This window comes from Cololabis saira, chromosome 16, assembly GCF_033807715.1.
Source record: "Cololabis saira isolate AMF1-May2022 chromosome 16, fColSai1.1, whole genome shotgun sequence".
Lineage (NCBI taxonomy): Eukaryota > Metazoa > Chordata > Actinopteri > Beloniformes > Belonidae > Cololabis > Cololabis saira.
This window is the reverse complement of record NC_084602.1, coordinates 8,447,262-8,581,351: the sequence shown is the minus strand read 5'-3', so window position 1 is coordinate 8,581,351 and position 134,090 is coordinate 8,447,262. Positions and strand designations below refer to the sequence as shown.

Here is a 134,090-nt window from a genome sequence, read left to right as displayed (position 1 = left end):
TTAGGGCCAGGCAGGCAAGAGAAAAATAAAAATAATATTTTAGAGGAGGAAGATTTTTTTTTTCATTATGCACTTCGAGAAAAAAGTCGAAATGTTGAGAAAAAAGTCGAAATATTGAGAATAATGTTGAAATACAATTCAAAATTGTCAAAATTTAGTTGAAATGTTGAGAATAAAGGTGAAATTCCGACTTTATTCTTTAAATTGTATTTAAACATTATTCTCGACATTTTGACTTTTTTCTCCAAATTGTATTTCAACATTATTCTCGACATTTCGACTTTTTTTCACGAATTGCACAATAAAAAAAAATCTTCCCCTCTCAAATATTTTTTCTCCTGCTAATACTCTTCCGTAGAAATAAACAATGAGCCAATGAAAAGTAAATATCTGTTGTGGTTCCTATAGATTTGCATTTTACTCCAGGCATGTGAGAGCGGATCTCTCCCCACAGTTGGCAGAACAACTCTCAATTATCTCAGAGGGGTATGTTGTATACACACACACACACACACACACACACACACACACACACACACACACACACACACACACACACACACACACACACACACACACACACACACACACACACACACACACACACACACACACACACACACAAACAGGGCACAGTGTGTACACATGTACACAGGTCGCAACAACACAAGCTGTAATTATGTCTCACTTCCATGTAAAGGAGCCTGCAGGCTAAACTCTTAAGTAACAGCGGCCTGCAGGCGGCATGTAAACTGCCACAACTATTTCATGCTGGATCAAAGAAAAAAAACTGCATATAAGGTGTATACTGTCTTATGTAAAATGTGTGTGGTCTGATGTGACTCCTTTGGATCTACGTGTATTGTTTTTATGAAAAGGATTTATATTGAAACCTTTAAAAATTAAAGTTTAGATTAAGCCTCACTCCACCAAGACTCATGAAAAGACAATGAGAAAAAAGGTTCATTTATTTTCATTACTGTTGGACTCGATTGGCTTCTATCTTCTATTCATGGTGTAATTTACTCTGATATTGGGATCAAACGATTAAACTAATATCGGAAAGACTTCATGCTAGTTTTATTTGTAGTTCAAAAGAAGAAACACCTTCCTAAGATGTTGCTTTTAAAAATCTTTACATACATCACAAAAAGTTTTCTTTCCTTACATCCCATAGTGTAGGGTGACAGTAACTGGGACTGCAAGCTGCTCAGCAGAAATAGAAAAACAAACTTGTCCAGAGGTACAGCTGTGTTTTGAGCAACTTTTCCTGTAAAAGGCAGAAGAACACAGGCAAAGACGTGAAGAGGAGTTTGGTCATTACTATGGTATGTCATGTGTCAGCAAGTTGCCAACCATAATGTCTAGTCTATAGTTACAGGATTCTCATCAAATGTACTTAAAAGAAGAAAATTAGAGGCACAAGTTTACTCTGAAACCATTCCTTCCTTAAGTACTTTTTCAGACCTAAATGACTCAATCATACCAAGAATCATGAAACTAGTCGGGAAACCTGACTCATGGGAACAGGCAGTATTAGAGCAAATATTAGCACATAAATCATATACCGTAGGTGACTAAATATTTTTATTTAGTTTAATATAATAATTAATTGCAGTTTAGTAGAAAATTCATCTCAACTCAAAAATACTTTCTTAATCCCTGAAGGGAAATTAATTAAAAATTATATTACACAAATTAAATTAATCAAATATGTAGATACATTGATGAAATTTACTAATAATAACTTTATTGATTCAAATGACAATAAAATTTTTTTGTGATCAACAGTTTTTTATTATTTTGTTGATGCATACAATTAAATAGAACCATTATGGACCCAATTGTATAGCAAAAACCTTTAAATCACCCGTCCCCCCACCCACCCTGTAGTGATCCAACAAGACAACAAAAACACAACAACAGGACAAAACAAGCAAGACAAGAAAGGGAAAAAAATATTTTATTTTTAATGTCCTGGTCCCGCACCATGAATTATTGCCACTGAAAGTTCCATATGTAAAATGATTAAACAGATTAAACCAGTGACATGTTGGTAGATCGTGTGGTGGTTTCCATCGAAGAGCAAGCATTTTTTTAGCGGCTGTTAATCCTGCCAGGTACACAACTTTTTCTTTGTATTATAAATTAAACTGAGAGTCATCATTAATCAGGAGCACCCTGGGAGAACATGGGATTGCCTTTCCAGTGACATTGGATATACAGTATATATACTGACTTTTTGCCAGAATGATAATACAGGCGGGCATTGCCAAAACATGTGAAAGAATGATCCTGTGGTGTTAAAATGACAATAAAACTGATTTCCACACCGCGCTAGCCACAACTGCCCCTAATATTGTTGAAAACATTGTGAAGAGAGGATCAAACAAGGTGATCGAGATGGATATTAGGGATGGGGGTTAACAATGATGAACATTGTCAGACCGTATGATGCATAAGTTGGAAGTTTGTTGGACGAGAGAGCAATTCTGGAGTAACCGTGTTTTAAGAAGAGGGAGGAGCACAAGGTGACATGAAAATGGTGGGAGGAGCATGCAAAAGACTATATGTTCTGAAGAAGTTGTAATCCAAACAGACTGAAGACAAAAACGTGGAGAGTGTGGCAAACATAGCCAGACAGCGTAGTTGAAATTGACACAAGAAACCTGTGCTCCAAACAAGGATTAGCACTCAGTGGTGGTACCAAAAGGAAAAGCACAAAGGAAGAAGGGAAGATCATGTGGTGGAAGCTGAAGAAGGAAGTCTGTTATGTGAATGTCAGGGAGGAGTGAAGATAAGAAGGCCCAGATGACTGAGCAATGACAGCAAATGTTACTGTATATGGGAGACGGGTGTGAAGGTGCTGGGTCCGTTGTCTGGTCAGAGGAAGGAATATGAAGGGGTCTGGTGGAGAAATGAGGAGGTTCAGCAGAATATAAGTATGAAAGGGTTTGCAAGCAAGAAGAGGGTGAAGAAAGTAGTGAAGAGCACAAACTGGTCTGACATAGAGGAAAAAGTCAGGTGGCAAAAGCTAAAAGGGAGCCTTATGACAAGTTGTCAGAGAGGCTGAACACAGAAGAAAAGGACGTGTACAGAAAGGCAAGACAGAGATTGAAATGTGCAAAGGGTTAAAATGATTAAAGATAAACTGGGAAAGTGTGGGGGCAAGATGGAAAAAGTACTTTGGAGAACTGATGAATAAGGAAAATTAGAGCGAGAGAAAGCTGGACGCTTCAGTAGGACCCTGTGACATGAAGTACAAAGAACCAGTAAAGCTGGGGTGAAAATGAAGAATGAACAGGCAGTTAATCAATCCTGATGACATGCTGGTTAAGGTATGGAAAAGAGAGTGTAGTATTTATAAGAAGAGAGGAGAGAAGGTAATGAAAGAATGTCTGAAGAACAGAGGAAAAGTCTGCTAGTGCTGATATTTCAGAATATCTGATTTACAAAGCTGCAGCATAAACACAGGTGTGGTGCTGATTAGTTGTACAATGGGAATATGGGAAAGAGGAAGCTATAAGTGATTATGATTTATGAGCAGGAGTATATTTTCACTGTAAGAAAGAGCACTGCAGGTGCACTGTTTGCTTTGAAAATAGTCATGGAGAAAAAAAAGAAGGTCCAAGTGTGTTGCATTATGTGTTTTCACATTTAGAAAAAGCGTGTGTAGGAAGGAAGCGGTTTTGCATGAGCAAGTCTGGGATGGACTGGTATTGGACATGTATGACAGCAGCATGACAGTGGTGAAGCATATGGTAGGTGTGGCGTTTTTCTGACTTTAGATTCCTGAACTGTGTATTTCATATCGTTCAGCAAATAAAATAAATACACTGGAAACTAGAACTCTACCTTTTAAAAGATGACAAGATAAACATACAGAATTTATATTTTTTTAATTCCATGAAACTTCACTGAACTTGTAATAAATAGACACAAAAAAGGAAAAGAAACAGGGAACGCAGCCGTGCACTTCTGGCTAGTGACCAGCAGATGGCGGCAAATAGCATCCAACACGCGGAAATGTCATAATTTTATATATTTATTTAATTATTCTGAAGGGTTTGGGAGTTTTGAATATAAAAGAAATTTAAATGTAGCTGGAGCAAACTTGATACATCCTCGATAACTCTTGAGACACCATTTATTAAAATCGTTTTTTAACCATGTAAATTTTTACTGTGGATTTAAAAGAGATTTCTTTTTTAAAAACAATCACAATTCAGTTTCATTTTGCTCAATGAAAAATGTTTTTTCAAGGTGAATCACTTCACTTCAGGTAAAATAGTCATTTTCATATTCACTGGTGTATTTTTTGTTTCAATTTAAGAATTAAGGAATGAAAACTAAACATCCAGTATAAGAAACATGGATGCATATGGAAATTTGAGTTTTGTTTTTTTTTGCATATTCAAGTCGTATATTTTTTGGGGAAACTTGTAACATACACACACAGAAACAAAAAAAAAGTAAAGTCATTTATCGTTGGGAGAGGTTATTAAATTTTCTGTCCCACTCATGCAATTTAAAGTAATCCATGCACAAAACACTAACACATAGACTTGCAGTCTAAATTATACGTGTAATGAGACAAACTGTAAATATAGTTGTTGAAAAATGTGCTTCAAAATATAATTCAAGATATCAAGTAGATGCCAAGAACCCCTAAAACAGCTTTTTTCTTGTCACACCTACTTGAAGACTAACTTGCATGTCAGTTATAACTATTAAAATACATCTTAAATGCACATTTTCTTCATGATTCTGTTGATATTTGTCCCTTATCATTTTTAATAGGATTAGTTTAGTCATCCACATATTTTTTTTTTTTATTATTTCGTTTATTTCGGCATGTTTATATAGACACATTTCATCTCCAGAACATTATACATTGCATACTCAGCACATGACGAAAAGGGTACGGGAGAAGCTGACGCTTATCAAAGTCCCGCCCCGTTCTATGTAAGATTCATGATCACATCAACAACAGAATTCAGTAAGATACATAGTTTACCACATAGCAATTTGTCTAATTTCATCCTTCACAGTCCAGATAGCATGTATGTTTGTACACGTGTCCAGTCCACTCATCCTGATCACCGTTCCTGTGATTTACTACTGTGTCCACTGTTCAGTTATTTTTATGTCCAAGCCTCTTTTTGCATGCAATCCACTTTGCAATGGAGGTGCGTGTGTCAATGCAGATTTTGATTAGTCGCCGTCCTCTGGCTCTCTAGCCGCCTTTGCCCCCTCCGCTCGTACTGACTTCATCTCCTCCCGAGCTTTGGACACCTCCGACCATACACTGGTCAGTCTCCCCTGGATGTCAGCGAGGCCAGAGAGCAGCTTTGCCTGATCAGCTCTCACTTTTCTCAACTTTTGTAGCATCCAGACCCCGCCAAGCCCTAGGATCACCAGGCCCACCGTCATGCCCGTGAATATATAGACGTCCTCCACGTCTTCTATATCCAGCACCCCAAGACACACCACTTTCCACTTATTCCAACTGTCCATGGTGTATCCCGCCAAGAATGTCCCATCTGGACAGGCCGGTTCCCTTGTCCCAGCACGCCGTGTAGAAAAAATCTTGTCAATAGCATTTACTGACCAGTTCAGAATCTCCATTCTTGATTTTATGTTCTGCTTGGTCGTGATATCTGCTGTGCTGTGATAGAGCTCAATGTCACACACACACATTTTATAGTGACTTTGTTTTGTTTCCATGTTTTGTTTCCATGCCAGGTGTTCCAGTGCTGAATTTCCCACATTGCCATTGTTTTGTACACATAGCCAGACATTGCCTTCCTGTACCTAGTTTTGATATTCCTTCAATAACAGCTTCTTTAACTCATGTTTGAAAACAGTTACATTTCTTGCTAACTTTAATTCATTGTTTAGGCTATTCCACATTTTCACACCAGCTACTGACAAACTATGGCTTCCAATCGTTGTCCTTATCTTTTTCTGTTTAAACTGCAGCAAGCTGCGCATGCTGTGAGGACCTTGACTAAGAGTGAACAATTTCTGAACATTTACTGGTAATGCCGCCTGTGTTGCTTTGTAAATTGTTTGTAGCATCTGAAAATGAAGTATCTCTCTCAGTTTTAGATATTTCGTCTTTATGAACAGTTCGTTCGTATGTGCCCTGGCTGGGACAGAATGAATGATGCGAAGCGCTTTTTTTTGCAATTTAAATATTGGTTCTGTAATGCCCTTGTAAGTGAAACCCCAATTTTCTACACAGTACCTCATATGTGGGACTATTAGTGCCGAATATATGGTCTTAAGCGAGTTTAAATTGAGAGATTTCTGCAATTTCCACAGAATAGACACACTCCTTGCCATCTTATTTTGAATTATTTTTACATGTGGTCGCCATGTCAAGAGGTCATCCACTAATATACCCAGAACCTTATGTTCCCTCACTCTTTCTATATTGTTTCCATTAACTTGCAAGTTTATGCTTTTCTTTACATTATTTCTCCCAAATAACATGAATTTGGTCTTTGCCAGATTTAGTGATAATTTGTTTATATTAAACCATGTATTTAGTTTTGTCATTTCTCTGTTAATCGCTTTTTCCAGTATATTCAAGTCGTTTCCTGAGCAGAAAATATTTGTATCATCAGCAAATAAAATAAGTTTTAATACATCAGATGTTTTGATTATGTCATTGATATATAGAGTAAATAGCTTAGGGCCTAAGACTGACCCCTGTGGGACCCCACAGACGACATCCAGGCATGTAGACGTATTTGTTCCCATCTGGACATATTGGACTCTACCAGATAGATAGCTTTTGATCCATCTTAAAGCTGTATCTCTGATACCGTAATCATATAATTTTTCAATCAAAATATCGTGATTTATAGTGTCAAAAGCTTTTTTGAGGTCAATAAAGATGCCTACTATATATAATTTGTGGTCAAGCGCATCTTTAATCAGTTCTAAGGACTCTGTGAGGGCAAGTGCTGTCGATTGTTGCTTTCTGAACCCGTATTGGCTATCACACAGGATGTTGTGTTCAGTCATGAACTTTTCCAATCTGCTATTATAGAGTTTTTCTAAAATCTTTGAACACTGCGGCAATAAGGAGACCGGGCGATAGTTTGTAGTCATATTTATATCACCACTTTTATACAATGGTAATACCTTTGCTATTTTCATCTTGTCTGGAAATACACCGGTTTTGAAGGATAAGTTACATATGTGCGTGAGTGGTGTTATAATTCCTTTTTGTACCGCCTTCAACAGTCTCATGTCAATTTCGTCTACATCTACTGAAGATTTAGATTTGCACTGTGTGAGGGCATTTACAACTTCTGCTTCAGTGACTGGTTCAAGTAACAGACATGAATTTTTAGTGATTGTATTCTTATCAGAGTCAAAATGGTCCCAGCGCAATGGTGATTCAGGGATGTCCTTGGCCAGCTGTGGGCCAACATTTACAAAGAATTTATTGAATTGATTTTTTTGATTGATTTTAAACAATAGTGCACTGTTGAGCCGTACGAATCAAATAATTGGAATAATTGTATTATTTTATTATGGCTGGGATAGGCTCCAGCAGACCCCTGTGAACCGGGAAAGGATAAAGCGGGATAATGGATGGATATTATTTTATTATTTCTTCAAATACATTAGAGAACATTATAAAATAAGGTTGTTTTTTTGTTCGATTGTTTTTTTGTTGTTGTTTTATTTGCCTTACTTGTCCTCCCAATCGGAAACGGTGTTCTGCCAATTTCTGCTACCTGCCGAGAAATGCTACTTTGTGGTTCTGCGCATGCGCACAGTCGATTTTCAAAGTTTGATTGCCACGCTAAATTGATAATATGGGATATTGAGTATTTGATCCTTCAAAATACACTACCCATGACATGAATTGCATTACACTTTGTGAACATTATATGATAAAGAGAAAAAAAAAACAATTATATCGCTTTATTTGATATTCATTCAGTCATGCGCCTTTAATTAGGCAGACAGGTCATAACACATTGTTATTTACAATGACGGCCTGGCAAGCGACAAGGACCACTTGGTGGGGGGAAAGGAAGTGGGCTAGGGAGTAGAACACAGTAAAATTGTAGCTCTACAAAGGTAGAAAACCATTATGTAGCACTTTTTGGCAAAGCAGCAGAAATCGGCCGAACACTTGTATCGACTGTGCGCGTGCGCAGAACCACAAAGTAGCATTTCTCGGCAGAGAGAGCAAGGATCGACATGACACCGGTGTTCTGTCGATCCTTGCTCCCTGCCGCAGCTACATTACACACTTGGTTAGTGCGCACGAGCAGAACACCGTACGAATCAAATAATTTGAATAATTGAATTATTTTATTATTTTTTCAAATACATTATAAAATAAAGTTGTTTTTGTTTTAGTTTTTTTGTTGTTGTTTTTATAAAGTTGTTTTTTTGTTGTATTTTTTTGTTGTTGTTTTATTTGCCTTTACTCTGAAACGTCCCTGCAGTTGTTCATCCGGTTTTAACTGAGTCGCACCTTTTATTTTGAAGTCCTGCCTGTAGCCTTCCGGTAGCATCGCTGCTAGCTGTCATTGTCTCAGTCGTCGTTCAAACGCGGCCAGGATGTTTGGGCTGAGCGTGTTCTGACGGTCCTGACGGCCACATTCATGCAGCCGGAACCCCCGTCATGATACCGTAAATGCTGGGAGCGACCGGAGTATTCATGCTCGGTAACAGGTGACCAGTCCGTCTACTCTACCGGAGCAGCCATGAGCTCGGAGCGGCGGGGCGGCGGAGCCCCGCAGGAGAGGCCCCGGGACACCGGGGGGGAGCCCGACCCGGACCAGGACCCGGACCAGGACCAGGAGGAGGACCCCGCCCGGAAGGCTCCCAGCCCGGACCCGGGCGGGGGCAGCCCCGGGCCGGGCAGCACGGGTCCCAGCAGCAGCAGCAGCAGCTCCTGCAGGGAGAGGAGTCTGTTCTCCTGGCTGACCAGCAGGACCATCAGGCGGGGACTGTTCGTGGACCCGGCTCGGGACAACTTCAGAACCATGACCAGCCTGTACTGCTCCATGAACCCGGCCGCGGAGTCCGTCAACCTCAGCTCGCAGACCCACGGGGCGGTGTTCAACCTGGAGTACTCCCCGGACGGGTAGGTGACCCACGAACCCGCAGGGTGGGCTGGTGTAGGACGGTGCAGGTGCAGCCCCGGAGGATGCATGTGCAACCCCTACATGTGCATCTACAGGTGCAGCTGCATGTGCAACCTCCAGGGCTGCACATTAGTTTGTTAGTTTTATTTTGGTCCATTAGTCAATCAAAACATGCACCACAGTAAAGCTGGATATATAAATAAATGAACCAAAAAAGGTGTAGACTGAAGCCGTAGCTTATATAATGCCTATCCTTTTTTACAATACATCACATCACAACAAATCAAAATAAAAGTATTACAGAGATCAATTACAACAAAAGCATGTGATATAAAAGATTTACAGGAGAAGCTGCTCTTGGTCATAGTTTATATTTATCAATTGCCCTAAGTTTAAACATTTTTTTGAATTTGCGGATAGAACTACACATTTTTAGCTCATCACAGAGACTATTCCACAAGTTTACCCCTTTAACAGAAACACATCTACTTCTAAAGTTTGTCCTTACCTTTTATTTTTTTAAACATACAAGTTCCCCTGAGTTCATACTTTCTCTGGGTGAAAACATTTCCTGAATGCAGTAAGGGGTTGTTGTGTGCCTTATACATTATAAGAGAAGTCCTTAGCTCAACTAGTTCTACACATTTTAAGGTATTAGTTTAATGAAGAGTGGGTTCAACCCCGGAGGCTGCATGTGCAGCCCCTGCATGTGCATCCTCCGGGGCTGCACCTGACACCGTTACAGGTCATTACAAACAACAACAAACTCCTCTATAACTGAGCGCTTGAAGCGACTACAGAGTCATAAACATGAGTATAAAACAGTCCTGTCACTTTGTTTGGGTTCGACTAAATTTGAACACCTGCCAGAGATGTATAATCCAGGTGCCATAAAGTAAAAATCCAGTCCAGCAGTTGTTCCAACCAAATACTAAACCAGCTCCTCTGTAGGTAGATGGTAGGTTGTTAGTGAAAACATCTGTTTTGAATGTACAGGCTGATCCAGAAACATGGCAGGGTTTTTACTTTATGGCACCTGGATTATAGGCTACACCTTCTTTTTTTTAAAAAATAGTTTTGAATCAATCTTAAATTAAGACCAATTTTGAAATGGGGTCAGTCTCAAAGCACCATTAGTCAAATACATTTTTCTTTACATTAATCTGATATTTGCTCATGAAAATGTATACCTGTGGATCAGCCAGTACATTTAAAACAGGTGTTTTCACTAACAACCATCTACCTGCAGAGGAGCTGGTTTAATGACCGGTTGGAACAACTGCTGGACAGGATTTTTACCTTATGGCACCTGGATTATACACCTCTGCCTGTCATGTGGTGAACCGGTCAGATTTGACCTCAAAGACCAAGATTCACACCATGCTTCATTTGCTGTCCAAAGTGAAGTGAATAAAAAAATACAAATATTCTCTCATTTCAGCCCAATAAGACATAAAGAATAGAAGGTTTGTAACATAAGATTAGGATCTGTACAGATATTTACAATTAGGGTGGGCAGTCTGTCGAAATTGATGTATTTGCGCAAAAATTAAAATAAGTAAGAATCACTATATCCAGATGATTACCTGTTACAGAGGTGAGTTATTGTACAGCAGGGGTCTCCAACTCCGGTCCTGGAGAGACCTATCCAGCATGTTTTAGGTGTCTCCCTGCATGAACACACCTGATTCTAATCAATGGTCGTCATTAACTTGTAATCAACGTCTGGACAGTTCTGTTGCTGACACAGCTCCTTGTATCAGGGTGTGCTGAAGCAGGGAACGATCTAAAACATGCTGGATAGGTGCTCTCCAGGACCAGGGTTGGAGAACCCTGTTGTACAGATAAGTGGCACAAATTAGTAACTTTGTGCTCACACAACAGTCTGGCATTAATGCAATGGATGACACTTCTGGTCTCATATCATTAACAGCCAAGTTTCTTCTCATTACACAAATAAGGGGCATACTCTGAAACAGATCTGTCCGCCTGTATGATTTGATTGGCTAGCACGAGCTGGGTAGCTACAGTTTGATTGGCTGACGCTCGGGTTGGTGCGTCAAAAGTTGGGGTGACAAAAGCGATCACCTGCGAGGCACTGAACTAAACCATCTAGGCAAGGAAGGCAAGTTTCTTTCTCTAGCACAACTCAACCACAAGGTGTTTCAAAGTGCTTTACGGAGACATTAAAAAAAAAAGGACGATTTAAAGTTTAAACAGAAAAAGCAATACAATAAAACAAAACAGAATTTACAGGACTCAAGCCTGAGGACTCTAACCCAAACAGACTTTACAGGAGTTGAAATACGATTAAAGTTTTGAAACTCACATTTTAAAGTAGCAGTGTATAAAATGAGTTTGACAGCAGCGATTAAAGACAGTAATTAAAGACAGACATCAATGTAGTTCACCAATGCTCTACAACGCTCAGGATGCTTTTATCAGTTCACTGCATCACGTCCATCATGTATGTGTGAACTTATTGTAAAACCTTTCAAAATATGCACAACCCTCTGGAGGAAGTGGGAGGACCCCATACGACAAGCTGGACATCCATGTAAATTCATCGTTTAAAAGGGAGCTTTTTTCAGAAGTTTATTGAATTAACTTGAAAAATTAGGAAAAAAGTTCAGTTTTTCTGAATTTATATCACATTTTTTCATTTGTTTCCTGTTTTTTTCAAAATTATCTTTCTCTTAATAAGGTAAACAGTATCATTGATTGTGATAATATTGCAATAAAACACTGACTTTTATTTTTTTTAAATGTTCTGTGAACCTAAAGCCGGGCGTTTCTTTCAACATCTCAACTTCAAAACACCTCTGTGCTATTTTAATTAAATTACACATCTGACATTTCATTTAACATTTAAAAAACCACTAACCTTTTTGTTTTTGGAAGAAAAATGAACATGACAGGCTGAATGTCCATTGTACTTAAGGACATGTCTTTAGGTAAATTATATACAACAATTACATACAACTTAACAATCGAAACATGCAGTTTAAAAAGTATTATATTTGGGTTATGTAAAGTAAGTAAGTTAGTAAAGTTTATTTCCATAGCACTTTTCACAGACAAGGGAATGTCACAAGGTGCTTCACAAAGAATAAACACAATACAATAAAAGTAAGAAGATAAAATAAAAAACTTCCTGGAGTAAAAATGTACATAAAATCAATGTGATGGTCATATAACAACCCTCTCACTACTGATGTTTAAAAGCTTGGAGAAACATGTGGGTTTTAAGTTTTCTCTTAAAGCGTTGATGGAGACCAGAGAACGTAGAGACGGTGGGAGATCGATCCAGAGCCTCGGTGTGACGGCCTGGAAGGAGCGATTAAAGCGGGTACGAGGGACCATGAGCTCTGGTCACATGATCTCAGCCTCCCAGATGGAGTGTAGGGTAGGAATGGGCGATATTTTACCGTTTCCCACGGTAAGAATTTGTCATCTCGCGGTAAAAACGATAAATTCCCGTTGATGACGTTTTTGTGTAAAGCTGATTTATGGTTCTGCGTTAAAGGAAGGAAGGAAGGAAGGGGAAGGCGGATCTGAGAGCGAGGAGCTTGAGTCATTACAGTTTTGCGGTACAGGTGGACTCATTTAATTGGTTTTTATCAATTCAACTTAATTGGTGTAGTTTTGTAGCATTTAGTATTCTTTTAGAGCAGTGTTTTGGTGGAGTTGAATTGGTTTTTTTTAATCGTCATTTTTATCGTTATCGGGATAAATGCCAGAAATTATCGTGATACATTTTTTAGTCCATACCGCTCATCCCTAGTGTAGGGGCGTAGTAGGTCCTGGATGTAGGAGGGGCCTGACCATGCAGAGCTCTAAATGTCAGCACCAAGATTTAAAGTTAAAACGAAAAGGCACGGGGAGCCAGTGAAAAGTCTTTAAAATTGGGGTCATGTGAGTCCTTCTATCAGAGCAAGTAGGCAAACCTTGCTGCAGAATTTTGGACCTGCTGCAGACGAGACAGTTCCTTCTTGTTACTAAAAATAATCCCAGCAGTCACAACTAACAAGTACAGCCGGGGTTAAAGCCTTCGCGCCTAGACAGCTGCTGCAAGAAGTAAATCCTTCAGGTAAACAGGTCAAGCTGTCCAGTCTGGGTCACATTTGTTTCTGGGGCTCCTGAGAGATCAGGGTGTAGCAAATGTCCGTCCTGAGCAATGAAGTGTTGATGACCTCAGTTTACTGTTCATTTGAGGTCAGACAGAGGAAAATGTTGCTTTTTAATCTACTTTATGATTACTTAGTTTATTTGTTTGGCAGCAGTTTACAACAAAAGTCATCACACAAAAAAAAAGACTTTGGTTCATTGTAATCCTTTTGTGATCTAATTCATTAAGACCAAATTTAAATTTGATTTAATGATAAATCATTAAAAAAAAACAGTTTTGCTAACGTAAGATAGGGTTAGCTTAGTTACGGAACCCTATTGATATTGAGTCTTCAGTTTAATCCCTCGTCCCGAGCATGAACGAAACAGTGGAGAGGAACATATCCCAGTTACAGCAGAACCAGGCTCATGAACAGCAGCTACTCACTTTATTAGGTACACCTGTCCAACTGCTCCTTAATGCACATTTCTATCAGCCAATCACATGGTAGCTGCAGTTCAACCGAGCATCAGAACGGGGAATAAGGTGATTTAAGTGACTTTGAACGTGGCATGGTTGTTGGTGCCAGACGGGCTGGTCTGAGTATCTCAGAAACTGCTGATCTACCACAACCATCTCTAGGGTTTACAGAGAACGGTCCGAAAAAGAGAAAATATGCAGTGAATGGCAGTTCTGTGGGAATAAATTCCTTGTTTTTGCCAGAGGTCAGAGGAGAAGATTGGTTGGAGCTGATAGAAAAGCAACAGTAACTCAAATAATCACTCGTTAGAACAGAGGTATGCAGAAGGGCATTTCTGATCACACATGTTGAACCATGAGGCGGTTGGGCTACAGCAGCAGAAGACCAGTTTTCCATGTTTTTCCACTCATTTTGACCCTTTGCCTCCTGTTATTACCCCACAAGGTGGACCAGGGCCTTTATGTACTTCATAGCACTTATTAAATAACTGCTATGATGCCTTCCAGTCAGGTTTCAGACAGCACCACAACAATGAGACGCTCTGACCAAAGTGGTTCATGACACATGTCTGAATACAGTCGGTGGAAACATGTCAGTCTTAGTTTTACTGGATCTCAGTGTTGCATTTGATACAGTTGACCACAATATTTTACTCCAACGACTGGAGAACTGGGCGGGTCTATCCAGAACTAAACTAAATCAAAAGATATTTGGAGAACAGGAAGTACTTTGTGTCAATAGGTAACTTTACATCTGAGCAGACAAGAATCACATGAGGAGTTCCCCAAGGTTCCATCCTGGGACCTCTTCTGTTTAACATCTACATGCTCCCACTGGCACATTATAAAGAACAACCAAATAAACTACCATATCTATGCAGATGACACGCAGATATATATTAAAATGTCACCAGGAAACCGAGTGCCTGTGCAAGCTCTTGGTAAATGCATTGAGGAGATTAATGACTGGATGTGCCACAACTTTCTCCAGTTAAACAAAAACAAAACTGAGGTAATTATTCTCTTGAAGCCAAAGAAAAATGATTACAGGTCACCACAAAGCTTCAATCTATACAACTAAAAACCACCAACCAGGCCAGAAAATCTGGGTTTGGTGATGGACTCAGAAAAACACATTAAGGCAATAAGAAACTCAGCCCCCTATCACCTTAAAAATATATCAAGGTTAAAAGATCTAATTTCCCAGCAGGACCTGGAGACACTAGTCCAGCATTCATCTTTAGTAGCTTGATTATTGTAACAGCATCTTTACATCCACCTTAAAAGTCCGTTAGACAACTGCAGCTCATCCAGAACTCTGCTGCTCGAGTCAGGACTAAGACATAAAAGTGGACACATCAGTCCAGCTCTGAGCTCTTTACCTGCCTGTCAGACTTTAAAGTTCTGGTGCTGGTCTATAAAGATCTGAATGGTCCAGGACCAGAATCCATCAGGACCTCCTGACCCAGTATGAACCTTCCACCCTCAGGTTTTTTCAGAGTCAGAACCAGACATGAGAAGCTGCATTCAGCTTCTATGCTTCACATGTCTGGAACAAACTCCCAGAAAGCCTCAGATAAGCCAACAAATTTAATTGTTGACTATTGTGGTCCCAAAAAAATGAGTTAAAGCATTACCATCCTTCCTATCTCTGCAGTGCAGCGCCAGGTAAACAATATGGCGTTGACCGATGCAACACCACGGCGACTGGCAGTAAAGTTCATTAAAAGATGTATTTTTGAATGACGTGTCCATCTTTAATGTTTTTAATTCATAAGTAGCGCATCATTTAAACAACTCATGCAAAATTAAAAGCGGAGTGCTACAGAAGAGCCATTTAATAATTTTGAGAGTCATAATCTGATTAGTCGACTAATTGTTTCAGTTAGTCGTTAGTTGCATCCCTACTGTAAAGCACTTTGAATCACCTTGTTCAATAATCCTATACAAATAAACTGCTGCAGAAGTGGAACAACCTGGCTGTGTGAATGGAGCTATATAAGAAAAATAAAGACAGAGGGGCATAATGGGAAGTCCCCCTGCAGTCTTATGGCAATACTTCTCAAATGATGCTACACAGTAACCCCGGGCAGCCCTCACTATAAGGGTCAACAGAAAAGATGGTTATTTCCTTCTTGGTGTGGGTTTTTGATAGACTGTCATCCAGTCTTGTGAATTCTTTTTTCCTCTTGTTTCCTCTTGTTTCTACTCTGATTTATGAGATTATTGTATGTTCTCCATTCAGGTCTGTGCTAACTGTGGCCTGTGAGCAGACAGAGGTTCTCCTGTTTGATCCCATCTCGTCCAAACACATCAAAACTCTGACGGAGGCCCACGAGGACTGTGTCAACAACATAAGGTGGGTTCCTGTCATTTTATCGCAAGCAGAAGGAGCAACAGGCTTTAAGCACAAAGTAGACACAAAATATTAAGAGTGATGACATGAGCCTTTAAGTCTTCTATTAGCTTTGTGTCCATTCGATGAAACTTCCTGTCAGAGGATCAAGTTCTTAACTCAATAAAAACTATCAAAGTGAAAGATCCCAAGAGAATAAGAATCTATAAACTTGGTTTTCACCCTTTTCTTTCAGGTTTTTGGACAATCGCTTGTTTGCCACATGCTCGGATGACACCACAATTGCATTGTGGGACCTCCGTAAACTTAATTCCAAGGTTTGCTCGTTGCACGGTCACGCCAGCTGGGTGAAGAACATCGAGTATGACACAAACACCCGGCTCCTCGTCACATCCGGCTTTGATGGCAACGTCATCACGTGGGACACCAACAGGTTTGTCGTCTTTGCAGTATGCTCTTCCATATTTTCAAGGAGAACATGAGAAAAATATTGTTATTTCAACTAAAATGTCCTGGTACTGTCTTTGTGGCAACTGCTACATATCTGGTTTTGACCCTGCAGGTCTTACCCTGCTTTTATACTGGGTACTTGCTGGCGACACGATACGCAAGATGGGAGTGGTTGACTATCAACCTGAAACAAAAGCAAGGGTGCTGTCTTCACTGAGCCTCAATCGTGAAAATGGACCAGATACATGAACGAGCACTAAAACCAGTCCGAGAATATGCAAAACTATGTACTATTTTGTTCTGTAGAGATAGCTAAAGGTCATGTCTCTCTGCTCCACATAGGACAGAAAATGGGTCACTTGAACTTGCCTCCCCTTGATTTCCAGTGTTGCATAGTGTTTTTGTTGTTTAAAGTAGTTTTTGACCCTAATAAAATGCTAAAAAGAGAAAGATAATCTCTTGCACTTCAAAAAAAAATACACGCATCTAAAAGCTCAGAGAATTAGAAATACACTTCCCTTCCTCCATCCATCCATCCATTTTCTTCCACCTATCCGAGGGGGTGTCCCGGGGGCAGTAGCCTAAGCACGGAGATCCAGACTTCCCTCCTCTCAGCCTCTTCGTCCAGCTCATCGGGGGGGGGGGGGGTCCCAAGGTGTTCCCAAGGTGTTCCCAGAGGTAGAGGAAGCCCAAAGACGTACAGGAGCCTCCTCATCTGGCTCTTCTGGATGCAGAGGAGCATCGACTCCGAGCCTTCTCCTGGATGACGGAGCTTCTCACCCTGTGGCTAAAGCTGGGCATACACTGTGCGATTGTCGGCTCGTTTTGAGCCGATTTTCCAGTCGTGCGACTATTTTTTGGATCGGGGCGGGTTTCGACCCAATCGTTGGTCGTGCCTCGTGCAGTGTACGTGGGGTAACGACGAGAAAGTAACGACGAGAGAGTAACACCTCACGACGAGAGAGTAACACCTCACGACGAGCTCCCGATCACAAATCGTGTGCTCGCAAGAAAATCCAACGTGTTTGAAATCCTGGTCGCTCCTCGTGAAGGAATCACAGTTGAAGCAGCTACGACCCGATTGGACTTTCACAGAGAGCATGCGCAATCTCTGATGTCACGTCAAAAACTATTATTTGTAGTTTAAGTGTTGCAAATTCATATTATAAATCATGTTTTAATAGCAGAAAAAAAGACCGCATTTCCCACGTCTGCCCAGCCAATTCCTTGTCCAATCACGACGTTGTCTAATCTTTTTTCATTTATCGCCACACAGAATGGCACAAATTGCTAAAGGCTGATTTATGGTTCCGCGTTACACCAACGCAGAGCCTACGGCGTATGGTACCCTGCCTCCTTCCATAAAATAGAAACTTTTACAATGAAATAAATTGTACTTTTAGTTGGAAATCAAGTGCAACGCTCTCCCGTCCTGATCTAAACTGCATTTGTTTGGAAACCCCCCCACTCCCAGTAAAGGTTTTCCCATTTTCCTGCTGAGACTTCTTTGTCGTCTTCTGCAGGTTTACGGAGGACGGCTGTCCGCATAAGAAGTTCTTCCACACTCGCTATCTGATGAGGATGCGTCTGACGCCCGACTGTTCCAAGATGCTGATTTCTACGTCTTCAGGGTACCTGCTGATCCTCCACGACCTGGACCTCACTCAGTCCCTGGAGGTCGGCAGCTACCGCATGCTGCGAGCGCGGCGGACGCCCCTCACCTCAGGTTAGAACAGAGGTCGTGTATCGTGGTTTGTCTCTGTGAACCTTTTAAAACTATGTATTCCTCTCATTAGATATCTTGATATTATCAGACTAGTGTCTGGGTTAGAAATCGTGTTAAATCGCTTACCCTGCCTTTAAGTGTGAGACATCTTTGGCTGTTTCAGTTCAACCGTCAATTCGTCCTTCACAAAGTGATCAAAGCATACAGGATAAAGTTCATGCAAGTGAATTAAAACAACACAATAAGACAAACAACACAAAAATATGATTGTTACACCTTTCAGGAGAGATTTATTTATTTGCTTTCAATATATAATTCCTTGCTAATACAGATTAATTGCAGTTCAAGTCCTTGATTATTATTGTTAATCTGCTTCTAGGGCAGATAGCAAGCCACTTTCTTTTAAAATGTATTTATATATTCTAAAGGAATAAATCAGAATATTGTTTTTGTTCTTCATTGAAGGCATGTTGTTCTGTCGAATGCAGCAAAATGTGTTAAAAGCCTCGTACTATCACCACCTTTTCTCACAGATAGAATAAAGTTTTGTTGTTTTTTTGTTTTGTTTTTTTATGTTGGAATACAGTATTGTTTTCTTGAAAATAGTGTTAAAAATCTTTCAGTTGTGTTGGCTGGTATGTTGCGTTTTTTTTAGTTTTTTTTTATTACCTTTTGGTCAATGAACATAGGGCTGATTGAGTTTTAGTTTTATATTTTAGTTTGGGTGTAAAATGACTCCAGAAGGACTGGAAGGCGTAAAAAGATCAAAACAACTCTCCTCACGTAAGAGATTAATCTTGGACCTAAATGGCCCAACAGAAGGACAGTTAAACAGAAGAGGCTGGTGAGGTTTTCTGCTATAATCGCAGACATGGAGCCAGACCTCCACGACCTGGAGACACAGTCCTCACTTATCTTGAATTCTACTGGAGAGGAATCCACTTGTAGCACCGTCCACTCCTCACTTTTCTCATCATCATAATCACACACTGAACCCAGGAAATAAAAGGTCGGCCCCCTCTCAGTCTCTGTGACCTCATTCACTTACCTGCTGCCACATACTCTGGCCCAGTGTCCCGTTTTGTGGCCGTTGTGGCAGGTAGCTTTTCCTGCAGGGCACTTTTCACCTCTGTGATGCTGTGTTTTCCCACATTTGCCACATTTTTTTTCGTGGCTGGCCCATTTTCTGTCCTTTGACTCTCCTTGTTGTCGCTGTTGTGGTTTCCAGTTCAAGCTTTTGCGTTTAAACTCCACCCCCTGTACTGATCCCACAACATCTCCATCTCCAACTCTGTTGAGAAAAAGGCCCAGACGATGATCTGTGTTTTAGTATTTTTTTTTGCTAAATCTACAAAACATTGTTGTTTATTGTTATTGTTTATCGAGATCCCCATTAGCTGCAGCAGAAACTGAAGCTATTCTTCCTGGGGTCTTAACAATATAATGCAATACAAAAGAAAACAAATAGAGAAAATAACTTAAAAAATTTAAAAAATACAGAATAAGAGCAAGAAGAAAAAAAATATATATATATATATACACAAAATCAAGATATTTTAAGATCAAGACAAGAATAGAAACCAAGTCAACTACAGGACTGTCTCAGAAAATTAGAATATTGTGATAAAATTCTTTATTTTCTGTAATGCAATTTAAAAAAAAAAAAAAAAACAAATGTCATACATTCTGGATTCATTACAAATCAACTGAAATATTGCAAGCCTTTTATTATTTTAATATTGCTGATTATGGCTTACAGTTTAAGATTAAGATTCCCAGAATATTCAAATTTTTTGAGATAGGATATTTGAGTTTTCTTAAACTGTAAGCCATGATCAGCAATATTAAAATAATAAAAGGCTTGCAATATTTCAGTTGATTTGTAATGAATCCAGAATGTATGACATTTTTGCATTACAGAAAATAAAGGACTTTATCACAATATTCAAATTTTCTGAGACAGTCCTGTATATCATCCCCACATATACCTAAAAAAATATATATATAGATAGAAAGATAGATAGATAGATATTACACCTATTATATAATAACACTATTATGCAATAATACCATTATATCTCATGTACCAAAACAATCATATTACATGCACAACTCAAGTATTACATACCGAAACCATTACTTGGATAGATGCTGTATAAGTAGTGTTCTGAATTGATTTATTGTTAACAGAACAAAAAACTAAAAGATGAGACTGGACGACAACGTCCTACTCTAATGCTCTCTGTGATTCTGTAGATGGAGGGACGTCAGCGTCCAGGTCAGCAGGCACGCCTCGCCACGGAAACGACTCCAGCAAGATTCACCCTCACAGAGAAGGTCTGGCAGGGTTTGTGTTTGGCTCGTCTCACCTGAGGCTCCTGAACGTGGAGTCATTGTCTTCCTTCTCTCCTCGCAGGCCTTTCTCCCAGGAACAGCCTGGAGGTTTTAACTCCAGACATCCCCGGGGAGAGGGACAGGGGGAACTGCATCACCTCCCTGCAGCTCCACCCTAAGGGCTGGGCCACGCTCATCCGGTGCTCCAGCAACACTGACGATCAGGAGGTGAGAAACCTGTAGCTGCAGGCATGGCCAAGCTATGAATATTACATTTACTTACTAAACTACCTCATGAAAAGGTAATGTGAAAAAGTAAGTCAACTCTCGTAAACCCTTTATGACCGACTGGAGCGCCGGCGCTCCCGTTTGCATATTGATTTTCCAAATGTATGTACATTTACGACCAAATAAAACAGAGCAATAATTCTATTACATATACAGCATTTAGTGTGTCATTTAGAGTTTTAATCCCTTAAATCGTTTGGAAAAAGAATGACATAATAATCCAGTAAAACACGTAAATCTTCATAATTGACATTGGGGGTTATTTATAGATCCGGTACGTGTGCTGTGAGCACGTCCTACGTTGACACGTACATCATCACGTTGTCAGCGTTTCATCAGGATTTATTTTTCCACTCCACTTCCCGCGAAAAGGGATGTGACGTCACTCCCCCAGGAAACTAGTCGGTTTGAATTTGCGCTCTTGTTCGTGCTTTTTATCAGAGAAGTCTTGCTGATTTCAGCGCCGGATGAAGATGCGATATATAAATATATATTTTTTTGGTAGTTATTTGCACTTTTTAGCAATTTATTTAGTTAGTATGAACTTAGTATGAACACAAATTATAAAAAGATTGGCTAATATGGCTTGGTTTGATGCATAGCAAATAAAAATACTCCATAAAATGGCAGTATAGCAATGCAAAAATGTAAAAATATGCGAAGGCGGACCGTTCTATGGTAGGTCATAAAGGGTTAAATTCCAAGGTTTTACACATCAAGAAGTTTAATCAAATAATCCCAGAGATGATTATTAACCCTGTCATGATTAACACTGACTACATTTACATGCAGTCAAAATTGGGGTTCAGGTCAATATTCCAGTTACTGAAACATTGGGAATAATCTGTTTCCATGCGTGAGCAAACAGGGTTATCCCTGTTCACATGGTGATTAATCATTTGGGATATCTGGATCAAACCAGCAACACACGGAGAACATCATGACGCAAAACCGTCATTTCCGCTTCTCCTTCCTGTATCCAAATCCAAAACAAATGCTGCTTCGCGCAACTTTCTCGCTCACCTTCTTGTAAATCTCACTATCCCAGTACTTTCTACCGTCTACAAATGCAGAAATGTTCATATCCATTACATTTATGAAGTGATTAGTCTCCTCCTCACTCCAAAAGTGTGCCATGGTCTTGCGTTTCTCCGTGTTTATAAGAACTTCCTGGACTCAAAAGACCAGGATTCCTTGTGAACAGAACATGTGCAGAAAACAAATTAATGTTCCGTTTGATGGGGATATTTCGTTTGGCGTTTACATGACCCAATATTCCGGTTTTAAAAGGAGTAACCCAGGGGTCATATTCGGGTTTTTAAAAACCGGAATATAAGCAAATTCCAGTTATTCAAAGGGGTTATTGGTGTTTACATGGCCGTGTGCAACTGGGTCATTGCTAATATTCCGGTTAGAAAAGGGTTATTGACTGCATGTAAACGTAGTCAGTGACTGAGACTTTTCCCTCCTCTCCCTCCAGTGGACGTGTGTGTATGAGTTCCAGGAGGGCGCGCCCACGCGGCCGCTGGTTTCCCCGCGCTGCTCCCTCCGCCTCACCCACTACATCGAGGAGGCCAACGTGGGCCGGGGCTACATCAAGGAGCTGTGCTTCAGCCCGGACGGCCGGCTCATCTGCTCCCCCTACGGCTACGGCGTGCGCCTGCTGGCCTTCGACGAGGACTGCGGCGAGCTGGCCGACTGCATTCCCGTCCAGACAAGCTGCCTCAGGGAGATCCGCTCCATCTACTCGCACAGCGACGTGGTGCTCACCACCAAGTTCTCCCCGACGCACTGCCAGCTGGCCTCCGGCTGCCTCAGTGGACGCGTGGCCCTCTACCAGCCCAAGTTTTAGCATCCCTGTCTCAGAACGGAGCCCCGCAGACCTGGGCAGAGACGTGTTTATCAGGGTTCCTGCAGGACCCGTCTGGAAGTGAGTCAAGGAGGCGTCACGGTGCGGCTCGGGTTCACAAGTAACGCAGCTACTGCAGAAGAATGTCTTCTCTTGTTCATGCAGCTATGTTTTTTCTGTGAATTTAGACTAATCATATCATCTGCCAGATATTTTCTTAGCGCAAGAATAAGCTGACTCTTTTGTCCTACCTAGGGCTGGGCAATATGGACCAAAAGTCATATCTCCATATTTTCTAGCTGAATGGCAATACTCGATATATATCGATATTTTTTTCTGTGCCATAATTGGAGTTTCCCCCAAAGCATTATAGCATAGCATCTCTGTTAGCATCTCTGTTAGCTTCATTTTTTTCTGATGCAAACCCTTAAAAAAAAACAGTCAGTTTTAATACAAAGCCTCGTGCCAAATGTCACACAGGTTCCTTTATTAACAGAGGTCTGCACAATATCAACATGTATAAAACAAATGAAATAAAAATAAACTGCCTGCATATATAGAATAAAAATGCTTCTTGAATAGGGGTGTAACGATACACTAATCTCACGATACGGTACGATACATGATATTGAGGTCACTATAACGATACGATAACGATATTATAGCAGTATTTTTTTAACAACCTTGAATGAGGAACATATGACTGGAAAAAATGTCTTTTATTTGAAAGACACAAAATACAAAACAATGCTGTGCGTTTGCCCTATTGTTACAGTTTGTAATGTTTTATAACTGTTTAAGTTTTAAAGAGAAAGCCAGGCCAACCATTTTCCACAAACTGAACTAAAAGTAAATGTCAGGTTTGCATTATGCATCTTCAGTTTCATACAAGTACAAATATTTTGCCACAAACTGAATAGTTTCTCTCATGTATGATTTGACTTTTTTCTTTTCCAGAAATTTAACAACTAAAATTAAATAAAAGTAAATAAATACATACAATTTTACATAATAAAAAGATTGATTCATGCTCACCTTATAAGTGTAAGAGGAGATTTATTTTTGTTAAGGTTATTTTGGTAATTCAGAGTTCATTATTTTATAAATATATTCTTTATATTCTGATGTAAATCAGGGACTATAATGACACTAGTCAGTTTATCTGTAGTGATTAGTCTGTTTTAGATTGGGCGGAGTGATACGCCACAGTACGGCACTAGATGCTGTGTTGATGTTTTAAAATCCTACACTGTTGAGGGACATTAAAGTATTCTCAAACCCTGAAGAAGTTTTCCCTGACCCGAAAAAGGTTTAATTTAATAAGGTAAGGCTTAACTCTACACCAGACTTAAAGGTTCAGAGTTCAAAACCCTAAAAGTCGGTGATCGGGACCGCAAAACGGAACTAGTTTCTTCTGAGCGGAGGAAGATTTTGGTCCGCGGGTCGAGCCGCGGTCGGCACGCGTGGTCTGATGCGCGTTACTAGTCAACACAATAGATTAATATTAATAACATAATATCGCAATACACTTTGTCACCTCCACGACACGTTTCGTGACGTTTTTGTATCGCGAAATTTCGTGGCACGATATATTGTTACACCCCTATTCTTGAATAAAATAAAACAAATATCCCTTTCCTGCATAACAATTAAATTAAAATACACTGTGCAATTAATACAATGTAGACCAGGGGTTGGCAACCCGCGGTTCTAGAGCCGCATGCGGCTCTAGAGCCGCATGCGGCTCTTTAGCGCTGCCCTAGTGGCTCCTGGAGTTTTTTCAAAAATGTTTGACCTTTTTTTTTTCCCCTTTTTTTTCTTCTTTTTTCTTTTTCTTTCTCTTTTTTTTTCTTCTTTTTTCCTTTTTTTCTCTTTTTTTCTTACTTTTTCCTTTTTTTAATCTCGACATTTCGACTTTTTTCTCGAAATTCTGACTATTTCCTTGACATTTCGACTTTTTTCTCAACATTTCAACTTTTTTCTCAACATTTTGACTTTTCTCAACATTTCGACTTTTTTCTCGACATTTTGACTTTCACCATTTGTCTTCATTCTAATACAAGACTTTTCATTTTTTGCGGCTCCAGACATATTTGTTTTTTGTGTTTTTGGTCCAATATGGCTCTTTCAACATTTTAGGTTGCCGACCCCTGATGTAGACAGTAACAGGCAGACTTTTCCACTGAGATTGACAGTTGTGCAAATAACAAAACATTTGTGCAAATCTCAAATAAAACATTCAAGTCAATTTGTCACAAAATAAGCTATATCAAAATCATTAAAAAAAAAAAAAAGCTATATCGATATAAACGATTTTTTCTTGTACCATATCGCGTTTGAAAATATATCGATATATATTAAAATCTCGATATATCGCCCAGCCCTAGTCCTACCTATGAAATGAAGGTGCATTTAAAGATAAAAACCCTCCAGTGCTGGAACCCTGACATTTGTTTTAAAGTGCTCAATGAACCAGACGTATGAAAGACTGAAAACAGGAAAAACCTTGTGTAAGATTGTAATTTTCTTCTCTTTTTTTCTCCTCTCCATCCCTGAATCTGTGCCAGACAGTAAAAACACAAAGACCCAGGTCTGCAACTCTGTTCCCTTGGGTGCAAGCTAACAGCAGTTGACTGCGGGAAACCGAACTTTCAACCGACCAGGTCACAGCGGTGGAACGGACGACACGTCCGGCCTTCCGGACTCGCAGCATCAAGTGTTGATGCAAACATAAGAGAGGGAGGGTGGATGGTAAAACTGGACTCCGAACCAGATAAAGGAGACGTTTTGGACTTGTGAAGTTCACCACCAGGCAACTACAGACTCCCTACACTACAGACTACCAGCTGTCCGTTGCTCTTTTTCATACTAAAGATTGTTTTGGTCTCCGTAACCGTAGAAGACGGACCTTTTGAGACTCAACGCATCCAGATGTTTGACGTCTCAGAAGGAAAACACTAACGATGCAAACAGATAATTTATCTGGGACCCGTGAAGACACAAACGGGTTCTCCCAGGTCCTGATCCTGCGCTCCGTGTTGCTCTGCTGCTTCGCTCTTGCCTTCGCTACCGGTGCTGCTTCTCTGCTCATACAATCATAACTTTGTAAGGACCTCTTCCCTCCAAACCTACCTGCTTGTTTCTGTTCTCCTTCAGTCTCTTCCACTGTTCCTAAAGGTTTCAATGGTGTAACCATGTCGTAGCTCTCTGTCGTTTGATCTGGTTTATGTTCGTATCACTGACGCCACTTCAGAAACTTTTTTGTTGAAGTAATTTCCAGAGTTCTTCCCTGTTTCCTCTTGTGTTCATGCGTGTGACTAAAGCGCGGTGTGTGTGTGTCTGCCGTTGGTATCTGACACGTTGCTGACCCTGTACTAAAACACCCGTTTCTCCATTATTATACAAGGCTGGTACTGTTAACTACTTTCTCACCCTCTTTAATGTAAAATTAGTTTGACAACCCTAAAACGATTGTTGAATTTCACTTTTTTATCAGCATTTGCTGGTAGCAACGTCCACCCGTATATTACTACCCATATTGCTAGCGGCAGGTTGTTGGTAATATTTTGTTCACACTGTGGCTCACTTTGGTGTTTTTAATTGTTTTTGAACAATAATTGATCTTCTATGTCTTTGGATGCAGAAGTAAAACTTGGATTTGGGGTTTGTTTGCTGTCAGAGGAACGTAGACTATCGCAATTATCCAATAATGGGATGAAATTGTTGCCAAGAAACCTTTTTGTGTTTAAACTTTGCAGTGTGTTCCTGAAGGTGGCCAGCCCCCCCCAACCTTCACACCCACAGGGAAGGAGATGATTGCTCGGACTGTTAAAGTGTCTGTACTTTTGTTTCAGTGCAGTGAAGCTGCCGTGAGCACCAGCTAGTGTTTGTGTCACGGTGTTGGAGGAGACAGACGTGCACTATGCAGACCAGCCTTTATGATCACGGCCCTTTTCTTATTTATGTTGTGTTGAACTGTCAGATGCCAAAACAGGAGTTTTGTTGTGGTTGAAAATGAGTATCTGCTGCCGTGATTAAAAAAAAAAAACAAGAAAAATAATCAGTTAAAGGAATCGTTGGAGGTTTAGGGAAATAAGCAGATTCCACTTTGTCTCAAATATGCTCACGTCGTTATGATGGTGGAACATATTCTGTGGAAAGTGCCAGAGATGTTTATGTTGGTTGCATTCACACGTTATCATATTTTTGCCTAATTTCCAAGTACAGGACAGGAATGATTCTGCAGATTTGAAACGAGTATTTTCAGTGTTTATAACCAAAAACCTTCACATGGAGTTTTTAAACTGTTGATCTGTGTTTTCTGTGCACGGATTTTCTTCCCAAATTCCTGCCGGTACGTGGCCCTTTTTACCTTTTCTCCCCCTTAAGATGGATAACAGTGACGGGAATGTGAAAGGTGTAACAGCTTTCCGTTAAAGCATCATTAATGGTCCAAGAGAGGTTTGGTTTGAGGTGAAACACTTACATTGTCAAAGAAACACTTTTTTTTTTTTTGTGTTCCCAGCTCATCAAATGCTTTTTGTAAGTTGCAGGAAAAGATGTTTTTAACACTTTGTACCTCAAAATGTGGGTTTTTCACTCTGCTGCAAATGTGGTCCGTGTCGTCTTCAGCTCAGTCAGTGACTCAGTCGGTTGTTTGACGATAAGAGTAAATATTTTTTATTTAACCTGGCTGAGCTGAATCTGTTACTCTTAACTATGCTCACGAGCTCTGGAGACGAGTGTCTTATCTGCCACTTGAGGTTTGTCATTAAAAATGTTCGTCTTGTTTGTCCTTCGATCCCTCTCTGCTCTGTAAACCTGTATTTATCTGTGGGTTAAATTAAGTTCTCCTTTATTATTATTTTTTTTTAAAGATATACAGTGTTACATTTGCCCCATCAGCGTGGGAGGATGGGTAACCAGACCAGAAAACATGTAGAACTGCTTTTACTTGTTTCCTACTCAACTATACACAGAAAATAACCCCAGCAGCTACAATGGGACTTGTTATCACAGAATAAAAGGTCTGTCTCTTTTGCATTGATGACTGACTGGTGTTTGGGTTCTGTTTTGTTTTTAATCTTTAATGTGTTCTTCAGATGCCACTATTACAATTCCAACCAGATTTGGAGTTAAAGCAGCACTATGTAACTTTTCCACCTTAATATCATATTTCATCATCATCATTGTGATGGTACATCAACTTCCAACAGGTTTAATGAACCTCTGTCATGGTCTGAGGGGTCTGTATCACCTTCACTGGCACTATGTAACTTTGAGGAGCATGGTAGGAACCCTGCCACACTAAAAAACTACACATTTTTACGGCTTTGACTGCTTTACGGCATACGTCACTTCCCCCTCCTTCCCGATTCATAGTCCAGACCAAAGCTGGGCGTGGAGCACAGACATGGATCTATTATAAAACGAGCGCAGAGCTCAGGAGAAGCTGGTATCATGGCCGAAGCAGCGAAAAAAAAACGAAGAAAATAAAAGTTTTATCGGAGGAGGCTAAAAAAAGAAAGCGGGAGAGTAACAAGCTAAATGCCTGGACAAGAATAAACATTGGCCCGGCGTTCACTCGCTGGCGTGAGCTGAAAGACGAGGAGGGATGTCCGACAAGAGAGACAGAATTGTTATGATACAAATGTAAATGTAGAGTTCTATGTTCAATAAGAATCAAAATTAGAATGGGATTCGTCTTGGGTTCTAGTATTTTTCCTGAGAACTGTAAAATTGTGCAGGGCTGATCTGCAAAATATAAGGAATGGGCATTCAGTTATTCACAGGTTATAAAGTATTTTTTTATTTTGTCAGTAAGTATTTTGGACTACTAATTTATGACGAAGTCCCTCTAAAAAACGTGACAGGAAAAAGGTGCAGAGCGTATGAGTTTGTAGGGCGCATTATCTCGCTGAAACAACTTAATAAAACCAAGTTGAACTTAGTGATTTTCAACATCGTCATATTATATTGTTTAGCCAAAAATAGATACATTACCTCTTCACTATCCATCCTGCAAACGGCCGCTGAAAACAGAAAAGTAGTTTTGAAAGTCCGTCCCGTCTTCTCTCATCAAAACAAATGCAGCGACGGGGACGCGGGTTTTCCGGCAGTACGCGCTGGTGTTCATGGGAAATGTAGTGTTCTTTCTGGTAAAGCACTACCGATTTTGTCCAAAGGAGGCGCCAAACTCAACAAAAGCTGAAAGTTACATTGTGCTGCTTTAATGCAACTACAGGTGCCTTGCATGAAAAATCTTTTATCCCGGATTTAAATAAACTATTAGCCAGATCTACCAGGCAGGCCAGCACTTTAAACCCCCATCAGAAATACCTGAGACCTGGTGTTGAAATAATCTCTTTAACAACTTTATTTTTCTCTTCTTTAACATGTCTGACTCCTCTGTGGTTGTCCCAATCCCCACATTACAATCTTTAGCATTTTCTTGTACCTACTTACTGTTGATCTCCTTTTCTGAACATGAATTTAAAAAGAATTAGGACTCTTCATATCATTAAAAGCATAAACATTTATTTCAGTAACTGGTCCTACTGGACTTAAGTCAGGAAATTAAAAAACGGCATGAAAACAAAACATCAGGCCAGCTGACAGTGAAATACTCATTTAGTGTACAAAAGGAAAAGTTCATTGTTTCAGAACGTTAGTGACGTAATATTCAGTATATTTGGACGAGGGTCACGAAGGGCAGGAGAATATCTGATATAAACTTTCCACAGAAGGTTAAGATGGCTCGTTTTTAAAACGTTCCCCTGCCAGAGGCCTCTCTTAAAAACAAGCACGTGGTCCCTGGGCTCGTAATGATGTGACTTCAGTCGTGCTGTTTTGTGCAGGATTTCAGAAATCTGTTAATCTGACAAAAGAACAGATAAGGCAGAAATTCATCTGAATTTGCATTCAATCTGGTTGCTTTAACAAGGAGGAGGCTGAAAGATTCCTCCTTTAAATCATATCCAAGTTCCCTATCACAAGCTAACCTTTATCTTTCTCTGATTTCCCTGTTTAGTATAAATTAACATGGTAAATTACACAACTTTGATGGTGTCTGAACTAAGAGGTCATGTCCTGCTCTAGGGTGTTCACCGCTGAAGCACCTTTCTGCTCTTAAAGGGCCAGTACACCCAAATAAAACACTTTTAAAGCTGAGATTGCCACACTGGTATCGGTCTAACATGTAAAACAGAAGCATAGCATGTGTTGTGCTTCTGTTAAACCTTTGTTGGTGTCAGTTAATTGTGTCCTTGCTCTCAGGTGGCAGTCTCGTCAGGTCTTCCCAGATCTCTTCCGAGGCTTCGTCAGCCCCTCGTCCCGTCTCCGGCTCAGGAGGACCGAGCCCTGCGCTGGCTCTCCCTGCGCCGGTTGATGGCCTTGGTGCTGGCGCGGAGCTTACGGAACCTGAGAGCCCGCAGTCGTAGCTGAAGGTCCTGGGGGATCTTTCCTCCCTTGGCCCGGATTTCCTTCAGCCTCTCGATGGGCGTCTTGACCAGGTTGAAGTCGCAGATCGTAGCACGTGGCTCCATGCCGACGTGGCAGTGACGCATGGACGGGATGTAACCTAAAGCCCAAACCACCACTTTGTACTGGCCCGGGTTCAGCAGGCGCCAGTAGTCTCCATCAGCAGCTACAGGAAATCAAAAATGACATGATCTGGAGTGTTTTTTGTAACGGAATGCATTTTTATTTGACTTAAGATACCAGAATGCATGTCTACAAAGAGAGACGGCGTATCAGCCTAGTACAATCACCGTGTGATCTCTCAGTAAACCAGAGCTGGGTAGAGTAGCCAAAAATTGTACTCAAGTAAAAGTACTGTTACTTCAGAATAATATGACTCAAGTAGAAGTAAAAAGTAGTCATCCAAATAATTACTTGAGTAAAAGTTAAAAAGTACTTGGTGAAAAGACTACTCAAGTACTGAGTAACTGTTGAGTAACATCTGATTTATTTTTTTAACACAACCATTCAAACAGACTAAAGTACAAAATAATCATCTTCAGGCAAATAAAATAAATTAAAATTAATAAAAAAAATAGCTTAAATTAAAATAATCCTAAAGTAAATTCAAGTACTTATACTAATAAATAATACAATAACAGAATAAAAAAATAAATTAAGCACAAGTAGCACAAAATTTCCGGCCTTTGTACTTTTCTTTTTTAACCAGGCAGAACTAGAACAAGCTCATGAACTCGTATAAACTCTGTGTGTGTTTGAGTCTGTGTATATGTGACAAAACATGCAAAAACTAACATTTTTCCCAAAGAATCCCCCAGTGATGTCATGAGATTGATGCGTACGTGGATAAAAGGGATAAAAGAAAAGTAACAGCTCAACGTAGCCTAATGTAGCAGAGTAAGAGGAACAGTTTCTTCTTCACAAATCTACTCAAGTAAAAGTACAAAGTATAGTGATTCAAAACTACTCCAAAAAGTACAAAATCTCCCAAAACTTACTCAAGTAAATGTAACGGAGTAAATGTAACTCTTACTACCCACCTCTGCAGTAAACACATCCTAGCATCCTCTCCTCACATCTGCAGTGTTAAAGATTCCAGAAGAGGCAGCCGACATCCAACACAATAAGAAACTTATGTTCATAAGTGTTATTTTAACACCAGTAAATACAGCGTGCAGCACGGCTGCATCATCTGTCCATACTGTTAAGGTCCACGATCTCTGCCAAACTGTCTAATGTCATGTCCTGATGTTTGGGTCAAAATACTCCAGGGAGACAGTACAAGAGCACCTTTCCAACACTGCACTTTCAGCCCTGTTTACAGCGTCAGGTTTTTAGGGGGTGGAGTCAACACTTACGCTCCACCCCCTCGTCTGAAGGGTGTGCCTCTTTTGAGATCAGAGCTGCCGCTTCATGTTACCTACTTCAAAAGTGCAGCAAATGCAACAAGATACAAAGTTAGGTGGAGAATAAGATGGAGAAGCTGCTCTGATCACAATAAACCACATTCCTGAATCCCTCCCTGAATTGCATATTTTTTTAGGCCTAGTGACTCCGGATAGAGATGAGGTGGTGCTATTTTAAACCTTGTACGCTAGTAATCACTTTTGACACCCACGTGTATGCTTTCCAGCACTTTTTCTATTTCAAATTTCCTTTTGAAAACAAGTTCTTTCATTTATTTTGTTTGTCTTGCTCTCAACATGAGACCACTGAGATGGCATCAGCACTCAGGACAAACTGCAAGTTTCAAACTCTTCACTGTGAAGTTACTTCTGCACATACAGGACTGTCTCAGAAAATTAGAATATTGTGATAAAGTTCTTTATTTTCTGTAATGCAATTAAAAAAAACTAAAATGTCATACATTCTGGATTCATTACAAATCAACTGAAATATTAAAAGCCTTTTATTATTTTAATATTGCTGATTATGGCTTACAGTTTAAGATTCCCAGAATATTCTAATTTTTTTAGATAGGATATTTGAGTTTTCTTAAGCTGTAAGCCATGATCAGCAATATTAAAATAATAAAAAGCTTGCAATATTTCAGTTGATTTGTAATGAATCCAGAATGTATGACATTTTTGCATTACAGAAAATAAAGGACTTTATCACAATATTCAAATTTTCTGAGACAGTCCTGTAAATTAGTATTGCTGACTTTTAGGCTTTCTTGTGTTTAAAGTCTGAGAACATCACCACAGGTGAGTTTTTGGTGTTTTCTTTCATTAAAAACAACACCAAACATACAGTGTGTCACGCTGACAATCTCCCCGGGGTTTTAAATACTTATCATCAACCCCTTGTGACTAGAAAGGAGAGCTAAGCCCGAATGCCTGACCTGATCGGATGTCATGGTCGTGATCCTCCACTTTGACGATTGCGTCTGCTATTCCTTGTTTGGTGAGCTTGTCCCGGATAACACCTTTGATACCTCGGTGAACCTGACCAGAGAGCACATTTTACACTGAGTTCATGTTCACAACACGGAGTGTTCATGTTTGTGGGGGCGGAGGGGGTCGGCCCGGACTTACCTGCTCCATGTAAATGAGCAGGGATTCCTTGTTGTTCTCCCACTCCACGGGAAGCTCGCTGGCATGAGGGAACTTGTCACAGGAGAGCTCCACCGTCACCTCGAAGCAGTTGGTGTGCAGGTAACTGAAGTCATTCATGCCTCAGGAAGACATGCAGACACACTGACGTTACACAGAGTAAGTCATTTTATTTCAAACTTACAATATAAGGTGGATGTTGCTGGGAAGCCTTCTACTGCAGATCAGACAGGATATCACTTCAGATATCTGTCTTCATCCCATTGTCAAAATGAATAATAATGCTTTTATGATCAAAATTAAATAGTTTCAAACTTTGTTTTTATCTACAAACTCTGACGAAGCACTTAGCAGCTTGATTTACAGGACTGTCTCAGAAAATTAGAATATTGTGATAAAGTTCTTTATTTTATGTAATGCAATTAAAAAAACAAAAATGTCATACATTCTGGATTCATTACAAATCAACTGAAATATTACAAGCCTTTTATTATTTTAATATTGCTGATTATGGCTTACATTTTAAGATTAAGATTCCTAGAATATTCTAATTTTTTGAGATAGGATATTTGAGTTTTCTTAAGCTGTAAGCCATGATCAGCAATATTAAAATAATAAAAGGCTTGCAATATTTCAGTTGATTGGTAATGAATCCAGAATGTTTTTGTAATTGCATTACAGAAAATCACAATATTCTAATTTTCTGAGACAGTCCTGTAAATGTTCTGATGAAATGTTGAGAATTTGGGGGTAAAATAAGACATTTGAATCTATAACAGAATATTTACATAACAGAACTATTACCCATGATTCAGCCCAGACATGAACTGCAAGGAATTTAACTGCTTAATTTAGTTTTTTCTAAAGAATTCACTTCAAAAGAAACAGGGAATCATCTGCAGTGTTTCCCTCCAGCATTAAGTGAATGCAGACAGCATCCTCCTCCCTGCAGGTCCAGCAGGCCTGGACTCGTGACAGATGTGAGGTTGGTCCCGGTACTCACTGCCGGGCACCGTGTGCCAGTCTCCTCCGTTGATGATGTTGTTGTGCTGCTGGAAGTCCTCGTAGTGGCAGATCCTGCGGTTGGGGTTGGCCATGGCCAGGTTGGTGGAGGCGTACACGGTGGCCAGCCAGCGGAAGAAGGAGTTGTCGGCCGTGGGCGTGTCTTCCTGGGGGGCCCAGTCCCGCGTGCAGTCGTAGGGGTAGGTGACCACCAGCTCCCCCCCGTGCAGGTTGGCGCTGAGCACGAACGGGATTTCCTGCATCCAGCTGATGACGGCTCGCGTCACCGGGGCAACCTGGACAGAGGTTGAAGGAGCAGTTCAGTCGAGTAAAAGAATAAATACACCATTTGAAATGAAAATATGTGTCCTATGTTTGAATTTCTGAGGTTAATAGAACATTTGTGCCATGTTTTGGTCTAAATACCACAAAGACTTTGTAGAAAAGCTCCTTTTCCAACCTTGTCTTTGCAGCTGTGTTCGTAGCAGCTGGTTTTAGAGGTTTTTGTCTCAACTCCAACCTCTTCTCTTAGAAATGATTCTAATGTGATCAGTGTCACAGTTTATCATCCCCCACTCAAGGTACAAAAAAACATGAAGTATGAAGTTCACTCAGTCATTTACTCGTTCTCTCATTTTCCATAAATTCGTTATCATAAACCTTTTTTTTCCCCCCTCAAAATAATATATCATTTTTAAAGGGATTGTGACATGAAAAACACATTTTTCTTGATTTTTTGTGTTTTGTTGGGTGTCTTGACATCAATTACACCCAAAAAACAACAAACTTTTAACATTCAGTGTATTGTGTGCTTTCTGGGATTTTCCGCATAACTATGCAAAAACGGCGCACCTGGTTTGGTGGCGGATCGTTACGTAACGACCCGCTAAATCACCGCCCCCTCCACCCAGCTCCCTGCCTCCTCTCCTCTCCAGAACACCATAAAGGCTGATTTATGGTTCCGCGTTACACCGACGCAGAGCCTACAGCGTAGGGTTACGCGGCGACGCGCACCGTACGCTGAACCCTACGGCGTAGGCTCTGCGTCGATTTAACGCGGAACCATAAATCAGGCTTCACACGGAGCTGTTTAGAGACTCTTCTGTTCTAATCACCGGAGGAAAACTGCTAAGAAGACCCGCGGCCACCGACTGGATTTAAGATAAGGGGACAGTGCTGCTTGCATGCCTTTATTTTTATGATTGTTTGCTGTGGTTCTCCCTGCTGCTTTTCCGTGCATGCTTCGCCTGTCGCTCCCGGCTTAACTCTCCGACCCCGCTGTGAGCGTATGGCTGGAGGAGGAGGAGGTTTGGAGGAGGAGCGGAGCAATGATTGACAGGAAAGGGGGGAAAGGAAGCATTTTTCACGGCGCAAAAAAACACTGTAATAAAAAGCCAGGAATAGAGTACTAGAGTGAAGTTTTTCTTGTTACACTCTTTTAGACACATTTGAGGGATGTTGGCCAAGACTTTTAATAGTGTTAAAAGCATGTTAAAAATGATTTCACAATACCTTTAAGGATATAAACCCCACTTTATGGATATAAAGTATCAAAGTACTTGTTTTTCTGGGCTTGCTCCAGCCCGCATTAAATCTGTCTTGATAACAGCAGAGTTGAAGCACAGTTGTTTCTAAATATCACTGATTACTCAGCCAGACACTAATGAAAAAAACAACCGATAAACTTTAGTTCCATTTCCTTACAATACAGACCACGTCCAAATAGTTTCAACTACTGTCTACCTCACACTCATTCTACCTGCTTTTTTTTTGCACTGTTTTTCTTTTCCTTTGCAATGTACATATACTGTCTATATCTTGTAAATATACATACGGTATTTTTTATTTTTTACTCTTTTACCACCCCCCCTTCCCTGCATGTGTGTGTTAAGTGTACTGCTGCTAACATGCGAGTTTCCCCATTGAGGGAGTAATAAAGGATTATCTTATCTTATCTTATCTTCCTGTGACAACGGCTGCAAACATGAAAGCCATTAAAGTGTGTGAATGATCAATACCAGGTTGATCAGAGGGACGGTAGATGTTTAAAGACATCCAACTCAACAGTGAAGGCGTGTCACAAGCATCCGTGACCTTTCCTAAACAACTGTCTCCAAAGTCCTTTAAGAACCTCATTACTAGAGGAAAAACTGAAAAAAAAGCCTAACTGGAATTTGCTAAGAGTCTCTCTCTCATCTGAAGGCTCTCTTCAGATGGATCAGCATACACAAAAGGACAGGAAGGAGCTTTGGTTTGTTTTGGGGCTTTGCTGCGTCTGTCAGGGGAGACGCAGCTCTATCACGGCATCCTGCAGGGAAATGTGCTGCCAAGTGTCCTCCAACAGGATCATGACTGAAAAACTGTTATAAAAACCTCAGAAGGGATGATTTAAAAAAGGAAACAAATTGCCCAGGTCTTCATTTTGTTGAGCATTTGTGAAAAGATCTAAAAAAACATGATGGAAAAGCTTCAAAACTAAGACATCTTGACGGTTTGCTCAAAAACAGAGGAACAAAAAAATCCTGCCGGCAGATACAAGAGACTCGGAGACTGGGAGACTCGGAGATCAGGGACTACTGCTGAGGGTAATGTGGCAAAAGATTCATCTGTGTGATCTGTGTGCCATTCTTACTTTTGTTACTGTGCAAAATATTGTGATATTGTGTGTAAAAATCAGTTTAACATAGAATAAATAATACTGGATGCCATTAACTTCTGTTGGTTTTAAGTTATCTGAGAGAGAATTGGGTTTTTACTCCATGTGTCCATGTGTACAAAAAAATTCCACTTCTACCAAAGGACAGATTCAGAATATCGTCCGAGCCTAGAGAAAAGGAAATTGTTACCAAACATAGAGCGTCACCGCCCCTTCCAGGAACACAGCACTGTCTTGGCTCTGAAAATATTTCCTGATCAAAAGCTCACAAACCACTAAAGTGGAACCATATTTCCTCTTCTGAAGTTGCCCCATCGGACTGGCAATGCTTTTCAACATAATCACTGCTACACACAGATACTATTGGCATATTTGTATAGGTCTTATGTTAAGTGTTTTTGTTGCAACTAGGCCTGTGTTGAAAAAATCGATTTCTCAATTCTGAATCGATTCTCATATTTATTCCTAAAAATCGATTCATATGTCTAAAGATACATTTTTTTTAATTTTTTTTAATTTTCTTTTATTTATTTATGTATTTTTTTTTCATCATTACATTACAACTTTTGGTTATTTTTTTGTTTATCCCCAAAAAAGGAATGTTTTGTTGGACACGAGAATAACTGGTGCCATGTTTTTGCCTTTAAATATGTTTAAAGGTATGAAAACATTTAAGTGTTCAGTTATAATTGCATAAATTGTCTATATTTCATTACTTTATATAATGTCTTGGGGTTATATTTAAAAAAAAATGCTAAAAATCAAATTCTCAAAAATGAAAAACCAAAATGGAACAAATTAGACCGGAATCTGGGAAAAAATAAAACCGATTTCATCCGTCTCTGTTTGATAATTCTGCCCCACGATGTTTCTGAAAGCAGTTCTATCAGCATTCTGGGAGCTGATTGGTCCTTACAGCATCATTTGCTGCAATACTTGCTGTTGAATCGCAATATACTGTAATACTAGTATTAATATGTTGCAGAACTACAGTCATATAATTCATGCAACAGCTCAAAAAACTGTTTTAATAACACTAACCCAAATCAATATCGGAATCGAAACGAATCGGATCGAATCAAATCTTGATAATCGATTCTGAATCTTAAGAATCGGAATCGAATCGATTCTTGACATTTGAATCGATCCCCAGCCCTAGTTGCAACTATCTATATTTCAATTATTTTTTCTCTAAATGTGTGTAGTATTGTAAAATGATTCCTATCATTTACTGTTTAGACTCAAGTTTTTTGCTTTTACACAGGAAATTCATTCATTAATTCATGTCTTATTGGTCGTCTCGATCACGCTGTCATATATGATTACACCACCAGATGGCGCCAAAGCAGAGATTTCTTAAGCGCACAAAAAAAGAAGAAGCTGTCCTTACTACGGCGTCTTCTTTAGTGTAGTATTCTGGGATGGGGATGTAGTGGTTGGGGACCTTGGATTTATCTACTGCCAGCTCTTTTATATCCCACATTATGTTGTTCAGGTCTGGAAAGTTGTGATTCAAGTCGATCATTTCAAAGGTGTATCGTCCATCGGCCCAGCCGGCCAGCTCTGAGCCCTGCAGATCATTGATCAGAAACAGAATCAATATTATAACGAGGTATTTGAATGAACCTGCTCCCTCCATCCTTGATGAATCTTTGGAAGATAAGGAATAAAGACAAATGTAAAGCACCAGGCACCTTCTCATAAGCTACTTCGTATCCATCAGGGTTCATGGAGGGCAGAAAGTGGATTCGTGTCTCGGTGATGAGCCGGACGATGCGCTTGTTACCCCTTTTATACTCTTTACACATATACTGCATGAGATTTAGGACCAGCTCTCGACCAAGGACCTCATTCCCGTGCATCCCAGCCACGTAGCGAAACTCTGGTTCACCTGCAAAGAGCAAAATTTGCAGGATCAAATTACTTGCAAAGAAATAAATATGAAAAAGTTTGATTTTAAAATACAGGACTGTCTCAGAAAATTTGAATATTGTGATAAAGTTCTTTATTTTCTGTAATGCAATTAAAAAAACAAAAATGTCATACATTCTGGATTCATTACAAATCATCTGAAATAGTGCAAGCCTTTTATTATTTTAATATTGCTGATTATGGCTTACAGTTTAAGATTAAGATTCCCAGAATATTCTAATTTGTTGAGATAGGATATTTGAGTTTTCTTAAACTGTAAGCCATGATCAGCAATATTAAAATAATAAAAGGCTTGCAATATTTCAGTTGATTTGTAATGAATCCAGAATGTATGACATTTTTGTTTTTGTAATTGCATTACAGAAATCCCAATATTCTAATTTTCTGAGACAGTCCTGTAGATTTTTTTCTTCTTTAAAACCGAGGGGCATGCAACACAGTCATTATTGTAAATAAACCTTTTCTTGTGAAAAAAAGGCTCAGAGCTGCTCCACAGTCTGACAAGTTCTGGCCAGACTCGACGGCTGACATTCCAGAATAACAAATCTACAAAAACACACAATCTGTGCTCGATAAGACCTTCTCTTAACTCAAATAATTACTAAATGTCCAATGCTCGCCTCCTTCCTTCTCAGACTTTGCACTATTTCCACATAGATGTGAAGCGACTCAAATGAATAACAGCTGTTGATGCATGTGGGGAAAAAAAATCCCATCATTCTTAGATGGCAGCAGAGCAATTTAAAATGTCTTTATGCCATTTTGTTTGAGAAGAAAGCGAGACGTGCGGCACCACAACAGCTTTATTTGTGATGCTTGGCATGTGCAGAGTGGTCATAGTTCACTTTTAAGTACAATAAAGACGATGTGTTACAGAGAGATCAGTTTGTTTACACTAGAAAGGCTGTCTCTACAAGACATCAGGCCTCTCGCTGCACGAACCAGGCTGTATAAACACTGGCGGCTGGTTCCCGGAGGCCCCGGAGGGCCCGGTAGCCAAACGCAGGCTAACTTCAACTACAGAAATGTCTAAGTGATAAGCCCTTTAATTTCTATTTTTGGTGTACCTGAAGATTTTAATAGTTTTACTAAGAAGGAGATTAATATAATTGCTCTTTCCTCTCTTGTAGCTCGTAGACGTATTTTACTTCAATGGAAGAACCAAAAACCTCCATCTCCCAATTCTTGGTTGAAAGACCTGATGTCCTTTTTATATTTAGAGAAAATTAAATACGGTATTTGGAGTTGCTCTGATAAGTTTTCTTATATTTGGGAACCTATTCTTTCTTTTGTTAAATTCAATTCAATTCAATTTTATTTATATAGCGTCTAATACAACAGAGTTGTCTCTAGACGCTTTCCAGAGACCCATACCCAGAACATGACCCCCGAGCAGTTATTACATAAACAATGGCAGGTAAAAACTCCCCTAGTGGGAGAAAAACCTTAAGCCAAACAGTGGCAAGGAAAAACTCCCCTTTAGGAGGGAAGAAACCTTGAGCAGGACCAGGCTCATAAGGGGGGACCCTCCTGCCGAGGGCCAGACTGGTGGGTCAGGGATGTCAGCAGCACACAGCAGGCAGGTGGAAGCAGCAACGGGATGACCAGGGGTGGGGACCGCAGGCCAGCACGCAGCTCCCGAAGCTCCGGCCCAATCAGCAAGTCCCAGGTTGGGGTGCAGGGTCAGGGAAAGACTTGTGCTCCGTAATGCAAGCTACAAGCCACCCACGACCACCTGCAGGACAAAAGAGAGAAAAGGGAGGAGAAGGGGGGCCAGCACAAGAAACTACAGGAGCGACTCTGACACACTAAAGTTTACACTACCTAGAGATTTACCAACACCAGCTAGAGGAGCATGGGGCAGGATTGAGGCAGGATTTATGAAAAAAATTTGTATACGTTTTAAGTTTTCTAGTAATAATGTCAGATGAAACGTTCCAAACCAAAAAGAATGAGCCCTCTAGTGGATCTCTCCTTTGCCTTGAACAGGCTGTGTGCTGCAAAATGTGCTGCAATTCGGGGGCCCAATTTCCCGTGCTGTCCTGCGGATGTGACGTCACATGACGCTGCATGCACGTTCTCCCCGTTCTCCCGTGCCGGCTTCACTGTTGGCTGCAGTACCCCCAACGGCCGTCGTGGTGAAGGGTGGCGCTAGAGAGTCTCATTTCTTAAAAGGAGCCTCATGCTCCTTTAATTTAATTTAATTTAATTTCTATTTTTGGTGTACCTGAAGATTTTAATAGTTTTACTAAGAAGGAGATTAATATAATAGCTTTTTCCTCTCTTGTAGCTCGTAGATGTATTTTACTTCAATGGAAGAACCAAAAACCTCCATCTCCCAACTCTTGGTTGAAAGACCTGATGTCCTTTTTATATTTAGAGAAAATCAAATACGGTATTAGGGGTTGCTCTGATAAGTTTTCTTATATTTGGGAACCTATTCTTTCTTTTGTTAATTCTTTGGCATCCTTGGAAGATTAATTTAATCTGATTTAATTATAGGGAAGTATGATATTGCTAACCATGTCTATTTTTTTAGGCTTCCTCTTATGTCTGTTTATTTTAATTTTTATTTATTTCATTATTTCATTTTATTTATTTATTCATTTTTGTTGTTGTTGTTGTTTTGTGTGTCCTGTATTTTATTTTATTACTTTATTTTTCCTATTATTATTGTCTCCAGTCAGAGTTTGATTGGTAATTGGTACTTACTTTGGGACTTGTTTATAATTACGTATTTGGCAGTGTGTGTGTTTTGGGGTGTTTGTTATGTTAAGTTTTGTGTCCTTATTTATTTTACTAGTTTTTTGTTTTTGTGTGTGTGTGTGTGTGTGTGGTAAAATATAAAACAGGGTATTTTGTCGAATCCTTTAAAAAATGTTTATTGTGTAATATGCATTACATCGACTACCCAATAAAGAAACATGTAAAAAAATAAATAAATAAATGTGTAAATGGCCTCACCGAGCTCGTGTTTGCCAGGGTTATCAGACATCTCCATGACGTACAGCTTGAGGCCCATGTAGCTCCGGCCTATGGTGTAGATGCGGGTGATGTCCGGGCACTCCTCAGTCACAGACTTCATGAGCTGCAGGGGCAGAAGGACAAGCCGGGGTAAAAACCTTCAACGGGTTAATTCTAAGCAAATCTGGGTAGAAATCTGCAAGCTGTTTGGGAAAAGAGGAAAAACCCTGCTGTTTTATGGAAACCACATGTAGCCACTGCGCATCTCCCTCCAACCTTTCTCATCTCTTTGTAGTTGTGGTGTCTGAAGTCCAGATCGTCCTTTGATCCCCGTTCTTGCTCTGAGGCGTAGGCGTCACTCGGGTCTATCAGGACAGGGAACACCATTTTAGTTAGTTAGTTATTTATTTCGGTCAATCACAAACAAAAATCAACAAACAAGATAACACAGGTTTTTCCCTGGTCAACATTGTGATTATTTGACCAAAAGGGCTGGGCTTGAAGCATAAAGCTTATCTTGCCCACCTTTTAACTGAATAGAATATACAAAAAGAACAAAATGAAGTATCATAAGTCTACACAAAATAATAATAATAGCAATAGCAATAATAATAATAATAATAATAATAGTAATAATAGTAATAGCAATAATAATAATAATAATGATAGCTCTGAAAACAGAAAGTGAAAGGATGCTAAGGAAACTGACAAAACCAATTTAAGTTGTCATTTTATCTCATGCATGTGTGCATTCTTCTTTGTTTGCTTATTCTGTTTCTATATATGTGTCCATTACCTTTGCTTTGAATAATATCTTGTATGCTTTTATTGAATTTGCTAGTTTAAGGTCGTTATCTAATGAGTTCCACAGTTTTACTCCTAAAACGGATAAACATCTGCCCTTTGCATTTGTTCTAACTGCTGTTGTGTCAAACATTGCTGTTCCCCTGAGGTCATGTTTTCCCTCTCTTGGCTTGAACAGTTCCTGCATGCATTTCAGCTGCTCCTTCTTTGTTGGCTCACAGACATTATTTACAACCACACTCTGGTTTATTAATTCTCGTAAGCAGCTCACGAGCAGTGTTGCGGCCTGAGGCCCATGCACACGAAACGGAACCGTACCATCAACGCGGCAGCCGAGGACCTCGGCTCGGAGGCAGATGGAGCCGTTGGAGTACCAGGTCTGGGGGTTGATGCGGATGAAGCGTGCAACGGTGGGAACTGGCAGGAGCCCCAGAACGGCAGTCTCTGGATCACGGTTGCCTTTAAATACCTGCACAGTTCAGGGTAAACGCACGTAGATTTAAACACTTTTAGGATTTGCTTCAGAAGTGCATAAAACAGTGCATGCAACATAATTACTTACTAAAGACTATGGTGAAAAGACATTAAAATATAACTAAAACTCACTACAGCAATTGAATTCGCCTGAAATGACGCAACCCAAAAGATAGAGAACCCTGTGACTGGAAAAATATAACCAAGTACAACTGTAATCACGAAATGCATGAAAATTAAAGAAACCATGAACCTGAGACCTAAAGGCTGTAGTGACCGTTCTGCACCATAACTGACGAGGAAACCTTGCAAAGACAGTTAACACTACAGGAAGATCATTGGATCAGTGGTTGACTAAAAACAGGGGGAACACCTGCAGACGGAGAAAAGAAACATGGTACCAACCACAATATAATGCTCAAAGGGAAATGTCAAGTTTTGAAAAAATTAATTTAAGACAGCGATGCTGAAGCCTGCAGTTCACAGAATGATCAAAAGTGAGTTTCCACTGACTTCCCTGTTAAAATGTTCAATGTTTACAACAGAAATAAACATAATTATAGTCTGGTACACATTGTATATCCATGATCAGAGTACTGGGGTTCATTCTTATGCACCTAATCAGTTAAAGCTTTATCAAACCACTACTAGTTGTCATCATTTCAGCAACTTATTACCACATTCCCCAGTCCAGGTGCTTGAAAGCCGCTGAGCTGCAGGTTTGAGATGTTTTCCTGCTCCAACACACTCAAATGAACAATTGTGTTTATGATAACGAAACCATCCATGGGGGCGTGGATGCAAAGGACACCAACAGATTAAACAAACTCAAAAGGCAGGAAACACGGGACAAGCTCAAGAGCAGCATCTATCTATCTGGGCATTTTCACCAGTATTTGATGAAGGCAGTGAAAATGCTGATGCAGCACATGTTGTCTTTTTTTTTGGCGACCTTAAGACAGATTTGTCCGTCATGTAGGAATCATGAATTTATCCCTTTTATTAATAGTTAAACACAGAGGAAGTTATGATGAATATAGGATTAAAACGTGGCCTTCCAGCCACTGCATAACCCGCCCTTTGGTGCTAGCTGTGATACTGGTGCAGCCCAGGATTTAACAAAACCTGACGTCTGTTTCAGACATTTGTCTCCTGCTGGACACTCGGGTCAAATGAACCATCAGCTGGTTCATTGGACCAGCAAGATGGAGCCGGCTGTGCTGGAGCAGAGGAACATCTAACATACGCAGGACTGATCGAGGACCAGACCTGGGGATATGGGTCTATGGCGGCAATGACACGCACCGTTTAGTTCTTTAGTAGTACTCTGAATTACAGATGGAAAAGTACTCCAGACTGGGTTAAGGGCACATAACGAGAGAACACATTCTGACAGTGACGGGGAAAAAAATGAACTTTTACTTAATCTGTGGGGAATTAAACTTTGCTGGGTAAATGGCTGACAGATATTGAGAGCACATTCTTCGGTCACATGAGACGAAGATAACATTTTTCAGCTGGATGAGGTCCAGCCTATTTGGTGTTAATGTGGTCAGGACTCTCCCAGTTCTAACAGTCTAAATACTGAGAAGATGGCCTCAGGAATGCTGGTACATACCTACAAACTGGCTAACAAACGGGTCCCTATTTCTCAAGACACCTGGAGAGACACGGTCCAAAATGATAACTCTGTGCCTGGTAAAGGAAGCTACCCACCTGTAACCACTAAAATACCTTCAGGGTTTTTAAAGAGGAAGGTACGGCAACTAGGGATGGGCGGTATGGACTAAAAAATGTATCACGATAATTTCTGGCATTTATCCCGATAACAATAAAAATTACGATTAAAAAAAAACAATTCAACTCCACCTTTGTAACTATAAATCTATCACCACATTCAGTCTTTGGAGCCCCCAAATCACTGCTCTAAAAGATACTAAATACTACTAAACTACACCAATGGGAATTTATCTTTCTTTCTTTCTTTCTTTCTTTCTTTCTTTCTTGCTCATATGCTTCCTCCCTCCCTCCCTCCCTCCCTCCTTTCCTTCCTTCCTTCCTTCACGTACGTTGTGCGTGGATTTAACACAGAACCATAAATCCGACTTTACACAAAAACGTCATCAACGGGAATGTATCCTTTTTACCGCGAGATGACAAATTCTTACTGTGGGGAATTTTTTTGACGGTATATGGTGAACGGTAAAATATCGCCCATTCCTAACGGCAACACAAGACGTCCAGCAGCTCCAGTTAAAAAGGACACTGGTTTCTGTGATTAAGTACCGACCAGTTCAACTGGTTTAGAGATCTTCACCTCAATGCGGTACGTCGTGCATGTTCATTTCTATTTCACAGGAGGATCTGCTCAACTTTAAATCAACGCAGTCCCTGATAGGCGGTAGCGGTTTGACATTTCAGTGATGCTGAACAGTATTCCATCCAAAGACCTGCAAGGCCGCACGACTGCCAAACATCCTCTACTTGGAACTTTATCTGCTTCAGTGTCTGGAGTTAGGCGACAACACAAGTCGGTGCAGCGTTCCCAGATGTTCAGAACCCCAACCTGAGCTGGAACAATCATTACTTGTGTCTGCAGAAAGTCTTCGATGATTATGACACAGCTGAAAACATGACCTCCTTGGCAGTGGAGTCATGAAATGAAAAACGCTGCCAAAACTTTTTTTCCCTTCTGCTCCCAGTTCCTCGGAAAGAGGCTGGATTTTCCAAAATATGGATACTCACATGTGGTGTTGAACAACAAAAGGCTTTTATGTCCATGCTCAGCTCAAACCCCAAAGGACGTTGGGTTTATGCACGTTTCAGCAGTTATAGACTATATCCTAGGGTTTATAAATATTACTATATGCTGTAGTCGGCTTATGGAAAAGTCTTTCTACTACAGAGGTCCATGATTAAAGTCAAACACAATTTCTTCCTTCTTGCCGAGTTACATTTGTTTTCTTTTTGCGTCCACTCTCGTGCTGCAGGAACTTTTTGGTTCCCAAATATTTCAGTTTTTCACACCAACTTTTCAGAATCTCTTTCCCAGCCTGCTCATTTCCACGGATCCTAATGAGTACAGTATGTTCTAGAATACAGGAAGTTGGTCTTACCGCCTCCTCCGATCCATTCAAGCATGGTCGCCAGCTGACGGAGTCGTTACTCAGTTGGATCTTGTAGGTTTCGACCCAGTCCCAACTACAACAGAGACCAAAAGACACGATGCAGCCAGAGGCCAAATGAGCCATTTCACTCTCTGTTTCAGACGACTGAACTTAAAATGCATCATAGGATTATAGACTTAAGAGATATTTATATCATATAGACCAGGGGTCAAAATATCCCTCAACCATCACCCTCCATTTCACCTTGTCATGTTTTTTTTCTTTACTTTTTAAACTTCAATGAATAAGTTGCGGGTCGGCAACCCGCGGCTCTAGAGCCGCATGCAGCTCTTTAGCACCGCCCTAGTGGCTCCTGGAGCTTTAAAAAAATGTTTGGCCTTTTTTTCCTTTTTTTTTCTTTTTTTCCTTTTTTTTCTCTTTTTTTCTTCTTTTTTCTTTTCTCTTCTTTTTTTCCTTTTTTCCTCCTTTTTTCTACCTTTTTCCTTTCCTTTTTAATCTCGACATTTCGACTTTTTTCTCGACATTTCGTCTTTTTTCTCGACATTTCAACTTTTTTTCTCGAGATTGTACTTCAACATTAATTTCGACATGTCGACTTTTTTCTCAAAATTTTGACTTTTTTCTCGACATTTCGACTTTTTTCTCAACATTTTGACTTTTTTCACTAAATCTTGACTTTTTTTTCTCGACATTTTGACTTTTCTCTCAACATTTCAACTTTTTCCTCAACATTTCGACTTTTTCCTCAACATTTCGACTTTATTCTCGACATTTCGCCTTTCGCCATTTGACTTCATTCTAAGTCTTAGACAAGACTTTTCATTTTTTGCGGCTCCAGACATATTTGTTTTTTGTGTTTTTGGTCCAATATGGCTCTTTCAACACTTTGGGTTGCCGAACCCTGATATAGACTGTCAATAAATAATTAGCTTTTTTTACCCTCTCTCTATTATTTCTTTGGCTTGTGTGTGCTATCACTCAGTTTAATTGATACTCTCATTAATTTATATCGAATATAATCCTGACACTACCTGACCTCCATATGGAGTTCCGGCCCTGCAGGATGACCCCAGAAAACCGGGTCAGACGGAGGGCGTCCAACTCCAGCCACTGGTTACGGTCCTTGTATTCGGCACACCAGCCTCCATCATACATGTCCCCGTCCTCAATACCAGACTGGAAAAACAAAACAGCATAGAGTCTTTGGTCAACTGCAAAATGCAATGAAGCGACTGCAGAAACTTGTACAAGTCTTATACAGTAAAATAGTTTCAGAGACGGAAGACGACGGAGCATTTATGTAACACATATGAGTCATTTGTTTAGTGCGTCTTTAGAGGGAAAGTATCATGGAGCCACTCATGGTTGAAGACCTGGGAATCTAAGCTGGTGTTGTGTAACCTGTTCAATAACAACTTTTCTGCAACTAAAGTTTGTCTCGTCTTATGTCTTTGCAACGGTGCTTCAGCCGGTTGGCTGATCAATGCTATCACGGTGCTTCATGCTGAAATAACTCAACATTTTGGTAAGACTTCCTGTCTTATTTTGAAAATATTCATTCCTTTGGCATTTTTGTCCACTTTGCTGTTTTTGGCTGCTTGCTCCACATCTGCTTCTCATCTGTGTTTCTACCGGTCCCACCTGGGGGGTATTCCGGAAAGTGGTTTAACAAACCCTGAACTTGAGGTTTCCTACACCTCTGTCAACTAAACTCCAGCTATCAGTTCCACTATCCCGCTTGTGAATTATCTCAGTTTAAATGAATCCAGGGTTGTCAGTGTTCACTGCATACATATCTAGACATCAGCGTCAAAAACCACAATAATAACAGCAAATACTGGGCAACATGCTTCTCAAAATTTGACCAACAAGTCCTACTGGGGGCTTGAGAAGACAGGAACTATAATAATGAAAACAGCAGCAGGCTTTTGCCAGCGGTGTCAAGTAACGAAGTACAAATACTTCGTTACCTTACTTAAGTAGAAATTTTGGTTATCTATTCTTCACTGGAGTAATTATTTTTCAGACGACTTTTTCCTTTTACTCCTTACATTTTCACACAATTATCTGTACTTTTTACTCCTTACATTTTAAAAACAGCCTCGTTACTCTATTTCATTTCGGCCTTTAAAAAAAACTATCCAGTTAAATTGCTCCATCCAGATAGAGTGAATTTGGTTGTGGTTGTTTCAGATGTTCTTGTCCAGTTTTGTTCTTACATCCGTTCCCTCAGATTCCTGCAACTAAACTTGGATGTACATTCCAATAAAGGTTAGGATAAATGATAACATGCCTCTGAAGTTTGACTTTTTGCACCATTACAATACTTATAGGCAACTAGTCATCATATCTGCTGCTCTCTAAACACACGTTAATGCTCAATAGTACACATATATGCTTCTTTAATATATTTGCATTATACTAAGATACATTCATTTTCAATGGCTTTTGTCCTTAATGGCTTTTTTCCCCCTTACATTACTTTTACTTTTATACTTGAAGTAGTTTTGAAACCAGTACTTTTATACTTTTACTTGAGTAAAAAACTTGAGTTGATACTTTAACTTCTACAGGAGTATTTTTAAACTCTAGTATCTATACTTCTACCTGAGTAATGAATGTGAATACTTTTGACACCTCTACGTGTAGTACCGGAGTAAGGCAGGTGTGTTCCAGCTTGTACCCATATTCCCAGTTTTGGATTGACCAGAGTTGGAAGAAGTCGGATCCTAATAGTACCTCATGCCTGTGGGTGACGTCACAGAGGATTTGTCCGACTCTTTTAATACAGTCTATGATTTTGACTAAAGCGTCTCATTCAAATTTCCGGAAATTATAAAAGAGTTTCCTCCACAGGAAGCTCAGAAGGGCCAAACTGGATGAAGCCTGACCTGGATGTTGAGCCTCCCTCTGTGAGGACCCAAACCCAAGCGCTGGTAGGAGGAGGCCTGGAGCTGGCTGTCGTCAATCCGCATGGACTCCAGGCCGAGGGGAGGACAGTCTGTGAGGAAAACCAAAAGCAATCAAAAGATACAATCTGTGCCTGCACAAGCTGATCCTCTGCAGAAACAGCTGAAGGGTTAACAGCTGCGTTCCTGATTTCTCTGACTAAGCAAATACATGGCTGATGTGGAATATCCCTAATCGCCCTGAGTCACTCCAGTGAAGGGCCTCTTCACCTCCTTCTCCTCCTCTGCTGGCGTTGGGGAGTGGACACGGCTGCAGATAAGTGAATTCACAGAGGGGTTGAGCGTAATCGGAGACATGCTGGAAACCAAAACGCAAATGTTCAGCTGAAGGACAGAACAAGGAGCTCCGGCTGCAGGAAAGTTTACTGCATTTTTGGATGACCAATACCATTCCCCATCAACCATAAATACAACTGGCAGGTCACAGAGCTGTGCTTTTCTGCTGTCGCTGTAATTTACACTGGAATGTTCTCAAACTAAATAAAAAGAAAACAAAACTTGCCTGGATAGGCAGATTTACGCTAAACATTAAACCTAAACATTTAGGAAAGTTGAGGTCCTAATTTGATTATTTTCCAACAAATGACTGCTGCAGAAAACTATGCCATCAGAAAGAATCTAAATTCATGCATGCATTTGGTAAATACAGTTACCAAATGCATGCATGATTTTAGATTCTTATTATGGCTATTTTTCTTAATAAACACTGCATAAATGCAACAGCACTTAAGTTTGACTTGCTTTGCTTTATGGGGCTTTTATGGGGACAAGCTTTGCACACTAAATCATGAAGTTCGTGTTCCTGCATGAACCATAATTAATTTCTTTTTCAATTAAATTAGCTGATTATTAGACTCTTGCATCAAGCAGCTTTTTGCAAAATCTTGTTTTTGCAGAAGTTGAGATAATAGTATTTGTTTGCCCACCTAGTGCTGCTTTCCTGGTCTCCTCCAGCCGGGTCCCTGCTGTGGTCGGACCCGGGCCGGCTCGGCTCGGCTCGGCCGCAGTGACAGCTCCGCTCCGGGTCGGGGTCGTCACGTTTAACAATGCATAACTTGCAGTCGTTGCATCGGTCATCTGCGCTCCCGATGCAAAAGAAGGCAGACAAAGCAGCGCAGCCAGGACGCACAATGAGTTTACCATCTTGTTGATCATTTGCGGCTTCAGAGTGGTACTAGGGGGAAAAAACCCGGTCAGTTTATGTCGCGATGAGAGAGGCAGACCTCCATCTACACCCCTCCTCCTCCTCGGTCCCACCTCCCCTTCTTCATCTCCTCCCCAGACAAAGTTCCAGCCTCAGTTGCGTCTCATGACTGCAACAAGTCAATTGGACGGTGCCTGCAGAGCAGGGCTCGTATTTGAAAAGTTGCACGTCAAGACTTCTCAAACAGTCTCATTTGTACAGAACAAATCAAAGTGAGATCTCTGGCCGCCCTGCACAGGTTGCCATCACAGGATACCAACACCTTAAACATCCCAGGTCAAATGTCAAGCACGGAGGTGGAGAGGTGATGAGTGGGGCTTGTTTTACAACAAAATCCACAGCACCTTTTAGAGTTGAACTCTTTGGCATAACCAGTACTGGAGTTGATGGGGGGATGAGGGGGGTGGCATCCCCCCCGCTGAAATAAAAACGGTCCAAATCATCCCCCCTGTAAAACTGCCATCCCCCCTTTCCATCCCTTATGTAATTTCATCAATGAATGTGGTTTTACTGCTATTTCAATATTTAGAGTTATCACCAGAAAAATAACTCCAGAAAAATAATTTATTTGACAATTTTCACCTGTTTCAAGTACATTTTCACTTGAAATAAGTAGAAAAATCTGCCAGTGGGACAAGATTTATTTTCTCATTACAAGCAATAAAATATTGTTCCACTGGCAGATTTTTCTACTTATCTTAAGTGAAAATCTACTTATAACAGGTGAAAATTGTTGCTTTTTCCAGTGAGGAGTCTTGTTTTAAGTGTAATGAGATTTTTTTTACTAAAATGAGACATTTTAACTAGAAATAAGACAAATATTCTTGTTAAGATTTTGAGTTTTTGCAGTGATCCATGTTACTTATCCTGTGAAGGACAGAGTCATATTGATAAGTTCAGAAAACTGTTTTTTATTGTTGTGTTTTGATGTATTTGATGTAAGCCCAGTGGATATTTAAAGCTTACAGAAGGCTGCATTTAACTGCTGCTATGTCATTCCTGCAGTTTTTTTTACAACTCGGGTACTGGGCATAACAGAGTATTCAAATGCTTAATATGTAAAACTGCTCATGCAACCCAACAGTAATCTTAAGAACTTCTTCAAAAAAGTCTGAAAAAGACAGTAAAGTTGGTGTAATAATGACCTCATCCCTCATGCTGAGACCATAACTGAGCTGAGCCAATAAAAGCCCACTAACGTCTCTGAACTGAAGCAGCACGGTAAAGGAGAAGCGCTCCAAAATGATTCCACACGTCAACGTTTACGATGAATGAAGACTTTGTTACAAAATACTGACGTCTTAATTCTTTTAAGGGTGACAACTTCATTTTGAATGAATGACAAGTCTTCATTCATTATTGCAGTGACTTTGAACATCTGCAGTTTTTTCTGCAGCTCAGGTCACCTCATGAGGGGAACTGCAGATTCAAAAGTAGTTTGAGTAGATACTTTTCTGTATCTATTCTGCCGAGGTTCTAAGCTGCTGAGTCGGCTGTATCTGACATCATCACACTACAGGCCACCGATTGGTCGGGGGGTTGGAGTCAGACGTCTGAGTCAGGATGTGGAAATCAGCGAAAGGGATTCTGACGCCTTCTTGTTCATTTTATTCAACAGGCAATGGCAGCGCAAAAGTCTGTTTCATGATCCAACTCTGAGGTGCAGATGTTCATAAACCTGGTGCTGAGGAGAGAATTAAAAAGATCTAGACGGGCGATAAGGAACGACCAGATCTACCAGGAGCTCTGTCTCTTCATAGCTGCTCGCAGCTACCAAAGGACTTTTCAGCAGCGCCGAGACAAACAAACAAAATGAAAAAGCCTCGCCACTTGAAGCTTCTTTCATGCTCTTCTTCGTTTAGATACACAATCAAATACGTCACAGCTGCTTCACTCCAACCTCCTACTTCTGCTCCAGGTGCTGAATTGTTATGGAAAAGAAGCCAGGCCGAGTTGAGATGAGTAGAGCTGAGTAGATACCAGTGGAAAAGTGCCAAAAATGAGTTGACCTGGTAAGATCTAAATATAGAAATAATTAATAAATAAAGACCTCAGAAGTGAAACAGGTGTGCTTAGACCCTTGATCTTTACTGATGTCTTGGAAAAAAACTAATTCCATGGCCTCCACAGAAGACACAAATATTCTCCTCAACATAAACGAAAAGGAGGAACGAAATAACAGTTGAACTTAGTTTACACAAAAATACAACATTTACAGTTTAGGAATTAAAGCCATTTCAAGGGTTCAAACGTATTTTCAGTGGTATGCAAGGACGTTCATTTGTCTGATGTGGTCCACTGTTCATCCCATTGTTACTCCACGACAAGTGAAGCAGGTAACAGGTCTGCAGCTGTCAGGGACCGAGTTGGCATTGGGCAGCTGTTTGACTGAAGCTACCGATATGAAGGAGATAGAAATACAAGTGAGGGATGCTACAAGAGAGAGAGAGAGAGAAATCTTTAAGAGCAATAGTAAAAACCTTAGGTGTGTCAACAGTTTGGAAGAGCCCTGGAAGACAACAGAAAACAACTAAAGTGGATGATTCCAGGATCCTTTTCACAACATCAACAGAAGTCACCAATACTCTGGAGAAGGTAGAAGTCTCCATGCCAAACTCTAAACTGATGCAGAAAAACTAGTTCATGCATTTGTATCTTTTAGGCTAGACTACTACTGTAACGTGTTATTAGCAGGATGTCCAAGTACTAGTAGTTCTCTGAATATCCTCCAGCTGATCCAAAATGCAGCAGCGCAAGTGCTGACAGGAATCAGCAGGAGAGACCACGTCTCTCCTGTGTTGCTCCATTGGCTCCTCGTAAAACTCAGAATCCAATTCAAAATTTTATTACTTGCATATAAAGTCCAAAACGACTTAGCTCCGGGATATTTGCAAGACCTAATAGTACCTTATGTTCATAACAGAGCTCTGTAACAGAGTTGTCAGAATGCAGGTTTACTTGTAGTTCCTATGTAGCCATGTAGATTTGGAGGACGACGTTCTGCTATCAGGAACCGTTACTATGGAACCAACTTCCAATCTGGGTTAAGGCTGACACCTTTAAAACTAAACTTAAAACCTTTCTGTTTAGTAAAGCCTATAGTTAGTGTTAGTAAACCTCTAGTTAGTGTTTAGTAAACCTTAGTGATAGTAAACCTCTAGTTAGTGTTAGTAAACCTCTAGTTAGTGTTAGTAAACCTCTAGTTAGTGTTAGTTAACCTGTAGTTAATGTTAGTAAACCTCTATTTAGTGTTAGTAAACCTCTAGTTAGTGTTTAGTAAACCTCTAGTTAGTGTTTGTAAACCTCTAGTTAGTGTTTAGTAAACATCTAGTTAGTGTTAGTAAACATCTAGTTAGTGTTTAGTAAACCTCTAGTTAGTGTTAGTAAACATCTAGTTAGTGTTAGTAAACCTCTAGTTAGTGTTAAGTAAACCTGTAGTTAGTGTTAATAAACCTCTAGTTAGTGTTAGTAAACCTCTAGTAAGTGTTTAGTAAACCTCTAGTTAGTGTAAACTAGTTTTTGGGGCCAGTAGTCGTAGCTGCAGCTGCAGGACCAGACTAGAGCAGCTGGTCTAAAACAGCTTCATCCTAGAGATGCTGCTATAGAGCTACGCTGCTATTGCTACGCTGCTATAGAGCTACGCTGCTATAGAGCTACGCTGCTATAGAGCTACGCTGCTATAGAGCTACGCTGCTATAGAGCTACGCTGCTATAGAGCTACGCTGCAGGAGGACACCAACATGATCCACTGAGAGGTGCTCATCATCCCTCCTTCTTGTCACGTCTGGTGTGGTGAGGACCCAGATGCAGGAGAGCGAGAGGCAGGAGTTCAACAAAAAAGGGTTTATTCCACAAAAAAGGCAAGGACCAAAAACCAAAGCGCTGCTTAGCAGGATCAATAACACAGAAACAGAGATAAAAAAAACTGGAGGAAAAACTTGGCAGGACACATGGAGGAAAGCACAGTACGGAACCACAAGGAGCAAGGGACTGACAAGACCAGATATACACAAGGGGGTAACGAGACACAGGTGTGAACAATGAGGGCAGATAGAAGACAGGCGGGGCAAAACAGAAACACAAACTGGGGGAAATGTCAACCACTGACACTTCTTTTTCCTTTCTCAGTTATACATTATAAGTATCTCATAGCCATCATTGTTGTCCATCGTTCTTGTAGCTTGTTATGCTGCCCCCCCCTCATTTTCCTTTCAGAGCATGTTTGCAGGCCAGAGCTTCAGGAGCTGCGTGCTGACCTGCAGCCCCCCCCCCCCCCTCCGACCACCTCAGTGTCTGCTGTCTACATCTGTTTATATAGTCATCCCTACACCATGTGTCAATACCCACGGATAATTCATACTAACTTTGACAGTACATGTGTCTGTGCCTCTCCTCTCCCTGTACTTCCTTCTCCCTTTTCCTGCTCTGCCCAGCTGGCCTTCGGTAGGAGGCCCCCCCCTTATGACCTGGCCCCTTCATGATCCAGGTCCTGTTCAAGGTTTCTTCCTCCTAAAGGGGAGTTTTTCTTGCCACTGTTTGGCTTAAGGTTTTTCTCCCACTAAGGGAGTTTTTACCTGCCATTGTTTATGTAATAATTGCTTGGGGGTCATGTTCTGGTCTCTGGAAAGATCCTAGAGACAACTTCTGTTGTAATAGATGCTATATAAATAAAATGTAATTACATTTAGAAAGTACATTTTCAAATTAGAAAGCACAAGAAAATGTAACATTAATATGCAATAGGTCTGCTTTTCCCTTTAGATGAGAAGAAATACCATGAAAATAAATAACGGCACCTGCAGGAACCACAACATGGGCCTTGTTGAGGGCACTGGTTTGTGCCAATGCAGAGCTAGAAATCAAGGTAAATGAAAAGCCTTGCAGGTACTTTAAAATATACAGTCCTTCATAATAAACCAAAATCTCCCTCTGCAAAATTTCAAAAGAGACCTTGTGAGGAAGTGCCTGTTGAGGCTCAGCTCAGTGCTGCTGGGACGAAACTTGTGCATATGGTGCAGAACTCAAAAATGCAAGTCTCTATTTTTTCATTTTCACTTTTGAGACTAGTAAACACCAAAAACCTGCTGCAACATTGTTGTTGGGGAGAAAACTTTGAATATGAACACCAAACCGAAGACAAAAGGCAGATGCATCCTGTCACAGATGCTTCAGGAAACAGTCATGTCTCAGTTTGTACAATGCTTTTTTGTGATAACAACTCACCTAAATGATCTTTGAACTGTGTTGCAATTGAATTTCATTTGTTCATTGTGTTGGGAGCGTAACTTTTATTGTGTTTATTAAAGCTATTGTTGGTTGGTCTACCTGTTGATTTCAGGCTGCTTTCAGATTTAGTTCAGTTCTCAGCAGATACATTTTTCCTTGCAATGTGCAGATGTCCTTCATGATTCATGTTTTTCCACCTTCTCTGATGCAACTCTCTTTCCAGCTGGTTGTGATCATGATGATCTTGAGGTCCTTTTGGCAACACTTTTGGTAATCTGTTCATAAATTATTCTAACAGGACAGCAAACATGACAAAAACACTTACAGAGAATACACAATCCTCTCCAAACCTGATGTTATTAGACTCACAAATCTGTCTTGTAATAAAGAATTACTGCCAATAATTAAATGCAACGTAAACACTATGAACTTTAAATGCTGTTGGAAGACCCAAGATGTTTTACAATGAGACTGTCTTTTATTTTCCAGGGTTCTGCTTCATTCTGAGCATATCTTTAGTAGTATACTGCTGACCCTGTTTCCACTTTGGAACATCTTGCTCATATCAATCCATCTACTGTCATAAAGTTTAATGGAAATTCTGCAGCTGCTGGTTTAGTGTTCGTCAATTTGTCCTCAGAGAAACATGAACAAAGGAAAAAATATGACTATAAATAAGAGTATAAATAAGGTTAACATTTTTTTTTAATAGCAACTGTCTGCAAATACCAATTTGTTTTAATGTTCTGTGAAGTGCAGTTAACTGAGAAAATCTGGTTCACATCTGGAGTGTAAGAGTTTGAGAGATCTATCCAACGAGGCTTCATGGTAATATGTCGAAATCAAATGTATCCTGTCACAACACAATGGAAGCATTGTTTTTTTTAATTATTATTTATTTATGTTTGCAGATAAGAGTGGAGAATGCGACGTCTCCTCTGCTACACATTCAGGAAATGCACTTTCTTTGTATGAGTCACATTTTTTTCCGAGAAGCAGCAGTGCATCTGACCTGTACTTTGGAGCCACATGTCTTGAGTCATTCGTGGTAAAAACTTCGGAATTTATTTTACTTGCTCGGGGAGTTTATTTTAATTTCTTAAATGTATTTATTTGTGAAAAAGCAGGAAAATGTTGTGTTAATGAAAGTCTGACTTGAGACATTTGGTGCTATTTGAAAGAAATCAGATAAATCACAGAGGTTCACCTAACACGTTTCTAATAAAATAGTAATTCTGTAAAATGAGAGTAGTTGCAGGAATATCGTTTTTTTGTACCTAGTACATGATGTCGTTCAAGTGTGTCTCCCATCCTTTTCAGTATTTTGCAGGAACTAACTGTAATCCTGCATTCCTCACCACGGTATTAGATCCTTGTTTTAAATGTATCGTGCAAGGGACTTTTTAAAACTAGTGCATACTTGACAAGCCTATGAATATGGCCTTGTTGTTTATATAACTTTTGAGCAGAAATGGGTAGTAACGAGTTACATTTACTTGAGTAAGTTTTGGGACATTTTGTACTTTTAGGAGTAGTTTTGAATCACTATACTTTTTACTTTTACTTGAGTAGATTTGTGAAGAAGAAACTGTTCCTCTTACTCCGCTACATTAGGTTACGTTGAGCTGTTACTTTTCTTTTATCCCTTTTATCCACGTACGCGTCAATCTCATGACATCACTGAGTGATTCTTTGGGAAAAATGTTTGTTTTTGCATGTTTTGTCACATTTACACAGACTCAAACACACACACAGAGTTTCTATGAGTTCATGGGCTTGTTCTAGTTCTGCCTGGTTAAAAAAGAAAAGTACAAAGGCTTGAAATTTTGTGCTACTTGTGCTTAATTTATTTTTTTATTCTGTTATTTTATTTATTTTATTATTTATTAAAGTACTTGAATTTACTTTAAGCTTATTTTAATTTAAGCTATTTTTATTTTTTTATTAATTGTAATTTATTTTATTATTTTATTGATTTAATTTGCCTGAAGATGATTATTTTGTACTTTTGTCTGTTTGAATGGTTGTGTTAAAAACATAAATCAGACATTACTCAACAGTTACTCAGTACTTGAGTAGTTTTTTCACCAAGTACTTTTTTACTCTTACTCAAGTCTTACTCAATTTGGATGACTGCTTTTTACTTCTACTTGAGTCATATTATTCCGAAGTAACAGTACTTTTACTTGATACAATTTTTGGCTACTCTACCCACCTCTGCTTTTGAGAACTTTTTTCTTTTCCTCTCCACATATGGTCCCCCCTGCAGAATTTATAGAGACCTCAAGCTTAATGGTACTTTCAACAAAAGCGCAAAAAACTAATTTAAACGATACAGAATGACATGCAGAGGTCGAGGAAGCTGTAGTGTAGTGTAGTATCAACAGTTCAGTAGGTCAGTGCTTTTATTTTGAAATCTAAAATACTCGGACCTGATTGGTCCGTTTCGACATGACGTGTTCACCGGAAAAGCCACGCAAGCCCGTGGTATCACAACATTGCGCTGGAAGTCCCTGTAATCATCCTCATGTCGCTTAAATTGAGGCAATTACTTTCGTTTCTTTAATGAGAGCTATACTTAAATTATCTGAGAGGCGTAGAAGCTGACATTAAGCTCCGGGAGCGTTGAAAATATGCGTGTAGTGGCTGTGAAAGCTGAGCAGCAACAACTAGCGCTGGTTGGCAAATGGCTGCTCGGTGTGTCTGCTGCTGCTCCAAGTAAGAAACCTCTCACTTTAACATCTTTACCCATCTCACAGACGCTGCTGAATGTGGTCAACTTTACCCACTGTTACATGCATTTAAAATGAGAAAGCTAGAGCTTATTTTCGCTGGTAAGACGTGACCCTTGCTGCTCTTCATCACCTGGAGTCAGGACTCGAGTTGTAGAAGAAAATCAGGGGGGATGGTGGATTTTATCATATGGGGACAGATAGTTTGTGCTGATTATAAATAATATAATATATTACAAATAATAGCACTGACCAAAACAGCTGCAGAAATACTGCAGGAATGACATAGCAGCAGTTAAATGCAGCCTTCTGTAAGCTTTAAATATCCACTGGGCTTACATCAAATACATCAAAACACAACAATAAAAAACTGTTTTCTGAACTTGAATATGACTCCGTCCTTCACAGGATAAGTAAAATGGATCACTGCAAAAACTCAAAATCTTAACAAGTCTTATTTCTAGTTAAAATTTCTCATTTTAGTAAAAAAAATCTCATTACACTTAAAACAAGACTCATCACTGGAAAAAATAAAAATGTTCACCTGTTTCAAGTAGATTTTCACTTAAAATAAAGTAGAAAAATCTGCCAGTGGAACAAGATTTTTTTGCTTGTAATGAGAAGATAAATCTTGTCCCAATGGCAGATTTTCCTACTTATTTCAAGTGAAAATTTACTTGAAACAGGTGAAAATTGTCAAATAAGATATTTTTCTGGTGTTATTTTTCTGGTGATGAGTCTAAATGTTGAAATAGCAGTAAAACCACATTCATTGATGAAATGACATAAGGGATGGAAAGGGGGGATGGCAGTTTTACAGGGGGGATGATTTTGACCGTTTTTATTTCAGGGGTGGATGCCATCCCCCCTTATCCCCCCTCAACTCGAGTCCAGCCTGAAGTTGTGTTTTTGTGTTTCAGATGACAACACGACGAGATCATTGTAGCGAAGCCTGAGACCTGCATCATGAAACGGCCAACAAACAACATGTGACACAAACACGAGCTCTGTGCTGACGGGACCCGTGCTTGTGGCGATGCCTCGCCTGGAGGAGGTGGCCAACGTGGCCCTCAGGGTGCCCAGCATCCTGGTGCTGGACCTGCTGTACAGGTGCGACATCGAGGCTCTGACCGAGCACCTCCGGGCCAAGAGCCAGGACATGCTCTTCAAATACAAGTATGTCATCTGGAACATGTACTACCTTGGTAAGTCTGGACAGTGGGAGCAAAATGAGATGTAGAGCATTAAATGAGCCATGATTTCAGTGGGAAGATGTCCAGGTTTTGGCTTTCTCTTGCTGATCCTGGACTTTATTTAAATGCAGTACTAATCAAAAATCCTGGGCATCCCCAGTCTTGATGTTTTATCAAAGTTTGATGACATCCATGCTTTTTTCTAGTTGTTTTAAGATACAGAGAATACAGGAGCCCAACTCTCTAGACGCTACATGAATAAAATTGAAAATTGAAATTAAACCTAGAGAGAATATCCCCCTAAATAAATGTTCTGCTTGTTCTGAACATTGTGTGGTCCTTTTTTAAATTGTGTGTGCATACCATCTGGGTCAACCAATGTGTGTACAAAGTGTTGAAACATCAATAATTGCAACAAAATGTTATCACTCTGTCTTCTGAAGAGACTGAAAAATCAATATGGTAATTTGAACTTTGATAAAACAACCAAAACAAGTATTGTTTATTTAATTTATAAATCAAACTACTGCTTAAAAAAAAAATAAAATAATGATAGGCTGCAGGGGGATTTTAATGACCGTCAACTTTTTTTATTCATTTGGTGAAAACTGATTCTTATTAGATTTCTGCATAGTAGTACAAATGAGATGAATTTTAGAAATAAATGAGCAAAAGGCACCAAACCAGAAATGCCTGCTGCATGTAAAAAGATAAAAGAGCAGTAGCCTGCCCAGTAAAGTCAGGGTTACCATGGCACCAGGCTTCAGTCTGCTAATGCTTCCTCATTTATCAACATCGACGAACTGCCAAACTAAAACAAGTCTGGTTTTACTTCCTGTAGCATCCTGTCTCTGCTTTTCTTTTTTCTTTGGGCTGCAACTATCTTCATTACAGAATCTTTAAGATTTTTCTGTGGCTTTTATTAGAAAGTGGGTAGAGAGACTCACAGTAAAGAGCTGCAGGCTGGGATTGGAACCTGTGCTGCCTGTACGAGGGCGATCGCCACCAGGTAGTTCCTCCTGGTCGATCTGAGTAGCTCTCCTCCTACAGGAATGTTCCTGAAGGACTTTCACAGAGCTGGTAATGGAGACACGCGTCAATGATCTGGCCCTAGAAAACTACCCAGAACCCCCCACTAATGGAAACACCCTTATGTCGATGCAGCTTCCACTCACAATTGAACTGAGCTGGGTAGAGGAGCCAAAAATTGTACTCAAGTAAAAGTACTGTTACTTCAGAATAATATGGCTCAAGTAGAAGTAAAAAGTAGTCATCCAAATAATTACTTGAGTAAAAGTAAAAAAGTACTTGGTGAAAAAACTGCTCAACTACTAAGTAACTGTTGAGTAACGTCTGATTTATTTTTTTAACACAACCATTCAAACAGACAAAAGTTCAAAATAATCATCTTCAGGCAAATTAAATCAATAAAATAAATTAAAATTAATAAAAAATAGCTTAAATTAAAACAATCTTAAAGTAAATTCAAGTACTTTAATAAATAATAAAATTAATAAATTAATAACAGAATAAAAAAATTAATTAAGCTCAAGTGGCAGAAAATTTCAAGCCTTTGTACTTTTGTTTTTTAACCAGCAGAACTAGAACAAGCCCATGAACTCATAGAAACTCTGTGTGTGTTTGAGTCTGTGTAAATGTGACAAAACATGCAAAAACATTTTTCCCAAAGAATCACTCAGTGATGTCATGAGATTGACGCGTACGTGGATAAAAGGGATAAAAGAAAAGTAACAGCTCAATGTAGCCTAATGTAGCGGAGTAAGAGGAACAGTTTCTTCTTCACAAATCTACTCAAGTAAAAGTACAAAGTATAGTGATTCAAAACTACTCCTAAAAGTACAACATTTCCCAAAACTTACTCAAGTAAATGTAACAGCGTAAATGTAACTCGTTACTACCCACATCTGGAATTGAAAGCAGCTCTGCCGCTACCTACCTGCCTGTGCTCTGAGCATGCATGAGATGAATACATGTCAACAACCATGTAAACAAGTGAAAGTTGATTGGCAGAAAGGAAGCAAATAATTTCCCTCATGTAAAGTAAGTTAACCAGGTGTGTGTCGGCTGGGACACTAAAAACACACCTGTAAAAATACAAATATAAGCCAGAGATGACAGACAGTTACTACTTTCCTCTTAATGTGTCATGCTCTTTTGAGAAGCCGCTCCCTCCAAAGGAAAGACGTTGATGTATTTTTCACTGATGGTTTTTTGAGAGATACGAGTCCAACTTAGGCCATTAGTCAAAGTTATTTTTTAAACAGTGTTTGGAAACTAAATTACTCGTAGCACTGCCAGTTTTTCAGTCGGGAGAGCTTAGTTTAACAGAAGAAATAACATTTCCAGCATGAAAATGGGAAAAGGGCAGTATGTTATTTTATGTGTTTTCTCTACAGTACCTGGTCACCTGTCGTAGCTGATAGTTGTTAAATTATTGCAGATCATTTATGGATTTTTTTTCTGCTTCAGGTGTTTTATTCTGTGAGGATTTGCTGCTTTTCTCTGGTTTTGTGTTTCAGTGAACCTAATTGTTTCACATTTTTGGCCTTTATATTTGAAATACAAGATATTTTGAGGATGTCCTTCTTATCTGTCTTCTTAGATGTTTATCAAACCCCAGAGAAATGACCTCCACCTTCCTGTTTGTCCTTCAGGTCATTTGATAAATGTGGTGGTGTTAGTTCTGCCATTGAGACACATAGTGACCCTCTACCTCCATATCCTCGTTGCCCTCCTGCTGTACATGGGGCATCAGATTTCTAGGTGAGTTTCTGTACTTCCACCCAAACTGTGACCACCAAGGTTATTTATACAAGACAGAAAACCCCCTGCTACTAACAAATCTGATCCAGTTTAAATATTTTTTTCTCTCTGAAATATTCCAGGGATTATGTTCGTGATGAGCTGCAGTACGGATATGAAGGTGCCGTGTACCTCGATTCGTTGGCCTTCAACAGATTTGTCTCTGCGATGACTAGTGAGTGAAACAACCCAACTTAAGTTTATGTTTTAAGCTTTCTTTTAAAACCAAAAACAGAAAGGGCATCTGCGTTCTGTATCCAAAGAAATATGAGCCTGAAAAGTAAAACTCTGATTTCCTTTGTGGTCTTGAAAAGTCTTGGAACCACAAATAAACTTGTATACTGAGACCGCCATTTCACCGGTACTCAATTTACCGAACCTCTTACAGCGGGGTGGGGGTGGGCTTTATGCAATTACTCATGCAGGAGGGTCCAAGAGCCACTTTTCTTTACTTATAACATCCTGGATCAACACGTTTTTACTGAAAAGCATTAACTCTGGAAGTCTTCTGTTTATACTAGTCTGTTTTTCACTCTGATTACCGGTACGTCACGTTTCTTTCCTCTGATTGGTCAGATCCAGATGCTTCTTTTCTGTGTCCGCTGGTACTGCCACATGGAAGTCAAAGATAAATCCAGAGAAACCGGGCTGATTTGTTGTCTGGAAGGTGAAAAGAATCAGGATGGCTGGTGTGCAACTGTAACCTCAATATCTGCGTCGTATCCTCAGGCTACACATACAAGTGGAGCTGGCTGTTATCCGTACACTGCAAAAACTCAATCTTACCAGGAATATTTGTCTAATTTCTAGTTAAAATGTCTCATTTTTAGTCAAAAAATCTCATTACACTTAAAACAAGAGTCATTACCAGAAAAATAACTTATTTGACAATTTTCACCTGTTTCAAGTACATTTTCACTTGAAATAAGTAGAAAAATCTGCCAGTGGGACAAGATTTATCTTCTTATTACAAGCAAAATATCTAGTTCCACTGACAGATTTTTCTACTACTATTTAAGTGAAAATCTACAGTACTTGAAACAGGTGAAAATAGTTGTTTTTTCCAGTGATGAGTCTTGTTTTTAAGTGTAATGAGATTTTTTTGGACTAAAAATGAAACATTTTAACTAGAAATAAGACAAATATTCTTGTTAAGATTTTGAGTTTTTGCAGTGTACTACTGATCCATGATAGTTCTGCATCTGTATGTCTCTGTGTAGGAGCACCAGAACCGTGGTAGCTGAGGCTTTTCTACAGCACATACATGCACAGAAAAGTGACCCGACTATGATGATGAAGGATGAAATGTGATCCTGTTTACACATTTGCACAAAATCGTTCCTTGCAGCACCTTCCTATCGAGTTGTGCAAAGGTTTAGCCCAGGGGTCCAACCCTGGTCCTCTATAGCTACGTGTTTTAGATGTGTCCCAATCAATCCATAACTTTATTTATCCCCAATGGGGCAATTAGTTTTGCAGCAATATATACACATAGTAAAAAGTTTAAATCTAAAAATCCAAGCACCACAACAGCTACCTTTTCCTCATGGAATTGAGAAGGGAGATGGCAGAAGGTACAAAATAATGTTTGAAGTCTGAGTAATGTACCTGATGGGAGAAACTGAAACTGTAGAGGAGGGAACAGTAGGATAGTTTTTCTTTCCTATACAGCTGATTGTTATACAGGTCCAGCGTTCTTTCAGCGCTCTTTTCTTCGTGTATGTGTGATTTGTTTTGTTTTTTTGCACAATAGTTGTCCTTATCTTTTTGATTCACTGTGACCGGAAAAAGTCGGATAAACCATTCAGGAAAAGATCGCGAATAAGCGGGGGGTACTGCACCGCGGAGAAATGGAGTGACGGAGAAGTCCGAAAGGTTCACGACGGAGTCACGACGGCGTCACGGCGACGGCGTAGGCTCTGCGTTGGGTTGACGCAGAACCATAATTCAGGCTTTACTCGCAAATGTCCCTGCTTCAACACACCCCTGATAGACATGGCTGTGTCATCAACAGAGCTGTCCAGACCTTGATGACAAGCTGGTGATGACCATTAACGGGAATCAGGTGTGTTGAAGCAGGGAAACATCTAAAACCTGCAGGACAGAAGATCTGCAGGACCAGGGTTGGAGACCTCTGGTCAACATAGTTTTTGGTTAAAGATGTGACCTGGATTTATCTGAATGAGCGCTTTGGCGTTAGTCATTACAGTCGCCGTACCTCTGTTCATTGATCACGCTGCCTCACCTGCGCACCACTGGACTGTCACTCTTTTTAACTGAGCAGGAACATTGAAATGTTCTGTTAATAACCACTTCCTTGTGTTCTGAGACAGCAATATTGGGAGATCTTTCTCCTGAGCAGCAGTGATGTGCAGGTCTGATATCTCTATGATCTCACCCAACACTTCTGATGTAGCTCAGCCACATCCTGAACCTCACATCTTAAAAGGAAACATTGTGCCCGACCTGACTTTTTCTCAACAGAGTGCTTTGTACACTTTGCAAAAACTGAGAAACAGGGTCGAGTAAACGAGAACACAATGTGCGCCTCTATCACTGGATAGCTTTGCCGAACAAAAGCATTCTCATCCTTTGCTCAAACAAACTCAGCGTTGGGCACAGCAGTGAAGAGGGTGACAAAGGGCTATTGTGAACATGTTTGAGATGATGCAAAGTAGGGCAGCATGGCGGTCAGACGGTTCTCCCGGTCCTTGAGTGGGTTTTCTCCAGGTACTCCGCCTCCCTCCCACAGACAAAAAAGGAATCAGCGATTTATTGTGGTTTGTCTGTTCGGCTCTTCAACGTACTGGCGACCTGTGTGCTGGAGATGGGATAGGCTCCAGCTCATCCTCATGACGGGGGACAGGGATGGATACGGATGTGGATTTTTAGATTCTATTTTCGATTCTGCTTAACGATTCGGTTGTTTCTCGATTCTCCTTTGGAAAAAAGGACAACAGTGAGGCAAATGGTGCTAATATGATAGGGAGTGTTCGTTAGTTAATTAGTCTCCTGCAGTGGGGGGTGGTAGTCTAGTGCAGGGGTCGGCAACCCAAAATGTTGAAAGAGCCATAATGGACCAAAAACACAAAAAACAAATATGTCTGGAGCCGCAAAAAATGAAAAGTCTTGCATAAGCCTTAATGAAGGCAACACATGCTGCATGTATCTATATTAGTTATAACTGGGTACTTGGCTGCAAATGTAGCTGCTAATGTCCTTCCACGTTACTCTTTTTGTTATTGGACAACGTCTCGCTACAGAGCAAACATTCAGGCAATGAATGCAAATGATTCGCTCCAAGAAACATTGAATCCTCAACGGAAGAGTATCAGGGCCATGCAAGAGAAAAAATACTTGAGAGGGGAAGATTTTTATTTTATTTTGCTTTTCGAGAAAAGAGTCGAAATGTCGAGAAAAAAGTCGAAATGTCGAGATTAATGTTGAAATACAATTTCAAGAATAAGGTCGAAATTTCACCTTTTTTGTCAACATTTCAACTTTATTCTCGACATTTCGACTTGTTTCTCGAAATTGTATTTCAACATTAATCTCGAAATTTCAACTTTTTTCTCGACATTTCGGCTTTTTTCTCGAAGTGCACAATAAAAAAAAAATCTTCCCCTCAAGTATCTTCGTTAACAGAGATGTTGAAATGTAATATTTATTCTACACATTTTTACAGCATTGGAAAACGATCAGAATGTTTGTGTCGTTTTTATCCTACAGAAACCATATCAAAACCAAAAAATATATTTCCCTCCCCCATCGATTTCCATTTTCAAACATTTTTGAAAAAGCTCCATGGAACTACTAAGGTGGCTCTAGAGCCGCGGGTTATCAACCCCCGGTCTAGTGGCTTTGGATAAAAGCGTCTGCTAAATGACAGTAGTAATATTATTAGCCGAGGGCATGCTAACGTTGCTACTGCTGCTGGGTTGAAAGTTACTGACGTGGGCGGATCAGAAACGCGAAATTCATTGATTGTTATTACTGCTGTGTGCCCAGATGTTTCTGCATGTTGGTAGTATTTCCTCCTTTTGACTAAATATCCTCTTGGCAAGTTGTCGTTGTCTGTTGTCGTCTTTTTTACTGAAATGTACCCAGACTTTCGAGCGTTTGTATCCCCCGGGCAGCATGTTTACTATTGACTGCTGGCTCATGCACGGAATTGAAAAAGGAATCGTTTGCAATCAAAGGAATTGAAACACTGGGAACATTCATTCAATATCAGAACCAGCTGTTCTCCTCAGAGAAAAACCTTTTGAAATAGTTCCTATGTTTTCTTTTACTGCTTTCTCACTGGGATGCACTTTAATCTTATATTTGCCACGTTTATCTGTACTCTTAACTCCCAGCTACTAGATAAAACTTTTACAATCCTCCTCTGTTTCCATTTCAGAGGACTTCCTGGTTTCTCATGCCTGGTTTACACTGCATGGTTTTGGGCTGTCAAAGAGGAAAAATGAATCGTGACAAAAATGTTTAATTGTGCCTTATAACGGCTGTACTTGATGACGGGTTTCTTAAAGGTTCTTCAGTCAAACACTGCCTGCAGCGGTTTTTTCTGACAGTCTGGGTTTCTACAACTTTTTTTTAGTGGCTAGCCAATTAAAAGAAGATGAAATATATGTATGAATTGATGCAGTTTGCCTTTTTCTACTTAACCATGACCACAACTACACTCTCCTTCTTTGCTTCTCCTTTTCTTTTCTTTTTTAGTATTCTTAGAATTCTCATAAAAGTTTCATTCCTTGTTTTGCGTACTGTTTATCATCACTGCAAGCTGATGACACTATTCAACATCCTATCATCCAGGAGGTCTCGTAATTGTACAGTTTGCGTATACCGGTTTTGATGTCCTTAGATTTAGCAGATGCGAGTCGTGCGATGGGATGTATAGGACTGTAACTTATATGACTTTAGAAATGTTGCAGTGTAAGAGCCCAAATACCTGATATGGATTAATGAGTGTCTGTCTGTGTGGTGTGTATTTACATACCTATATGCAGTACTCGAGTTGTAAAAATAAATCAGGGGGGATGGTGGATTTTATCATATGGGGACAGATAATTTGTGCTGATTACAAATAATATAATATATTACAAATAATAGCACTGACCAAAACACCTGCAGAAATACTGCAGGAATGACATAGCAGCAGTTAAATGCAGCCTTCTGTAAGCTTTAAATATCCACTGGGCTTACATCAAATACATCAAAACACAACAATAAAAAACACTTTTCTGAACTTATCAATATGACTCTGTCCTTCACAGGATAAGTAACATGGATCACTGCAAAAACTCAAAATCTTAACAAGAATATTTGTCTTATTTCTAGTTAAAATGTCTCATTTTAGTAAAAGAATCTCATTACACTTAAAACAAGACTCATCACTGGAAAAAACAACAATTTTCACCTGTTTCAAGTAGATTTTCACTTGAAATAAGTAGAAAAATCTGCCAGTGGAACCAGATTTTTTTGCTTGTAATGAGAGGATAAATCTTGTCCCACTGGCAGATTTTTTCAACTTATTTCAAGTGAAAATTTACTTGAAACAGGTGAAAATGGTCAAATAAGTTATTTTTCTGGTGTTATTTTTCTGGTGATGACTCTAAATGTTGAAATAGCAGTAAAACCACATTCATTGATGAAATGACATAAGGGATGGAAAGGGGGGATGGCAGTTTTACAGGGGGGATGATTTGGACCGTTTTTATTGCAGGGGGGGATGCCATCCGCCCTCATCCCCTCAACTCCAGTACTGCCTATATGTGTATAAATGTACTTTTATATGTATAAATCTGCTCGTATATATTAGCGTTCTGGTAAACGCGCATGGCTGCTGCAACCAGCTTCTTGAAGTTTGCAATCCACAACATTTGGTGGGCTGTACAAACCCAATGGAACTGATAGTGAAGTGTAGTTCTCCATCAGCCTCTTTATTATCCCCGAGGATATTCCAGTTGTGAAGTCGTAGTTGTGTCTTTTGTGGTGTCCAGGCCAGATCATTCTCAGCACGCTGTGTGCCTTCCTGATGAAGACCAGAAAGGTGTGGCTGTTCTCTGCTCACCTGCTCCCCCTGCTGGTTCGCCTGGGCGCCGTTTCCTATTCCACGCTGCTGACGGTCAACACGTTCTCCATGGGCCTGACGGGAGCCGGGATGGTGGCGTTCCTCTTCACCAATATCTTTGTGCCATATCGTCTTGCAAGGGCTGCGTATTCAGAGCTGCTTCACCTCGAGGTACTTTTTCTTTTGACTTTTAAATTATATTTTGCTAAACTATTGTTGGCTCTTTTTTTAGACTCCTCATCACATCAGGTTTGTTGTGCCGTAGCCAGAGGTGGGTAGAGTAGCCAAAAATTGTACTCAAGTAAAAGTACTGTTACTTCAGAATAATATGACTCAAGTAGAAGTAAAAAGTAGTCATCCAAATAATTACTTGAGTAAAAGTAAAAAAGTACTTGTTGAAAAAACTACTCAAGTACTGAGTAACTGTTGAGTAACGTTTGATTTATTTTTTTAACACAACCATTCAAACAGACAAAAAAACAAAATAATCATCTTCAGGTGAATTAAATCAATAAAATAAATTAAAATTAATAAAAAATAAAAATATCTTAAATTAAAATAATCTTAAAGTGAATTCAAGTACTTTAATACATAATAAAATAAATAAAATAACAGAATAAAAAAATAAATTAAGCACAAGTAGCACAAAATTTCAAGCCTTTGTACTTTTCTTTTTTAACCAGGCAGAACTAGAAGAAACCCATGAACTCATAGAAACTCTGTGTGTGTTTGAGTCTGTGTAAATGTGACAAAACATGCAAAAACAAACATTTTTCCCAAAGAATCACCCAATGATGTCATGAGATTGACACGTACGTGGATAAAAGGGATAAAAGAAAAGTAACAGCTCAACGTAGCCTAATGTAGCGGAGTAAGAGGAACAGTTTCTTCTTCACAAATCTACTCAAGTAAAAGTAAAAAGTACAGTGTTTAAAAACTAATCCTAAAAGTACAAAATTTCCCCAAATTTACTCAAGTAAATGTAACGGAGTAAATGTAACTCGTTACTACCCACATCTGGCCGTAGGTGATGGAGCTGTACAGACTTCTGGCTGTGGGAATATCTCTGTGGGGCCAGTTTGCCGTTCCCGTGCTCTTCAGCGTCTTCTGGTTTGTTCTGTTCATCGTGCAACTGTGCTCGGACGCCATGGCCCCCGGTGCTTTGTCAACCCATCAGGGAATCATGTTCGTTCTGCTTACAAGGTGGGTTGCGACTATGAATTGTTTTTTTGTACTCCTCCTTTGGATATTAATTTCCTTTCTAATTTAGTGTTTTCTTTGCTGTATTTGCTTAATCCTGCAGTGTGTCTGAATGCTGTGCCACGCCGTACTCTCTGCTCGGCCTGACCTTTGTGGTGTCCTATCTGGCTCTCGGGCTTCTCAACCTATGCAAGTTCTACCTGGGAGGTTATGCAGGCGTGCAGAATGAGAATGTCATGCACAGGTGAGACGGATGTCACCAGTCCACTCCCTTTGGTCCACTTTCTGTATCCGAATCTGCAACAACCAATTCCTGCAGCACTTTTAAGCTTGCACGTTAAAAGGGCATCACCCCTTTTCAATCAGCGTTTACAGATATTTAGGAATGATGATTTACATAAAATTGAAGTGAAGTGTACAGTGAATATAAAATGTTGACACACCCTTATGAAACTACAAGTTTTTAAAATATAAAGACAGAAGTAGCAACAACATCGCCGTCAGACTTGTTGCTTCGTTAATTCAATATTACAACAAACAGAAATCCATATACAAAAGAAATATTTGTGAATTGGGAATATTTTAGATAAAAAAAATCCTACCCCAGGTTGATAAAGCAGAACACCGCTCCCAGCGGGTACTTTGTGGAAACATATTTTGCTTTAATTTCAGTATAAGATCTTTCTATCAACATCATACATCTAAACTTTGGGTTTTATCCCGCTCTTCTTTGTGTAAAACATTCAGATTGCGGCTCTGTTTAAGTCTTTCCAGGTGTCTTGGATGGAACAGAGTTCTGGGCTCTGACCGGGTTTTTCCAGGATTTGTTTTCCTCTTGGCTGATTTTCATGTGTGCTTTGGTTCTCTGTCATGTAGGAATGTGAAATTCTTCTTCATTTGCAGATTTCTTTTTACAAAGGACAGAATATTTTGGGGCCAAAATATCTTCACAAATGCCTCTGGCTCTAAAGAGAGGGAGCCCCAAAGCATAATGCTACCTCCACCATGCCTCACTGTTGGTGCAGCGTTCCTTGAACAATGCCTTGTATTGACTTTACACCAAACATACCTTTTTAGAATTAAGCCAACAGAGTTCAGCCTTTATCTCGTCAGACCATAACGTAAGGTTTGTGGTGACTGAATTAATTTTTGGGCATAATTCAGACGCTCATGCATGTTGTTTTTTTGTAAGAAGCAGCTTCAGAGCTCACACTTACCTCCAGGTAACCTCCCTGATAAGTGTTTTTGCTCATCCTCTCATCAACTTTGGAGGGTTGTCCTGATCTTTGCTCTGTCTCTGAGGTGCCACATTTTCTCCACTTATTGATCGAGGGTTGTGGCAGCGATCTACGGTGCATCAGTGACTTCCCCCTCCGGACTGATACCTTTTCAAAAACAACCAGGTCTCACAGTTTCTTTGGCAACCCTTTGTAGCCCATGGCTTTCAACCCCAAGAATTCAAGCAAATAGAGCAACACTTTTATGTGGTTATCACCTAAAATGATTCAATAAATGGGAGATGTATGTAATTTATCTACTGGTGTTTTAAATGTGAATGGTTAACTCTGACGACAGCTGGAGCTCCTGCTAGAAAAGGTTGTGCAGTTCAGTCTAAAAACCTTCAAAGTCATGAGGTTGTGTATACGTTTACATCCACTGTATGTTTACTGTCTGTGCAGAGATCTAGCTGCCCCTGACTTGTTCTGCTGGGTGTCTGCTTGATGCTCGGCCGGAGCAGGATGACCAAACGTTTAACTCTCACTGTTCAGACTCATGAACGGTGTGAAAACATCCAGACCATTTTTCTCTGTCGTCAGACAGGTTTCAGAGTTATCAATGATCAGCTCTGTGTTGGTCCTGGAATGTGAGTCCTTGCACTCAGGGTGACGTCGCAGAACCAGCAGAGCCAGATTTACCTATTTTAAGGCATCTTTGCTCTGTGTCATACTGACAGAAGTTGACTGGCATAGTGAGGTTAAATGATGGCTGCCAGTGATTTTCTGTGCAGTTTGAGTTTACAGGACTGTCCCAGAAAATTAGAATATTGTGATAAAGTTCTTTATTTTCTGTAATTCTGTAAGTCATACATTCTGGATTCATTACAAATCAATTGAAATATTGCAAGCCTTTTATTATTTTAATATTGCTGATTATGGCTTACAGTTTAAGATTAAGATTCCCAGAATATTCCAATTTTTTGAGATAGGATATTTGAGTTTTCTTAAGCTGTAAGCCATGATCAGCAATATTAAAATAATAAAAGGCTTGCAATATTTCAGTTGATTTGTAATGAATCCAGAATGGATGATATTTTTGTTTTTGTAATTGCATTACAGAAAATCACAATATTCAAATTTTCTGAGACAGTCCTGTAAATGAGAAACTAACAGTGGTTATGTGACCTCCGGTGACCTCCGGTGTTCCCCACAAAGTAGCCAACTCCACAGTTTGTGACATGGACTTTTATGTCCTTGTAATTATTGTTTTTAATTCTTTTTCAATATACTTTAATATGCGAGCACTCTGAGCTTGTGCAATTATTTTTATAGTACTGATTTTCTCACTTGTAAATAGTGTTGTACTTGAAATGTTTCTAGATAATATTAACTTCATAGGGCATCTGCAGTCTTGAACTTGTTATCAAACTATTTATTTTTCTCCAATAATAGTAAAGTTAAAATCAGCAGGTCAGACTCTTTTAAGCGAAAGAAAAAGGAAATATCCAGATTCTTTGTTCTAAGTAAAACTTTAAATATTTATTTTAATTTTTATTTATTTTTTATTTTAATTAACCTTTATTTCACCAGGAAACAAAAACTCATTGAGATTAAAAATCTTTTTTACAAGAGGGTCCTGGCCAAGACAGGCAGCAACACAGTAACATGATTCCGACATATGACACGACACATAACAAAACAAAACACTGTTGAGATTACTCATAGCATTTGCAGGCAGAATTGGACATCTCAAGATCTGTCAGGAGCGATTTAAATCGATTTAATATCATTTAAAGGGGACATGTTAGAAAAAAAAAACACTTTGTCTCCGCTTGAGGATGTTTATTTATTTTTAAATCATGAAAAAGTCACAATCAACATGGTTGTAAATGGAGCTGTAGTTGACATTTTGCATTTCTGAATTGTATAATCCTTTGAAAAAAGGCCATAATATGTCTACTTTGATACAACAAACAGATCCTGGAGGAGTGAGTAGCTGTAGATCTGGATTCTGCGTCAACATGGCTCAAACTACTGTAGTGAACATTCAGCAGAGGTTTAATGATGACGCCTACAGCTTTATTCACATGAGGAGCCTGGATGAAATGTTTTTGAACTGGAAACGGTATTAAAGAGTGTTTCAGTATTTCAGATGTTTCATGTATGAACCTAGAAACTACAGGTCTGTCTCAGAGAATTAGAATATTGTGATAAAGTCTTTTATTTTATGTAATGCAAAAATGTCATACATTCTGGATTCATTACAAATCAACTTAAATATTGCAAGACTTTTATTATTTTAATATTGCTGATCATAGTTTACAGCTTAAGAAAACTCAAATATCCTATATCAAAAAATTAGAATATTCTGGGAATCTTAATCTTAAACTGTAAGCCATAATCAGCAATATTAAAATAATAAAAGGCTTGCAACATTTCAGTTGATTTGTAATGAATCCAGAATGTATGACATTTTTGCTTTTTTAATTGCATTACAGAAAATAAAGAACTTCATCATAATATTCTAATTTTCTGAGACAGTCCTGCAGTTGTGTTTGATTGCATTTCAGCTTGCTTGTTAATGGTTTTGATCATGTATTTGTGCTGCCAGGGGTGTGACGGAGGGCATCACTCTGCTGCTGCTCGCCCTGCAGACGGGGCTGCTGGACATGCAGGCGCTGCAGCGCACCTTCCTCCTCAGCATCATCCTCTTCATCGTGGTGACTTCCACCTTGCAGTCGATGACTGAAATAACGGACCCGGTTATTCTGGCCTTGGGTGCTTCACGTAACAGGTAACAGCAGCCGCAGTGACTCTTCCTGTCTTTAGTCAAGGCAAAAGCGAGGAAGCGTTGGAGTTGGAAAGTTGTGTATGTGTTGAAAAGCTTTGGCCCCTGACTCAGTTTCTCAGACTGCATTATTTGTCGTTTGCTTTCAGGTGTCTGTGGAAACACTTCCGTGGCCTCAGCATGTGTCTGTTTCTACTGGTTTTCCCCGTGTTTATGGCGTATAAAATCTCCCAGTTCTTCCACATGGACTTCTGGCTTCTTATCTTAGTGTCTAGCTGCATGCTCACCTCCCTTCAGGTAAGGAGAGTGCATGTGTCTGTTTTTTAAAACATGACAGTAGTGGAGCTGGATTGGTTTTGGTAGAACATGTTTTCCTTTAATTAGCGTGTTCCCTCGTAAAGAGAAGCCACTTTGAGTTTAGGATCGAATCTGATGCACAATTTTTTGTTTAGTGGCCTCTTCATGTAACTTCAAGTGTTGAGGCAGAGATCGTAAACGGTGTGTTATTTACACATTTTGTACACAGACGAAGCTGAAATGACCTCTGTTCGTCTGCAGGGACCCTATCCATGCTAGAGCTGAAGTTAAATGATAGTTTTGAGTATTTTGAGTCAGGCTTAAAATGAAATAAATGATCTGCTTCGTAACTTAATTTGATTCCTGTATAATTTTCCCCTATTAGAAAGAAATTAACAATTGGATGTTCTTTCATTCTGCAAAGTAGTTATAATAACTTTGACACTGATTTAACCCTTGTACTGTCTTTGGATCAAAATGACCTCATTCTCCTGTTCCTTCTTTCCTTCTGCTCTCTCCTTCCTTCTTCCTTCCTCTTTTCTCCCTTCCTTTCCTTCTTTTCTCCCTTCCTTCCTTCCTTCCTTCCTTCCTTCCTTCCTTCCTTCCTTCTTTCCTCCCTTCCTTCCTTCCTTCCTTCCTTCCTTCCTTCCTTCCTTCCTTCCTTCCTTCCTTCCTCCCTTCCTTCCTTCCTTCCTTCCTTCCTTCCTTCCTTCCTTCCTTCCTTCCTTCCTTCCTTCTTCTCTCCCTTCCTTCCTTCCTTCCTTCCTTCCTTCTTTTCTCCCTTCCTTCCTTCCTTCTTTTCTCCCTTCCTTCCTTCTTTCTTTTCTCCCTTCCTTCCTTCCTTCTTCTCTTCCTTCCTTCCTTCCTTCCTTCCTTCCTTCCTTCCTTCCTTCCTTCTTTTCTCCCTTCCTTCCTTCCTTCTTTTCTCCCTTCCTTCCTTCCCTTTTCTCTCCCTTCCTTCCTTCCTTCCTTCCTTCCTTCCTTCCTTCCTTCCTTCTTTTCTCCCTTCCTTCCTTCCTTCCTTCCTTCCTTCTTTTCTCCCTTCCTTCCTTCCTTCTTCTCTTCCTTCCTTCCTTCCTTCCTTCCTTCCTTCCTTCCTTCCTTCCTTCCTTCCTTCCTTCCTTCCTTCCTTCCTTCCTTCTTTTCTCCCTTCCTTCCTTCCTTCCTTCTTTTCTCTCTTCCTTCCTTCCTTCCTTCCTTCCTTCCTTCCTTCCTTCCTTCCTTCCTTCTTCTCTCCCTTCCTTCCTTCCTTCCTTCTTTTCTTCCTTCCTTCCTTCTTTTCTCCCTTCCTTCCTTCTTTCTTTTCTCCCTTCCTTCCTTCCTTCTTCTCTTCCTTCCTTCCTTCCTTCCTTCCTTCCTTCCTTCCTTCCTTCCTTCCTTCCTTCCTTCCTTCCTTCCTTCCTTCTTTCCTTCCTTCTTTTCTCCCTTCCTTCCTTCCTTCCTTCCCTCTTTTCTCCCTTCCTTCCTTCCTTCCTTCCTTCCTTCCTTCCTTCCTTCCTTCCTTCCTTCCTTCTTTCCTTCCTTCCTTCCTTCCTTCCTTCCTTCCTTCCTTCCTTCTTTTCTCCCTTCCTTCCTTCCTTCCTTCCCTCTTTTCTCCCTTCCTTCCTTCCTTCCTTCCTTCCTTCCTTCCTTCCTTCCTTCCTTCCTTCCTTCCTTCCTTCCTTCCTTCCTTCCTTCCTTCCTTCCTTCCTTCTTTCCTCACCTCTTCCCTTCCTCCTTCCTTGATCCGAAGACAGCACAAGGGTTAATTTTAACTTTGAGTGTGAACTTGCTGCATGCATCTTCCTGAGCACCTGTGGTCCTGGAGGAGTTTAGTTCTGGAAAACTCCAGGATCATTTCCAAGCAACAAGATGACAGCTATTTTATTTGATTGCAGATAAATGTATTCTTACCTACAAGGAAGCACAGCTTTAATGACCTGCCCTTGTGCATGATTCACACCAGTGTCACAGTTGCCTCGTGTACAAGTGCGTCATTGTCTGATACGTCTGCCACCCATTCAAAGGTTACAAAAGCTTCTTTACAGGTTTTAAACGTACCCAGGAACAATTCTCATATGTTAATCACATATGTCACATATGTTAATATTTATTGCGAAAGCGTTACTGGGTAAACTACGTCTGTACATATCCATTTTATTAAAATATTACTCTAGTAACTATAACACTAGATCATCAGAGAAATTCTCCTCTCCTCCCAAGCACTCGAACAGAGTTGGGTTAATCGGCCTTTTCCTTTTATGCACCGCAAGCTTGGAATGAGCTACAACACATACTCAACTTGAAATATTTACCTTCTCTTAACATGTTCAAACACATGTTAAATCAGTTTTCACAGAACAATGTCATTGTTTTTAATCAAGTGTCATTCTTTGTCATGAATTATTTTTAGCTTTCTGATCCTTGTATGTTTTATGTTTGTTTGTTTCGATATGTTTTTATTTTTTCTTGATCTTGACCAGGACTCCCTGGCAGAAGAGATATTGTATCTCAATGGGACTTTCCTGGATAAATAAAGGATAAATAAAATTGTGATTGTTTTTTTGCAGGTCACCGGCACTATGCTGATATACCTCCTGTTCATGGTGGAGCTGTTCCGCAGCGACCCCATCGAGAGCCTGGACGAGGTGATCTACTGGGTGCACGCCGTCAGCAGGGTGCTGGAGTTCCTGGTGGCGCTCTGCGTGGTGGCGTACGGCACCTGGGAGTCTCTGTTCGGGGAGTGGAGCTGGATGGGCGCCTCCGTCATCATCATCCACTCGTACTTCAACGTGTGGCTCAGAGCTCAGTCCGGCTGGAGGAGCTTCCTGCTCAGACAGGAAGCAGCTAAGAAGATCAACTCCCTTCCCGTGGCCACAGCCGAGCAGCTGCAGCAGCACAATGACGTCTGCTCCATCTGCTTCCAGGTCAGTCGCTCGGCTCAGAGCACAAAACCGCAGCGCTGATGTGACGATGAAAGATGCAGCTGCACGGTGCACCTCAGCTGCCCCCAACGCCATTTTATAGGCTCTGCAGCTTCTGCAGACGTCTGCAACAAAGGCCTGCGAGAGATCTGGGTTGTGTGTCACTCCTAAAGAGTGCGAGACCCAAAGAATGTGGTGCTACACCCAAGAGTGTAGTGGACACGCCTGTGAGCGAGGGAGCAGGAGACTTGAATGAATGTGTGAGTCCGCAACAGAGCTGGGCGAGATGGAAAGCGGCTCGTCTGCCAGCAAGAACCAGGAATGAATATGATGGGGAAGGGGTTTATCTGCCAACTTTAAAATGTTCCACCCAGCTCAGGTCTCTGGCACGCCGTGATCCCTTTAACAGCTAAAAGGAGCTGAAGCATGACTGCAGGTGACGTCAGCGAGACAGACCGCTGCGTTCTGCAGCTGGGTGTTTGTAAAAGCCAAACACAAGAGATGTCGACCTAAAAAAACGAATATCTAGATGTTTGAGTATTCGGGTCCAGCCCTCCAGCGGCCACGGCGACTGGTTTCAAGATCACGTGCAGGATCTGGGGTTCATGATTCTGCCTTTTGCTCTTTCGTTGGCTCTGGCGTTATAGTCAGCCATGTTTAACTTTTTAACTCTCTTATACTGTTGGACCCAGGGACAAACTTTGATGTGAATCCCCAAATATTTAAAAAGACTAATCACTGAGTGCAGAAATATTTTAAAAAAGTGATGTAGAAGTGTGTTCTCACTTTAAGTTGGAGGGATTAGCGGATGCTGCCACTGAAAAGATCCAAACCTTTACTGGGATGAGAATATTCAGTTTAAGGATCAAGATCCACATGAAGACTCACAAATCCCCTCCCCAGGAGAGAGATCCCATTAGAGTAGACCACATCACTGCTGTCTCATAAATATGATCATGCTTTTATTTGCTAATATTTTCAACTGCTTGATAAAGTTTGGATCGTATGAAATTAATTCAAACAAAAATAGTTTACGAACAAAAAAGAAAGTCCAGAGTGCTCAGAAGGTTCATCTAAGTCCTGTGACGAAGGTGCTCTTTGGTGGGAAAAAGGATATCAAAAAAGAAGAAAAATCCAAGGCATTCTTCTGCAAATATAAAAAGCCTTTATTTAAATTGGCTATTTCATGTAGAAAAGATTTTAAAAATGGGTTACAGCCCACGCGTTTCGGCCACAGCCTTCCTCAGGGTTCAAAAATAGTTTACCTTGAATTGGTCCCAGCGTTAAACCGAATGAAAACGAGGCTGAGGGTGGAAGTGGTCACAAGAGAAAATTGTTTATAATAACTGAAGTGCACAAATATTTGTTCGTTGCTAGCGTCTGGCGGTCAAGATGTTTAAACTGAATTTACGTGTATAGTAAACATTCAGGCACATTTATGAGTTGCAGGTATATTGTGTTTATAGTAAAGTAAGAAAATCTACGATGTACATGTCATAATAATACTGGGAGTAATAGTAGTAATGTGGAATGTAATGACACGTAAAAGAAAATGACAATAGATTTGATCTCCTTTAACAAAGTTGCTCCACAAAAATGTAAATAAAACACTTGCTAATATGATTCTCTTTCTGACACTTACTGGTTCACAGATTCTCAATCCAGATGTTTGTGTCTTCACAGGAAATGAGCGCTGCTGTCATTACATATTGTGGACATTTCTTCCACGGCAACTGTCTCCGAAAGTGGCTGTATGTGCAGGAAACGTGCCCCATGTGTCACCAGAAGGTCCGGCAGATGCAGAGCCAGGGTTCGGGTGTCGGTCCGGCAGCTCCACCTCAGAGGAACGTGGGTCCAGATCTAGCCGGACCAGAAGACGAGCGGTGCCCGGACAACGGCCCAGCTAAGGAGATGCAGAGCGGCGATGCGTTGCCGGTTCCCTCCGAGCAGCAGGAGGGGGGGGGAAGCTCTGAGGATGGAGAAAATAAAGACCAGCTGTCTGACGCTCACAGTGAACATCTTTGTTTCAGCTCCAGTGGAGACTGTGCCGCATCTATAAGCCCAGTGTCTTCGGAGCTCCTCTCTAGTTCCTCTGTGCTGTCAGTTAAAACATCTAACATTCAAGGTGAGGTGAATGGCACTCACTCAGCTCCATCCACTCCTACAGCTGTGAAGGAGAACACGGAGGAGAACCGGCCCGACTCCCAGTTTCCACGACTTGAAAACATTTCTAGCTTCCATTCGGGCGATGAAGGGACTGAATCTGAATCAGGGTACAGCTTTGAGTCACCAGATGCGGACGATACCGACACAAATCAAGAGGCTGTCTCGTGTGGGGAACACCTTAGTGATCACCAATCATCTGAAAAATCATATCATCAGAAATCAGAACTGGAAGACTTGGAAGACTGTCCTGCAACTGCAAGTTGTCGTGGTAACTGCACACATTCTCTCGGCGAGGCCGGACCTGTCCCGCAGATCCAGCTGTCCTCAGATGCCACTTGTCCTCGTAAAAGCACAGGCGGCAGCGATTGACTGCCCCGCATCAGTGCCTTGAAGGATATAAAAGGGTGATTCTCCGTAAAGGGGACCGAAACACATTTGCCTTCTTAATGGGACCCATTGTGACGGGAAAGAAAATTATCATTCAGCAGACATTTTAATGAATGTGCTTTGCTTAAGCAAAAAGATATGAGTTTATCTAAATATACGACTGAATCATGTAGACTTACTATGGAGGATTTTTTGTGCCAAAATTAAATAAATAAATACATCATTAATTAATTAAAATGGGAATGAAATATATCATTAATTAATTAAATGTGTCATTAATTAATTACAATTAGTAATAAATATGTAATTAATTAATTATAATACAATTCATTTTAAGTAAAAAAATATATTTATTATTTCAGCATTTAATTAATTAATTACACATTTAATTAATGATTTCGTGATTGATTAATGATTCACACGCAACACAAAATCATGAATTAAATGTGTCATTAATTAATTAAATGCTGAAATAATAAATATATTTTTTTACTTAAAATGAATTGTATTTTAATTAATTAATGACACATTTAATTAATTAATAATATATTTAATTCCCATTTTAATTAATTAATGATGTATTTATTTATTTAATTTTGGCACAAAAAATCCTCCATAACTTACTGCGTAACTGTAAAGGAAAAATAAAAAATGTTAATTAAAATTTGTGAACCACGAAAATAAATTTTGTTGCATCAATATTTACTTGTTTCAATTGAAGATGTTTACTAAGGGGCAAAGACTACGTAGCATGTTTGTAAAGTGTCAAAAGTAAAGGCTTCAGTAGTATCTTTCATACTCAAGAATCCCCTTTGTTGTTGTGTGTCCACCATTTCCTAATGCCTGCTATCAGTTCACTGCATTTGAATAAAAAGTAGAACTTTTAAGACAGAAACTTCAGATTTAGTCTAAAGAGTTACTTCTGTGGCCTTAAGCTAAGACAATCCATGTGAATTTTTTTTTCAAATTAGGTGACTTTTTGTTTGTTGCAATTGTCGTGGTTATTCTTGAAGATTTTTGTTTTTTCATGTACCTGCTCTTGTGAATTGTGATGGTATATCCAAAATTCAATTCAGTCCTTTATTGTCAATGTCATCATAACATAGTGATAAATAACACTGAGATATTGTTTGGACATCGTAAAACTGATGTAGCAAAATAAAAGTACAATATTCACGTCCCATTTCTGTGCAAAACAGTGAGAGTCAAGGTAGTAAAAAGGTTTTCTGCGGAGAGTTAAAAAAAAAAAAAGGAATTAAGTTTAAAAGTATGAATTTTCTGCTGACTTTTACTGTTTAATCTAAACAATTTTAGTATCTTTCATGATGTAACCATTATATGGCTAAAATAATCTTAAAATAGAAAAGGCTAGCCTCCAATTACAAAATGCTGGTTAAAAACCGGGATTATTTGCATTTAGCATTTCAGACATTGGATTTTTAATATCAGAAGAAACATTGAAAAAATCATCAATGTTATCAGAGTTAAAACGGTTAGGATTAGTTTTCTTTGGTTTCGTATCAGAAAAAAAATTACAGTAAGGTGTCTTTAGTAATTTTAGTAATTTTATAAACAAAGAAAGATGCATAAAATATTTACATGTCAGAAGCACAAAAGGATCCATCAGTGATAAGATGATCTACTTTATTATTTTTATCCATCCATCCATCCATTAATTTTACCCATTTTACTCGCTTTATATCTCGAGGGTCCCGGTTATCAGCTGGAGCCGATCCCAGCCTATTACAGGCTAGAGGCCGGGCTACCAGTGGCGGAGCTAGACTTTTAACCTTGGGGGGGCCAGAGGGGGCCAGGGCTATGACAATGAATTAGTTTCTCGAACAATCAATTGCAATCTGAGTCTCTAAATGTTGAAATGTACATATTAAGCACAGGAGATGAGATTTGTGTATATATAGATTTAAGTTTATACACACTGTACAAAATGTAAAACAAAAAAAACAAGTTTGCAACAATTTTTAGTTCAGTTTAGTCAAGACCAGAGAGATCAAGTGCCAAACCACCTTATGCAGGTTCAAAAAAGCATGATCCTTCGGTTGTGGTGAGAAGTCGCAAAATGTTGCACAAAGTCATCCATGTTGAGGGCACGTGCCCTGGCTTCTTGACTTCGCTGTTTCGTCTAATATGGCCAAAAAGTTTCCCTTATTCTTGGAGTCCTCAGACTCTCGATGACCCCTCTGTGCTATATTTTGGGTTGCAGTCAAAAGAAGGGTTAGTGTATTATTATTATTTATTTATTTATCTACTTGGTAATTACATTTCACTGGTAAGTGCAGCAATGATAATGAAACCACCATATGTCTCTATTATTGCCCTGTACCATGACTGGCAGGTGCTTCGTCATTATTAATTCCACCTGAGTTTGAGCAGCAGCTGTCACTCAGGGCTGCGGGGGCGCTGCTGCGTTCACGGACGCCCAGGTTAAAGCCCCGAAATCAGACCAGTTCACTTGATTAAATATACAAAAGCGGAAAAAGTAGTGGTGATTATGTTTTAGTTTGAATAAGGTAAGGGTGAGCGCCGTGTCCCGCAGGCCGTGATCAGCATAGACATATTTACGTAGACGCCCCATCGAGCGCTGCGATACTTCAACGTCGCCGCCATATTGGATGTGGCAACACTGCGCTGTAAACTAATACAAATAATGGACTTATTTTCTTAAAGCGCCTTTCTAAAAAGAAATTTACGTTTTACGTGTCATTTATTCATTCACACACGCACTAATATACTTGGGAAACAGTTTAGGCACCAAATATAATATATTTAATTTTCTCAGATGGCAAAAATAATAACTTTATTGATCCCACATAGGAGTAATTCATGTTATATCAGCTATAGAGAACAAGGTAGTGCCAAAAAACAATATATATCCCCCCTCACAAAAATAATAAAAATAGAGAAACACATTTTCTCATCAACAAAGCATATTTTACATAAACATATTCAAAAATTTTCAAGTAAAAAAAAAAAACATTTGAACCATTTTTCAGATTTTTTTTCAGTTATTTTATTGTCTGAAAAATGGTTCAAATGTTATTTTATTGTCTGGAAAATGGTTCAAATATGTTATTTTGTTATTTGAAAAATTTTAATTTGTTTTGTTGATGAGAAAATATATATTTTATTTTATTATTTTATTTTATGTTTATTTGATATGGACATAGCAATTACATTGGACAAACCAGATGCATTGTTTACGTGTTTTAGCACGAGTGCTAATTCGAAACACTTGTCCTTAGGCAGCTTTTGAAAAGAATAGAGAGCAATAAAATATTAAGATAACAAGAATGGGAAAAAAATAAAAATAATAAAATAAAGAAATAAATAACGAATTTGGTGCTAAACTGTTTCCCAAGTATATTAGTGCGTGTGTGAATGAATAAATGAGACGTAAAACGTAAATGTCTTTGTAGAAAGGTGCTTTATGAAAATAAGTCCATTCACTTATATTAGTTTACAGCGCAGTCTTGCCTCATCCAATATGGCGGCGGCGTTAACGTATCGCAGCAGCGGGCAAGAACACTCGGTGCGGCGTCTACGTATATATGCGTAGAGCCTACGGCGTAGGGTACGCGGCGACGCGCACCGCTCTGCGTCGATGTAACGCGGGACCATAAATCAGGCCGGGGCCGGCCCTGCATCACATCCGCCTCCCCGCCATAAAGCTGCAGTTCCTCCCTCGGCCGCCAGGGGGCTGACCACATCTCCTCGACTACAGCAGCTCGTCCGGCGGTTCCTCCACCTGGATCACCAGCTCAGCATCCACCCGGACCCTCCAGCCCGACCCGGCCCGCCGGCACCGCGGGACAGCCCAGCAGCGAGCCCGCCCCCCGCAGAACCCCCGCAGTCTGACCCGCTCGCTAGGCGGCTAACGGCTAGCAGCAGCAGCAGGCCCAGACGAGCCGGCCACGATCCTCCGCCCCAACCCGCAGAACCTTCGCTGCCCTGGTCCGGACCAACACCCAGCCCGGTACTGCTCCACTCGACGACGGGACGACGGGATGGCTCTGAAGAGGATCCACAAGGTGAGCGGGGCCGGGGCTGGGGGTTCGGGTTAGGGTTAGGGTTAGGGGGGAGGTGGGGGAGGGCCGGGCCGGGCTGGGGGGTCCGGGGGGGGCCGGGGTACTGGTACTGACACGGTACAGGGCCCGGCCCGGCCCGGGAGCCGCCGGCCCGGGCCGGGCCGGGCTTACATCACACCGGCCGCCATTGTTGGAGCTGCGGGAGGAGAAGAGGCCGCGTGGCCCGGCCCGGAGACCAGAGCTGAGACTAGAACCCAACTATAGACTCACTAGAACCTCACTATCTCTCATTAGAACTTCACATACCTGCTTATATCTCTGATCACAGACGTCACTACCTCTCATAATAACCTTAGACCTCTCAATCACCTCACAATCTCTCTCGATAACCTCACTATCTCTGCTTATATCTGCTCACAGACCTGAATCACCTCACTAGAAACTCACTAGAACCTCACATATCTGCTTACAACCTCACTAGAACTTTACAATCTCTCACTATAAACTCACAGATCTCTTATGTCTCTGCTAACAAACCTCAATCACTTTATAATCCCACTAGAACCTCACTATATCTGCTTATATCTCTGCTCACAGACCTCACAATTTCTCACTATAAACTCACATATCTGCTTATATTTCTGCCTATAGACCTCATAATAACCTTACAGACCTCTCAATCACCCTACAACCTCACAATCTCTTACAATATCCTCACATATCTGCTTATTTCTCTGCTAACAGACCTCAATCACCTCACAACCTCACTAGAACCTCACTATCTCTACTAACAGACCTCACAACCTCTCATAATCACCTTAGACCTCTCACTCACCTCACTAGAACCTTACAACCTCACAATATCCTCGCATATCTGCTTATATTTCTGCTAACAGACCTCAATATCCTCACTATCTGCTTATCTCTGCTTACAAACCTCTCATAATAACCTTACAGACCTCAATCACCTCACAATAACCTTACATTCTCTCACTATAACCTCACATCTCTGCTTATTTCTCTGCTAACAGACCTCAATCACCTCACAACATCACTATCTCTGCTTATATCTCAGTTTACAGACCTCACAATAACCTTACAACCTCACAATCTCTCACAATAACCATATATCTCTGCTTACAGACCTTACAATAACCTCTCAATCACTTTACAACCTTACATCTCTGCCCACAATCTCTCACTATAACCTCTCAGACCTGCTTATATTTCTGCTTAAAGACCTCACAACCTCTCACAATAACCTTACAATCTCCCACCCTGCACCTCTGCTTATATCTCTGCTCACAATCACCTCACAGACGTCACAATAACCTCACATCTTTACATCTCTGTCTACACCAAACTAGTCCCCAGGTACAGCTCGGTGTCGGTCCCACCAGCTGGTTGTGTTTAGACTGGTAGTAAGGAGAATCCATGACTCGTGTGACATGAACGTCATGACTGTGTTTTTATGATGCACTTCTTTGGTATGTTGACAGACCTCATAGCTGTGCTCATTTCCCTGCGTGTGTTCAGACACGTTAGCGGAGGAAACATGGCAGTAGTAATCCCCCCCCCGCCCTGTGGTTGACATCCTGGCCTACTGTCTCCTCTAGATTACTGTCGACTATACTGTTTTAAAGGAAATCCCCCCAAGTTGCTCTGGAAATGCTGAGAAGACCAGGGTGGGGCAATGCCTCGACTTCTCTCCGAAATAGATGCTCGCCTATAAATATCAGGGGCCGTAGTAAACAGTTCACATATAGCTCTAGGTTTGCTGTTTACTCGGGAGATGACAGTAAGGTGACCTGGAGCAGAGTTGTACTCCGAGTAGAAACGCAGGACGGTGCCAAAGAAACTCTCCAATGTATTAGCATTCACACTGAGGATGAAGTGTGAAGAGCCATTCAGTCCTTCAACTCGATTGTCTCATGCTCTTTGTTGTTGAAAGACCAGTGTGAGTTAATTGTTTTTTTGTTAAAAAATGTTTTCTTTTGATTACAGGAGCTTAATGACCTGGCTCGTGACCCCCCAGCACAGTGCTCAGCTGGTCCAGTGGGTGATGACAGTAAGTATTCCCGAAAACCACTGTTTTTAGGATTTCTGTCATTGTATATCGTGGTATTTTTATGCAACAATCTGAAACACAAACATAATATATTTCCAAAAGCTATAAAATCAAATTTTTGATACAAGAAATTACTTTTGGTTGCAATAAATTTGCATATTTCCATAAGTTTCTGCAGCTCTAAAGGCTCTACAGGACTGTCTCAGTATAGACAGAATAGTAGAATATTGTGATAAAATCCTTTATTTTCTGTAATGCAAAAATGTCATACATTCTGGATTCATTACAAATCAACTGAAATATTGCAAGCCTTTTATTTTAATATTGCTGATCATGGCTTACAGCTTAAGAAAACTCAAATATCCTATCTCAAAAAAATTAGAATATTGTGGGAATCTTAATCTTAAACTGTAAGCCATAATCAGCAATATTAAAATAATAAAAGGCTTGCAATATTTCAGTTGATTTGTAATGAATCCAGAATGTATGACTTTTTTTTTTTTTTTTTTTTTAATTGCATTACAGAAAATAAAGAACTTTATCACAATATTCTAATTTTCTGAGACAGTCCTGTACGTGTTTCTCTAAACTAAAAATGGAGCAAGATGCATTTTGTAACGCAGAATAGACATAGTGAGAGAAACTATAGAAGCACGGATGGAACGCAAAGAGGAAACGCTGTTTCTGGAAACTGGAATGACGTTTCAGAAGCTTTAATTCCGGTCAGATCACATACCTGTGACCTTTTGCCGCCTCTGATATGTACTTTCTGTTTTACAGTGTTTCACTGGCAAGCTACAATCATGGGACCTGTAAGTACTTTATGGCTTAGTCATGCTCTTTGACTGTCAAGTGGAATGTTACCTTTTAAGTCCTGTGGTTGTTCCTTGAAGCTTATGGTAAGGAAGTGTAGTTACTTCTACCTAAAATGTTTTAATGTTGTCTTTGCCTTCAGAGCGACAGTCCATATCAAGGAGGTGTTTTCTTCTTGACAATTCATTTTCCAACAGACTACCCCTTCAAACCACCCAAGGTGAACCTTTTTTCTTTCTGATCACTCGTAAATGAAAATCCTCTGTTTTTAGTAGGCGTTCATTTACTTAAAAAACACAAACAGTTCTTGTAGAGTAACTGAAGCTTGTGACTGGGCCCCATGGGCCTAGGTGTTTCTCTGTAGATCAGTCTGTCAACCCACAAACTTGACAAATGGCTTTGAGGAATTTCAATTGCACAACACTAAAATGTTGTTCTACACAGACTTATCTAACATGTTTTGTTTTTTCTGCTCTCACCTACAGGTTGCATTTACAACAAGAATTTACCACCCAAATATTAACAGTAACGGCAGTATCTGTCTGGATATTCTCAGATCACAGTGGTCTCCTGCACTTACTATTTCTAAAGGTATGAATATTAACAAAAGTGACGCATCCCATCTGTGTTTTTCTTATTCTTCAAAGATCCAAGTCGTTATATTATGTTTTAAGAGTTTTCTTAATGTGCACTATAGAAGCACGTGCTGTATGGTCCAGTTCAGATGATTGTGTAGTGTGTGTCCCTCATTTGTAGACATTCTGCCTTGAGAATACAGAATATTTAAAACTTTGACTTAAATGTTTGGGGGAAATGCTTACTCGTTTTAAACATTAACATTTATTTTCTAACCATTATTTCTTTTAGTTCTTCTGTCCATTTGCTCACTCCTATGTGACCCAAACCCAGATGACCCACTAGTGCCAGAGATTGCCCGAATCTACAAAACAGATAGTCAGAAGTAAGTAAATGTGTACGACAGTCTGTTGTCTCAACATGTAAACTAACCAGTCATCTCTCCTACACCAACTACAGCCCTGGATGCATATCTCATGGAAAATTGATAATAGTGATCGTTATGTACATAAATCTGAAAATTCACTTGTAATATATGGCTGAGGGCTATAATATAATCTAGTTTTACTTTGTTAGGTACAATAAACTAGCTCAGGAGTGGACAACAAAGTATGCCATGCTTTAGGGTAAGGCTTCCAACCAACACTGCACATTGGCTAGTGTTAGTGAATTGGATGTGTTGCAACGCTCAGGACTCATGGGCATAACCAAAGGCTTGGGTCTGTATTGCAAAGTGTCTAACTGCAGTGGACTCGTACACTAATCCATCTGTGCATAGTCCTATCAGTCCTGGTTGGCTCAAAGCTAGGCATTGGTTTTATACATGCACCTTGATTCCCCGTAGACGGCCTGTTTCTGTTGCATTTCTTCTAAGTTCACATTCCATCCATCCATCCATTTTCCTGAGCTTATCTGAGGGCGGGTTGTGGAGGCGATAGCCTAAGCAGGGTAGCCCAGACTTCCCCCTCCCAGGCCACTTGATACAGCTCACCTGGGGGGGGGGGATCCTTCCCCAGGTGACCGTGCTTCTCACCCCGCCGCTAAGGGAGAGCCCAGACACCTTGTGGAGGAAACTCATTTCCGCCGCTTGTATCCACGATCTTGTTCTTTGTCACTACCGACAGCTCGTGACCATACAGGACTGTTTCAGAAAATTAGAATATTGTGATAAAGTTCTTTATTTTCTGTAATGCAATTACAAAAATGTCATACATTCTGGATTCATTACAAATCAACTGAAATATTGCAAGCCTTTTATTGTTTTAATATTGCTGATTATGGTTTAAGATTAAGATTCCCAGAATATTCAAATTTTTTGAGATAGGATATTTGAGTTTGCTGATCATGGCTTACAGCTTAAGAAAAGTCAAATATCCTATCTCAAAAAATTAGAATATTCTAGGAATCTTAAACTGTAAGCCATAATCAGCAATATTAAAATAAAAGGCTTGCAATATTTCAGTTGATTTGTAATGAATCCAGAATGTATGACATTTTTATTTTTGTAATTGCATTGCCGAAAATCACAATATTCTAATTTTCTCAGACAGTCCTGTAGGTGAGGGTAGGAACCTAGACCGACTGGTAAATGGAGAGCGTCGCTTTTTTCTCAGTTCCTTTTTGACCACGGCAGAGTCTGGTTTACTGAGGATCCCACACTGATCCACCTATCAATCTCGTGCTCCTTCTTCCCTCACTTGTGAACAAGCCCCCCCGAGATACTTAAACTCCTCCACTTGGGAGTCTGATTCCCAACCCAGAGAGGGCACTCCACCCTCTTCTGACTGAGGACCATGGTCTCAGATTTAGAGGTACTGGTTCCCAGCTGCTTCAGTCGGCTGCAACAGTTCCAGCGAGAGTTGAAGGTCCGGGCCTGGTAAAGCTAACAGAACCACGTCATCAGCAAAAAGCGGGGACCCAATTCTGAGGCCACCGAAGTGGACCCCATTTGCCGATCAGGTGCACCTAGAAATTCTGACCATAAAAGTAATTAATAGAATCGGTGACAAAGGGCAGCATTGGCAGAGTTCAACCCTGGGGGAAATTGAGCCAGACTTACAGCCAACAATGTGGACCAAGCTCTGACCTCCGGATGTAGGGTGAGCGTACAGCCCGTATAAGGAGATCCAGCACCCCATACTCACGGAGAAACCCCCAAAGGAGTCCCCAAGGGACATGGTCTATTGCGTTCTCCAAGTTGATATTGACTACGTTTACATGCAGTCAAAATTCGGGTTATTGCTAATATTCCGGTTACTGAAACATTCGGAATATTCTGTTTACATGGTAATTAATCATTTGGGATATCTGGATCAAACCAGCGACGCACGGAGAAACATCATGACGCAATTACCGTCATTTCCGCTTCTTCTTCCTGCATCTAAATTCAAAACAAATGCTGCTTCGCGCAAATTTTCGCTCACCTTCTTGTAAATCTGGCTATCCCGGTACTTTCTAGCGTCTACAAATGCAGTAATGTTCATATCCTTTATTAAATTTATGAAGTGATTAGTCTCCTCACTCCAAAAGGGTGGCGTGGTCTTGCATTTCTCCGTGTTTATAAGAACGTCCTGGACTTAAATGACCAGTATTCCTTGAGAACAGAACATGCGCAGAAAACAAATTAATGTTCCGTTTGATGGGGATATTCCGTTTGGCGTTTACGTGACCAAATATTCGGGTTTTAAAAGGAGTAACCCAGGGGTCATATTTGGGTTTTTAAAAACCCAAATATGAGCAAATTCGGGTTATTCAAAGGGGTTATTGGTGTTTACATGGCCGTGCAAAACCGTGTTATTGCTAATATTCGGGTTTTAAAAGGGTTATTGATGCATGGAAACGCAGTCACTATTTCTCCTGACCCACAGGCCATCGGGTCTGTTGCTGCCAATACATCGTGGAGAGCGCGTAGAAGTCACCTTTGTTTCATGAAACTAAGCTTACTGAAGCTTCGAAATGTCCATTAACAAAATCCAAATATGAATTTCTTTGGCCTTTTTTCATGTCATCATATTTTTAAATTCTAGCTTTCATTTCCCAAAGCTTTAAACCAACTCAGACTTGGAAGTAAGAGTAGTTTCTAGAACACTTTTTTTTTTTTTTTCTTTCCCCTCCCTACAGTAGTTGGATGGTGGGGGACTTATTAGTTATGTACCCCCCACGCTTTTTTTGAGCAGCATTTTTGGTGGTGCATTGAAAAAGAGGCAAACAGTTACCAAAACAATGCCCTTTATGAGCCTTGATGCCATAAAGTGATGCCTAACATACCATTGGGATGCAATAAGATGGGATTCTTGCATGTTGTCTGAGCAGATTGTAAAACCTCAGACGTTTATACTTGTCTTGAACAAACTGAGATGGTGTACCAACCAGTTGGCTGCATGGCAATTGGAACATTTAAATAAGTTACTTATTTCTTCTATCTCAATTGGGTGAAAAGGCTATGAAATGTTTGTGCTTACAGAGGGCGTTTTTCTGCTCTACTTTAATCAAACAAAAGATCAAATCCTTTTTTTATTATTTAAATGGGACAAAAATAATTTAAGCTGGAGGTTTTTGCATTATGAATTCTAACAGTAGACCACCTCGCAGTCAACATTGCTGGTTACAAACGTCAGAATTAGGGTCAACATGCATGCAAACATAGCCACTAACCTCAGCATGAGACTGTTCCCATATCTGATGTAATTTGGTTTGAAAAGACATGGCCTGAATTTATTGAACGCGTATCAAGTGTTTTTTGCGTTTTCAGCGTATGAATACAGTCTTTGGAGATGCTATTTTCGCTTGCCTCAACATTTTTTAAAACATGTTGCGCAAAAGTTGCATGTGCTTTAAGAAATCCTGAGTTTAAGAAGTCTGCAGTGAATTGGGTTAAAGCAATAGCGACTGAGGGTGCAGTAAAATGTTCACTTTAGTGACAATTTTCCTTTTTCTCTTTTTTGCAGATACACCAAAATGGCAAAAGAATGGACACAAAAGTATGCAATGTGATGTCATTCTTTGGAAAGCTGGAAGATGTTGTTGCTGGTTTAAACTTAAAATCATGGGATTCTTTTTTTCTTTTTCACTTTTGTTTGGTTAATCTGAGCATTTTATCCCCCCTCCCCTGTTTTTTTTCCCCACCTTTGTGCTGATAAGAAGATAGTGTTTTCTCTCTACATGCCAGTTTCTGTAACATTTCAACAAAGAGTATGGAGTTTAAAAAACAAAACAGTCCTCAGCACTTTGCCTGAGCATGCTCCAATAAGTTTGTCAACCCCAAACTTTGTGAGCTTATAGAAATTGACTGCACACACTTTGAATCTGGTGCTACTGGAATCCTGACATTGAGCAGCACGTGGTCTGTTCTTCTACTGTCTGAGCTCTTTAATACATTTTCTTAGCTGACCTGTAGCAAAGCCTGTCTTTTTGGCCATATCCTAAATTTTAAAGTTTCAAATTAATGTATTTCCTTGGGTTTTTGTTTGTTTTTCATTCAAAATTTGAAGTGTGGGGGACATTCTCTGAAAGTTTGTGGAAACTGGTTGGTGGCTACTGTATCTCTGCTGGACTGGTGACATCAGTTTGTTCTTCTGGTCAATAGTATAGGAATCTTATCTGAGGAAAGAAGTGTATCTTATTCCACTATCAAAGTATGTGTACAGAGAACCACAGCAGTATATATCAATGTTAAGGAAACAAAATATAAGAACTTCAATGTTGTATTTTATGCATGTCAATAAAGGTAGACTATTATATCTGTTTCTGCAAATTAAGTGGATTGTAAGATTGAACAGTTGGAAAAATTGGTTCCCCTCAAAGGCTTTTTTTGTTTTTGTTTTTGTTTTTTTGCTTTATTTAGAAGCCAGTAGAGCATTTAGTTTTACACCCACTTAAACACTGTCTTCTTGTAGCCCTAAAATATTGAAGCAAAGCTAATGGTTGATTATCAACGTGTGGCTCTGTTTCTTTTTAGTTTTCCCTTCAATAAAGTTACTTAAACCATAAATGGCTCTGCTTTGTGTTTTATGTTCCTCTTTTTCCTTTCCATGCACGCCTCAGGTTTACAAACAAATGCATTTTGAAAAAAGACAAGTTAATCAGAATAATGTTAAAAGGAAATTCAATTCTGTTTATACAATGTATAGTAATACAAGTTGACTGCTTTCCAAAGACCCAGATCACGACCCCTGAGCAATTATTACATAATGGCAGGTATAAACTATCCTTTTAAACACTGGAGCAGTTTTCATTGTAAAAATGAAATTACTTTCCTGTTGGTTAAACATGACCCTTCTGCCATGTTGGGGTTTATTGTTTTGTTTTTTTTAAACTTGGTCCTTACTGAATTTAGTTTAAATTTAAGACTGAAGTTTGACTTGAATTTCTTTACAGAAATGAAATGCATGAAAACAGTTTACATAAACCACACCTACAGATGGCATAGAGAATAAAAGTGTTGCAAAATCTATTTACAATTCACACCAGCTTTTAATCAGTCTTGTGTGTATATACTGTATATTTGAACTTATTAAGTAAGTATTTTTTGGCTTCAAGTTCAAAACTGCCCTTGCAAACCCAATGGGTCACGTGACCTAATGTGTCGTATGCGTCCGGTGGTTTTATACTGTATAGTATAAAACGTTTAGTATATGTATCAAACATATACATATGGTTTTATACAGCCCTGTCGTTATCCAACCAAAACCATCCCACTTCCGCAGAGACGCTCAGTTTCGTTTCTCAAGTTTCGTTGCAGTTCCTCGACTGACCGATAGAGGCTCCAAAAGCGCGTCTGTCTCCAGTGTTAAAATGACCAACATGAGGAAAAATGAACCTATTCAAAGCTTTGTTTAAAAACGAGGGAAAAATGTATTTAAATCGTTTGATTTAACATGCGTGGCAACTCTGAGGGTGTTTTCATATTTTATACCACGCCAGGAGAGTTTATATCAAGCTTAAATGTATTTATGTATTTAAATGTAATTTGATTGGCAGTCGGCTCAGCCAATCGCAGGCCGTTATCACTTCCTTATTTGTAATCGTCATGCTACCGCGCTTAGCGAAGTAACTATCTGTACAAACCTGGTGTCGGATAAACGCGACGGTCATTCTTGTCTTCGCCGTCGAGACAACATATGAAACGGTTTATCCTGTCGTAAATGTCTGCCGACAGCTCTGCAGATATTTCGGCAGAAGGAGCTGGGAGCGAAGCTAACTTTGATTGACGTGTGGTGGGCGTGGTCCCCGTTGCTGAGCAACATGGCGGTGTCCTGCCAATTTCTGCTGCTTTGACAAAAAATGCTACCTAATGGTTTTCTAACTTTGTAGAGCTACAATTTGACTGTGTTTTACACCCTAGCCCACTTCCTTTCCCCCCCAAGTGGTCCTTGTCTCTTGCCAGGCCGTCATTGTAAAAAGGAATGTGTTCTTAATGACCTGCCTGTTTAAATAAAGGCAAATGACTGAATGAATATCAAATAAAGCGATAGAATTTTTTTTTCTCTTTATCGTATAATGTTCACAAAGTTTAATTCAATTCATGTCATGTATTTTGAAGGATCAAATACTCTCAACATCCCATATATCAATTTTACATCGTGCAAGAAATGATGGACGTGCCAATCAAACTTTGAAAATCCACTGTGCGCATGCGCAGAACCACAAAGTAGCATTTTCTGGCAGGTAGCAGAAATTGGCAGAACACCGGCGCATGTGAGACTGATAACGGCTTTCAAAACAGGTCTTGAGAAATCACCCGGGTCACGGGACCGAGTACCTCGTCCGTTATTATATACACATTATTCCTCCACTGTTTAAATGTTATTTGTTTATTTGTATTTGTAGTTTGTTTTGTCTCGCTCGCACCGCCCCTACGGTCAGCTGACCGGGACGGGCAGGTCACGTGACGCCCTCAAAAACGTGGACAGGAGATGTGTTTAGTTCTTGTCCTTCTTCCAGCAAACCATGCCGCGGCGTGTGACCGCCGTCGGTCCTGTTGTATTGTTGCTGGGGTTGGGAGGGTTGTGGGGACTCAGTGCGGGGACGAGGCTGAGTTTGGACGGTAAATGGAGGCTGACAAACAGCAACAGGTCCGTGTCGCTTCCTGCGCGCGTCCCCGGCTGCGTGCACTCAGCTCTGCAGCAGCAGCACCTGATCCAGGTAGAATCACAACACTTCTATCTCACTACAGCATGGTTTCAGAGAGGTGCAACCTGCTGGGAGTCCCATCTCTGGCGTGGAAAACATCTGATAGTTTACAGTTAAAGTGTTGACCTTTTAAACGGGGTCAGGATTTGTATCCACTAACAAAAGCAACTGATCACCACAGGTACAAGAATCCAATCATTGATCAGAAACAGGGGGGGTCTGCTGGAGTCTGACCTGGTTGTCTTCAGCCACACTGCAAAAACTCAGTCTTACCAGGAATCTTTGTCTTATTTCTAGTTAAAATGTCTCATTTTTAGTCAAAAAATCTCATTACACTTAAAACAAGAGTAATTGCCAGAAAAATAACTTATTTGACAATTTTCACCTGTTTCAAGTAAATTTTCACTTGAAATAAGTAGAAAGATCTGCCAGTGGGACAAGATTTATCTTCTCAATATAAGCAAAAAAATCTTGTTCCACTGGCAGATTTTTCTACTTATTTTAAATGAAAATCTACTTGAAACAGGTGTAAATTGTTGTTTTTGTCCAGTCCATTACAGAAAATAAAGAACTTTATCACAATTTTCTGAGACAGTCCTGTAGCAGTGATTTCCATTACAAATTCAGGCCTAACTAGGATTCTTGGCTAAATCCCACATGCAAAATCTTTTGATGGTGTCATTTGCTGTAAATGATGAGTTACCCAAAGGCTTCACAGTTTTACACTCAGGAACATTGTTATAAAATAGTTTCACAATTGATGCATGTAGTTTTTTTGGAGATCGGTGAACTTCTGGCCACTTTACTTTTAAGAGACTCTTTCTCCCTGAGGTGCTCTTTTTATACTCAGTCACACCACCAACAGTCCTCCAAATGTTTCTTTCTAGTACCAGGCACAGTTCCAGCCTCTTACCTCTTTGAGACATGTTGCTGCCATCATATTGAAAATTAGTTAGCACTTTGCATGAAATAGTAAAATGCCTAACTTTAAGCAATTTACATTTTTCTTTGCTCTATTGTGAATAAAATATGTGTATATGATTTCATTAGGGCTGCACGATTCTGGACAAAATGAGAATCACGATTTTTTTGCTTAGAATTGAGATCACGATTCTCTCACGATTTTTTTCCAATATAAAATTTATTGCACTTATTACTTTAACTTTGCAACAGCTGAACAAAAATATAATAACAATAAACATCTCTTGTCTTCTTTACACAAACCTTTGAATAATTTAAACAATAATAACAATTTTGAACAATATTTGTTCCTCCCTGAGTTGAACACCCTTTCAGAAAGGGGACTTGTAACAGATCCTGTAGTTCTGAGGCAACAAATTATTCCTCTGGCTGCTTTTTGCTGTAACAGCTGACATTGAACATAAAAACAATAAACATCTCTCTTGTCTTTAAATAATTTTAACAATAACAATTTTAACAATATTTATGTGCAATATGTGTCAGGTGATGAGAAAGGTAGAGGTTTCTCCAAATGCAATCCACAATCATTAACAAAATATAACAAACATGACAACATGATAGTTGACCATGACAGGACTACAACAACCTAGAACATAGGCCTAGTCATTTTTTTTATGCAGCCATCTTTAAAAAAAAAATAAATAAATTTCTTTTTTTTTTTTTTTTTTTATAAATCGTCGTCATTTGGAAATGAGATCGCGTTCAAGCATGAATCGAGATCGCGATTTTTTTTTTTAACGATTAATCGTGCAGCCCTAGATTTCATTATGTTTTTATTTATCTTTTACACAGAATCCTGCCATTTTGGAAATTGGGGTTTTATTTTCTCTATAATGGGTAAAAAATGAAGACATTTTAAAAAGTACAAATAGAGTAAAGCTAACCCCTCTTCATTTGTCTTTCAGGACCCATATTTCAGGTTTAATGATGTGTTATATCGGTGGGTTGCGCTTGACAACTGGACATACACGACCACGTTTACCGTGCCGGCCCAGCTGAAGTCAGTGAACCGGTGTTGATCATTTATGTTTTTGAGGTCGTTATCGTGGCTTGTACCTGACTTGTACATTCTCTGCAAAAACAGGGTCAGACAGAAGGTTCTTCTCGTCTTTGACGGCTTGGACACCATTGCATCCATTTCACTAAATGGAGTCACAGTCGGAAAGACGGACAACATGTTTCGTAGATATGTACGTTAAGTGGAAAAGAGGAAGTTCATGGTGCACCAGGGACATTAACTTCATGTGAGTGCATCTGCTAATGCGTTGAAGGGCTTTGTGTTTGTGGTGTGCAGGACTTCTCGGTCAGGGAGCTGCTGACGGATGGCGATAACGTGCTGGAAGTTAGTTTTCTGTCTCCAGTTCTTTACGCCTCCGAGCGCAGGAACGCACACTCGTTCTACAGAGTCCCTCCCGAGTGTCCTCCAGACGTCCAGAAGGGTGAATGTCATGTCAACTTCATTAGAAAAGTAAGAATTATTCATCCTTCTAAGAAAAATTAATTATGAAACATTATTAGTGTGTTATGTTTTGGTAATTTGACCCTTTTGAATTTAAGGGGATGTACAATTAAAATGAATTTGAGGTGCCGATGCAGCTTTCATTTGTTTTTCATCCCAAAACTTAAAAATGATTTAGACTCAGAGGTGTCAAGTAACAAAGTACAAATACTTTGTTACCTTACTTAAGTAGAAATTTTGGTTATCTATACTTCACTGGAGTAATTATTTTTCAGACGACTTTTTACTTTTACTCCTTACATTTTCATGCAATTATCTGTACTTTTTACTCCTTACATTTTAAAAACAGCCTCGTTACTCTATTTCATTTCGGCCTTTAAAAAAAACTATCCAGTTGAATTGCTCCATCCGGATAGAGTGAATTTGGTTGTGGTTGTTTCAGATGTTCTTGTCCAGTTTTGTTCTTACATCCGTTCCCTCAGATTCCTGCAACTAAACTTGGATGTACATTCCAATAGGTTAGGATAAATGATAACATGCCTCTGAAGTTTGACTTTTTGCACCATTACAATACTTATAGGCAACTAGTCATCATATCTCCTGCTCTCTGAAACACATGTTAATGCTCAATAGTAGACATATATGGTTCTTTAATATATTTGCATTATACTAAGATGCATTCATTTCCAATGGCTTTTGTCCTTAATGGCTTTTTCCCCCTTACATTACTTTTACTTTTATACTTTAAGTAGTTTTGAAACCAGTACTTTTATACTTTTACTTGAGTAAAAAACTTGAGTTGATACTTCAACTTCTACAGGAGTATTTTTAAACTCTAGTATCTATACTTCTACCTGAGTAATGAATGTGAATACTGAAGACACCTCTGCTTAGACTGAATGGGAATGTATATTCATTGAGAATTTAGAAGCATGTAAATAGATATATATGTTGATGCATCAGGTACATGAAGAAAATGCAGTGAAAACGTTATTCTGTATGCCTATATTAAAAAGTAAATTTTGTACACATTTTTTGGTATCATTATTATCTTCTGACTTTTTTTTTTTTTTTTTTTTACATGTATCATCAAATAGTGAGTTTTATTAAAACGGGTCTGTGTTTCCACATATTGTGTTGTGGTGCAGGAGCAGAGCTCTTTCAGCTGGGACTGGGGGCCTTCCTTCCCCACCATGGGCATCTGGAAGGGAGTAAAACTGGAGGCGTTTGATCAGCTGCAGCTTTTCCAGCTTTCTGCTCTTCCTCTGTATAGTACGCTCTATTTTTATCATCTTCATAGAAAAATACATGAAGAAATGAGTCTTTGGTGCATCACTTTTGACAAAATGTGCATTAATGATATGTTTCATAAGGGAACTTGTGAGAGGTGCCACAAAGAAAGTCATTTCAGGGTTTCCTCAAACCTAGGTTGTTGGTGCTCTGTTGTGGTTCGTTAGGAAGCAGATGGGTTGAATTTTTGCACTTGGCCAAACTGTTGCAGGAAAGCAACCTCCTGTGTGAAGTTCCTGAAACGTCAGCTACTTTCTGCATGCAGGGATTTCCTCCTAGTTAGTCTGGTCTAAATAAATCCAAACATTAATGATTATTTCTATCGTGCGTTTGTCCAGACGACAGCTGCTCCCAGTGGAGGCTGCAGGTGGAGCTTCTTGTTCATGCGGTTCAGACAGCAGACGTCCACGTCAGCCTCTCTGTGCCCGAGCTGGAGTCGGAGCAAACCTCCCAGATACAGTTTCTCCAGGGAAAGACCAGGATGAAGTTCACACTGCACATTAACACGGGGCTTAAAACAGCTGTAGTTTAAGATTTTAAATGTATTCTGACATTGAAACACATCTTTTCCTCATGGTCATCATAAAAATTGATTATTTTCCTCCAGAGCAGCCAGGTGAAGCTTTGGTGGCCCAGCGGATACGGTGATCAGGACTTTTACCATCTCTCTGTCAAAGGCTTTGTGGATGGGGTTTTGAACCTGAACATGCAATCAAAGGTCAGACATCGCTGATTCTTATCGTATTTTATTAGAAAGATTTTGCTTTCATATCCATGGACTGAATGTAAATACATAAAAAACATATAAAGTCCATGATATGGTCAAAGACTTGACTCCACTAATTGTTTTTAATTAATTAACTTGTTTTTCATGCTTTTCTAGCGGTGTCATTTATTTTTCTGGTAAATGTATTTGTACACATTCATGACACAAAAACCTGAAAGTCGCTGAGCTCGCAAGGATAAACTAAAAGACAAATTAGCAGGTTGACCTTTACTTTCCACGATGAAGACCAGACAAGTCCAACAGGAAGTCAGAAAGACATTTTCGAGATGCTATACGCACAAGATGTCTGATTATTGTCCCGATTCAGTCTATAAATTCTGATTAACAGAGTTAGAATTTCATAGTAATGTGTTAAGTTTAAACTGTGAGTTAGTAAAATACTCAAACAATTGGTCATGAATTTAAGGGCCAATCCCAATACACCCCCTACTTTCTACCACCTATCTACTAAGAAATCTGATCCGATGTTTTCGGAGAAGAGCCGTCGGCTCGGAGCAGCAGCAGCAGCTCACGGCCGGGTCAACCCGCGCCGTCGTCCCGGGGGAGAAACCTGCAGCTCTGTGGAGAATTACCGTTGGCTGAAATAAATCATTTAGGAAGATAAATGTTGGTTTAATAGATGAAATCTAACAGTTGTAGCTACGCCTGTTAATAAATTTGCTCCGAAAATTTCGGGATGATGATGCCTGCCGACTTGGGAGCTGATTTATAGTTCTGCGTTAAATCGCCGCGTAACCTACGCCGTAGGCTCTGCGTTGGTGTAACGCAGAACCATAAATCAGCCTTTATTCTGGCGAGGTTTGAAAAAGACTTCGCAACAACGGGCAAACAAGTGATTATTCACTGAGTGAATATTATGAAAGTAAAATATATATTTCTCGCTAGAAATGTAATCAAAACGCATTTTTATGCAGAAACTAACTCAAAATATTGATTTTATTCACTAAAAAATAAGAAATGTCCGCCATGTTTTTTTTTTTTTTGATTCAGTCCGCAAATGACGACGAAAAGCATTCTGGGAAATTTTTCTGGCCCTAGTTCAACTAGTGAGCATCCGAAATCCCTCGATCCGTAGGGACAGATTCATAGCCACTACACACGTTTTCTTCACTACCCCTAAGTGAAAAGAGGAATTGGGACACCACTACCCTCACGGGAATGCGCAAAATTTAGGGGTAGGGCTGAAAAGTAGGGGTAGTGGGAGTATTGGGACAGAGCCCAAGTCTTAAACCCACACTGAGTAACAGTACCACTTCTGACCACATGGGGGCATGTAGGTGTTCTGTGTTGATCCTTTAATGAGCGGAGATGGTCCGGCATGTCTTACCAGAGATGCTTTTCATTGTTTCTTACACCAGAGAATCTGACATGAAGTGGCTTTAACGGAAGTCTGTTTCAGGTGTTTTTTCGGACCGTGGAACTCGTCCAGGAGCCCGTTCTTGGATCTCCTGGCTTGAGCTTCTATTTTCGCATCAATGGGATGCCAGTTTTCCTCAAAGGCTCCAACTGGATCCCGGCTCACTCTTTCCAGGATCAAGTCACCCCAGCTGTGTGAGCTTAGTTTGAATTGCCGGTCCTTGAAATAGTTTTCCCGGTTGCGGTGTTAATGCTGAAGCTCCTTGTTCCCTCCGTGATGCAGCTTGAGGAACCTGCTGCAGTCAGCGGCAGACGCTAACATGAATGCGCTGAGAGTCTGGGGCGGAGGAGTGTACGAGCAGGATCTGTTCTACGACACCTGTGATGATCTGGGGATCATGGTAACTTCCACTACTCTCTTCTGATCTGTAAACATTAATCATTCTTTGCAGGTACAGAAATGGGGTAAATACAACCTTAGATCAACAGCAGCACATAAACTATCACACCATGTCATATTTATTTGATTAAGTCTTAACCAAAATGACATCAAACTAAAATCTGATCTGTTCCATCACATCCAGAACGATCATGGTTGGTTGTTTTTTTTTTTCCCATTTTCAATTTAATCAGGTAACGTCCTGTTAACCGGTAGTTTCCTTTTAGGTTTATTCTAACTAAACAACAACAAAGAAAAGCATGTTAAATGTGTTTTGTAAAATATCTGCATATCATTTATGTTTGTAGTCTTGATGTTGGATCGTTTTCCAAACATACCGTATTTTCTGGACTATAAGCCGCTACTTTTTTCATAGGTTTTGAACCATGCGGCTTATACAAAGGTGCGGCTATTCTTTGGATTTTTCTTCCACCACTCGGGGCGCTCTAACCGGAATTAGAATCAAAACTAAGACAAAATAAATGCAAAGAAGAATATGCTACTTCTTCTTTAGCAGATAGAAGTAGAAGCAGATTTCAAACAGATAAATAGATAAATAAATACCGGTTATTTTCTCTTGGTTCTGTCCAGTTTTAATCAGCAAAGTTGCTGCTGTGTTAAAAGACACTGTTAGGAAAGGATCTATTTAGGTACAAACATGTACATCATTTACAGTTCAAAATCCTTCTGTACATGTAGTAAATATCTAATCTAACAACATAAATATCTGCGGCTTGCATATCTTTTTTTTTTAAATAGAGCAGGTGCGGCTTGTATATCTTTTTTTAAAATTTTTTTAGAAATAGAGCGGATGCGGCTTATATGCAGGTGCGGCTTATAGTCCAGAAAATACACATTTTACATGATTTTATGCTCTCTGATAAAGGAACAAGAGCGGATGTCCACCTTTCAGACCTTTTTCAAGAAAGCAGTGGGTCAAAATAATTGAAGAAAAAAATGCATCAAATGATCTTAATCATTTGTAATATATCCACTAGTGTTTTCTGGCAGCTCTGGTTTGGGTGGTAGCCTAGCGATTACATGGGTGGGGGACCTGGAGGACCCAGGCTCAAGTGGGTGCGGCCTCTGAGCAAGGCTCTTATACCTAACCTCTTTAACTTAGATAAGATAAGAATCTTTATTATCATTTTACAGTATACAACAAAATTTAGCTCGAAGCATCCTCCAGGGACAGCAGCTACATTCACAGTCAGAATCCCAAACAGCAAAAAATAAAGTGCAATGAAATGAAGTAACTTAACCTCTAACATGCTCCCCGTTTGTAGTTTAACTGGTGATGGGTTAAAAGCAGAGGACTCGTTTCAGTTGAGATGGTTGCTGACAAATAAAGATTATTTACGTTTTTTAACTTGTACCTACCGTACTCTGTAAATCATAGTTGTTACACAACAGTAGATTTGGTGGCGTCGTACGTAAAGCGCTGTTTGACAGAAGACTGTTTCCGTGTGATTTTGACGGTGTATCCGTGGCGTGAGCCATGGACACATTGTGTTGAGCATATGGCTGCTCGCAGCATTAAACCCTGTCTTTAGGTTTGGCAGGACTTCATGTTTGCTTGTGCCATGTACCCCACGGAGGACGACTTCATCCAGACCGTAAGAGAAGAGGTCGCCCAACAGGTCGGTGAACACACTGAACTGACGTCTGTCACTTCTGAAAGTGTGGATTAATTTTTTACTCTAATTTGAAGCAGGCATGCAGATTGGTTCAGTGAAACGTTTTTTCTGTTGTCAGGTCCAGCGGCTGAAGTCCCACCCCTCCATTGTAATCTGGAGTGGGAATAATGAAAATGAAGCTGCTCTTGCAACCGACTGGTTCAACATCTCCGCTTCCCAGAGGCCGACGTACGAAAGAGATTATGTGAAGCTGTACGTTAACAACATCAGGACCATCGTGCAGGAGGTAAGAGTCCGGTGATCAGTACTGGAGTTGAGGGGGGATGAGGGGGGATGGCATCCCCCCTGAAATAAAAACGGTCAAAATCATCCCCCCTGTAAAACTGCCATCCCTCCTTTCCATCCCTTATGTCATTTCATCAATGAATGTGGTTTTACTGCTATTTCAAAATTTAGTCATCACCAGAAAAATAACACCAGAAAAATAACTTATTTGACAATTTTCACCTGTTTCAAGTAAATTTTCACTTTAAATAAGTAGAAAAATCTGCCAGTGGGACAAGATTTATCTTCTTATTACAAGCAAAAAAATCTTGTTCCACTGGCAGATTTTTCTACTTATTTCAAGTGAAAATCTACTTGAAACAGGTGGAAATTGTTGTTTTTTCCAGTGATGAGTCTTGTTTTTCTTACTAAAATGAGACATTTTAACTAGAAATAAGACAATTATTCTTGTTTAAGATTTTGAGTTTTTGCAGTGATCCATTTTACTTATCCTGTGAAGGACAGAGTTATATTGATAAGTTCAGAAAACTGTTTTTTATTGTTGTTTTGATGTATTTGATGTAAGCCCAGTGGATATTTAAAGCTTACAGAAGGCTGCATTTAACTGCTGCTATGTCATTCCTGCAGTATTTCTGCAAGTGTTTTGGTCAGTGCTATTATTTGTAATATATTATATTATTTGTAATTAGCACAAATTATCTGTCCCCATATGATAAAATCCACCATCCCCCCTGATTTCTTTTTTTTTTTACAACTCGAGTACTGCCGGTGATGCCACATTTATGAAACAGAGTTTACATTTAAACGTTTACAGATCAGTAAAGTGCATCTTTATTGTATTTATTTCCACTATTTTCTTCCTTCATGCTTATGTTACAATCGAGTAGAAACGAGACAGTAGAATAAGGACGTGTGTCTCCTTTAGGAGGACCCAAGTCGTCCGTTTCTCGTCTCCAGCCCAACAAACGGTGCAGAATCGGAGCAGGAGGGATGGGTAGCGAAAAATCCCTACGACCCTCACTATGGAGACGTCCATTTCTACAGCTACACCCTGGACTGCTGGGACTGGAGGACGTTCCCGCGGACACGGTTCGCTTCTGAATACGGCTTCCAGTCCTGGCCTTCCTTATCCACTCTGCAGCCGGTAACGTAGTAGTAGCTCGTTTTCCTGGTTCATTTCATTAGAATAGTTTCATTTATAAGCCAATTTATAATCTTAACCCATCTCAATTAAAAAAAGACCTAAATCCTCAGGATTTCCTGGGAAACATCAAGGTTTCCACTGAAATATTTTACTTCTGCTAACTAAATAAAGGGAATACAGATATTGAAGAGGTTAACGTCCTGCTTCTATCTTAAGTCCCTGATTTTTCCAGTATCTTTAATAAATAAATAAATATATTTGAATTTAATTAGTTTATTTTGAAAAATGTTGATGCAAAGTTTGCTTTGGTCGAGTCTTGAAAGGTAAAAGTGTGCAAACGCTGCACCAGGTTGTGATGGGTTCATTAGTTTCCAACACCAGATAATTCAGCATCTTTTGAGCCAGTTTACAAGTAATTCTTACCATGTTTTAGCTCGCTTGGACAAATTAGAGGGACGAAACAAAACTGCACACGGTTTAGTGTAATAGAAGTTCATAAAAAGTACAAAACAATAATTGTTAAAAATAATGGTTTTATTGTTATTAAATAAACTTTGAAATTGGCTTCGAATTGTGGAGACTGGTGTTAAAATGGAAACCGGGGCGTGTAGTAGATGACTGTCCCTCCCCAGAGCTTCATGGGAGGTTTCATTGTTCTTTTCTCCTCTGGTCTTTTCATGCTGGTTTCAAAGGTTTCCGTTCAGGAGGACTGGAGCTACGACAGTCGGTTGGCGGCGCACCGTCAACACCATGAGAGTGGAAACCAGCAGATGTTGCTGCAGGCGGCTCTTCACTTCAAACTCCCAAACTCAACAGATGCTCTGAGGAGGTTCACAGATACGCTCTACATCACTCAGGTGACCCACACAAGCAGTACTCGAGTTGTAAAAATAAATCAGGGGGGATGGTGGATTTTATCATATGGGGACAGATAATTTGTGCTGATTACAAATAATATAATATATTACAAATAATAGCACTGACCAAAACACCTGCAGAAATACTGCAGGAATGACATAGCAGCAGTTAAATGCAGCCTTCTGTAAGCTTTAAATATCCACTGGGCTTACATCAAATACATCCAAACACAACAATAAAAAACTGTTTTTTTGAATTTATCAATATGACTCTGTCCTTCACAGGATAAGTACAATGGATCACTGCAAAAAATCAAAATAAGAATATTTGTCCTATTTCTAGTTAAAATGTCCCATTTTAGTAAAAAAAAATCTTATTACACTCATCACTGGAAAAAACAACAATTTTCACCTGTTTCAAGTAGATTTTCACTTGAAATAAGTAGAAAAATCTGCCAGTGGAACAAGATTTTTTTGCTTGTAATAAGAAGATAAATCTTGTCCCACTGGCAGATTTTTCTACTTATTTCAAGTGAAAATTTACTTGAAACAGGTGAAAATTGTCAAATAAGTTATTTTTCTGGTGATGACTCTAAATGTTGAAATAGCAGTAAAACCACATTCATTGATGAAGTGACATAAGGGATGGAAAGGGGGGATGGCAATTTTTTTACAGGGGGGATGATTTTGACCGTTTTTATTTCAGGGGGGGATGCCATCCCCCCTCTACTCCAGTACTGCACACAGGCCCCGCTACGCCAACACGTTCAGAGCAGCACGGGCCCAGATTGTGGACGGCTGCATGAACTGATGCTAGTTAGACTTTAGTGACACATGTGAGCTTCAGGAGCCACAAAGTGTCCAGCTCAGGAAAGCTGTTCGTATCCTGTTTTTAATTCTGACTAATGAGGAAGCTGAGCTCCAGGTTTTCCTGGAAGTTGGTGTCACTTCCTCCTTTTGAAGCGAGCTTTTCTTGTTTCACAGTCTTTCCTTTCAGTGTTAAACACTCTTCCTGTAGCTTTGATTTGTGTCTGTTAAAGCGCAGCATCTTGCTGTTTTTGGCTGATGGAGACATTTCGATAGAAAAAGAGCCAGCTTTAATGCTGTTGGAAACATCCGTCCTTCCGCTGAACTTCTCCCCCGTTCTCTGAGGGAGAGTCCAGCAACCCTGCAGAGGAAACTCCTTCCAGCCGCTTGTATTTGCAGCATCATATCTGATATCTGACTCAGTACTGAGCGTCTTGGATCAACTTTCTTTCCACCACCACAGACTGGTAGTCTGCGTTACTGCAGATGCACCGATCCGCCTGTCGATCGATGACTGTACACAGTAGACAGTAGCCGGCACCGCTCTGGTCGCCACCTATGGGTCCAGCTGGACCTCAGCTGTCAAAGCTGATTTTCTGACTATCACTGTGTATAAAGAGTATATTACGCGTACTATAGCGGGTCAAATGTCTTCTGTGTAAATGACTGGTGGTGACCGGTGTCTTCATCAGAAATAAACAGCTTTTAGTTGCGTTGTTCACAACAAAGGAACGTTGATTTGGGCCAGAATTTGAGCTTTCATCATACGCAGCTAAAGAAATGGTAGCAAGCAAATACAATAAGACATTTAAAGGCATACAGGACTGTCTCAGAAAATTAGAATATTGTGATAAAGTTCTTTATTTTCTGTAATGCAATTTAAAAAAAAAAAAAAAAAAAAAAAAATGTCATACATTCTGGATTCATTACAAATCAACTGAAATATTGCAAGCCTTTTATTATTTTAATATTGCTGATTATGGCTTACAGTTTAAGATTAAGATTCCCAGAATATTCCAATTTTTTTAGATAGGATATTTGAGTTTTCTTAATAATAATAATAATAATTCATTTTATTTGGAGGCGCCTTTCACGACACCCAAGGTCACCTTACAGAATAAAAACACAGGAAATACAATTAAAAATACAAAAAACATCCATACAAGTAGCAAGACAAATAGTATAACAGTAGACAAACAAACTGGTGGGAAGTAGTGCGTGATGTCCGGTTATAGTGAATGGGCAAGTTTGAACAGGTGGGTTTTGAGTTGTGTTTTGAATGTGGTGATGGAGTCTATTTGTTTTATGTGTGGGGGGAGGGAGTTCCAGAGTCTGGGTGCCGAGCAGCTGAAAGCTCGGGCACCCATGGTGCTAAGGTGTGAGGTGGGAGTGTAAAGGAGTCCAGCAGAGGTTGAGCGGAGGGTGCGGGAGGGGGTGTAATCTTGCAATAGGTCACAGAGGTAAGTGGGGGCTAGGTTGTGAAGGGCTTTGTGGGTGAGGAGGAGGTTTTTGTAAATGATACGGTATTGGACTGGGAGCCAGTGGAGTTGGATGAGGACGGGGGTGATGTGATCAGATGACTTGGTGCGGGTGATGATCCGGGTGGCCGAGTTCTGTATGAGTTGCAGTTTGTCAGTGAGTTTGGTTGGGAGGCCAGTGAGGAGGGCGTTGCAGTAATCAATACGGGATGTGATGAATGAGTGGACCAGGATTTCTGTGCTGGATTGGGACAGTGCTGGACGGAGTCTGGAGATGTTGCGGATGTGAAAGAATGCAGTCCGGGTGATGTTGTAAATGTGAGGTGCAAATGAAAGTGTGCTGTCCAAAATGACGCCGAGGCTCTTGACGTGGGGGGAAAAGGGTACCGGGAAGCCGTCGATGATGATGGGAAGGGCGGGAGAGGGTTGTGACTTGGTGAGGGTGGATTTGGAGCCGATGAGAAGAGCCTCAGTTTTATTGCCGTTGAGTTTTAAAAAGTTATTGCTCATCCAGGTATTGATGTCGTGTAGGCAGGTGGTGAGGGAAGTGGGAGGAATGGCAGCGGTGGGGTTGGAGGAGATATATATCTGAGTGTCATCGGCGTAAGTGTGAAAATGGACCCTATGGTGACGGAGAATTGAACCTAGGGGTAGGAGGTAGATGGTGAAGAGAAGTGGACCCAATACTGACCCCTGGGGGACACCCATTGTGACACCCGTGCACCCAGATTTATGGTTCCGTAGTTGGACAAACTGTTGACGGTCAGTGAGGTATGATGAAAGCCAGGAGAGTGCAACACCAGTGATCCCAATGCCAGCCAGGCGGTCCAGGAGTATTGGGTGAGAAATGGTGTCGAAAGCTGCGCTGAGGTCCAGGAGGATGAGGATGGTGAGTAGGCCGGAGTCAGCTGCACGGAGGAGGTCGTTGGTGATTTTAACCAGGGCTGTTTCAGTGCTGTGATTGGGGCGGAAACCGGATTGGAAGGGTTCGTGGAGGTTATTTGAATTGAGGTGGGACTGTAATTGTGCTGCAACCACCCTTTCCAGAGTTTTGGAGATGAAGGGAAGGTTGGAGATGGGCCTGTAATGATTGAGGTCGGATGGGTCTGCACCGGGTTTTTTTAGGGTGGGTGTGATGGCAGCTAGTTTGAGGATTGGGGGAACAGTTCCAGTGGTGAGGGAAGAGTTAATTATTTCAGTAATCATGGGGGAAATGGATGGCAGACATGCTTTGACAAGCAGGGTGGGGAGGGGATCAAGCTGACAGGTGGTGGTTGTGGCTTTACGAATGAGTTCTGAGATGGTGTGTTCTGATACCGGAGTGAAATTGGTGAGAGAGCTGGAGAGAGGTTGGTTGGTGGTAGTTATCCAGGGTGGGTCATTTGTGGGAGTGCGTGTTGAGGCCAGTTGATGGTGAATGATGTTTATTTTGGAGCTGAAGAAGTCCAGGAAGGCGGTGCACTGGTCAGTGGAGATGTCTGGAGGGAGGGTTTTTGGAGGCTGAAGTAAGTGGTTGACAGTTGAGAAAAGGACTCTATTGTTTCCTGTGGCAGAGTTAATGAGGTTGGAGTAATATGATGATTTGGCAGTATTAAGTGCATTTTTGTAGTGGTGGAGGTGGTCGGAGTACATTTGGTTGTGCACAGTGAGTCCGGTCTTTTTGTTGAGTCGCTCCAGTCGACGGCCTGTGGTTTTGAGCTGGTGGAGGTCGGGGGTGAACCAGGGGGCGGAGTGGGTAAATGAAACTGAGCGGGTTTTCAGTGGAGCCAGGGCAGTGAGGGAGGAGGAGAGACAGTTGTTGTAGTGGTTTACCAGGTCAGCAGGGGAGGAGGATGAGGGGGGATTGGGGAAGGAGCTGATAAGGGTAGAGAGATCTGTGGGGTTGATGTGTTTGATGTTCCTGAAGGAGATGATCCGTTGTTCTTTGATTTTGTGCAGTTGGGTATGGATGTCATAAAGTATGGCTTTGTGATCCGAGATGGGGAAGTCCATGATAGTGAGGTTGGCGGGAGTTATGTCTGTGCAGCAGATTAAATCGAGAATGTGACCTTTGTTATGTGTTGGTAGGTTGACGTGTTGTGTGATACCAAGGCAGTTCAGGAGTGATGTGAAGTCTTTTGCCAGGGTGCAGGATGGGTCGTCAATATGAATGTTGAAGTCGCCATGGAGGATAACAGTAGGGGACATTGTGCATACAGATGTTTTTGGTGGTCTGTAGATGGTGACAATGATGATGCGTTTGGGTCCAGAGAGTTTTACGGCTAGGCATTCAAAGGAGGAGTGTTGGGGGACAGTGAGAGCAGTGACTTTTGTGTTTTTACGGTAGATGAGAGCCAGGACCCCCCCCCTCCCAGTGGCGCGGGGTTTACTAAAAAAGGAAAAGCCAGGTGGGGTGGTTGCATTTAACTGGGTGAAATCATTCGGCTGTTGCCACGTTTCTGTGAGGCAGAGAATGTCCAGAGTTTTGTCGGTGATGAGATCAGAGATGAGAAGGGCCTTATTGGTTAGTGATCTGATATTGAGAAGACAGAGTTTGCTGTAAGCCATGATCAGCAATATTAAAATAATAAAAGGCTTGCAATATTTCAGTTGATTTGTAATGAATCCAGAATGTATGACATTTTTGTTTTTTTTAATTGCATTACAGAAAATCACAATATTAAAATTTTCTGAGACAGTCCTGTAATTCAGAAATACTTTATTAACACCCTTAAGGGAAGTGAACCAGTTTATTCATTAGTGAGGGGATATATTTAATAGTTTAAAACGGGAGATTGAAAACAGAATTTTACTTGTGATGCAGAGACTTTTCAATTCAAGGATCAGTTCTTATTTCTTCTGGTATGAAACTACCGAACCATGAATGAGGCGAGACTTTATGTGGCGACTCGTACAAGAGCATCCCAGAGCCCCCTTCCCAAACCGGGCCGGCTGCAGTCAGACACTGGCATTTTGGCAGTCTTTTTTTCTTATATTTAGATAGAAGTCAGCATTTTGTAACTGCTTCATGATTTCTAAAATACAAAAATTATGGGACATCTAGTTTCACAACAATATTATGCTTAATTTGGCTTTATTTATCATATTTAGATGATATATTAGCTCTTGTGTGGCCTGCCAAACCCTGCTGATTATGTCAAACGTCCAGGTCATGCAGGCTCAGTGTGTGAAGACGCAGACGGAGTTTTACCGGCGGAGTCGGAGTGAGATCATTGCGGGCCAAGGCTTCACCATGGGAGCTCTGTACTGGCAGCTCAACGACGTCTGGCAGGCGCCGTCCTGGTCATCCATAGGTGAGGGAGCACATAAACACGGGGGATCTCATCTGACGCTTTCACTTGATTTAGAATGGCTATAACTATTATTTAAGTAGAAAGTTATTTTATAGTCATCGTGTGACGTTCAGGTGAGTGTTGAGAATCAGTCGTCTGACCTTTGTCACCCGTGCGGACAGAGTTTGGCGGGAAGTGGAAAATGCTTCATTATTTTGCCCGGAGCTTCTTCGCTGCCGTCCTCCCTGTGGGGTTTGAAGATGACGACACCCTCTTCATCTACGCCGTCTCGGACCTGAGTCAGGACCTGAAGCTTAGAGCTGTGGTACTTTTTTGTTTTTTATTGTTAATCTTGCATAATAGAACCGGTGATTAAATAACTTTTTCATTCCTGCAACCATGTCTCCAAAGACGTTGCAATACCTTCGGACTCAGGAGCTATAAAAGAAGCCGTTTGTTTGAGCTTTTCCACAGAAAAGAGGTGTAATGTTACAGCCTGTCCAAACTGCACACGAGCGTCCGACTATCGCGTCGCACTGCGTGGCATCGGACGCTCTCTGTCCACACTGAAAGCGTTATGGCCCCCCACGTTATTTTGATTGACAGATGAAACTCGCTTTTTAAAAGGCTGATTTATGGTTCTGCGTTACACCAACGCAGACCCTACGGCGTAGGTTACGCGGCGACACGCACCGAACGTTGCGCGTCGCCGCGTAACCTATGCCGTAGGCTCTACTGCCTTTATTCACCGCACTACCCGCCCGCTCCTGAAAGAAACTCCTAAAATAACTCCTAAAAGAGTAACGAGACAAGTAAAAGATGGGTGAGTACTTGTAATCTTCCTACCTTTGTACTTTCTAAACAGAAAACAAGCTTGATATTGTGATATTTTAATGTTCTTCTATTTTCTTCCTGCCGCTCGCATTGAAAGCCGGGAACGGCTGCTCCAGTTAGTTGAAATGAGAAGTTATCTCTATGATACCTCCTCATTTCACTACAAAAACCTCAAAAAAGTGGCAGAAAGAAATATTATTATTATTATTATTATTATATATTATTTTATTGTATCTTATTATCTTATCAGAATCTTCCAGCTCCCTGGCGATCTCCCTACAGCCAGCTGCCACTTTATTGAGGTTCTTGTATTGAAATGACCGTATCCTACAGCGCTTTCAACCGGCTTTCAACCCGAGCGACAGGAAGAAAATAGAAGCAGGGCGTCCGACAAATGTTCAGCTCAAAACGGCGCGTTAGGACAGTCCAATAGAAAATAAAGCAATGGAATTGTTTTTGTCGCTGACGCTCGCTCGCGTCGCATGCAGTTAGGACACGGTGTAAGTCGGGTGCAGAGCTTGTTTGGTTTGTTTGGTGAGCCAGTGCCAGCATGTGTGACAGCATGTGTGTTTTCCTGTCGATCAGGTGACCGTCCACTCTTGGTCTGACCTGGACTCGGTCTGCACACTGACCTCTGACCTGCTCCTGGTGCCCGGGGGCAGCGCTGTGCCCATTTTCAAGCACTCCATCGCCGCCCTGCTGGCGGGGTGTGGAGGCTGCACGCGCCTCACCTGCCTGCTCACGTTCCACCTGCAGGACGGCAGCGGGGGCCGGCAGGGCTCCTCCGGCCACCACTTCCTCTGCTCACCCAAAGATGCCCAGGGGCTGCAGAGACCCAACATCACCGTAAGTACCAGCACATTTCTCATGTACATTATCAAGCATTTCTCATTTGCTCCTGCTGAATGTGAGGGGTGTGTGATGAGTTTAAACTGATGAGGGTCGTTCTGCTGCAGGCGAAGGTGGGTGAGGATGAGGGCGGCTTCACGGTGACCCTCCGCTCCGACGCCGTGGCTGCCTTCGTCTGGCTCGACGTGGGAGACGTTCCCGGACGGTTCAGCTCAAACGGCTTCATGATGGTTTCAAGGAACCAAACCGTGACTTTTGACCCGTGGCGCCCCACCAGCGTGGCAGAACTGTCCCGGTCCCTCACCGTCACCTCTTTGAGGGACGTATACTGACCTGCAACCGCCTGAACTGCACTGGTTGGATCTTTGAAAGATGTGTTTTTGATTGAGACATTTTGTGTAAGTTTTCTTAAACCCGTGAAGAAGCAACGATCTTGTGATGAGGATTGAAACATCCGTCCTGGAAGTCTTCAGGGGGAAGTATACATTGGTCAGCTGCTGGAAAACGGTGACCGGCCGGATTCAGCTATTCTCGGGTCACATCAGGTCATATCGGGGACGGACTATTTTGCTACACATGAAACAATCGTTCACTCAAAGGTTGCCGGATCAACTCCCAGCTCCGTCCCGTGCCACCGTTTCCTCTGGCAGCGCAGCACCCACATTGCTCCACCCGCTGGTGTCGGGCTGGAGATGGAAAATGACTCAAACACCTACGGGGCCGTGTTGTTGCTAGATGTTGAGACGGAAACTCGTATTTACACTGGAGTTGATCGAGATGCGTCTGGATTTCCTGCGTTTGGTTCGGTTGCAAATAAAACAGTCCTGAGCTGAACTCAAACTTGATATGAAAGTTAAATAATAATTAATATATGAAAGAATACATAAAAATGAAAATCATTGTTTTTCATATTTGTATTGACAGAAGCTGAACGGTTTTGTCATCGTGGATGTGTTGAATCACAGACGGATCAGTCCGTTTTTAATAAAAATTATTTTTGGCAATTTTCAGAATGTATCTGTCTTTTTAAATCAATATTCAAAACATCTGAGGATGAACTTTGTGTGACACCTCCCACAAGTGTTTCTAATATTTCCAGGAACAAGTGAGAAAGGTAAATGACTTGGACCTTTATATTTACTGGGCAGCATAATGATATATCTGATACTCAGCTTTTATGAGCTTAGCCTCAACTGTGCATCATTTATTCATAGGCCTTACTACATTTATGTACATGAACTACTACAAATTGTGCATTTGTTTGAGTCCTAAAGAACAATTAAAGTTTAGGAGTTGAATCTGTTTCATTTTATTCAACGTTAAATAATCTAATATTACATTTTTAAATAATTTAAAGCAAAGTGCCAAATATCCATTACTGTTGCCCAGGAATGGCTTAATCTTCCTATAAATCAGCTAGAATAAGAAGGAAACGTGAAAGCACGTTATTTGTGTTTTTATTTTAGTGTTTTCTGAAGTCTGAAGTTCTGAAGTCACTGGTTTGTCTTGGAGACGGTAAGATTTCTATGAACTGAACTATATTTGGAGAAAATTGTCACAGACTTGTCGTCTGACTGCGTTGTTACTCTGGATGGTGTTGCTATGGTTACCAGTGACTCTCCAGTGTGCTCAAACCAGGAGCGATCTTCCCAATGAACCGGCCGGTGAATTAATCTCATCCAGGCTAGACTGGTGTGATGCCTTTTTAGCAGAACTTCCAAATAATTTGTGAATATTTTGCAGACAATCCAAACAGCAGGAATCCTGGGTTTGTGCTGACCAGACAGGTCAGACTTCTCCCCTGTTGCCTTTAATGTGAGTTTCCCATGAATTTACCTCGTATCCAAAAACACCTTGGCTCCCAGACCGCGCTCTTACTTTGACAGTCTGAGCCTTTACTTTTTAGGCTTTGCTCCTTGATCTGGACACAGACACCCCGTCTACTTTGAAGATGAAGTTTAGTCTTTATTTAATTGCCCATTTTATTGTGCTGCTTCCATAATGATCTTTCCAGTCTTCTTTAAAGGTTAGTAGTACCCCCTCTTTTAGTCCTTTTTTCCTGTCCGATCCGTCTAAAAACGACCTGTTCATGTTGGACATTAGTATGAGACAAATACAACCTCAGATAAACTACATATACCAGTGTCATTAATTTAACAAGAAGGAAGACATTACAGGACTGTCTCAGAAAATTAAAATATTGTGATAAAGTTCTTTATTTTCTGTAATGCAATTAAAAAAACAAAAATGTCATACATTCTGGATTCATTACAAATCAACTGAAATATTGCAAGCCTTTTATTATTTTAATATTGCTGATTATGGCTTACAGTTTAAGATTAAGATTCCCAGAATATTCTAATTTTTTGAGATAGGATATTTGAGTTTTCTTAAGCTGTAAGCCATGATCAGCAATATTAAAATAATAAAAGGCTTGCAATATTTCAGTTGATTTGTAATGAATCCAGAATGTATGACATTTTTGTTTTTGTAATTGCATTACAGAAAATCACAATATTAAAATTTTCTGAGACAGTCCTGTAGTAGATCACATGGGCAGTCCTCGGTATACCCATGATTTACCAGGTTGTAGAACCACCTTTAGCAGCAATAACTTGAATGAATCACTTCTTGACTGTACGGTACAGTCTGTACCAGTCCTGCACTGCGTTTGGGAGTAATTACCGCCCAACCTTCTTGACAGCGTTGCTTCACTTCAGTCAGATTTCTGTGTATTTACTGCTGCACATCTCTCTCAAGCATTTCACTTGAGCTGAGGTCTGAACCTTTTATTGTTTCTTTTCCTCCCACTTTAATGCAGATTTCCAAGTGTGCTGGCGACGGCTGACCTGTTTTATGACCAGACTTTAACTCTCAGTGGAACCTGACTTTGGCCTCTGGAACACATTCGTATACAGAGAAGTTCATGGTCCACTCAGTCACTGCAAGACTGCAGACTGATAAGAGGGGGACTAGCGTTTGGACAGAGGCCTGTCTTCTTTGTAGGCTTCAATTGTATTTCTGACATTTGTGTGGTTATTGCTGTTCATGCTAACATTTATTCACATGCCACTGAATTTTATTTTTCACATCCTATTGAAAGGCTTGGCTCTTTTCTCAGATGTATTAAACTTGTTTTGTATTGCACTTGTGTTTTAAGACAGTAATAAAGTTCAGTTTACAAAATACTTCAAAAACACATTTAACATTCATAAAGATTATTAGTTAGGTTATAGCTAGGATTTATCAACACCTGAACTCTTAGTTAGATTATTGTAAATACATGTTGTCATTGCTGACATAACAGATGTGTAAAAGCTTTTGAGAAAGCGCTACTGAATGCACGTGGTGAGTTTTAGTACAGCGTGAGAATGTTCTGGGAGCACTCTTGATTGAAACCAACTGTTACTGTTCTCCATTGTTTCAAATCTCATGCTCAAATACCAAAGCTATGAATGACCTCGTTGATGAGTCTTTGAAGATAAGATTATCAGAAAGTGGAAAAATACTGCATGTGTATGTAAATGCCCGGTATTAAATCAACCAAGTTAAAGAGCTGTGAAGGGGCAGCACCGGCGGAGAAGGAAGACTGTTTTGCAGAGACTGTAAAGAGTAAAACTAAGTGGCATGTGTGGTGTTTTTCTTCACTCCTCTCTATGTTTGCAGGATAAAAGAACTTTTCCTACACTTTTCAAAAATGAATTAATTATGTATTATTTAATCTTTATCTGGACTATTATTTGATAATGATTCCACACAGTAAACATGATATTTACAGGGTATTTAAGATTTTTACTCTTTTGTGCAACTGCTGCCTCTATGTACCTGTAATAACAACCTGCTGCCACTAGAGGGAGACAAAGTCGCGTATTCGGAAACCCTCTGGACATAATTGTTTTTCTTTTTCCTTTTCCACTTTTTTAAAACAACACCGCTGCAACGTGAGCATCGCACACAAACGCGCATACAGTCACTCTCCATACTTTATTATTATATGTTACATCAGACAAACACACAGGACGTGTGCGGCCAGGTCACGGGCGTGTGAGCACGTTGCATAGTAAAGGCTGATTTATGGTTCTGCGTTAAATCGACGCAAAGCCTACGGCGTGGGCTCTGCGTCGGTGCAACGCGGAACCATAAATCAGCCTTAAGAAGTGGAAAGTTGTGTGGGAAGTGAGTCGCATGAGTAGACGACGCGGTGTCTGCATGCATACATGCACGGGGCCGGTCAGCCCAGGATCTTTGATCCAGGCTGACCTTTGAACCGGTGCAGACAGACAGATCCAGCAGATCCCGAGCAGCTGCTGCAGTGAATAATAAAAGCGTCCAGCCTGAGGAGCAGCCCGGCCTCTCCTCTCCTCTCCTCTCATCCTCTGCCATGGTGTGAGTCTGCAGCTCTACAGACCTGCTGATTCCTGCCACACTGAAATGCTCTCAGTGCGGTTGTAGCACACACTTCCTTTCTCTCTCTCTCTCTCTCTCCCTCCCTCTCTCCCTCGGTGTCTCTCTCTCTCTAAAAGAGACAACACGCTGGAAGTCAAGATGTTTCAGCCGAGACTGTTTTTTACGAGTGTTTTGGCTTTTGTTGCAACAACCCACAGTGTAAAAGCAATCAACCGGGACGGACATGAATTTTTGGAGAATATTTTACACTTTTACGGTGAGAATAAGACCATTTCTACAGAGAATCTAGAAGATTTACTGCTGCTGATTTCAGCCAAAAGATCCCCCCTAATATCAGAAGAAAACCCGCTGGGAAACAAAGAGGTAAGTTAATCACCTCACCGCTTTGATTTTTGCTCTTTGAAATGCTGTTTTATCACTCACAGTTTTGTGTTTTTAGATTTTAAAAATTAGGTTGGTGATAAAACTCGTTTTTCGTTTTATTTGCTTGTTTTTGAACTTATTGCAGTTTAAAAAGTTTGTTTTCATTCATTACTTCTTTGGTAATAATGAGATTTCACATCATGTTTTCCTATTTTTCTTCGGATTTTTGTACATTCTTTGCTTGTAAAAGTACAGAACTGTCTCAGAAAATTAGAATATTGTGATAAAGTTCTTTATTTTCTGTAATGCAATTTAAAAAAAAAAAAAAAAAAAAAAAAAAAAAAAAAAATAATGTCATACATTCTGGATTCATTACAAATCAACTGAAATATTGCAAGCCTTTTATTATTTTAATATTGCTGATTATGGCTTACAGTTTAAGATTAAGATTCCCAGAATATTCACATTTTTTGAGATAGGATATTTGAGTTTTCTTAAACTGTAAATGATCAGCAATATTAAAATAATAAAAGGCATGCAATATTTCAGTTGATTTTTGTTTTTGTAATTGCATTACAGGAAATCACAATATTCTAATTTTCTGAGACAGTCCTGTAATTTATGCATCTAAAGTTTCAGGAATCAGAAATATGACTTTTTTACATTTAGCTTCTTTACTGTCACTGTTTGAGTTTCAATGATCCAGGTTTATGATGGAACTGCTTCAGGGAACTTTAATAACATCAAAAACACAATGAGACACACAAAATGTGTGTAAAGTATAAAGTGTAAAGACATGTGTCTGTGTGTCAGTGTCCCTCCGCAGAGCAGATCCTGAGCCACTTCGGGTTCAGTAATGTCACAGATCTGACTGTGGGACATCTGGGGAGGATCTGCCCCGCCGTGTTGACCCAGGTGCTGCTGCCCTCCTGTCCCTACATCAACCCCAAGACGCTGCCGCCCCTCGACTACTCCGGTCAGTTGCTTCATCCCAACACTCGCTTATTTGTCAAGACTCCTGCGACTCAGATAATACACAGGTCACAGAGGGCACTGATTTAATCTGCAGTCACTCAAAAGAGAGCCAATCTTTGGCATTCCTGTGTGTTTGTTTCACTCTGATCTGCATTTTTATATAATTATCTGTTTTTCATCAGTGCAGACACATTTGACCTTTCATTTTAATTAACCCACCGTTCATTTATATTCATACTGTGTAACTGTAGTCTGCCGGCATTACTGCACCAAGTCGACTAATTTACCAATTTGTAAAGTTTGGAAATTTAGTAAATGTAAGAGAAGTTTGGAAAGACGTGTCTTATCTACTGTCACGTTCCCTGTCTTTTTTTGTTTTGACCCCAGCTCAGACATCCCAAAGCCTCTTTCTAGGAAGAATAACTTATACAACAGTAATCTTTGGCATAAACATTGTGAACCAGACCTAGAAAAGTTAGTGAAGTTCGGTCCGCTCGGGAAGATAAGCTTTTTGAAAACGTGAAGTCTGAACTGTTGACTCAGGATGTGACATGGGCTGACCGGGAGGCGAACAGTCAACGTGGGCCTGAAAGGCACAAAACAACACGGTCTCGCTGTGAAACGCAACCTTTGCTCTGTTTTCATGTGCAAGTCTGAAAACAGCGGTCACTCTTCAAGTTCATTCAGCTGTTTTGTTTACATATACCAACATTTTATCCAGCAGCTCAACCTCCAAAGTTAAAAAACCTGTCTAATTCAGTTAGGGATTTATTAAAGGATAGTCCCTTGAGATGTAACATCTCATTTTCAAGGGGGTCCCATAAAATATACAACATTACAATATATCACATTACAGTACAGACATACATGACATAAAACAAACACAGACGTCTTGCTCACCCTCCCACACACAACCCCTACCCACATAAGTCTAGTTACAAAGTAGGCTAATTAAATAACCGAAACAATGACATAAATATAACATAACAGAGAGAAAATAAAAAAAAAATAAAAAAAAATAAATAGAAAAAAGGACACAAAAAATACATAAATAAATTAAAAACATAGGCAATTTGTTTTAAGATGAGAATATAATGCCAACTTAAAACAATGAAAAGAGGTAATAGAACGCAAAAAGAGAGGAAGATTATTCCAATCTGATGGAGCTTTAAAATAAAATGATCTTTTACCAACCGCTTTTGAAATTCTAGGAACAAAGAAAAAAGGAAAATTCATATGTCTGAGTGAGTATGGAGAGTTATATGGAATCATGAGTTCTTTTAAATATGGAGGACAGTGAAAATAAACACATTTAAAAAGGAACTGAAATTAACGTGATTTTTTTTTTTATTCTTTGAGAGGAGTAAAAAATTACAGAATAATGATGATGTTGACAACAAAACTACACCTGCACTACTATTCTGTTGCAGCTCTTATTTGAGCACAAACGTTACTGATTGGAAAGCAATGTGTTTCATCGGTCAGATTTGAACTCTCCTGTCAGTTTTTCAGGTCAGAGCCTGGTCATGCATGGTTGTTATTTCCTCCATACATCACGTTCACACGCAGCAGTAGATCCTCTCCAGGACTCCGGCCTGGTCCCGACCTCCTGCACCTAAAGGTGTCCAGAACTAAACTTCAGGAAGTGCAACAAAAACACAATCCTGGAGAAGAATTACAAGTAAAAGTAGTCAGGAATTGTGCTTGTTGGTCCAGATGGGACGCCAGAGATGCTGCTGAGGTCATGAAACCAGATCAGAACACATATGAGAGGCAACAACGTCGCTGTGGAGACTTCTCAGGAGGTGTTTCAGTTTAGCTCAATAAAGCTTTATTAATAAATAGTTTTCAGTCAAAATAGTTCTACCGTATATAAATAAAGTTACCCAATGTATTTGTAGAGATACAAAATCATATTAATTAGACAACAGTTTATAGTTTTTAATGTTGTTTTTCATATTATAAACACAAAAAGAGGATTTTCTGAGAGTAATTTCATAATTCCAGCATTAATTCAAAATTCTTCATTGATCCCCGAGGGAAAATGAATTGTTGGAGTCGTCAAGATTTAAGTTTCGATGAAGATTTATTGTAAAAATATTTAGGTTTTTATTGATGGGGATTAATTTCATCCTCATATCTGGTCGGTGTGTCGGTTGGACAACCAGGAAGTTCACAGAGCTGCTCGTCCTCTCGTATTCTGAGCTCTTATTCATTTGCTCTCAGAGTCACACAGGGCCCATGAACCCTAAATAACTGGGTGTTAACTAAACATCTGTCTGTGCTGCACATCTGGAGTCAGATCTGAAATAGATTTCTAAGACTGAAGTCAGGCGTGTTACTAACTGTACAACGGTGTGATTGCAGCCTCTTCCCTTTGCTAACTGAGGTTTTGATGAATTGTTCATCCCACGTTCGGATGTCAGACTACCATCCATCCATCCATCGTCCGCCGCTTATCCGTTCCCGGGTCGCGGGGGTGTCAGGTGTCAGATGTCAGACTACTTTTGATATTTTATTTCTTGGATGGGACAACCTGTAAAAGTTTAATTATATTCTGAACTTTTTTCTTTATCTCTCCGTGTCATTAAGCTCATGTCTTTTTTTTTTAATGAAGAGACGTTTTAATGCTCTTTACTCTTTACTTTAGCAGATGCATTCTTATTTTGAAAAATGATTTTATCAACAACTTTTGATTGTTGAGAAAAAGAGAATAGAGCGCCCGTGGAGGTACGGTGGGGCCCTGGCCCTGCTCGGAGGGCTGGCCCCCGTCAACTGGATGGCCGGTGGGGGAGCGTGGGCGTCCTTTCAGGGCCGGCTCTGCTGGTCCTGCCTCCTGGCTTCGGCCTCTTCTCCCCCTCCTTCCCCCCCTACACGACTCATACGCACATAGGCGAAGGGGCAGGGGGTCCGGGTCGTGGGGGGCATTGTCCCGCGTGGCCCGGCACTCCCCGCCTCACGGTTTTAACAGCACTGTAGACACTGCACATTCAACACTTAATAAATACATTTAACAAGGACATTTAGTTCGGGAGGGGTGTGGTCGGTGTCAAATTGATACCTTGTCCTCCCCCTCCCTGTTTTTATGGCATTAATCACATGCACTCAACACCAGGGGCGGGAGGGGGTCCCACATCACCCGCGCTCCCTCGCCGGCCTGGGATAGGTGGGTCGTGATGCCCGGGCCTGGTGGGGCTCGCCGTGCAGCCTGGGGTGCCTTCCGGCGGTGCTGGACCCCCCCGGGGAGGGGGAAACGGTGCGTGATTGTGCGTCTGTGTCGATGAGAATGCGGTATGGAAGGGTCCTGCCATGGAGGATTTGGGCCTCCATTGGCAGGACAACAAAATTTAATAATTTATTAATATTCATACTAGTCATACAAAGATGGTTATTAATATTATTATTATTATTTTTATATTGTTACTATTATTATTATTATTATTATTATTATTATTATTATTATTATTATTATTATTATTATTATTATTATTGGATAGGTGAATGGATGAATGAATGGGATGCCTGGGTCTGGGGCCCTCCGTTGTCGCCCTGTTGGGGGGTTCCCTCTTTCCGGGCCCGTCTCCGGTCCCCCCCGCTGCCTCCGCGGCGGGGCGCCCCTCTGGTCCTGGAGGGCCACTTTCGTGGGGGCGGGTGCTCCTGCCCGCGTCGGCGGCCGGGGCGGCTCTGTCTCTCCGGGCAGGCTGGCCCCTCGCCGGGTGGGGGTTGTTGGCCTGGAGGGTGAGGGCCTCCTGGCCACGTGTCGGGTGGCCGGGGATTGTCTGGGTCGCGGTTCGCTGCCGCGGGATCGCTGGCTGCTTATTCCCGTGTCGTGGGGGCCCAGCGACACGGGGGGGGGCCTCGCTGGCAGTGGGTTGCCTCCTTCCTACCTCTCCCCTCTGTGGGGTTGCTGGTGGCCTGGGTTCCGGGTTCTTCCTGGTCGGCCCCTGGTCTCGCAGGGGGCGGGGTTTCTCCCCCCCTCCCCCACTATAGATACACTTCCGGTGGAGCTTTGTTTGGTTTATTACACACACACATACACACACACACGCACGCACACATATACACACACACACACATACACATAGCTACATAGACACACACACACACACACACACACACACACACATACCCACATACATACACATAGCCACATAGTCATATACACATTCACGTACAGGTATACATATTCATACATTCATGCATGCACACATACACACACATAGCCACACATAGATATACACGCTCATAAACACACACACTCACACATATATAGCCACTCAGTCACATACGTATACATACACATACATACACAGCCATACAAACATATACATACACACACACATATAGCCACAAAGACATGTACACACACACGCACGCATACTCACACACACACACACATGCATGATCTTATACATACACGCACACACACACATAGACATACACACTGGCTTGTTCACCTGCATGCTTGCTCTGTAGTTTTTGGGGTTAGTTAGCGGTAGCTTAGCTCAGACTGTGATTTGGGTTGATTGCTGTTCGTGTTTTGGTCGGCTCCGTGTTGGTTTTGTGTTTTGTTTGTGGTTTTGTTGCAGATTTCCAGTGCTTGACGTGTGCCTCCGTGTGTTCCTGCTTCCTGGATTGGCAGTGATTGTGTGAAACGGTTACCTAACTGCTTTTTAAGAGTTGGGTTAAGGAGACGTCACACTTCAGCCCTAGGTGATACTGGTTTGGTTCAGAGCCTGATAACCGTTGCAGAAGAGCCCAGACTTGGTGCTGCCTGAGAGGAAACGCAGCTTCATAACACCTTAAGGAAGAAAAACCCAACAATACGAGAGGATGTCCATTATGATGAACATGGACGTCCTGGGTGACCTACGATCTCCTGCAGTGATTTGTCCTCTGTGGATCGATGAGAGTTCCTGCTGAATCCATCCTTTCTCCTCCTGCTGAATCCATCCTTCTCCTGAATCCATCCTCCTCCTGAATCCATCCTTCCTCCTCCTGAATCCATCCTTCCTTCTCCTGAATCCATCCTTCCTTCTCCTGAATCCATCCTCCTCCTGAATCCATCCATCCATCCTCCTCCTGAATCCATCCTTCCTCCTCCTGAATCCATCCTTCCTTCTCCTGAATCCATCCTTCCTTCTCCTGAATCCATCCTCCTCCTGAATCCATCCATCCATCCTCCTCCTGAATCCATCCATCCTTCTCCTGAATCTCTCCTCCTGCTGAATCCATCCTTCTCCTGAATCCATCCTTCCTTCTCCTGAATCCATTCTCCTCCTGAATCCATTCTCCTCCTGAATCCATCTTTCTCCTGAATCCATCCATCCTCCTGAATCCATCCTCCTCCTGAATCCATCCTCCTCCTGAATCCATCCATCCATCCTCCTCCTGAATCCATCCATCCTTCTCTTGAATCTCTCCTCCTGCTGAATCCATCCTTCCTTCTCCTGAATCCATTCTCCTCCTGAATCCATTCTCCTCCTGAATCCATCTTTCTCCTGAATCCATCCATCCTCCTGAATCCATTCTCCTCCTGAATCCATTCTCCTCCTGAATCCATTCTCCTCCTGAATCCATCTTTCTCCTGAATCCATCCTCCTGCTGAATCCATCCATCCTCCTGAATCAATCCTCCTGCTGAATCCATCCTTCTCCTGAATCCATCCTTCTCCTGAATCCATCCTTCCTCCTCCTGAATCCTTCCTCCTCCTGAATCCATCCTTCCTCCTGCTGAATCCATCCATCCTCCTGAATCCATCCTTCCTCCTCATGAATCCTTCCTTCCTCCTGAATCCATCCTTCCTCCTGAATCCATCTTTCCTCCCGCTGAATCCATCTTTCCTCCTGAATCCATCTTTCCTCCTGCTGAATCCATCCATCCTCCTGAATCCATTCATCCTCCTCCTGAATCCATCCTTCTCCTGAATCCATCCTTCTCCTGAATCCATCCTTCTCCTGAATCCATCCTTCCTCCTCCTGAATCCACCCCTCCATCCTCCTCCTGAATCTCTCCTCCTGCTGAGAACTAACAAATGCATTTACATCACATGTAACACAAACAGCAGGACCTGAAATACACAAAAAAGGGCAGTTGTTATTGAATCTGGAGCAGTACTTAAAAGCTGTTGCTCAAAAGTGTTTTATAACAGCATTTATAAACGTACAAGACATTTCAGCCTGGTGATGTAACGACAACTAAACCCACCACTTCTGTCCCGCCAGTTTGGGGTTATGGGTTTCTGTCGGTCACCATCATCAACCTGGCGTCTCTGCTCGGCCTGCTGCTCATCCCCTTCACCAAGAAATCCTACTTTCCCAAAGTGCTCACGTACTTCATCGGCCTGGCCATCGGCACGCTCTTCTCCAACGCCGTGCTGCAGCTCATCCCGGAGGTGAGGACGGTCTGGAGCAGCTAGATTTGAAGACATTTAACAGACAGACAGACAGACTAACACCTCCTCTGACCCGCAGGCCCTGGGCTTCGATCCTAAAACAGACAACTACGTAGCCAATGCAGTTGCAATATTTGGAGGATTCTACCTCCTCTTCTTCGTGGAGAAGGTGCTGAAGATGTGTCTGGGCTTGGACCAGGAGGTAGGATAAGAGCCGAGACTTTATGAGACGCAAGGCCATTTACTGATATCATTTATTACTGTTACTGTACTTAAATAGCCTCGCTTTGTTGGCAGGTTTGACATGTAATGACACTTTGAAGAGGTCATGCTTTTATTTTTGAATGTTAATTGTTTTATTAGGTCTCTGGAGGATTCCATGTATGTGTCACAGCCGCCGTGACCTTTAGCCTTTATATCATGGAATAGATCGATAATGCAGAAAAACACGTTTGTTTTGTTTGTCAAGCGGATTTCCTGAAATAATTGTGCTGAAACTGAGCAGAAGTGAAACACGGAGCAGAAAACAAACAGACAAACCGCAACAGCGCTAAGAGAGGGAAGAACATGTTTGAGTTGCAGTCTGAATTTCTGTCCAACGTTCAAATGAAAGTCACGACGGGTTCACAAGAGCCATCTTTTATTTATAGTGAATTCCTGTTAAAAGATTGTGAAACGTGGGATGGCTTTCAGCTATTTACATTTGTGTAAAAAAACAATATTTACCAAGTTCTAATGAATCAATTAACAAATATTGCTAAAACTTAACTAAGATGGAAACTGCCTTAATACAATACTATTGATGACCACTAGGGCTGAAAAACACACGACGCCTAAATCCACGTGCATAAGAAAAGAAATACACCACAAGAAATGTTCCTGTGATTCACTGCCATCAAAAACATTCAGTCATTTTTATCTTTAACTGGTTTTAAAAGAACCAATCAGGTTTCAAAAATCATTCTCAGACACCACCCTCTTGTAAATGGTTAATAATACTAAATATCTATTCACTTAAATAGCACCATCTTAACTTTATCCAGGTTCTAAAAGTGCTTTGCATTTCTTTTACATGCGTTAACTTACACTAATGTACCTCAAGCTTTTATTATATTGTCAGTCTTTATACCACACAGCTGTATGTGTTTATACCTGTACAACATGGGCACATTGGGAGACAGTATGGGGTCCCTGTCCTCCCCTTTGACACTTTTTCATAAAAGTGTCTATAAAAGTGCAATGACATTTACCATTTGTATAAATATGGTCAAGCACAAAGTTCAGTGTGGCTGCACTCGCTCCTTATCGAGGGCGAGTGTTTACCATCATCATGTTAACATGTAACATGCCGTATGCTGACGCCATGGCTGCGCTCCACCATCCATCCATCTCCTCCAGCTTCACCCTCGGGAGGTCGTGGGGGGCTGGAGCTTAACGTAGCCGTACCCCGGCCCTGACGGTCAACTTTTAGATAGTAAGAGCCAATCCCAATACACCCCCTACTTTCTACCACTAGCCCTAAAAATAGGTAGGGCCCTTGTAATCTTCCCTAGGGATTAGGACACCACTTGCTACGTCACTGCGTGGTTTACGTTCAGGTACGTAAGCGACTGCGTAGTTACGTTTGCACATACGTCACACCATATCAGGAAGCCCAGAGATAAAAGCTGTTTTAATTTCTGCTGTAGCGCTGTTAATATGCCACTTTATTAATATTTTTTTCATGCGTAAAAGTAACCGCTAAGATCCCCAACCTGGGCTCAGTTTATCCAAATAACGCCTGTTAAGAAATTTGCTCCGATGTTTTCGGGATGAGAACAGTCTGCCGGCTCGGGAGCTGATTTATGGTTCTGCGTTAAATCGACGCGGAGCCTACGGCGTAGGGTACGGCGTACGGCGCGCGTCGCTGCGTAACCTACGCCGTAGGCTCTGCGTTAGTGTAACGCGGAACCATAAATCAGTCTTTTTATTCTGGCGAGGTTTGAAAAGACTTCGCAACAACGAGCAAGCGAGTGATTATGTGCATTCATTGAGTGAATATTATGAAAGTAAAATATATATTTCTCGCTAGAAATGTAATCAAAATGCATTTTTAGGCAGAAACTAACTCAAAATATTGATTTTATTCACTAAAAAATAAGAAATGTCCGCCATGTTTTTTTGTTTGATTCAGTCTGCAAATGATGATGTAAAGCATTCTGGGAAATATTTCTGGCCCTCGGTCAGCGAGTCAGCATCTGAAATCTCTCACTTTTAAGGGATAGATTCATACCCCCTAACCCTCGTTTTCCCCACTAGCCCTAGATGAAAAGAAGAAATTGGGACACAACTACCCTCACGGGAACGCGCAAAATTTTGGGGTAGTGATGAAAAGTAGGATTTGGGGGGGGATTGGGACTGGCTCTAACTCAACTCAGGAGTGTTTATAATGTCGAAAAGGCCTTCATGGCCTCACCGACGGCGGTCGTGAACTGGCGTTAGGAAACGTTTAATTTAACATTTAATCCTCACCCCCGTCTCCTTTAGAGCCAAAATGGACCATGTTTGCACAAGTATTTTTTAATGAGCTAAATAATAGTTAGTTCATAGTTGATCAAATTTGTATTCTGGAAATATGTCTTTATTTAATTAGATTAATGCTTGCACAAGTTTCCATCGCACGACCAAAGCCACATCAGCCCAACCTGGAAAAAACAACTAATTTATCAACTGTACCTGATCAGGTCACATTACCCTGCAAAGCAATCAACCTCGTGCTCGGTGATGTTATCGCAGGAGTAGCCCATTCCTGAGATAAGCCCGTGAAAACGGTGAGTCTCCCCTCAACCCTTATCTGCTGCAACCGTGGGCTCGATAGAGAGTTGCTGTCCACGACATTCCTCTATCAAAGAGGTTTCATCATGCTCATTAGGGCGTGTGTGTGTGTGTATTTGTGTGTGTGTGTATTTCAAAATGTTTAATTAGCAGCTGGATTTGCACTCAAAGTACCCTTCTCTAATCCCCCAAGTAATCTTGTTGACAGGTGTGTGTGCTTTATTCATCTGATACAAGATATTAAAAAAAAAAAAAAAAGGATGCTCTTTAGAAAAAAAAAACCTTGTTCTTGGCTGAAATGTCTAGTTTTTGATTGATTGATTGATTGATTGATTGATTGATTGAAATGTTTATTTCGAACACATAAGGAAAAAAATATAACATTTTAAAACAAATTCAAAACATACAGAAAAAAAACAACAACAACAAAAATAAAAATAAAAATAATACAAACAGGGGGAAAAAAAAACAGTGTCCGAAAAGGAGCAGGTAGAAGTAAAACTTATTTAACCCTGCCCCTTTGTTACCTCTATTATAAAATAAACATATATATTAATAATAAATAGCTGCTAATTTACCTATTAGGCTACAGATGTTCCCATTGGTTGTGACTTTGCACCTAACCAGCTAACAAACACAATCTTTCCTTAACATAACTCCTCCTCAATCAAATAACTTCCCAGAATTTCATTTTTGTACCGTTTTTTAAATTGATTTATATTTGTACATTGCTTTTCATGGAAAAAAAAGTAAGTTTGGAGCTTATCAATGCTGGCTGAAGTGGTTAATGTTTAACAGCTTTTGTGTCACGGCGGTATCTGCTTTGGAAAGCATCTTTCTGTCGGGGTCTATGTGAGTTTAGCTGCTTTCATCTGCTACTCTGGTCTGTGTTTTCAGCACGGCCACAGCCACTTCACCCCCGCAGAGCCGCCTCAGGACGGCTGCCTACAGAACGGAGACGTCCGGGAGAAGAAGGACTCGGTGGTGTTGACCAATGTCACCACAGTCGCTACTGATAAGGGCGGCCCGAACCTTGAGCCTCCGCATTCAAATACGACACCTACTCAGGTACCAATCTTGCGTGCACGTCTCTTGCGACACTGTTTGAGAAGAAAAAAAGCTGGATTAAAGTATGATGTAAGCAGGAAACCTGTGTAACCTCTGGAGCTGCCTTCACTGACTCCATCTGATACTGGGATTTAATTGCGACATCCCTTGTGCCATATGGAGGGATCAGATTTTTTTAAAGCATCAAACTACTAAACAAAGGGAGATGTTGGCGAGAGATCCAGCAGCGAAACTAAGCCCCTAGCCTCCGATCCCCGCCATCATAAAAGCGGGGATTGTGGGACTTGGACACAAAGACTCCTTGTCCGTCCGTGGCCGGGAACAGCTCGGTTTTGTCTCTGCAGAGTAACTCCAACCAAATACCAAAGGTCCTGTTTGTGTCCGTCTTTCTTCACTCGTCCTCTTAGCAACACTCCAACCATTATGTTTGTAATTTAAGGCTTCTGTTGCAAATACGTCTCATTCATTCATGAGAAAATAGTTCCTGCAACTGATTATTCCGTAGCCTTTACATTTGGTGGAGATCAGACGGTCTTCCAGTTCTAGTTCGTCTTTGCGTCTTCACCTTCAGCGGTTCTGGTCCGGTCTAATTCTTTGCTCCACTGATTCAGTCCAAGCAACGCAGATTTACAGTCTCCAGACATGTATGATGGTTCAAAAGATGAGTCCACCTGGCAACAGGAGATACAGGATAACTCACGACATCTGCTACAGATATTCATGTCTACGTCTCTTCTTATGGATTTCATTAAAATATCTCTGCTAAATCTGACTGTAATAAAGTCTAAATGCCATTCCTCCAAAGTGCAGCGAGACTGCAAAAACTCAAAATCTTACCAGGAATATTTGTCTTATTTCTAGTTAAAAAGTCTCATTTTTAGTCCAAAAAAAATCCATTACACTTAAAACAAGAGTCATTACCAGAAAAATAACTTATTTGACACTTTTAACCTGTTTCAAGTAAATGTTCACTTGAAATAAGTAGAAAAATGTATCATTTATATTAAAGATGTATCTTCTCATTACAATCAAAAAAATCTTGTTCCACTGGCAGATTTCTCTACTTAGTTTAAGTGAAAATCTACTTGAAACAGGTGGAAACTGTTGTTTTTCCCAGTGATGAGTCTTGTTTTAAGTGTAATGAAATTTTTTTTTTAACTAAAAATGAGACATTTTAACTAGAAATAAGACAAATACTGTATTCTTGTTAAGATTTTGAGTTTTTGCAGTGTGGTTCTTTGTCCCGGGGCTTTGACAGCCTCAGCTGGGCTGGGGGGCGATGAGCCTTATTCTTCAGCTTTAACTTCTATTATATAAAATAGAATTTATATATTATAATAATAATAAAAATAATAATAATAATAATAATAAACTATATGATAAAATAAATAGCACACATTTCTGTCATGTTTTTTCCTGATTGCTTTAACTTTGGCATCTTAACGTTTGATCACGGCTCTTAAATGATCAGACGCCGGCGGCGACTGCGTGACCCGTGACCCGTCTCGTCTCGTCTCTTCTCCAGGACGACCAGTCGGCTAACGTGACGTGCCACTGGCTGCGTGGGCGGCGTATCTCCAGCATCAAGACGGTGGCATGGATGATCACCCTGAGCGACGCGCTGCACAACTTCATCGATGGCCTGGCCATCGGCGCTTCCTTCTCCGTGTCCATAATGACGGGGTTCAGCACGTCCACCGCCATCGTCTGTGAGGAGTTTCCTCACGAACTGGGTGAGAGGGGCGAGGAAAGATGGAACTTTACACCTTTGCTTCATTCAGAATGACGAGACACATGAATCTGTAAACTAGACCCACTCTAGTCTCCCTCAGCTAAGCTCCAAGTGTTAAATCCAAATGTTAGCATGACTTTTAGTTAATTAATATACTTCTGCTGGGGAAGAGCAACATTTCATGTAGATCAATAAGGCATTTTTTCTATCTCTTTATGGATGAACTTCAAGAAATTGATTTCTTATATTTGCTCCAATTGAAAGTTTGATGATATTTTCTGCCCTTGGTGCCCTGCAGCTCCCAGGGCATGGTAACTTCCAAAACACACAACCTCACAGATCTTTTGGCTGTGATCTAATAAAAACGTGCAAACGAGGGCCTATCCTGTTCAATCACACAGTTGCACACTGCAAAAACTCAAAATCTTAACAAGAATATTTGCCTTATTTCTAGTTAAAATGTCTCATTTTAGTCAAAGAAAATTACATTACACTTAAAACAAGAGTCGTCACTGGAAAAAACAACAGTTTTCACCTGTTTCAAGTAGATTTTCACTTAAAATAAGTAGAAAAATCTGCCAGTGGAACAAGATTTTTTGCTTGTAATGAGAAGATTAATCTTGTTCCACTGGCAGATTTTTCTACTTATTTCAAGTGAAAATTTACTTGAAACAGGTGAAAAATTGTCAAATAAAAAGTTATTTTTCTGGTAATGACTCGTTTTAAGTGTAATGAGATTTTTTGACTAAAAATGAGACATATTAACGAGAAATAAGACAAATATTCCTGGTAAGATTTTGAGTTTTTGCAGTGCAGCTCAGTGCATTTAGGTACATAAACATGGTCGGGACGCTCGGAAGATCTGAGGATCAGACTGGTAAAAGAAAGGTGATTTAAACATGACATCACTGAATGGTTTAAACATTGCTAATCTATTGTGATTCTCCCATTAAAAACATCTCTAATATTCACAGAGAATGGCCCGGAAAAAGAGAACATTTAGTGAGCTCCATTTTTTTTTTTTTAATATACATAACACAGAAAGTTATGTACATTTGTGGAGACTTTAATATTGACCTCTTGAACCCAAAGAAACATAAAATGACAGAAGAGTTTATCAACTCAATGTTTAGCATGGGCTTCTATCCAACAATGACCAAACCAAGCAGGATCACTTCTCACTGTGCCACTTTAATAGACAATATATTTACGAACATTTTGGAAAACAATAGAGAAAGCAGACTATTACTAACAGACATCAGTGACCACCTACCTGTGTTTATTGTATATTACTGTAATTATAGAAAGAAAAAGGAAACCAAAAATGATAAATATCTAAGGGTGAAAACAGAGGAACCCATGACTGCACTAAAAAATTATTTAATGATACAAAATTGGAGAAGTGTGTACAAGGAGAAAGATGTTGATAAAGCATATGAGGAATTTTTAAAAATATTCAACTTATTATATGAGAAGAATTTCCCTATAAAGCAATACAGAAATATACATAAACATACAAACAGTCCGTGGGTCACCAAGGGGCTGCAAAATGCCTGTAATAAAAATACACTATATAGACAATTCATAAAGCATCGAACTAGAGAGGTAGAGGAAAAGTATAAGAAATATAAAAATAAATTAACTAATATTATGAGGACATGTAAGAAAGACTACTATAATAAATTATTGGAAAAAAATAAAAACAACATGAACGGTATATGGAATGTCCTAAACGGCATAGTGAGAAGTGGATCAAAAAATAAAAGGTACCCGGAATACTTAACTGAAAATGACAAGACCATTAATAATATGGAAGATGTCGTGAATGGTTTTAACAGATTCTTTGTAAACGTGGGACCAGAATTAGCAACAAAAATAAAGAAACCAGAGACAACAGAATGTGGAGTTGTAGAAGATGTGGGGGACAGAAACCCAACTACTATCTTTCTAGGAGCCATTGATGAAAAAGAAATCACTAAAACAGTAAGAAATTGTAAAAACAAAACCTCTACAGACTGGAATGATATTGACATGACAACAGTGAAGAATGTTATTGAAGGAATTGCAAAACCACTAACCCACATCTGCAACTTGTCTTTTCAATCAGGTACATTTCCAAACAAAATGAAAAAAGCAAAAGTAATACAGCTGTTTAAAACTGGAGATAGACACCACTTCACAAACTACAGGCCTGTTTCTTTACTCCCCCAATTCTCCAAAATACTTGAAAAACCTTTTACAGACAGACTGGACAAATTCATTGAAAAACACAATCTGCTTACAGACAGTCAATATGGATTCAGAAAAGACAGATCAACATCTCTAGCACTTATTGAGTTAATAGAAGACATCACAAATTGTATAGACAGCAAGAACATTGCAGTTGGAGTATTTTTGGACTTAAAAAAAGCTTTTGACACAATCGATCACAACACATTATTAAATAAACTGGAAAGGTATGGTATAAGGGGGTTGGGTTGAGCTGGCTAAAGAGCTATTTAAGAAACAGGCAGCAGTCAAAAGATCTGGAAATTACTTGTGGAGTACCACAGGGGTCAGTATTGGGTCCAAAATTGTTTATACTATACATCAATGACATATGCAGGGTATAAAAAACACTGAGATTTGTTTTATTTTGTATCAGACGATACAAATATGTTCTGTTCTGGGGAGAGTCTGCAGCAGATTTTGAACATAATTACAACAGAAATACACAAAGTAAATTATGGTTTGATAGAAACAAACTGTCACTAAATCTGAGCAAAACTAAGATTATGTTGTTTGGAAAACATAAAACAGAATCTCATATAGATCTAATAATAGATAATACACAAATAGAAAAAGTAAATGAAATTAAATTTCTTGGTGTAATCCTGGACCACAAAATCTGCTGGAGACCACACGTAAGCCACGTGAGAGCAAAGCTGGCAAAGTGCACTGCAATTCTTGGGAAAATAAGACACATTCTGTATCATAAATCATTACATACTCTATACTGTTCACTGTTCTTTCCATATCTATCTTACTGCGTAGAGGTCTGGGGAAACACCTACAGAAGCACTCTACAGCCGATATGCACGTCAGAAACAATGCAGGATACAGAGAACACACAAACCCACATAAAATCACACACACTGAAATTTATGGATCTGGTTAAATACAAAACAGCGCAAATAATGTTCAAAGCAAGTTATAATTTACTACCAAAAAATATCAGAGGAATGTTCACAGAGAGAGAAAGGGCCTATAATCTAAGGGGAGAACTACATTTTAGAAAACAAAGTACGAACAACAATGAAAAGCATGTGCATATCGAACTGTGGAGTGACTCTGTGGAACAGTTTGGAGCAGGAAATGAAACAAAGTAATAACATAAATCTGTTTAAAAAGAAATACAAAAAATTATTTATAAACAGGTATATGGAAGAGGAAATGGGTTGACAAGGAGTGTGAGAAACAAATAAGGTGGGCAAAAATGGTATATTATATTTGCTTAAGATATGTTTAGATATTTATCTAGTATATATTATCTGTTGAGAGGGATAGTTGAAATTATGTAATTTATGTTATATATTTATTGGGTATGTAGCACATATATATTTATAGGGATATTTATGTAGTTTATATAGTGTATATTTATATAGATGTATATAATAATTGTATTTTCTAGATATTGATATAATATTTATGTAATATTTACATTGTCTATATACTTATATGGATCATTATGTAATAATAGGCATGTTTATGGAGTATTTATATAGATTATATTTATATGGATACTGTGTAGATATAATAATAGCAATAATGTAAATCCATACTGTTATAAAGGGGTAGGAACTAGGAAAAAGTGTAAACTTCTTCCTATTCCTTTTTTTCGAACATATGTTTATATGAAGATGTAAATGTTTATCTTTTTATTATTATTTTCACTTTCATTTTATTATATTTTATTCACAATATTGTTAACTGTTATAAAACACCTCCAGTGGCATCCGAACCCAAACAAAAGCAACAATAATGCTGCTTTCGTCCTGTTTTCTTGGTTTGCTGGTGCTAATGCTGTCCCTCCGTCCCTCGGCAGGCGACTTCGTGATCTTGCTGAGTGCTGGGATGAGCGTCCCCCAGGCTATTTTCTTCAACCTGCTGTCCGCAATGTCGTGCTACGTCGGCCTGGTGTTTGGCATCCTGCTCGGATCAACCTTTGCCCCCAACGCAATCTTTGCCATCGCAGGAGGGATGTTTCTCTATATAGCGCTGGCAGACATGGTGAGTGCAATTATAAGGAAAAATAAAAAATATTGAGATGTTTCTTTTATGAACAAATCTCAAGCAAATGTACATCTATGAAGGTAGATTTGTGTCTTTATTATTCAAACAAAAAAATTGTTGCTTCAATAAAAAAAATATGTTCAATAATAAAAGCCTTCAGTTCAAATTAAACAAAAAGCATTTTCAACCAAATAATAAAAGTGTTTTAACGAAAAAAAATATTTAAACACCCCTTTTCTTTGATTGAAAATATTTTTTTTGATTGATAGATTTGAATTTCTTTTTGTGTTCGGGTCATATTATGAGTAGGACATTTGTGTTTATTTTTCAATCAAATGCTTTAAACAAAGAATAAATATTTCCAATCAAAAAAACCTTCATATATCATATTAAAAAAAGTTGCCTTGTACTACTGTTCTATCTTAGTTATTTTGAGTAGGACATATTATATTACGTTATTATTATATATATATATATATATATATATATATATATATATATATATATATAATATTTAAATGCAAAAAAATATTTGAGACCCCCCCAAAAATTGCACTTCAACAATTATTTTTGGATTGAACACGTTTTCTTTGATTAAAGCAAATTTATTTGTTGTTGAATTAATTATTATTATTATTATTATTATTGAAAATATTTTTTTGATTGAATAATAAAGACACAAATCTACCTTCATAGAAGTCCCTTCCATCTCTGAAAACCAAACTGAAAACTCTTGCAATACTTCTGATTATTAATGATTAAATTATTAAAGGTATTGCTTTGTTATTTCTAAACTGCCTACATTCTGAAGATATTCTGCTTAAATTCAAGGATTGTTTAGTGTTGTGGGTAAAGCTTTCTCTGCTGCCCTCAGCTGGTAAAGTTTTATGAACGCAACCAAGTAAATACTGTGGTAAAACAACGCTGTTCACTTTTGTTTCGGTAAAATCTAGTAATACTTTTATCCTCAAGCGACAGATTAAAACTTAACTTCATGAGACTAACCTGACAGGCCGGTGGTGCAGAAATTCAAACTTTACAGCTCAGGGAACCTCACGAGGTGAAGAA

The 134,090-nt window shown here is 40.2% G+C and overlaps 6 protein-coding genes across 7 annotated transcripts in view; 5 read left to right on the top strand and 1 right to left on the bottom strand.

Moving 5' to 3' along the window:
• The first annotated feature begins 8,552 nt into the window (after positions 1-8,552).
• wdr32 (WD repeat domain 32) lies at positions 8,553-25,914 on the top strand. The gene is made up of 8 exons (XM_061743175.1): positions 8,553-9,124; positions 15,959-16,072; positions 16,305-16,502; positions 18,043-18,245; positions 20,502-20,582; positions 20,662-20,807; positions 22,348-22,797; positions 25,284-25,914. Exons 1-7 carry the CDS (start codon positions 8,742-8,744, stop codon positions 22,717-22,719), a joined length of 1,497 nt encoding a protein of 498 aa, XP_061599159.1. The 5' UTR covers positions 8,553-8,741; the 3' UTR covers positions 22,720-22,797; positions 25,284-25,914.
• A 3,317-nt stretch (positions 25,915-29,231) lies between these two features.
• cpxm1a (carboxypeptidase X (M14 family), member 1a) lies at positions 29,232-49,854 on the bottom strand. Its single transcript, XM_061743879.1, has 13 exons — positions 49,606-49,854; positions 48,602-48,711; positions 46,747-46,886; positions 45,699-45,783; positions 42,427-42,577; positions 41,581-41,669; positions 41,305-41,428; positions 38,103-38,299; positions 37,799-37,978; positions 33,754-34,048; positions 32,733-32,872; positions 32,540-32,642; positions 29,232-30,361 (listed from the first exon to the last, which is right to left on the bottom strand). Exons 1-13 carry the CDS (start codon positions 49,832-49,834, stop codon positions 30,060-30,062), a joined length of 2,145 nt encoding a protein of 714 aa, XP_061599863.1. The 5' UTR covers positions 49,835-49,854; the 3' UTR covers positions 29,232-30,059.
• Positions 49,855-57,585: 7,731 nt separating this feature from the next.
• zmp:0000000662 (RING finger protein 145) lies at positions 57,586-78,873 on the top strand. Its single transcript, XM_061744295.1, has 11 exons — positions 57,586-57,827; positions 58,762-59,046; positions 61,710-61,818; positions 61,941-62,032; positions 67,863-68,104; positions 68,961-69,136; positions 69,237-69,377; positions 72,962-73,144; positions 73,288-73,435; positions 75,985-76,341; positions 78,022-78,873. Exons 2-11 carry the CDS (start codon positions 58,878-58,880, stop codon positions 78,871-78,873), a joined length of 2,469 nt encoding a protein of 822 aa, XP_061600279.1. The 5' UTR covers positions 57,586-57,827; positions 58,762-58,877.
• Positions 78,874-82,588: 3,715 nt separating this feature from the next.
• LOC133461911 (ubiquitin-conjugating enzyme E2 D2-like) lies at positions 82,589-91,381 on the top strand. 2 transcript variants are annotated; one of them, XM_061742923.1, is made up of 8 exons: positions 82,589-82,937; positions 84,939-85,002; positions 85,783-85,814; positions 85,958-86,035; positions 86,301-86,406; positions 86,683-86,776; positions 86,968-87,017; positions 90,339-91,381. In XM_061742923.1, exons 1-7 carry the CDS (start codon positions 82,914-82,916, stop codon positions 87,014-87,016), a joined length of 447 nt encoding a protein of 148 aa, XP_061598907.1. In that variant the 5' UTR covers positions 82,589-82,913; the 3' UTR covers position 87,017; positions 90,339-91,381. The 2 variants fall into 2 exon arrangements, with proteins under 2 accessions (XP_061598907.1, XP_061598908.1); XM_061742924.1 differs by lacking the exon at positions 86,968-87,017.
• Positions 91,382-93,017: 1,636 nt separating this feature from the next.
• Positions 93,018-111,366, top strand: manba (mannosidase, beta A, lysosomal). Its single transcript, XM_061744006.1, has 17 exons — positions 93,018-93,534; positions 95,409-95,503; positions 95,588-95,693; positions 95,798-95,971; positions 97,111-97,234; positions 97,591-97,762; positions 97,862-97,970; positions 99,439-99,590; positions 99,679-99,796; positions 101,388-101,474; positions 101,590-101,757; positions 102,682-102,900; positions 103,593-103,757; positions 109,191-109,335; positions 109,497-109,639; positions 110,734-110,994; positions 111,105-111,366. Exons 1-17 carry the CDS (start codon positions 93,340-93,342, stop codon positions 111,327-111,329), a joined length of 2,658 nt encoding a protein of 885 aa, XP_061599990.1. The 5' UTR covers positions 93,018-93,339; the 3' UTR covers positions 111,330-111,366.
• Positions 111,367-115,214: 3,848 nt separating this feature from the next.
• The window catches only part of slc39a8 (solute carrier family 39 member 8), a 23,462-nt gene continuing 4,586 nt past the window's right edge, over positions 115,215-134,090 (top strand). Inside the window, exons 1-7 of the mRNA XM_061743067.1 lie at positions 115,215-115,767; positions 116,581-116,743; positions 122,967-123,136; positions 123,216-123,338; positions 126,848-127,018; positions 128,544-128,751; positions 132,835-133,019. Coding sequence (XP_061599051.1) covers positions 115,543-115,767; positions 116,581-116,743; positions 122,967-123,136; positions 123,216-123,338; positions 126,848-127,018; positions 128,544-128,751; positions 132,835-133,019 — 1,245 coding nt within the window. The 5' untranslated portion in view covers positions 115,215-115,542. The remainder of the gene's footprint in view (positions 115,768-116,580; positions 116,744-122,966; positions 123,137-123,215; positions 123,339-126,847; positions 127,019-128,543; positions 128,752-132,834; positions 133,020-134,090) is intronic.

Coding starts and splice junctions, on each gene's coding strand:
- wdr32 (XM_061743175.1), top strand. CDS start 8,742: ATGAGCTCGGAGCGGCGGGGCGGCGGAGCCCCGCAGGAGAGGCCCCGG. Junction 20,583..20,661: donor GATTCACCCTCACAGAGAAG/GTCTGGCAGGGT, acceptor CTCTCCTCGCAG/GCCTTTCTCCCAGGAACAGC. Junction 20,808..22,347: donor GCAACACTGACGATCAGGAG/GTGAGAAACCTG, acceptor CTCTCCCTCCAG/TGGACGTGTGTGTATGAGTT.
- cpxm1a (XM_061743879.1), bottom strand. CDS start 49,834: ATGATCAACAAGATGGTAAACTCATTGTGCGTCCTGGCTGCGCTGCTT. Junction 42,578..45,698: donor TGAATGGATCGGAGGAGGCG/GTAAGACCAACT, acceptor TGAACTGTGCAG/GTATTTAAAGGCAACCGTGA. Junction 38,300..41,304: donor CCCTGGCAAACACGAGCTCG/GTGAGGCCATTT, acceptor TGCTCTTTGCAG/GTGAACCAGAGTTTCGCTAC.
- zmp:0000000662 (XM_061744295.1), top strand. CDS start 58,878: ATGCCTCGCCTGGAGGAGGTGGCCAACGTGGCCCTCAGGGTGCCCAGC. Junction 62,033..67,862: donor ATTTGTCTCTGCGATGACTA/GTGAGTGAAACA, acceptor TGTGGTGTCCAG/GCCAGATCATTCTCAGCACG. Junction 69,137..69,236: donor ATGTTCGTTCTGCTTACAAG/GTGGGTTGCGAC, acceptor TTAATCCTGCAG/TGTGTCTGAATGCTGTGCCA.
- LOC133461911 (XM_061742923.1), top strand. CDS start 82,914: ATGGCTCTGAAGAGGATCCACAAG. Junction 86,036..86,300: donor ACCCCTTCAAACCACCCAAG/GTGAACCTTTTT, acceptor TCTCACCTACAG/GTTGCATTTACAACAAGAAT. Junction 86,407..86,682: donor TGCACTTACTATTTCTAAAG/GTATGAATATTA, acceptor TATTTCTTTTAG/TTCTTCTGTCCATTTGCTCA.
- manba (XM_061744006.1), top strand. CDS start 93,340: ATGCCGCGGCGTGTGACCGCCGTCGGTCCTGTTGTATTGTTGCTGGGG. Junction 97,971..99,438: donor ACCTGAACATGCAATCAAAG/GTCAGACATCGC, acceptor AGTCTGTTTCAG/GTGTTTTTTCGGACCGTGGA. Junction 99,797..101,387: donor GTGATGATCTGGGGATCATG/GTAACTTCCACT, acceptor CCCTGTCTTTAG/GTTTGGCAGGACTTCATGTT.